Genomic DNA, 144,179 nt, shown 5'->3' on the forward strand with positions numbered 1-144,179 from the left:
GGATTTCAAGTGACTTTGTCAAAAACACTGGTTCACTGGTCAGTAATGCTTACCAGAGATGCATCCAATACCTGCATCAGTAACAAGCAGTGCCATCCCTCTCTAACCAAGTGATGACAACACATTTGAGCGTAAATCGGATGGATGCAGGTTCGAGGCTGTCCAGGTCCAATCATGGATATTTTTTCTCCCTTTTCCAACTTTTCAACAGGCTGTAGTACCAGGTGTCATACAGACCTTCAGCACTTGTGCTGTAAAGCCTTAATTAAGGGGGCAAGCAACTATGTCCTATGGCTTCCGTGAATAAAATTATGTGTTTTATATGAAGCTGTAAAACCAACACAGATGCTGTTCTCCACCAGATGAATAACACATGTTGTAGTTAAGACATTGAACTTCTGTTTAGTGCAAATCTGAGTGAAATCCTCTGAAATATATATAAATTATGGCGTGGTAACAAAACACTGTAATTTTAACACTAAAATCGATTCTCCTCCTACAGCTAATTGTGAAACTCCCCAAAAATTCTTGCGGTGGCTTGTAGTAACATTATCTTTAAAAGTATGGAAACAGATTTTTAGGAATAATTACTATGGCTTCAAAAGAGGAGATAACTGTTTTTCATAGAAAATTTAAAGAGTTCAATAGCTCAGTTGATAAAATACTTCAAAAAATTCCTTCCACGCTTTTGTTACAAACATACTTAGGTAGCAGATGACAAAGTTTAAGAAGTGTAGAATTAAAACTGTGAGACTAGATCCAAAATTTGTAGAATTCTCATTCTTTCGGTCTAAAATACTAAACCGAGTCATAAAGTCAATACTTCTAACTGGAGATGGTGATTTTTAATTACCACAAACACAACTGATGCAAAAGAGGATGGAAAGCAAGCACAGATCAATGAAAACCAAGATTTTGCATGTGAAGCCATAGAAATTAGTAGCGTGCCCCCTTAATAATAAACTAATTAATACTAAAGTATGTCAATTTTAAGGTTTTAACCACTATAAATCACCACATAATTAGATTTCTGTTATAATATTTTAAGGATATACATTTTCATGTGTCTCAAGAGCAGTAGTGTTATCTTTTATACTTCACTTTTAGCTCATTTATTTCATTGCTATCAGTAATGTAGCTCAATTGCTGTTCCTCAATGACTTGTGTTTCACCCAACAGTTACTGGGTGACAGTAGAGCAGGCTGGAAAAGTCAATTTAATTTGAGATAGTGGCTGCTTGGCTAGTTCTGTGGTCAAATGGTATATAGCTTCATTCTAAAATACTGAATAGTTACCTAAATCAAAGATATGTACGTATGATGGCTAGCTGTCCATGTGCTTATGGTATAGACAGAACCAGTAGTGCAGTCTTTTATTTGGTGTGTCAAGCTGTCCATTTACTTATATATGGCAGATGGAACTTAATCCTATATGTGCTGCCCAAGAGCTAGAGGCATGCATATTGGCTAGTGGCCATTGTGTCTATGCTCTGCAATGCCCAGTTTCGAATTCTGTTGCTGTTTCCTTAAGCAAGAAATTTTACTCACATTGCTCCAGCCTACACAGCTTATAATCCTGGTCCTGGTTACCTGGCAAAGTAATTGACCAGAAGTTAGGGTCACTGTGGAATTTTGGGTTCCTCAATGCGTGAGACTGGACAGTCCTCCCGTGTGTTACTATTCCTGCATCAGGAGGATTTGCCTGCCCGGGTGCCTGAGTGATGCACAGGAATCCCAGTGTTGGTTCACTGGGTGGCAATGGCTATGTCTCACATGATTGTCAAGTGTATGCATCAGTGTGTATGTGTGTGTGTGTGTGTGTGTGTGTGTGTGTGTGTGTGTGTGTGTGTGTGCTGTAACGTCAAGGGTAACTGGTGTTAACTGGGGAAGCAAATGCCAACTGTCCATGTCCCACACAGTAGGTGAAGGTCCAGTGGGACTTCGGGTGCCCACATCTTCACCTGTGGGACATAGTACAGCTTCCTGCGGGTTACCAGGGGGATTTGCCTGCACTGGCTCCTAGCACCTGAGTAGCATACAGGTGTCCCAGTGCTGGTTCACTGGGTAGGCGTGACCATGCTAGCACAGCAGCTGAAGGCTTTGCTTTTGCTTTGTGTGTGTGTGTATTGTATCAGGCCAGGAGCTTATATACTCCTGGCTGTATGTATGTATGTATGTATGTATGTATGTATGTATGTATGTATGTATGTATGTATGTATGTATGTATGTATGTATGTATGTATGTATGTATGTATGTATGTATGTATGTATGTATGTATGTATGTATGTATGTATGTATGTATGTATGTACATGCATGCATGCATGCATGCATGCATGCATGCATGCATGTATGTATGTATGTATGTATGTATGTATGTATGTATGTATGTATGTATGTATGTATGTATGTATGTATGTATGCATGTAGTATGTATGTATGCATGAATATATTTTTACGTACACTGTGCATGTGTATATATATAATAAAGCATAACTGGGTGCATGATAGAGCTCAATAGGTGGATTAGTGGTATGCATATACAGCAGTGTTTGTGCAATAAGCATACATAGAATGTCAAGTGCAAATTTATGTACTGCACAGGCAGGATGTGTTTTGTGGGACTCAGCATGTACAGAAAAGGTAACAATATTTATGGGTGTTCACATCCAAACAAACATGATGTCCATTGTATGGTTGCCATTAAGAAATTCATTTTTGTCTCCAACATCAACAAACATCCATTGCCATAGTGGCTTCATCTACAGTGCATGAGCATTCACAGCAACACTTAGCTATAATTTTCTACTTAACCTTGATACTTATAAGAAACAACAGTAATACCTATTGGACCTATTTTAAATAGAAAGAAGCTCTGTGACTGCTAAGGAACCAAATTATGCCATGATGCATAGAACTTGTGAATGTTCAAGCAACAATTTTTTATCAATCATGTGGCTTGTGGCTTTTAACACACGCACGCACGCACACACACACACACACACACACACACACACACACACACACACACACACACACACACACACACACATGTGCACACACATGTGCACACACACATGCATGTATACACGCACACACACAAAGCAAGCAAAGCCTACAGCAGCCATGTGGAGCACAGCCAGCAAACTAGCACTGAAATCCCTGTGCACCACTCAGGCACTTGAGTCTTGTGCAGGTAAATTCTCCCGGGGCAGGACTAGTAACCCACAGGAGGACTGTCCAGGTCTCATGGAGAGAGGTTGCGGAACCAAAAGTTCCACAATGACCCCAACACCACTAAGCGAGACAAGAACTGATGGGCATTTGCTTCCCCAGGTCCATTAATCTTACAGCTGGGTGTGGTGCTTCCCCAGTTGACACCAGGCCACCGGGTCCTCATTATGCAGCTGGGTGGACTGGGTAAAATTCCTTGCTCAAGGAAATTGGTGTCACCAGGCATAGAACCTGGAACCTTTTGATTACCAACCCAATACTCTAGCCACTTTGCTATGCTGTCTCCCTTTTCTCTCTCTCTTTCTCTCTCTTTGTTTGTCTCTGTGCCTCTGTCTCTCTCTCATGCACACACGCATGCATGCACGCACGCACGCACGCACGCACGCACGCACGCACGCACGCACGCACGCACGCACGCACGCACGCACGCACGCACGCACGCACGCACGCACGCACGCACGCACGCACGCACGCACGCACGCACGCACGCACGCACGCACGCACGCACGCACGCACGCACGCACGCACGCACGCACGCACGCACGCACGCACGCACACACACACTACATACAACATACACACATACGCACACACATTATACACGTGTGACCAATTATACACATATGGTTTCTGATAGTATAAATAGTTTCCATATCAATTCAAACATTAGTTGACTTGAATTTCTGCTATTGCTGGGGTACACAGTGTTGCATTGCCATTAGCTATGCTTACAGAAAGGATTGCAATCATAATTTTACTTTGTGTGATATTCACAAAGGCTGAGGAAGTTTCTTTTTCTCAAGATATTACTTCTGGTTCAGGGACAGTGTTTGAACAGAAATGCTGTGAAATTGGAGATCACCCTTTTTACTCATTGGATAATGCTGTCCTTAACATTGCTAATGATACCGTACTAAAAATAATTGCATCAAATGTTGTACTAAATTCAAAAGTTAGTTTAAAATATCTTGAGAATGTTTTAATAATTGGACACGCAACTCCCACTGTGAGCTGTAACTCGATTGGAACAATAATGCTTTCCTCCTGCAACAATGTGGCAATTAAAGGTATCAATTGGGAGAATTGTGGCTCTAGAAATAAATCATTTTATCCAGGTGGAATCAGCTTTTATAATTCTTCTATCATCACCAGTCAACACTGTACTTTTAGTTCTTCAATGGGGCTGTGCTAATCTCAAAACCTTCAAGAAATCTATACATCAAAAATTGCAAATTCGCACATAACAGTCAACACAAAGGTCATGGTGCAGCAATACAGTTTTTAGCAGCTCATATACAAACACGTTTGATGATTGATAGATGTAATTTCTCATACAATGGAGCTGCTAAAAGTATCATCTACATTGGTCGTAGTTCAGAGAAAGAAATTTATTTGTACTTGCAAAATTCAATGTTCATTGGCAATGAAGGAGTCCCCATTTACCTTTCACAACAAAAGCTACACATTAAAGGTGATATGCTATTCAAACATAACAAGGCGATTACTGGTGGAGGAATTTATGGCAGCAGCTCAGCTGTTATATTTAAGAACAAATCTAATGTCACGTTTTACAATAATTCAGCAATCACTGATGGTGGAGCAATGTTTATTAACAATTCAAGAATGCATTTTGCAAAAAACTCAGTAATAAGTTCTGCAAACAACTTTGCTAAATCATTTTCCAATGCACTATACTCCATGAACAAGACCGCTGTATTATTTGGTTGTAACACCATGGTAACATTTAAAAGCAATAAGGCTGGTGATCGTGGGAGAACTCTGTACTTAGAAAATTGCAACGTACTATTTGATGAAATTCAAAAGTGATATTTAGTAAAAACAGAGGTAATTTCGGAGGAACAGTTTTCTCTTCTAACAATTCAGAAATATCATTCAATGGAAATACAGAAGTGATATTGTTCTAACATTTCATTTAAAGGGAACACAACAGTAGCTTTTAAAGGTAATGAAGCCAGCAAGCATGGAGGAGCTGTTGAGTCTATTGAGAACTGCAGCATTACATTTGATGGGAACTCAAAAGTAATATTTATTAACAATCTTGCTACATTCGGAGGAGCAGTTTACTCTACAATTTATTCAAATATATCATTTAATGGGACCACAACAGTAATTTATAAAGGAAATGAAGCCAGTAGATATGGAGGAGCTGTTCAGTGTTAGGAGCAATTAATTGTGATGAAAAATGTAACATCACATTTGATAGCCACTCAACAGTAACATTTTATGACAACAGTGCCTCATTTGGAGGAGCAATTTATTCTTACAATTATTCTATTATATCATTTGATGGGAACACAGCGGTGACATATAAAGATAATAAAGCTAGTGAAAATGGAGGAGTTATATTTTCTTTCAAGAATTCCAGTATCACATTTAATGGAAACTCAAACACAACATTTAAAAGCAATATAGCTAACTTTGGAGGGGCGGTACAGTGTAATAAATATTCAGAAATATTATTTGATGATTACACAACAGTGACTTATAAAGACAACAAGGCCAATGGAGATGGAGGAGCCATTTCTTTTTATGACAACTGTGATGCAATATTTGATGGAGATGCAAATGTGACTTTTAGTAACAATAGAACAATAACAGCAGGTGGTGCTATGTCTTTCAATAGGTACTCACTTGTATTATTTCAAGGAAATGTAGCAGTGGAGTTCACCAATAATAAAGCCAAAGGGGCTATTAAGCTTCACCAGACAACTATGAATCTTGTAATGGACTCACTGGTAACGTTTAACTATAATTCTGCTAATAGGAGTGGTGGAGCCATATATATCTCAGTGATAACTTTACTGTGACATTTGAAAATGAGTCTGACGTTACATTTCATCAAAACAATGCATGGGGTCATTTATGGTGAACTGAAACAAACCAACCAGAGCAAAATCTTATCAACCACTACAAGTGTTGATTTTAGCAACAATACAGCTCTTGAAGGTGATACTTTATATGCACTTACAAGTGTCATGTGATGAAACATGTTTGAATAGCAGCATAGTAGGTGAAGAAGTGACACACAGTTACCCTCCTCGTCACCTAGCTTTATAAAAGCCAACCACTTGTGTCAATACTACCAATACGCTGAACTATTGTGATACCTACTTTGTTAGTAACATAATGCTTGGTCAAAACATTAAAGTCAATGCCTGTGTGCTAAGCTTTAATAACAAACATGCTGGAGGTGTAAACTTTTTGGTAAGTGGTGAAAGTCAACATCATAAACTTGATGGTACATGATTTGTGCTAATAGCCTGTAATCTTTTCGAAGGGATCAATGTAATAGGAAAGGAGATTTCTGATAAAACTACTTTCTCAATGTCCATCACATCATACAGTAACAGTGAGTTAGAAATTGCTGTCAGGCTAATAGCAGAACTATCACCATGTCACCCTGGTTTTCACTATGACATTAATACTCAATAGTGTGCATGCTATGATGACAATGAGGTTGTGTCTTGTTCTGGTAGCACATCAATAATTAAAAGAGGTTACTGGTTTAGTATTGTTCATGGTAAAACCACAGTGGCACTTTGTCCTTACAATTACTGCAATTTTGCTTGTTGTGAAACAACTAATGGATTCTACCACCTATCACCATTGAGATCAAATCAGCGTAGTTCACACAGATCTGGAACTGTTTGTGGTAGTTGTAAAGAAGGCTATACTCTCTCATTTGATTCCACAAAATGTGTAAATTTCAACCAATGTACAACTGGCCAGACAGTACTGGTGATGATGTTGTCATTCACATACTGGATAGTCTTGGTTGTAGTAGTGTTTGTAGTGACATATTATCATGTTAAGATTGGTCATTTCTATGCTATTACATACTATTACAGTATGTTGGATATTTTACTAGATCAAAATTTGTATGTATCACAAGGACTGTTTACTGTTGTTAGCATTATGTCTGGTACAGCAAAAATGACTCCACAATTTCTAGGGCAACTTTGCCTGGCAAAAAATATGAGTGGAATTGATCAACAAGTCATTCATTACATACATGTTACCATCATTGTAGGAATGATCTGCCTGTCAGCCAGAATGTCTTACAGGTTTTCGTTGTTTGTTAGTCGGGGAATTATCCGTGTAATTTGTTTTCTACTACTGTTATCATACACTTCTGTGGCGACATCTTCATTGCTACTATTGAGATCATTGACATTTCATAATGTGGATAATACATACACTTACCTGTCACCTGACATAGAGTATTTCCAAGGTCGTCATTTTCCATATAGGATAATAGCAATATTATGTACACTCATTGGTCTACCACTTCTGCTTTTGCTTGAGCCAGTTGTTAATCACAAGATCAACTTTACTACATTTAAGCCATTGCTTGACTAGTTTCAAGGATGCTACAAAGACAAGTATCGTTTATTTGCACCTTACTACATGATCTGTCGACTTGTGATAATTTTAATAATCATTGTCAATTCAACCAACAACAATACTACCCAAGTTCTATTACTTGTTGCTAGTACACTTCTAGCCTTGACACAGGTAATCATCAAGCCATACAAACACAAAGCTCTAAATATTTTTGATGGAATGATGTTACAAATAATGATTTTTGCCTCAGTGATATCACTTTTTGACAGTTTTGGCACAAAAGGATTATCAGCAGTTATAATTCTTTTAGTAATACTACCCATGATAGCATTTGCTGCACTGGAACGGATTGTGTATAAAAAGAGCATCAATAAGATTCTCACATACTGCAAACCCAAACTTGTTACTGAAAATGACAACCATTATGAAGTAGCCCCCAGAGTGATATTGGCATTGTTATAGATGAGACACTATGAGGAAGAATGCTACCATAGTTGACATGTGAGTATGTAACTATTATGTATTTACAGGATTTATACACAAATGTACAACTAGCTAGCTACCATGCTTTAGAACATGTGAGCATCTCAGCTCGCATTAGTGTAGTTCTCATCTAACCCCTAAACGTCTATGTTGTGAAAAATTCTACTATTGATAATCACACATTTACCTTTATTTAGCAGCAGGAAGAGAGATTCCAATGATACAACTGAGATTCATAATACTATGATACATTACCGGGAATCAATTATGGAGGGATGAATAATGAAGACTGACATGGATCACACAACCAGTAAAAATACTAATGCACAATTTAGTTAGACTTGCACATTTTAGTATGACAATATTAGTTTACTTTGATTTTCACTGCATTATAATTTATAGTCTAGCATATATATACTTAACAGTATGCTGTGTTTTGCAAGCTACAATTCTAGATATATGTGCTCTTAATCCAACATATGTCCAGACTCAAGTTGTACAGTGATGAAGTATATACTACACCATATTATATGACTTCATTTCATTGCACTAGAGGCTTGTGCATGTGTATGGCTGTGTGTGTCTGTGTGCATGTGCGTAGCTGTGTGGGCATGATGTGTACGTGTGATGGTACAGGTGCAACACACACACACACACATAAACCCTAGCCATGCCCTTCCCACTCACCTGCACCCCAACGCATCTACTTTATCCAACTGCAGGTACCACCCATGCCACCCTAACATATTATCCCTCTCTTGACGTATCCACCTGGGGCTATGCATCCACCCTTTGGTTCTGCCTGTTTTTGCATGCACCCCCCCCCCCCCACACACACACACACACACACACACACCATCACACTTCAGTATTGTGCAACATATATTTACTCATTATATTGCATCACATAGTGCAGCAGAAACTGATGCAGGCTGGAAGTGATTATTGTTATTAACACTTGACTATTTTATTTGAGTATATTGTTATGATTCAGGTTTGAGGCTAAATAAATAATACCATACAGTATCCATGACCTTCTTAGTCATGCAGTATATGCACAAAATGTATATAGTAAGTTGTTACTTGCAATTGTTCTTTACTTCACAAATGTTATTTAAACTCAGCATCAGGTTTGGAGTGAGATTTTGCATATGTCTTGAAAATCTGCTAAAGTCAATAACATTTCTGGCAGTTGCTTTTGACAGCAGAAGATGCTTCACTTCCCATGGCTTAAGTGAAGGACACTGTTCTAACAGTAATGCAACACTTCCAGTCACAAATGGAGCAGCCATTGATGACCCAGATTGTATATCATAACAATTATTACAGAATGTGGAAGTACTATTGATGTTAGTACCAGGTGCAAACAGGTCTACACAGGCTCCTCCATTGGTCAAAGGGCTGATGACATCAACAAAATCTTTGGATGAATTTCTCTTATCTGTAGCTGCCACTGTGATTAATCCAGGGATATTGGATGGTGTGTATTTACATGAATCGGTTACTTTATTTTCAATATTTCCTGAAATAGTTACCACCGTAACACCTTGATTCATTAGATTCCACACAGCTCTTTCAATAGACCTTTCTTCCTTTGAACCATATAAAGACAAGTTCACTACAGCTCTCCTGTGTGATCTGTTGTTGGCTTTATTTAACACACACTCCAGTCCTTGTATTAAAGTACTAAGTGTCCCTCTCTTGTAGCAGTCCAGTACCCTAACACTGTACAGGGTGACTCCTGTGGCAACTCCAACACTAGCACCTGTTATTATGCCAGCAACATGTGTGCCATGACCATTACAGTCTCTTCCTAACATCTGCTGGCCAAACAAGTTGTCTATTGGGTCACAACCTTGTAAAGAAAACACAAGGTACACACAATTCACAATTGTAATGCAGTTGCTTACATGGACTGATATATACTGTGACTTTTAAAACAATATATTTTCACAACAGTAGGGTTAGTTTATATAGGAGTGGAGTAGGTGGTTATATGGGATGAATCTGTAAATGATTCTCAGGACATGAGAGATTGAGATCCTCTAATATAGCAGTCAAATAGTCTAATAAAACAGTCAGGCACTGCTGAATCAGACTGTGTGAACTGTAAAACAGTTAAAAAATTAGCTGCAGAATTCTTCAACAATTTAAAATATAGTTTGCATTGTGATTTGTGATTTTCTGCATCTGTGCATATGTATCTGAGGTGTGCGCATATGACTATACCATGAAAATTTTCTCTCACTTACTGTAGTAAAGGCCCTGTGAAATATTGTATGCAGTCAAGTAGCAGTATCCATGTTGTGATACACTCTTACAGTGGTATATAGCAGTGCCAGGCCTTAGCTATATATGTCATTATTGCATATGAACCATAAAGCTTAGTAGGTAAATATAATTGAAATGTAGCTCAGTGATATACAGCACATTTCAACCTCCATAATGGAAATTGATAGTCAACTGTGAATCAACTTTCCTTGGCCTAATGCTGTAAATTAAAATACATGGCATTGAAGTGTCTGTTCTATTTTATAGAGGACATTGATTTCATGCCCTTGGTTAGGGAGAGATGTGCCTGTGATTCTCTCTTCATTTGAAATTGCAGTAAGTAGTATTGCTAGCTCCATCATGCAAAAACTGTAACTAGGGGGAAGAAAGGCATACTGAATCCACTGTATTTTGCCACCAGGGGCAGTTTCAGAGATCAGCAAAGGAAGGTGCACCATGGTAGTAGGTATATATGGAACAGGGGATCTGATGCAGCTCCCCAAAAGCTAAAGGTACTTCATATGTTTCAAGACTGAAATTTTTGGTACGGAATACATAAATAATAATAATTAATTATGCTTTATAAGTTATAGGTGGTCTGCATTGATCAAGAGTTGTAGGGATCAGTGACAGTCATAAGTAGTTCAGTTATGAGTCAATTGTCATATAGAATGGCCATGGAATACAAAGAACTATGTGCACTTTATCCTCAATATTCCTAGTAGGCTATTATGTGCCCATGGGATGGTGCTGCAGATGGCAGTCATCACACATACTTAGCAATAGCTGTGGAGGATTCTTAATAGTGTTACATGTGGTGACTGTTTTATTAGAGTATTTGACTGACTGCTCAAGTAGCAGGCATTCAAGTATCCAAGATTTTGTAATTGATAAAAATATTCTCCGTATATTTCCCAATAGAACCCTGGCACAAAATAACAGTGCACATTTAACTTGGGGTTGCTCCGATCCGTCACCTGAGCTCCTATGGCCATGAGGATGAAAATCGCTATGGGGCCAAGTTTGTCCATATGCTGATCATCATAGAAATCTTAATTTTATCATGCCCATTAAGTTGTGTGTCAATATATCCAGAATGCATTGAAAGTTTAAACATACTTTAAAATGCATAGTTGGTTTGCTCAAGTTAGCTATTTTCAACTATTTTTCTGATGGTTGTGTCTAAACTCAAAAGTATAAACTCATGAGATTTCAGTTAAAAAATAATTGGGCTGGAATGCCTACTATTAGCCAGGAGTATCTTGATTAAAGTTTGGTATTGGGGGAGGGATCATATGCCCCCATGCCCCTCCCTCCTACCTGGATCTGCCACTGAGGGTGTCTGGAACAAATCCAAAGGAAAATAAAGGAATACATTGCTGCTACAGCTGATTTCTTATTGTAAGTCCCTTTAGTGAGCATGTAGAGGCAGAGCCAAGTGACCAACTACAAATTTCACATCTGGCACCTGCCACAACAAAAGAAATAAGAAATAAAAGTGAAGAATTATGTAACACCATATGCAGATGATAACTGAAACTTTACAGAGGAGTCATTCACTTTAAGACTTTAGAGAAATCTTTGTCATGCTAATTAGTAGTGATTATAGTATTAGAGTAGTTGACAGCTTAATCAGAGTATCTTGATCAGGTACATGTAAATAAAGAGAAATGGACTGGCTATCATTTCTATCACCATACATGCAAAGACACTAAGGTGAAGTTTTGGAAAATTATAGAACAAACACAATTGCTCAGACATTTTTATATTATACAGTTCACTTCTGGGGCTAAACCAATGAAAAACCCATGAAAGTCCAGTGAAGTTTTCATTGGTAGCTTTCATTAGTGGCCATGAAAATGCATTGAAATACATTTTCACAGGATATTCATTGTGAAAACTGATGAAAATTCAGTAAAAATGCTTCAACAATAATCAATGAATACCCAACGAAAAGTAATGAAATAATTTCATTGACTTCTTGTGGCTTTTCATTGATTATTTTCAAGCATTTTCATTGAGTTTTCATCAGATTTTATGATGAATATCTTATTTCACTGCATTTTCATGGCCACCAATGAAAGCTACCAATGAAATTTACACGTCTTTTTTAAAAATCTGTTTTCATTGAGTTAGCTCCAGTAGTGGTTGAATTGACTGCATTTCATTTTCCTTGTATATAGCTATGTAGCCATACCCATAGTCAAATAATAACAATAATGTTTGTCATAGCCAAAACATTTATGTCTATACAAAGGTGTAAGATCTGAGAGCTATATAGTGTCTGTGAAGTATAAACAGGAGTGTTAGAATGTTGTACATGGAGGCTTAATTCTATTGCAGTATTCTATAGTAACATAGTCTGAAGCGGCTTGTTCTTCTCAATGCTCACACAATTGTGATGACCAGCTGATAGTTGTGTATGTAGCTGAAGATTCCTCAAAATAGTATTAAAGGTATAACTACAAGCATAATAGAATACAGTAGGCTTTTCTGTATCAAAGTCCTTTGCACAAAAAATAAAAAAATTACTTTGACCACATGTTATAACTTCAAAGGCAAATTTCAGGGTACTTATACACCCTGCATGGTTCGAACCAGGGACCTCCATACCTAACACCTGCATTCTTAACCACTGAACCACTGCTACCTTGGCTGATCACCTCACTTAATTTCTGCTTTATAAATGAAATTTCTAGTTGAAATCTGCTCATAATCAAATGTTTGTAATTTCATAGATCTACCAATAGAGGTACTAGATTGTTCTAGAACATTCTGTGTATGTTCTATTAGAAGTCCTCAAAAAAATGTGCACTCTATTAGAGTATTACAATAATATTATCAAATATTGAATTAAATCATGCAATGAAATACATTTATAAGTCTGTCTTCAATAATCATCATTGTATCTACATAGAAAAGAAGAAATGTGAGTGAAAACAAACCTCAAAGTCAGCCATAGACTGGTTTTGGGGCCTTATAAAGTACAAAAAGGAGTGAAATCCACACAAAAACAGCCAAGCTGTGAAAAAATGGTGCGGCCTTAAAAAGCCTGGGTGAAAAAAGTTGTGAAATCAATGGTGGCGGCCAAGAAATGGCTGCAATAATGTTAATGCTAAAAATTTTAATAATGGCTGTGTGCATTGTAAAATTTATTAGCATTAACATCATTGCAGCCATTTCTTGGCTGCCACCATTGATTTCACAACTTTTTTCACCCAGGCTTTTTAAGGCCGCACCGCTTTTTCACAACTTGGCTGTTTTTGTGTGGATAGAATGTTTTCATTAAGTAACTTGTATTTTAAAGCCAACTAAATGTTTAATAAGTGCTGAAAATTTCATGGCCAAGCAACAATGGAATACAAAGTTATGATGCATCAAAGTTGGAAAAAGTAGGCCATTTTATGTGTCCACATGCCCTATCTTTGCAGGCCCTGTCACATTTTATTATTGCTTATGTGATGAAAGCCATGCATCTGATTTTACATCCTACAGCACTCAGATGGAAGCGATTTGTCACCCTTAATCCTATGAGTGGAAAAACGTTGTGTTAAGGTGAGACTATAGCATATTCACAAGTGGTTCACTGCATTTTTTAATACGGATCACACCCACTTTTGAGTAACACAAGATGACCACTCTACAGCGAAGCATACCCTTATAGATGTTTAGTAAATGTTGTAAACAGTCTGTAAACGATGCAGCATCTTTTGATATACTTGTAAAATCACTTCATTGAAATTTTCTGTGATACCCGTAAGACTTCCCGTTCATGTTAACAAATGTAGTCACAACGTTAGTTTCTGCTGACCCATAATCAAGTTTTAAAAATTATTCTATATAATAAATTCAGTGGTTGATCTCGTATTGGCTTGGGTGATTAGCTGCCTGCCATTGGCTATTAGCCTGCAATTGGCATGGTACATAATTATTAGTTGTATCACATGCCATTATGATTTGCCTGATAAATACACCCACACCCTCAGACTTGCTGCCCTTGGCTTGGGTGTCCATACATATCAGGCTAATCACTTCATACAACTATTACATACTCAGTTTGACAAACTCTATGTCAAGTTTGAACCTAAACATAATTGTTTCTGTGTGTTTAAGTTCAAGGTTAAAATTAATTATGATAATTTGTCTGTTAATATACTGGAATCTGATTAGCTACATGGAACACCTTTAATTCTAGTCTCTGTTGATGCAGCTTAAGCAGACAGCAGCTGTCATTATTATAGAGTAGGGGCATTGTTAAACTTGTATCAGAAATGTTCCTCAGACTAACAACAAACCTAATTAGTATTTGTTATTAATTGACTAAATTTAGTTACTTTCTTGTAACCTTGTTAGAACCATTACAAGAGTGTTCTAAACACCACCTGCAAATATCAAGCATGGTGTCCAATACAACATATATCCCCATAAGTTGTTTGCTTATCAAAACAATTAACACTTTGCATAACGCAGCACCAAAGTTGGTCAGCTGGTATTATAATGTTTTAGCTATAATCAGTTTTACTATATAGTCTCTATAACAGTCTGTTCCGTTTGTATCACAAATATCTCAACATAACTGTTACACGTGTAACTATAACAATCCCATTGTGACCATCTCAGATGTATAAACTGTATTGAAGTTTTGCTTTAGAGCCCTGTCCATTAGATAATATCAAGAACTTATGCTAAAGCCCATTTATTAAATTTACTGTACTAATGTCACTTGTGTTGCTCTATGCTAATGCCTGGTATTTACACTGAGAACATTGTCATTTGATGGATTAATTCGTAGTTATATTTCATAAGCTAAAAGATTTGTAAATTGTTGTGACCTCAAAACCACAACAGTAGTACAACCATTTAAACCATGTAATTTTAACATTATTAAGGTAACAAAGTTAATAAGGACAGCTCAAAACACCTAATGTAACCATCTCTGCAAAAATCATGCGGTCTTATAGCCCTTCCGAATTTACAAGCTCGAAACTCATGTATAATTCTTTAATGGGACATGCAAATTAAAATCTCAATCATATAGTTTTTAATAATTATCATGAACACCATGTGTTTCCAGCACCCTTGGACCTCTCAACTGTACTGCTTCCAGCACCTGTCAGCTTCAATTGTGTACTGCATAGCTTGGTTGCTTCAGAAATATGAAAGTCACTTTTAATGGGATGGTGGGATGTTTATGATTGGTAAGCGGCAAAATGAAATAGGAAGGCAACCAACACACATAAGTAATTATAATTCTGCATATATCGGCTTAAAATCTAGCTAGGTATGTAAGCGCAGTTCATAATCCCACCTTACTACTTTGTGAGAAACTTTTCTGCAAAAGCAACTGACTTACATTATTACTAGTAATGGAGACCTATATTGATCCACAATGCTAGTATCACATGTAGGTGACAATGTGCAAGTTGTGTCCATAGCAATGGTAAATAATGAACAACCATGGTAAGAATGTGTAGAAAATATGTTATTGAGATATCTATACACAATTAAGTAGCATACGCTAAGTAAGTATTTGTGGCTTTAGCCAACATGTTATACTCATTTACCCTCGTATTTGTTTCCTTAAAATCCAATATGTATATCAGCTAGTTATTACAATATGAAAACTGTGTATCTTGGTTGAAACCAGATTGATGGATCACATCATAGCAAAAAACTACTGCTTATAGGATTCTATTATTATTATTATCATTAAGTCTTCATTCTTCTTGAGTATAAAAGCACACATGTTGGTGCATGCACACACACACACACACACACACACACACACACTAGTATAGCAGCTCATATAGTATATATCTGCGGTCACATAAGTCAGTAACACATACTGACTTTAACCTTACATGTTGTATATGGCAGACATGGTTACTGGCTTACTTGCACATCATGCATGTGGACTGATACACAAAACATTTAACCATTTATACCATACTACCATGCTGGAAGTCAGATAGCTTTTTTATAATTTTATGTGCCTTTGGGAGGTTACTGAATATGTTATTCATTGTAGATACTCCTTACAATACTTGTGATATCCGACACCAGGTACCTTAACTTGATTTTTTGCTGTGGTAAGCAATAAATGACTTGGCCCAACCCAAACAGCATACAGGGGTATACATAAGATTGTTAATAAAGTTATGTGCAAATTTATACAAAGTAAAGTAGCAACTTGCATGGAAACAACTTCACTAGTCCAACAGTGTTACATGTTAACTTCTGTATATGAATTTTGGATAATGACATGTGCATACACTGACATGCATGCAAGGCTCAATTTTTTCACAGTTATCTTCTATATATAGATATGACTCATCCTTTCACATATACCACAGGAGATATAAAGCAGTACAGTATGCACATGTTTTTGACTTTAGTAGGAGTGGTATGGAAATTATGAACAAGTCCAATTTCATTGTAGCAACCTCACTGAAGCCATTCACATGCTATCTGTAAATCGACATCGTTGCTAGTGAAAAGACATGACTATGGGATGTATTGAAGGACATGAAAGGTAAGTCATGGACTCAGTAAATATACAGACAACTAGTGGCTATATAGACATAGTTATGTTCGAAAGTGCTCACCCTTGTCCATAAAACTGGATAGACCCTAAGAACCGAATGACTTTGTTCCAGCCCCATTGGTCCTACCACCCCCCCAGAAAAATTAAATATGTAGCTTGCCCACTAATATTATATTCATCATATATGGCAGTTATTTTCAAGTTCACTGCTCCCAGTTTTATGGTTGATCTACTTCATCATTTCTGTGAATTTACAAGGTGTGTTTTAAGTTGTATACCATGATAAAAATCCTTTCACAACATTTACGATGTACTTACAACCACCCTTAGTACTAATAACACAAAGAGTACCTCCCTTGAAATTATATGGTACTTCTATATAAAATCTTTGCCAGTTAGATACCCTACATTATACACCTGTATCTATACCTGAAAATCTGACTTTTCCTGAGAACTCTTTATGGTTATAGTTGACTCCAGTATCAAGAACGTATACGTCAACACCTCTTCCTGTTAGATCACATCGTACATTAAACCGTTTGTCCAGTTTGTTGCTATTGTTGTCTATCCGATCCAAGCCCCAGGACATTGTATGTCTTGCACTACCTCCATAAATAAAGTGATCTTCTTCAACGTAATCCACCATGTTCATATGAAGAACCTTTAATAAGACTTAATTACTGTTATACAAACTATAACATGTAGTGCACAAGGTTAATATGTAATCACAAAATAAAACAATGTCAAGTGTTGTATGAGATTTGGCATAGCAACTGGCATATATCATAAAATTAAAGTATGTACATGCAGTGCTATATGAATACATGTACATGAGGTACGTAATAACACCTTTATGTAAGGAATTCAACTAGCATTGTTATAACTAGTATATATAGTGGATCATTGTGTTAATACATTTAAACCTGCATACGTCTACTAACAATAGTAGTACATGTAGTTTCTATAAGAAAGAAGTTACATCAAAGTATTTGTAGTCATGGCTGCAGCCACCAAATAGTCTATGATTAATTTTATACTTATATAGTAAATAAAAATATTATCCCTCTACTTCATACCTACATAGCCCTACAAGTCAGCATTAATGTGAATTCAACACAATGAAATCTTAATGCTGGCAAAGTGACTAGTTAATTATCAGTCCTAAAAAATGGTGACAACAAAAACAGATATCCTTGAAAATCCTTGTTACTAGCAGCCAGGCCTTACAGATTACTAGCAGCACCAGTTTATTAGATGTTACTTGAAGGCTGCTATAGGTCATCTTACATGACTAAGTATTCTGCCTAGAGCAACTACCTACAAGTCAGATTAATTTACTAATGTAATTATTTATTTTAGTAATTAAAAGGTTTGTCTTGCCACATAATTGCCAATAAGACACACATTGATTGAATACTAACAAAAATATGTTTTAGCAACCTATTCATTACCTATAGCTACAGCAATGGCACATATATACAAGCCCACGCTCAGCACTACTCCTATACATACAGGCTATTAGTTTACCAAACTAATTTAACATTTGCATACCTGCTGAAGGACATCTGACGATAGCATAGCTGTGAAACCATATGCAACATTCTTCATTATGCCATTCACTTTGGCTGTACAGTTCGGTACAGTAACATCTATTTCATGCAGTCTATTGATTAGCTTCCGTAATTCTGATGGTGGTGTGCTATCTTTGACGTGAACTAGGTAACTTTCGGGGACTATTTTATCAGTTGGAGCCTTCAACACTTGAACTCCATCCACACAACACAGCAATAGAGCAGTAACAGTTAGTACTGGAAACATCATTCTCACAGGGATGTGGCTAATTGTCATCATTATTTTAGGCACAGTAATTTAGTAAGATATAATTACAGAGCCAGTTAACTGTCCATGCACACACAGAATGACAGCTGCAATTAACAATCAATTTAACATACCTTAGCTAAGAAATCGGTCAGTTCTTTGTCGCAGACTGTGTTGGCTAGCAGTAGCTACTGATGGTCTGCAATGTTGCCACTGCTTAATATATAGCTAGCCATTCTGTTATTAGGCTTCCCAAATACGACTAATATGGACATGTGATACATGTCATCACATCTTGATTCAATTGAACTGTAATTACTAACATCTGCTGTAATTGCGCACAAGCTATCTGATCACGTGACTACAGCATTGCGAACGATTCGATTGTGGGATGGATATTCTTGTGAGCCTCAATCAGCTGCTAGGATGCCATGACTAATCGTGTGAGATTAAGGTGGAAATCATACCGGCAAAGATTTGTGCCCTGGTTGATGTGGAATTGGAGAACGAGGTTTGTGATGTGGTGTGGGTGCTATGATTACGTCACGTTGTTAAATGATCCCTCAAGCTGAATGTATGGTTTATTGGGCAGCCAATCAAATGATATAGTCCAGCTGGAAAATAATTCACAAATTACATTTCATAAACATAATATCACACATTTACATACATGCTGTCAGACCTCGATCAGTTGATTTTTTTTTTATCCTCACAGTAGGCAGAGCTGTTCTTCGCTACTGGAGCACACATATGTACAACAATAAAAACAACACAATACACATCTAATCATACAACAACACACAAAATCAGACAAACACAAAAAGAAAAGTAATCACAAAAAAGTTATTAAGATAAAAGTCCTTTGCAGTTACCAGAATATTGAATTCCGCCATGCTGAAGCAGATGACGGGAAGTACTTCTTGGTGCTTGATTATTAGTTTAGCAAAACTGTCTTTACAGTGTATGTATTTTGGGGTCCAAACATGATGGGTGCATTAAAAAGTAAACAAGGTTTGCTATTGTAATGATTGTTATAGGAAATCGGTAGCCAATTTAATTGAAGATGATGTGAAGACATGGTCATATTTCCTCAAACATTTTGTGATACGAATGGCTGTATTCCGTTTGTACCAGTGCTGGTCACTGTAAAGCTTTAGTAACAATAATAATGCTGTACTATAGTTTGTTGTTGCATTGTTTTCACAGTTTGATGTTGTATTGTTCTTCAGTATGGAAGAAAGCTGAGTATTTGGAGTTTATCATTGACTAGAGAAACTCGCATTTACCAATAGTTTGGTTTACCATGACACATACCTACCAATACAGCTATTTCCTCAAACTACAGAATGAATTACCATAGATTTTTCCTGCCAAAATTAGTTAGGTGAACTCATGGCTGCAAAAGTGTATTACGAGAGATTTAAATATGGTTCTGTAACATGCATTTATCGGCGAACAAACACAATTCAGTACTGATGTCATGGAGGTGTACATGTTGGTATGCCAACCATTAGGATAGTGTTATGATTTAACAATCATTAATAGATGTCCTTAACTACATTGGTCACACTTGTATTTATTTGATGATTACATGTTATAGTCTACTTGTCTAGACAAATCAGAAAAGCAAATGTCAGTGAACCCTTGCTTGGAGAAGATGAAATTCTCTACCAGCTTAAGACATTTCTCACTTCACTACACTCCAAAATTGCTGACCGACAGTCAGTAGGTCAGTCCAGTGTTGCTACATTGTCTGACCAAGTCATGAAGGATGTGTGTGGGTTTGTGTTGGAGCGTCGTGACAGCAAGCTGCCTGGTCTTAGTGGAAGAGGTGTATTTGTGAAGGATGGGATTGTACCTGCTAGAAATGTTGTGGCTCTTTATCCAGGTTGTGTGTGTGCGTGTGTGCGTGCGTGCGTGCGTGTGTGTGTACATGTGTGCATGTGTAGTGTGTGCATGCATAGTGTGTGTGCGTGCGTGCGTGCGTACGTGTATGCGTTGGCCTTGCATATCAACAGTTGGGGTTACACTATACATGCAGATCACATTTGTTCAAGTTTGACATGGTACAGAAGACAGCTCCTACACTGATCCTCGCCGTGCAGCTAGCGCTATTGGATTACTGTGAAAATTATTGGATTTCCGTGGCCTTGGACCATTACGGCCTTTTTGTTCAACCTTTGCTGCTCCTGCTACTCATTCATATGACTCACTGTTGTTATCGATAACTCTACTATTCATTTAGATTTATTTAGGAGGAGTTTTATTGGTGCTATTTCTGGTATCTGGGCACTTACTTCAATTGAAATCAGGCCGAGGGGTGCAGAAGAAGGGTGGTCAAGTTATGAAACTGTTGCAGAAATCTTTATGCTTTATGTTGAATGCCATTGTAGATGTTATTGTTTTTAAAAAATGTTTTTCTCAGCCACAGGGCAGAGGCCACCAGTTTTCTTTTAACTACAAGTGGCTGAGAAAAGCATTTCTCAGCTATGGTTAGTTATATGAAGAGTTGTGCTTTTTTTCCGATACATACGCACAAATATAATCACATACATATAACATGTACTGGCTTCCTCACATCCTATTATTTCCGGAGTTGGATGGTGATCTGCTGGACCAGGATACCACCACACTGGTCCATAGTGCTATTGAAACTCCAAATATTTTTGGTCGCAATTTGTTACAAAGACTGGGTTTAGCTCTGGGTGAGGATGAGGCTGAGGCCGTTGGCACAGCATCTTCTTCTTACACTTCACCTAAATAAAATGCTTGTATAATTAACCTCCCTTGTGGCTAAGTGGGCAGATACTTCTTGGGCAGGAATGAAAATCTCCAGACAGGCAGTCAAGAAGTGTGTGTGTGTGTGTGTGTGTGTGTGTGTGTGTGTGTGTGTGTGTGTGTGTGTGTGTGTGTGTGTGTGTGTGTGTGTGTGTGTGTGTGTGTGTGTGTGTGTGTGTGTGTGTGTGTGTGTGTGTGTGTGTGTGTGTGTGTGTGTGTGTGTGTGTGTGTGTGTGTGTGTGTGTGTGTGTGTGTGTGTGTGTGTGTGTGTGTGTGTGTGTGTGTGTGTGTGTGTGTGTGTGTGTGTGTGTGTGTGTGTGTGTGTGTGTGTGTGTACTTGCGAGTGCGTGCATGGCGGGAGCCCCACCGCAATGCACTTATGGGCTCACTTGCTTAGCATGTAAAGCATGTTATGTTACCATGGCATGTTATAAGAACTGATATATTAGCACATAGTTCAAGAGTTACCACGTAAATAGTGGTTTGTTCTGTACAGTGTACATGACACTCTTTAATTTTACATGTAGTTCTGTACATGGGAAGAGGCATGTACATATGGGAACATGTACATTTTACATGTGTACTATACACATGTATAGTAATGCATTACATGTAATAAGAGCTGTGTGTTAGATTAACTATTGGCCCACGCAGGGACAGTGTACATGCTGTTTGAGCCACTGTTGGTGCAGTCCATCAGTAACCAGTTTGTGTTCAGGTGTGTAGATGGTGTCCATATTGATGGCAAGGATCGAGGCCTCTCTAGAATGATATACAAGTAAGTAGTGTGTGTGTGCGTATGTGTGTGTGTGGACAGACACAAGATGGTGGGATTTGTTCCAATATCAGGGAGATATGGTACTGCTGGAGTTTCAATGGGTCCTCTGGTTTCTGTGCAGCTGTGCCAAGACCAATTCTGGTCTGCACTGGTGGCATGATGGTTCACCTTTGCTGTTGTTGAAAGTTGCGTGACCTGTGTAATGGGTACCAAGGTAGGGAAAGTGTGTGTGTGTGTGTGTGTGTGTGTGTGTGTGTGTGTGTGTGTGTGTGTGCATGCGTGCACCTGAGGTACCGGGTTTGATGTGACTGCCAGATGAATATTCACTGCACTGACAATTGCATGATCCCCAGGTTTAATGGCCAGTGATGTCCAATTCTTCTAGTAACCAGGCCTCATTCAAGCAGCTACATAGATGTACTGGAGTAATATGCATAAAGTTTCTTGCTCATGGAAAGAAAAACGTGATGGATACCAGCTGTCTATGATTCACATATTGGGTGAGTGGGCTTGTGAGACTTGCTACAGCTTTCTATTACTTTCCTAGGAAAACTTCCCTGCACCAACTGTTAGCACCTGATTAGTGCACAGGTGGCCTTGTGTTTGGCATGTACAGATCAACCAAAGGCTTTGTTTTGCTGTGTGTGGCGTGGGATAAATTATTACATTAATTAACACAATTAATCCTTATGGCGATATTGTAACATGCATACGTATCATGTTTGAACTCTCACCTGATAACATCATCTATTATATAGATCTAAAAATTTGTTTTGTAAGCTGCTAGAATTTGGAAAAGTTTTTACGTAACTGAGGCACAATGACTAAAATAAGGGTGTACTGCTCCAAAAGAATTGAGCCTTCCATTGTAACGTACGTAGTTCAATTGTCACCATCAAATTCTTCTGTGTGACACTTGTACATGGTATAATGGTTGCTATGAACATGTGTAGCGAACTTCTGTAATTTCCAAATAATCCAACTCACTAGTTTCTACACCTCAGGCTATTGCATCATTTCTACTTCAAATTCAATTCAGAGTGAAATACCTAGTCAGTCAGATATGGACATAATGTGTATTCAACTGTTGTGCAAAATGGCAATGTACATACTGGACATGTTCATTAAGCGATTATTAATGAACTGGCTGGTGTTGTGGTTATACCATTTAAGTTGAAATGTACATTCTGGGTGTGAGGCAATACATAAATTTCCATATAGTATTGTAATGAGTTTCTGACTGGCTGACTCCCTTCCATTTATGATGCCTCGTGCCTTGTACAAATTATAGTCCTACAACTTTACCTAAAGAACATGTGTTGTATAGCTTAATTATCACTGACAATGCATGTAGAGCACTTTGATTTCACACCTACACATTGATTTAACACTTACCAGTGTAGTTTGTCCATTTCACAATATCTTACTTGGTAAGTCGTGTACTTATTTTACAACCCACTGATGTTTGGCTCTTTTGGTGATAGTGTAATTGTGCTGTGGCAATTTCAAATGATGTACTATAAACTCTAATAGAACACACAACAAGAGTCTGGAAATTTGAGCATTAACAATTAGTGTGCATGGTCTTGTTATTATTGCGTTATAGACTATATCTGTTAGTCAACTCATCTATTACATTCAGGTCATGTGTTCAGAGGGAGAGAGTTGGTACAACTCTAATTGGTGACCTCAGCTGGATGACCCCACATCCTACCAATCCATTGAACATTGGCCAATATGTGAACAACCACACTAAAGGTGATGAAATGATAGCTAGAGCATGCTGAGTGACATGATAGTACATGACGTGCTGAATGAGTAGCTGTCACTTGGCATTCTTGGTCATAGGGTGGGTAATGAAAGTCAGAGGCCAACACATGACCTTATAAATTACAAGTGCATACATTACTTGGAAACATTGACAGAGTTTTGTCCATCCATTGCCGCTCATACAATTTAAGTACAGAAAAGCAGACAGAAACAGATGCTTTGGGATATTAGGTGCAATTAATATGAGCAAAAACATCATAACTAAAGTTGAGATAACTAATTCTACATCTCTGCTTTGCTAGAGGTTCCACTGCATCTGTATTGAATTCACCCAAGCTTGTTAATTGTATTTACCAGTCAAATAGATGTGTGTATTATTCGTGTACAGTCTGTGATGTCAACCAGAGGAGGTTGGTGACGTTGCATTGAGAAGGCTTGTAAGGTCTCTTAGACACACTGGTATGGATATACAATCTGTCCTTTAGAATACTAGGTGTTAATGTTGAATTAGTTCAACAATTTTAGGATGAATGACGATGCGTGACCAATCTCCTCTGGATGTAAACTACAAATGGCTGACTACTCTATTAGAGAATATTGAGTGCTGTTTTTCTCAGTGTCACTGCTGTTTTCAAATGTAATGCATTCAAGTCCTCACCTACAATTATTGAAAGTTGCACTTATGTCATTGAAGAGTTTGTGTTTACAATACACTATTTGGGTAGTAAACTTGTACCGATATTACTTGTTGTGTGTTGTCTATAGAATTTGAACCTAATGTGGAATATGTGGAGTTTACAATTCCATCAGATTTTCCATTCCAGCTTCGCAAATACGTACCCAACATTCACTTCAGTCCTCATGACGTACTTGATAATGAAGGAATTAGGTAAATGATAGTATATATATATGTTGAGAGGCAATGGCAATATAATTTTTTTCTTACTCAAGATAATGTAGTCAAAGTGTGCCTAACTTAAAACTTTGGCTATGGGGCTAATGCACTAGATAAGTTCATGTTATTTGTTCCCTAGACCATTAAGGAGTGTAGCACTTGTCTCACGCAAGCTCATCCCAGTTAACGAGGAGCTCTACTCATCCTACATTACACTAGTCAAATAGTGTTGGAGGATTATGTGCCCACTATATGTTCAGATACTGCTGCAGCTAGATGAGTGTTTAACCATACGAGACATGTACAGTTTCTAGTAGTGTATTAAAACCTATCTGTAGCATCACACATGTTGTGTACTTGTTCTTTTTTGTATGGGAATGCAATACAATTTGTCAGTGAGTGAACTTTTTTTTGTGGTTCAAATGTTTTGAAATCCAAAAATATTACAGGCAAACCATTCAAGCCTAAAAATCAAGATATACATATTAGAGGTCAACGATATGGAAAATTTTCAATATACCGGTAACTGATATATTGGCTACAAAATTACTGATTCCGATACTGATATCTAAATGTAAAAGGTTTTCAGTAACGTTTTAAAAATGTGGTTAAAAGGTGGTCACTAAAACCTATGTAAAGAAAAATAAAGAATTGTGAAAGATGGTGATAGAAAAAAAACTGACTAACTGGATTAGACCCCTGGCCATCATATAACCCTGACTCATGCTTTAACCATTGTGCTACCAAGTCAACCATTGACTGTTTTGGACAATTATAGTATTTATGTGTGATATTTGCTCATATCTGCTACTTTTCACTGATATTGATATCAGTGCACCTCTAATACATATAAAGTTTATTGTTTCTCAAATATTTGATTTCATCAGACAGACTACATGCAATATTTAATTACGTGTGCAGGTGTAGTTGGTGTACTCATTGAATACATGCATCGAGTAACATTAAGAGCAAACAATTTAATGATTGTGTCTAAAATAAAAACACAGCAGAAAAAAATTTAAAAAGAAAACTTATATAGACTCAGCAGTACTAGATCTTAACTTCTCCAATTCTGTCCATTCTTCGTCGTCATAAGGTGGAAGTCGTTGAAACGATTGATCTGCTGAGTAAGCTTTTGTAAACGTTTGTTTTCTGGATTGCCATTGTATGGCACTAATGCCGTTTCCACGATGACAGACTTCATAAGCCACTGCAGTGGCGTGGTCTAATTTTCCTGGTAAGTTCTTTAATGCCTTCTTTACTTGACGATAGTTCTGTCGTCGTTCCTCAGGCGTACAGTCATCTGACAGAACATTTTCTTCCAAGTACAACCTTTGTTGGTCTGTGGCAGTCACACAAGAAGTTATAAGATCAACAGCAACATTGGCAGCTGTAATGAGGGATATATCATTGTGTGAATATGTATGTATAACATTTGTCATATGCTTTAAAGAATGTGCGTGCCTTTCTGAAGGGGTTAAAAATGGCAAGGGTTCCACATGGTCTTTGCCTAAGGAATATGGGGTTGCATTATCTGTAGGAGTGTCAGGATCAGAGTCATAAGGAACTTGGTGCATGCTTTTCATGGACTGTGCCTCTTTCCGAACAACAGGATCAAAATTGTCAGAAACACCATCAGTGGTGAGAAATATGATGTCCGATTCTTCCACTGGTGCAAAGATAAGGAACAGATTCTCCAAATCTGGTTCAGTGCCAATATGTGGTCCAAGACACCCCCCACAGTCTCTCATGTCTCTTTCTGATCCAACATGAATCACAGATGTTAGTTCTTCTACTACATTTAACCGCCGCCTGTAAACATATGCTAAACTGTCTCCGACACTGACAAGGCAACAGCCCCATCGGGTAGGTCCCTTTGGAGGCATCAGTTCACACACAATGGCAATACATAGTGTAGTTGTGGTGCCCTCATGCTTTAGTATGGACTCCTGTGCAAACTGAAAAGATCTTAGCAAAGTGTGAAAGATATCATGGGTTGTACGAGGGCCATCAGATTTGCTGCTAAAGAATTTATTGATGATATGCGATAGAGCCCCATGAATAGCACATCTGGCAGCCAGGCGAGGTTTATGGCCCCAGTTCACACCATCGGCAATGGCCAGAATACTACTGTTGTCATGAACCACAACAGCAAAAACATCAGCAATAGGATCACCACTGTGCTTGTTCTTTCCTGGAATTTTATCATACAGTGAGGCAGAAGCACCATCAGCAAACTGTTTCCCATTTCTCCAGTTTACAATACCAGCTATTGGTTGTCCATCATCAGGAAAAGTGTCAAGCAGTGGATCTAGTTGACACATGCCAGCATTAGGTCCAGTGGAGGCTGACCACAGATTGCAGCCAAGTGGAGCAACGGGTATCTTGGGCATATCATGGGCGTATTTTCCATCACAAATGTGATCAGGAAATACTGCATTGTCTGGCTTGGTTATTTTGCTGGCCACAGAGCTACATAAAAACAATGAAACACTAGTACACACAAAGAAATTCAAGCCACAAACAACCACCACACTGAACCCTTGCTTGTTACGGCTATAGCTATATTTGTATAAGTATGGCCCATAGCTTAAACCAGGAGCTTATGAGCTGCCGAAGGAGCATGAAACTTACATAGCCTGCTGGGTGCCATCAAAATCCAAATTCATTAGCGATTAGTTTCCATATAAGGAAAGTAAAATCTCATTAATCAACGCCGTATACTAATTGTGCGCGACACTTGTAGCAATTTATTCAAAAAAGTGACATAATTTGGATTGTGATGGAACCGAGTTTCATGCTCTTTCGGCGGCTCATAAGCTCCTGCTTAAACCAATCATTATAGGGGCACCTCTGGTCCTTTAAGTAACCTTGATATATATACTTGAGTATACAAGAATTACATAAATTACTATTGACTGTACACATAGTTTTATATACATGTACACAGATTGCATTACTATCATACAGTACTGTAGTACTGTGTAGTAAAGATCGTGGAGGTTTGGGCTTTCTTGCCCAAAAAAATATCACCCAAAAAAAGCCAGCCTCACTTTTTCTTCATAAACAAGCCCAAAAATGAACCCCAAACAGTTTCTATGAAATTTTATTTAACTGAACTTTCTGCTAACTGACTGACTGACAGACTGCACCAGCCAAGCATAACTCTACAATGGATAAGGCTATATATGTGGGCTTGATTTCTTCAGTTAGACGTCACTGTATCCTGAGACATGCCTTCTTGTCAACTGCAGTAAGTACAAATCATGGACCTATACCTTTGTGTCCTCGCTGACAATGCAAGGTGTTGATTCGCAATAGTGCAATACGGCTTCATCACTCTTATATATTGCCAATATTTCCTGTAGTGACTGAAGTAGCCATTATGCTCCGTTTTCAGCTATGTTCTGCCTGTTACACAGCATTGTAAATGACCAACAGTACAAGAAGCATCTCTGCAACCAATTCACTTTTCAGCAATTGCAAGTGTTCAGACACTAAATTTACTTCATGGCACCATTCTTTCTTTTGATGCTGTATGTGCGGGTTGATTAGTGTTATAAAAAGTAAACAAGTAGAAGAAATTTTAAGTTGGATAAGGGATCAAATGAACTAGGGATTAAATTAGTATATCTGCAGGTATATGTAGACTATCTCTCTTGTTTCACTACTTTTACTTTGATCCCTGTTCCAACCTATCTATTTGTTAAAATCAGCATTATCTCATAACTACAATACCTTTTCCAATAGCCAAACTGTTCCACATAAAGTTGCCAACTCCCACACTGACTTTAACTGATTGTGTTAGGATAGCAAAACAAGTACATAATACTCTAGTGTTGTAGTCAAAGAGAAATACTGTAATTCTACCTTGCCTAGTTTCTATTACACACACACAAGCTTTATTTTCCTGTTTTCATTACTTCCGCAAACACGATAGCCTTCATGAAATGCTAGCTGTGAAAACTAACAGAGTAAACCATAGTACAGGAATTTCAATGTCAATGGTTAAAATACACTTATGAAAAGCTAGTGGACAAAATTAAATCCTGACAGATGTATGTTTAGTTGTATTCTGTTGAACTTAATGTCACAACCACACATACATCCTTCAATTTACTCTTGAAAGACCTAATTTTCTCTCACACAGTGTGGGCCAAAATACAGGATGTTGTGCAACAACATTTCCACAACATAATAGCCCTTCACACCATATCCCATTTATGTCATTAAACTGACCATTTAGTCCATCCGTAGACAAAAGACACCCCCATACTGGATCGGAAACTTCTAAGCATCGCCTAATCCATCCACGTTCCATGTACTAGTGGGACTAAATGTAATAAACTAGCTAGGTACTGCTACAGCTATGAAATATACGGTTTTAGTGCTGCACCGATAATCGGATTGGTTATTAGAAAAACCATACATTGGCTGTATATTTTCTTTGGCATCATACTGTAAAAAGCAGCACCTACTGTACAGATTATGCACCTATCAATGTTAAGCCCCACTACCCCCCTCCCGGGCTTACTAAGGGATTAGTGGGGGATTTTCGCCGATTTGATCAGAAATTTTGCCCCACTAGTGGGGCATTTGACCGTTCGAAATTTTAGGCGTTTGCTTTAGCTTGCGAGCTATAAGAATTGATCTGTTTCCTAAAGTTTATTCCAGCGATACTACATGGAGATTTGACCACTAGTTGTTCCCCAGTGGGTGGAGAATTTGATTTTTCAAAAAGTCAAATCCCCACCATTTCCCCCACTACGCCCGGGAGGGGGGAGGTGGGGGATAACATTGATAGGTGCATTACTGGTACTATAAACAAGAAAAAATGGTCCTTTATAATCAAATTTCTAGTACAATTTGTGGGAAGATAAGCATGCAGTACTATATCAGATCAGCTACAATTATCAGCTTGAAAATATTATCAATGTCTATTGTCAGAATATTGGCATGTCAGTCCAAAACCATAAGTTTTGGCCAATTCATAATGGTGTACTGATGTGTATTAGCTAACAGTTTGACAAAATTTACATGGAGGCCACCTGTATGAGTAGAAGGCCAATTGCCCTCCAAGAGACAATCCAAATTTAATAGCCAAAGCATTCAGACTGTATCCAGACAGTAAACCAGTGTACTTGAACAGGAAGTGCTACAAAACTTCCGGCACAAAATGTGGATTATAAACACATATACTGTAGATTTTTATGAGGACTATATGGGTACTTCAAATCCAGGTAGGGGCATTAACACTATAACATGTATGAACTCTTAACACAAACTCTTCTACATAATTATACAGGGGTTTCAGTACTTCTTGCAATATCGTACAAAATGCATAGTGACACATGCGTGTTTGAAAGGGATTTATCTGGTACTACAATGGTGGTAGATACCTACATCATGCCTCAGGCTGCTGTACATGTGACAAATTTCTTTAATATGCTTTAACAGGTATGGTAGGATAGGTTATTTCACTTCGAGAACAGCCAAACAAAGAAAACACGCATGCACAACCACACTACACAAAACTGCAAGAAGTGCTGAAACCCCTGTAGCACTACACTATCAGACTACCACATAATCAACAGTTTATACAACCCCATGATTCACACTGCATGTTTAGCATTGCAACAGATACATGTATATGTAAAACTTTTGCAGCCAAAGGGATTTTCTCAAGCTACTTGCAGTACCATTTTATTGTAAACAGGTGAACAATATGAATACAGAGGAGGGAAGAAAATACTATTATGCATGCCAGAGTTAAATATTTCATGTTCTACATAAACAGCACCATCAAATGGATGATGGTAACATTCAGTGAGCTATGCAGAAAATATTAACATTCACTCCCCCCTTCCCATGTGGAACTAACAATACACGCTGGTAGAAAAGCAACAAAGTTATGAATGATATTGTTGTCATACTATTTAACAAAGTACAGCATTCTAACAGAACTACATCCCATCCTATGCTGGTACATTCTACTTGTGCACACTTTCAATGGCCTGGTTGTGTCAGGAGCAATGAACACATCTAAAATTGTGATATAGTAGAAAAACCTCTGTATGGCATGAGATTTTTGAGAAGTGCTTTCTCTCACCAATATTCTCAAAATTTATAGCAACCAATTCATCGAGCAAGTACATCCCATCACCCAGCCCCATGTGACCAGACTGCAATTTCAATCTTATCAGATAGAAATTACAGACTTGTGAGAGAAATCAATGACATACTTGTTAATATTCTTAGGAGCAGCATCAAGGACATCCAAAATGCCACAATAAAGTCAATGACACAGCCAGATTTAATAATTTTAAGGTAGATTAAATATATTTTGCTGTTTGTTGTCAGTTGTATACTGTATAGTAAATTATTAATAGTGAATGATTTCTGCTTAGAAAATAAGCATTTTGTGTAGTACATTAATCAAAGTAGGGCTCTAACCCTTAAAGGCATAAACTTGTGTTGAAACAGTATATAGCATAATAAGCCAAGTGAGATACATATTGTACATGTGCCATATATAGCATAACATCCCTCCTTTTGTTATATACACTTTCTATTTTTTTCATAAAGAACCCATCAAGTCAGGAGGATGAGACTCCGTATATATAGTACAGGCCAGGGCAATGCTATTGTTTAGCAGATCATATGAATGACAGGGATTACATAAAATAGCAATATCACACACACACACACACACACACACACACAGATATCAACAAATAGCAGGAACAAGTTACGTAGACCAGCTCTGAACATCCGACAAAAACCATTGAGAAATCCTCTGGCCTTTTTCATGCATTTACATATTCTACATGTGCAAAAAGGGGGTCTAATGCAGGTTATACATATCTAAGTCTGTGCTGCAATTAAAAGTTCACTACATCTACAACGCACAGCTTGCATGCATTGCATAGGCACTCTCCGTGGCAAGTAAAAATTGATCCCGCCCACCCCGTAAATCTACAATTGTTGTAAGTTCTTACAATAGGATAATCCAACAATAGCACCATAAAACAACATACCTTATCGCATGAGACACCCGCGAATACCATTTGTTGGCTACGGCACCTCCCGATTCCGCCATTTATGAATGAATAAAATTAGCACTGTTTAACACCAACACAACTTGCTAAAAGGTTTTGTGCTCACTGCCATATCACTGTATTAGACTAAACTGGAGGAGGTAGCGACTTTTATCGGAATCGTAACAAGTCTGGAAGTGACAAATAAAACTACAATATTCGGAAGTCGATGATTTTATAATAAAATTATCGACATCCGCCAGATTTGAAAATTTTTAGGACACAGTCTTGTCACTCACTGCGCGGGATTTTTGGAAAAGGAAGTAGCGGAAATGTCTGAAATGGATGATGAGCCAGCGAAGGTAGCTACCGTACCAAAACAGGGAACGCCGGAAGGTTAGTTTCTAATTATCGCGCTTCATGTTAGATGGTGGGTGTATTGTAATTTGCTCTCTCCTGTACGAAGTAGTTTTAACAGCAAAACAGCTGTGTACGCCATGTAAAAAGGTCAATTGTGGAATAGTTTACCCCCACCTGTAGTTGATTCTCTCACACTTAATGATTTTTGTATTAACTTAGATACTTATATGCATAACACCTGTGTGTTATAATCTGTCATTGATTCCTGCACAGTAATACTAATAATAATAATAAGTGATACTACACATAAGAGACTATTGTTAGTCCCTTCCTTCACCACATTCAAAAAATCGGGCTAGTAAATTTTTTTAAAGATACTAATTAAGACTGATAATATAAATAAACACTTAAACAGTGGGCAGAGAGGCAAACTCTGCCCAGTCCTGGGATGATGGTATTGTTGCCATTACAGAAGCAGCATTGCCACGTTGAACATCAATGGCAACCTTCTGAATCAAAAATTGGGTGGCCCTATTATCACCAGACTGTTCCATCACCCGGGAACCTATCCGCCTCACTAATGAGCGTACACATGATCCCCAAGCACCCAAGATCTCAACACAAGAGACTATAATTTTTAAATTAAGAAAGTATATTTTAATGAACCGTGTATAGAGACAGCAGCCCATGGTATTTTTTTTAAGAGACTATAATTTTTAAATTAAGAAAGTACATTTTAATGAACCATGTATAGAGACAGCAGCCCATGGTACAATTTTTGACCTCCCTAAGAAAGGTAGAGATCATGATGTAGCAAGCTTGCCTGTACATTAGAAGGGAAATGGTTAAGGTACGAAATTCTCATAGATTCTGATACCAAGTTGCAACCACAAATGCTGTTGGCAACTTATTGTCTCGAATTATGGCCCGGGCGTTCATTTCTGTCAAGCAACTTTTTACCCTGGCTACTAAACGAGACCAGCAACTATGCAAGACCGGCATTTATATACCTGATCAGCATTCACAAGTCAACTTCATACCTTAATTGGTGTTGTACTCTCCTTGATGTTTCCCTTAGAGTATTTCACAGATTCAAGACTCTATAAAATGTTCTTCACTTCATCGTTTATAACACTGTCTGGAATTGTTAAAAAAATATAATGACTGCACTAGACGTTTATTTGAGATCCAGCATTTATTTTTGTTATAATGCTGTATACAGTGCACCCCCGGCGACTAAATGGGACCAGGAGTTTATACGAGATCGACGTAATTCGTGGCAATAAGATATATTGACCTGCTGTTAACTGTTAAAAAAATTTCTTATAATAGAGCTGCTTTGTTTGTGACTAATGCAGAATCTTCTGTAGATGGTCACATACTAGAAGGCAGTAACAAGTGTGCATGCTACATGTGTCTTTGTGTACAATGTGTTATATGTACTCCATGATAAGTTTATTACCAAGAGTAACTAATAGTCACTTGTGGTTGTTTACATTTTTCTTGGGGTTATGTGGATGAGTGTAGTTGAGCTTTCTGCTTACAGGTAGGAGTGGCATCCGTGTACTGGCCAGTGATAACAGTTAGTGCTATTGCCTATACATACCTTGAGTTTTAATAGAAGTCATTGTGGAATTCATTTTGCTGAGTTGGCATATCCACTTTGTCACAAACCCATTTCCTCCTTAATTAAATTTTAAGCAAAAGTTTAAATGAAGGTCTCAGATACACCAATGATGTGTGTATTTTGGCAGATACAGTAACTGAGAACTGTACCCGAGAGCAATGATAACCTGAGAGTACTTCTGGTCATTGTCAGGTCCCTGAGAATCTGAATTACAAAGTTTTGGAATATTATAACAGCATTTACACACACAAATCACAGAAGCAGGCATTTATGGCAATAGTTTAATATTTGAAATATGTTTACCATATTTTCTCTTATAAAAGCATGGGCTTTTATTTCCTTCCCAGCATTTTTGACCCGGCTTGTAAACGAATAGGGATACCAGGCGTTTATTTTGGATTGATCGAACTCATAATACCTTAGCTGTAAACTCATGTATGAAGAAGCAGCAGCAGCAAGGGAAACAAATAAAGTCATACATTAGATTCAAGTAATAGCCCAGGCCTTTATTTGAGACCAGGTGTTTATTTTGCTAAGGTGCTGGAAACCCCCCAGGCTTATAATTGAGACAGGCATTTAATCAAATGTGGCTTTTATGCGAGGAAATACGGTAATATAATATAGGGATGGCTGTTGTTGTATGAACTGTGGCTTACATGGGTGTAATGCATTTCTGGTTGTGTTTCAAAACTGTGAAAGTTGTGTGGGACCGACCATTAGTGTATTCTGGCGGCTTTATTCCCTAAAAAAATGTTTACTGAAAAGGATTATGTTTCACTAAAGCAATCAGTATAATATACTATATCTTGCATGTATAAGCTAATACCTCCTCAAAAACGTAACAGTGACTATGATAGAAGTGGAACACCTTTGCCTATCAAACGGTACGGTTGTACCGTTTAAGTAGGGATTGTGGTGAATGTTTCACACGCTGCCCAAAATTCCGCCTTTAAAAATCATCCTACAGACATTTTACGAGGCGAAAATCACCTTTATAGATAGTACTAGTCCATATAATACATAAAACAGCATTAAACACAAAATACTTACAGGTGGCCGGATATAAAATTTTAAAAATCACCATAAACTCCAATTTTAGTCTCACTGCCTCACTCACTGCCTTACTCACTGCCTCACTCACTGCCTTACTCACTGCCTTACTCACTGCCTTACTCACTGCCTCACTCACTGCCTGACTACAGTCGCAAGCCTAGAGCCCAAACGAAGCAGCGCACGGTCACCATTTTACGCCACAACAACAAACTCACCGGTGGGATGTGCCTTTTGGGGTTCCGACAAGTGTACGCCCTGTGCGCCTTGTCTTTCCTTTTATCTTCAATCAGGTTGGTTGTCTTCTTCAAGCATCGAAACCATACCAAGGTGTTAATTTTCCGTATCAACACTTTCCTGTAGACACCACAAAATTATTTCAAGAAAGTGCTTATGCTGCTGAAAGAGCGGGGCGCATTCAAGTGTTGCACGTGAAATCTATGGTGAAACATTAAGGCTGCTGAGTTGTCACTTCGACTTTTGCCGATGCCTGGGCTGCAATCGACGAAGAGATTTGAGATGGACTGATACTCGACAATTTGTTCCTCTGAACACACTGACTCAGCCACTCAATGCCGGATGGTGAGATCAGCAAGTGATTCATATGATTGGATAGTAGCTACTCGAGTGGAAATTGTATTACTTCATCCTGTTAGTTGAGACTAAGCTCCACTGAAAGGACCTGTTCGTTCGAACAACTCCCAGCTGAGGTGAATAGAATGCGGACCATCGTACTGAGACAGGTCATAGATCTGAGTGCCACTGCTACTATGATCAAAGGTAAGCTATGCATGCTACTACGGGCCTATGTGCTTCCAATTTTGGCACAGTACGTATTTTAATAATCTGTAACTAGCTAGCTGTGCTACAACAAAAAACTAAACTAACTAATATTTTAAAAAATGAAGTAGGGATCTATGCAATAATTAGACTCTATTTAGACTCTATTTAGGCTGTTTTGGGTGGGTAATAAATCTCATATACTCCACCTTGTTTTCTAATATACTCCACGCCTTCAGGAATATAACATATGCTCAAAGTCTAGGTGCATCCAATCGCTATGCATTGTTCACATGCAGTGATTTAACAAGTGCTATTACTTTGTCACGTGAGGACGCATAGTTGCTATGGCGCTAGTATTATCGCAAGAAAACCAGTTGCTTTTACCGAGCCTACAGCAGAAACAGCTGTGGATGGGGTAAATAATAGTTATAGGGGCACAATGTGGAGTCTATGAAATTTTTAGACTACAACAAGTTTGATACTGAAATTTGATTGGCTGAAAACGTGGTCTCTAAATCTCGTAGAGCCACGGTCATGTCCAATAGAGACCACGCTCTGAGGCGATACGAAACACGATAATTACGCGCCTGTAACATTGGCAACGCATGGGCATTTAAATGGCTAATAACAGCCGTACTGAATTAGAGGGAGATGTAATGGGCTTGTTTGTACTAATCAACACTACATTACTTGCTTACAAGCAGCTGTCGAGGCACAACAACAGCAACAATGAGTTGTAGTCCACTCGCTGAGTCCAGTACTTCGATACATAGCACGCGCCTGTAACATTGGCAACGCATGGGCGTTTAAACGGGTAGCAACAGCCACGCTGAGGTCCCGCCATGTCGGGAGGTGTAGAGGGTTTGTTTCTAGTAATTAGCCATACATTTCCTATTTACAAGCAACTGTCAACTCAAGGTACAATAACGAGTTGTAGTCTAAATAAGTTAGACGTCAAGAACCACTGGGTTCTACGGGATTTAGAAAACCCTCAGGCCCTTAGTAGCGCCCTTGCTGCGCTCAGGCGCTACAGCCCAGGGCCTTCGAGTTTTCTAAATCCCGTAGAACCCTGGTTCTTGACGTCTAACTATTATATAAACCCGGAGGCCCGGGCTGTAGTGCACGAGCGAATTGTGCCCGTATAACTGCTTTAGACTCTATTTCACATTACACTCAGATTACTTACCTCATCCATGGCTGTTTCTGCTGTAGGCTAGGCGAAAGCGCCTGGTTTTCTTGAGATAATACTAGCGCCATGGCAACTATGCGTCCTCATGTAACAAAATAATAACGCTCGTTAAATCACTGCACATGAACAATGCATAGCGATTGGATAAACCTAGATTTTGAGCATATGCTATATTGTGCCTGAAGGCGTGGGGTATATTAGAAAACAAGGTGGAGTATATGAGATTTATTACCCACCCAAAACAGTCTAAATAGAGTCTAAGTAATCTGAGTGTAATGTGAAATAGAGTCTAAAGTAGTTATACGGGCGCAATGTGGAGCCTATGAAGTTTATAAACCCTCAGGCCCTTAGTAGCGCCCTCGCTTTGCTCGTGTGCTACAGCCCAGGCCTTTGGGTTTATAAATTTATAACTCCACATTGTGCCCGTATAACTAGTGAAACAAGATATGAATGATGGTATTACAGCATAGCTCGATGGGAAAGTCCCTACTTTGGCACATTAGGTATAATTTTGCTCAATGCCAAAGTAGGGACTTCCCCATCGAACTATGCTGTAATACCATCATTCATATCTTGTTTCACTACTTTTATTGCATAGATCCCTACTTCATTTTTAAATTTTAAATTAACAATTTTTAAAGTACTACAGTACAAATTGTTGCTAGTGATTTTAGGTGATGTAATCATGTAGCTTCATGTTCAACATTGCCATTTTTAGTGAAGTACAGTGGAACCTGTTAATCAGGACACTTGAAAATAAGGACACCTGCATAATGTGGACATTGGCCTGGAAAATCAGGACACTTTTGGTTGGTCCCAAGGTGTCCTTAATACACAGGTTTCGTTGTACACATTTGTTTTGTTTTCTTGTAATATCACACAGGCTTTGATGCATGTGTTTATGGTTATTGTTTAGAGGCAATACAATAAGTACCAGTACCATTTCAATGGATAATGCAATATGCTTATATGTAAAGAACTATGCTATAACATTTGTGCACAAGCATACGTACCTTCAAATGAAATTCGTATGTAAGTTTTAGAATATTTGCAGACGGTCCATCAGATATATTTGCATGGTGAGCGTCAATAGTAGTATATACATGTACTATATGACTATAATGATACCCATCCTCTTATTGGTTTAGATGATAGAGATGATGATTTTGAGCTAACAGCAGAGATGTTAATACATGGTAATTATGATGATGAGGGTACTTTAGAAGAAGAGGAGATGCTTGAAGACGTGGAGGAAGTGGGTAGTTCTGGAGAATTAACTGACCTACAAAAGGTAAAAACACTAGCTGGCTGGGTTTTGTGGGTAGTAAATGGTAACTTTTATCAAGAGTTCATAATAAAATATTATGAACTCTTGCTCTTACATGTATTTGACAGTAATTATTTGATACTTTTGACTACCGTATATCATGCGTGTGAAGAATGTACTTGCAGTCCATAGAGTGGATGTATATTGCCATGAATATTGCTATTGGATTTCCAACACAATTCTGTCAGTCTATATCTAGAACCATAGGTCTTAAACAGCATAAAACTAAGCTGTACCAATAATTTAGTTATACTACAATATCAAGTTGATAATGCCATAATTTATGACATAATAGTACCGCTCAGCATTATCAGGGATGGCCGACCACCTTTCTGCTAAAAAGTTGATATACTCTAATAGAACAGTCAGCTACTCTAATAGAGTAGTCAAAGAATGGTGCATCTAAAAGATTTTAAAAGTGAAAATGTGACACCAAACCTACACTTTTATGTTCTGCACCTTCTTTGATATACTGCAGGATGTGGTTGAAATCATTTATAGAGTGCGTGCACATGTAGCGGGCAGCTGAAATCCTTCATGTCAACCACTTCCCTACTAGTTTCAATAGTGTAATTAACTCATGTACTTAATTTCACTCACAACTTAATAACATAAGTGGTAATTTAGTAATTGCAATTAGTCATTGTATGTGTAGCTAAATATGTAGTTGTAATTACTTGTGTAATCTAACTGTGGGCAGTTCACCCACAGACACCCACAGACACCCACAGACCTTTGATTCAAACTTGCCAGTGTTATTATACAGTACATGGTCACTAGACACTGCATTACAGCTTAGCAATGATACAGTGTTTTTTGTTAGGTTGCTGAAGGAGTTTTTGGGTGTCATTTGTCATCATTAGTAATCTCTGAACATTTGCAATACAAACTTTTTGGAAGGGATTCTGCTCACCAGCGCCCCTCCCCTAACTTGGCATGATGCTTGCATGTCAGATTAAACTTTAAATGTACCATTTTGCTAACTCTGCTATTGGAACAGTAAATAAGTTATTATATTAGATAAAGTACTCAGGGCTAGAAGTTACTAACCTCTTTTAATGTGTTGTTCCATGGTCTGCTCAATGGTTGACGTACGTATGGTGGGTAGAAATACACATCCACGTGTTGCCCAAAAGTGGTCTTTCATCATAGAATACAGTTTAGTAGGTTGGTAATAATCAACTAGTCAAAACTTAGCAACTACACCTAGCCAGCTAGACTTGTAAACTAAAGTCTACGATGTAAATCTCAAAGCGTTTTGTACCTTTGTACTGGCTGAGCAAACCACCTTTCCCATGACTCGATTTTAGAATCATTGCTGTTAAATATGAGTTTAAACAATGCTAGTGGATACCCCTGAGGGATACTGTAATGAAACAACCAAGGGAAATGATTCGAACTGAATACAGGCCTGTGACACTTATATATTTTAAATCTCACAGTGAAATATAGCAGCTGTAGAAAATCAGAACTTTATATTAACTATTAACTAGTACAACTAAAAATGATTAATTTAGATATGAAGTTGAGATGGTGGTATATAGCTATGTGGAAAAATCCCTACATGGTTTTTAGTCCGGTAGATATAACTGAAAAAAGGGGTGAACCCGGAAAAAATTCGAAGAAAGCTGAATTTGGTATCATTAGAAAGCAAATTTTCGTAGAATAACATATTCAAAATCCCATAAAATCCACTTCAGAGAAAATTTTTTATGGCCGATTTAGTATTTAGCATATATGACTAGATTCAGGAAAGTGGATCTTCCACGCATATCCAATTTACCAACTTTGACAACTCGTAACTTCAGATTGGAAAATGGTATTGACTTGCAATTTGATCAGTAGTGAGCACCAGCATCACTTATTAGGTGGAGAAAATTTCAGATTGATATTCAATTTGAACACTAAGTTGTGGTTTCTCAATCGGATGTATTTGCAGACCCATTTTTGCAAATCTGGTCATTTGTGACCAACAAAAATGTGCTATCCTTAAATTATTTTTTCACAAGAAATAGTTTCCTTAGCACTTCTGCAACTCTCTCCTCCACATTTTGCAACACATTAATAATCCATGTTTGCAACAAGAGCATAATATTGCTACCACATGGATTTACAGTGGAAAGCTGGAATTTATATTGTACAAACTTAATTATATGATCTATGGGACTGGTCCCATGTCTATCATCATCGGTTGCAGCCTTAGTCCTTCTAGTTTCCAGCCCCATATTAAGTTCCCTCCAATGAATAACTTCTTGCATCAGCTAAAACCATTGATCCTGAAAGCTCCATCCAACTGCAAGGGTTAGCACACTTTCACAGCTTGCATGTGTAATAACTTTCTGATGCTACCATTTCCATGTACTTTGTTCTGTATACCTGAGTCTCCTCAATAAATCAGACTGATTCCCATCAAACTCCAACTTTTTCAACATGTGCAATTGTTGCATTATATAATCCATCATTAACTTTTCAATTGTTTGCACATCATTTGATTGCTGATTAGGCCTATTCAAATGTTGCGGACATTGTATCACAGCCACCTGGGAATGTGAAAAGAGGACCTACATATGTGCCCAATAACGTCATCATTTTTCCAGATCTTCAAATGTTTTACAACCTCTGAATGAAAAGAGATATGTACTTGTCATGTTCTGCTTCCAGTGTGCACCAGTAACACAAGAACTTCATTGTTGTCATCAGCTACAACATTCAATCTACTTCCTTCAATTGCAAAATTGAAATGCGCATTGGACCATCAGTATGTCAGAATCTCCATGTGTGCAATCAGTGTGTAGGGCTGGCAGCATCCCCAGGTATGTTATGGTACGTATGTGCCGGTGCAGATATTCAGTCAAGTGAATCTATGGAAGCATACAAAAACCAGGAAGTTTGAGCAAACATCAATTGATTGTCCAATATCTGAGAGATGATGGCCAGGTTGTGCATCAGAGTAATTTGGATACTGACACACTGATTGTTCAATGTGATCATGGATTAAAGTATGTTGCAGCATGTGGCAGTTGCAGGGAAGAGAGTTGCAGGGAAGAGAGTTGCAGGAAAGAGAGTTGCAGGGAAGAGAGTTGCAGAAGTGCTGAAGAAACTGTTTACAATAATCGTGACAAATATATTTGTTCAGAACTTACATGATAGGCACCTTTTTATTTCTATAACTAGTCTTATCCTTATTTCATACAGCTAATATTGATTGCAATGAATTTCTTATGAGAAAATATTTTAAGGATAATATGTATTTTTGTTAGCCACAAATGACCAGATTTGCAAAAATAGGTCTACCAAATGCATTTAATAAAGAAACCACAACTTAGTGTACAAGGTGAATATCAACCTGAAATTTTCTCCACCTAATAAGTGATGCTGGTGCTCACCACTGATCAAATTTCAAGTCAATACCATTTTCCAATCTGAAGTTATGAGTTGTCAAAGTTTGGTAAATTGGATACGTGTGGAAGAACAACTTTCCTGAATCCAGTCACATATGCCTCAATACTAAATTGGCTATAAACATTTTTCCCCAAGATGGATTTTAGAGGATTTTGGATATGTTATTCTATGAAAAATTTGCTTTCTAATGATACCAAAATCAGCTTTCTTCGAATTTTTTCCAGGTCCAACCTTAAATCTACTGGACTATTTTTACAGCTGTTACATTTCCCACTTAGCTACCATCTTTGATATCTCTTTTTTATTGCTGGAACCCTAGAATTAATAATTTTGTAATAGCATAACTTGACATAGTGGAGTGTGGCTGTGATTGCTTTATTAGAGTATCTTGATCTTACTGCTGAGCTGTGCAATAGATTAAGGGGCTCGGTTCAATCCCATGTCTTATTTTATGCGGCAAAACTGCAACTGATTTTAGCTATCTACATCCCGTATGCAGTGACAAACAATTTGTCTTGTTTACACAAATACTTGTATAGTGGGTTATTATCACTTGTGGAATTTCACACAAAATAAAATAATAGCAGTAGAAAATATAGTGATATCGCTTTTAATTAAGATAGGTGCTGTGGCAACACTTGCACCAAACACAGACCAGTTTTGTTTCAGCTAGCAGAGTAAAAACAAAGTGAATTGTGTGTGCTGGTGTTACCATTGAATTGCTTTTCTGTTAAATGTTTGTATCAGCTAGCCTGCATGTACTGGGAGGAGGCTTTAAGAGACAGCTGGACTCTTGGTAGCATAAATTGGAGCTATTTTTTGGTCTGAGCAAAGGTTGTTAGAGTCATGTGCACTTTTTGTTATCTGCCCTTTTTGTTTCGACCTTGCATTACAGCTTTGGCTGGGCAATTGTGTCTTTCCAGGAGAGCGTATTTCCTTAAATTTAAGGGGGAAACAAGTAGTGTCCAAGAGGGGACAAATGCCTCCCCCCACAACAAACGTGTCCACTGTAAAATTGATCTAAAGATGTATGTGTTAACCTGGTTGTCATGCTGTTATAGTCTTTGATACGGTTTTATAATAGTTATGAATATTCATAATAATTAATTTTGCATATTTAAAGGGAGCAGTTTTACGGTAGTTACTTTTCCTGTTTACACTCATATCGTATATACCCCATAGGTGTTCTAATTTTGTAATGCCATAATATACCCTAATAGTACACACATTTACAACACAGTAGAATTTTATGGCTGAAACATATTATGTTCTTTATGGGAGCATAATGTCTACTCGTTATCAAGTCATCACAGTACACATTAAAGAGTTGTTGCTGATGAGTGAGTTGTATTAATCAGCTTATGTCACCAATGGGTAATATGGATATAGCATTAGATTTATCATGCTAGCATCACACACCTTCTGTAGCTAAAGTCTTTGAGCAGGCTGTAGGACCAGGTGTCCTACAGATCTTCAGCACTTGTGCTGTAAAGCATTAATAAAAACAAGTACACAGAAAAATTTGGAATTTTTCAACTAGAGTAGGGACCATAGCACATCGATAAAAAGTACTGAAACAAGTTGCAGTAGTCCATGATATAAATTACAGTAGAACAATAAGAAGTGTTATATCCCTACTGTGCATTTCCATTATGGTATCTTGAGCACAGTAGGGATATACAGTAACACTTCTTATTGTTTTACTACTGCAACTTGTTTCAGTAGTAAAACAATAGGGATATAACACAAACAATAGGGATATAATGGAGCACAGTAGGGATATAACACTTCTTATTGTTTTACTACTGCAACATGGACTACTACTGCAACATGGACTACTACTGCAACTTGTTTCAGTACTTTTGTTTCAGTCCCTACTCTAGTTGAAAATTCCAAATTTTTCTGTGTACTTGTTTGTTAACTTTTTTTGTAAATAATTATTATGACTGGTGAACCCACGCATTCCGCATCTGAAATGCCACCGTGCGCCCCAATTATCGTCTGAAAAGTTAAGTATCCATTACGTTTCGTTGTCAGCTTTGTTCAACCCGTTACGCAGCATTTCGAATCAAAAACTGTTCGAAAAGTACCTCTGCAATCCACACATACTGAAAGAGATGGTACCACGCACGTTCTGGTTATATCAATTATCGTCTGAAAAGTGAAGTATCCATTACGCTTCGTTGTCGGCTATGTTCAACCTGTTACACACCAGTACAAATCAAGAACTGTTTGAAAAGCACCTCTGCTATCAAAGTAGCCACTATGACAAATACAGATGATTTCCGTTCTTGTTTCCGTTACAAAGAGAAGCCATCATGGGCTAACGCCAAATTGACACTTTGCGGTCAGCAAAGATGAATGGGAGGAGGACACTGGTAAGTCCATGAAGAATGCATTGTACATACTGCGGTATGCTAAAAGGCACCTGTTGGGCCGAAGCGACGTCGAACAGTGAAAAAATCAAGCCCGTAGCGTTAGCCATTATTGAGTTACACTTGTCTGAAGGCATCAGGCAGTCAGTCAGTCAGCAGAAAATTCTGTTGAATAAAAACATTTAAAAATTCCATAGCAACTTGTTGAAAGCGTTTTGGGTCAATCTGAAAGCATTTTTGGGCTTAGTTTTACCCAACCAATACTGCCTCATTGTCGTCTGGGAAAATTGAGGCTGTTTTTCGGGTGATGTTATTTCGTGGGCCACGCTTACTCCTTTCTGGTCCCTACTATACACTACTATCGTAGTGTATGATAAAAATAATAAAAAAATCATGTTTTCATTCATTCTGTATCTGCTGCCTAAATGAGCTGTGGTTTGTGGTTGAATATAATGTAAATGCTTTCTGAAACTTTCATTTGAGAAGCTGTTAAGTATACTTGTTTTGAATGTTTTTATAAGGCACCATTTTATATTGCAATATTGAGCAAGTTATAACTACACAAAGGCAATATTCTTCAATCTATGTATATACATACACCAAATCTCTCTATACTTCAACTCACATTTCACAAATGTGTGTATCTGTAGGAGAGTGAGATGCCACTGGAGGAACTACTAGCGATGTATGGCTACTCTAAGGTACCCACGGATGACAAGGAGAGCAATGGTGAGGATAGCCGACAACTTGCGAGTAGTCTGGAGCCAGAGATAGGCAGCAGTGCTAGTTTTGCTAGACGTGATCAACAACTGAGACTGGAGGAGACTGAACCACTTCCTAGTAGTGTTCCCAGTGATGGGGTAGCCAGTGTAGTGAGTGATGAACAGCTTAGCAAGAAGAGTGTTAAGGTGGACAAACCTGCACCTGAGCCAGTTGCTGAGAAACAAGTCACACGGAGAAGTATGAGGCTACTGGATTTAGCAAACACTGGAAGTGTATTTGGTTAGTGTATGTGGCAGTATATGCCAGTGTGTGAAATAACTTTTCAGATTGTCAGGACATTGTGAAAGTTGAGTGGACATTAAGTGCACTTTTTAACTTTTGTTGTTTCTCCTTTCCTGTGTGTTTACCAACTTGGATGTTTGCTTCTGCAAACATTGGGGCCACCTATGCACTGCAGAGCTGATTACTACTCAACCACTCACTGACACTACAGTATTTTAAAGGGTAACTACTGGTCACATAAAAGAGCTTCTATGGAATTGATCCTGTTACAAGGGGTTTTGTAGGAAATGAGTCATAAGGACTTCTGTCAAGGCTGCTTCTATATTTTTATGCTGCCATGGCTTAGAAAATAATCGTAGGTCTATCCCCCTAATACAATGTATAAACATAAGACATGCACTGCTATCTTGTTCACTCTAGCTTAAAATATAAACTGGTTGTACAGGTGATCATGAACACCACAAGTAAAAGTACTAATAGCAATCAGGTTACAAATACAATTATTACTACAGTACAGGTGACTGAGACGGGTAGGCTGGCACAGCATAGTAAACTGTTAACCTCAGAGTACATCTTGGGCACAGGGGCAGATCTAGGATTTATAAGAAGGGCTAACCCAAGGTACAAATCTCTTGGGTGGAGGTGTGCGAAGCATACCGGAACCAGGGGGGCTGGGGACATGCCCCCCCAGGAAAAGTTTGAAAAATAGATGCTAGAATACTGCAATTTGGAGATATTTCCACATAAAATGAATGTTTCTGCCTGTAGTATTTTATCTAATCCAAAACAGCCAAGCTGTAAAAAAGTGTGCGGCCCTCAGAAAGGCTATGGTGAAAAAAGATGTGAAATCCAAGGTGGCGGCCAAGAAATGGCTGTGATGGTAGATTAATGGTAAAAATTTTAATAACGACAATTCAGGTGAATTTTTGTGCCGCTTCACAAAATTTACCTGAATTGTCATTATTAAAATTTTTACCATTAACCTACCATCACAGCCATTTCTTGGCCGCCACCTTGGATTTCACATCTTTTTTCACCATAGCCTTTCTGAGGGCCGCACACTTTTTTACAGCTTGGCTGTTTTGGATTAGATTTCATTTCTTTTTGTATTTGTATACCCCAAAGCCGGCCCATAGGCCAGCTTTGGGACTTTTTTAACCTATGTTTTTTTTCTTTACTACAGGAAGAAGAAAATATGAAGTAGATGTACTTTAAATGTTTTATCAGTAAATGTACAAATTATATATATATATATAATACATATGTGACCGGATTTGCGAAAAGGGGCCTTCCACACACATCCAATTTGCCAACTTTGACAATTGATAACTTCAGATTGGAAAGAGCTATTGCCTTGAAATTTGGGCAGTGGTGATTTCTTTGCAGCTGAACTCTCTACATGATGGTTTCTTTGTAGCTGAACTCTCTACAAGGTAATTTCTTCTAGCTGATCTCTCTACAGGGAGATTTGTTTGTAGCTGAACTATCTACAAGGTAACTTCTTCTAGCTGATCTCTCTACAGGGTGATTTGTTCGTAGCTGAATTCTGTACAGGTGATTTGTTTGCAGCTGAGCTCTTTACAAAATGGTTTCTTTGTAGCTGAACTCTCTACAAAGTAACTTCTTCTAACTGATCTTTCTACAGGGTGATTTGTTTGTAGCTGAACTATCTACAAGGTAATTTCTTCTAGCTGATCTCTCTACAGGGTGATTTGTTTGCAGCTGAGCTCTTTAAAGAATGATTTCTTTGTAGCTGAACTCTCTACAAGATAACTTTTCTAACTGATGTCTCTACAAGGTGACTAGTTTGTAGCTGAACTCTCTACATGGTGGTTTCTTTGTAACTGAACTTTCTACAAGGTGACTTCTTCTAGCTGATCTTTCAATAGGGTGATTTGTTTGTAGCTTCACTCTCTACAAGGTAACTTCTTCTAACTGATCTCTCTACAGGGAGATTTGTTTGTAGCTGAACTCTCTACAGGTGATTTGTTTGAAGCTGAATTTTCTAAATGATGGTTTCTTTGTAGCTGAACTCTCTACAAGTTAACTTCTTCTAGCTGATCTCTCTACAGGGTGATTTGTTTGTAGCTGAATTCTGTACAGATGATTTGTTTGCAGTTGAGCTCTTTACAGAATGGTTTCTTTGTAGCTGAACTCTCTAAAAGGTAACTTCTTCTAACTGATCTTTCTACAGGGCAATTTGTTTGTGGCTGAATTTTCTACAGGGTGATTTCTTTGCAGCTGAACTCTCTACTTGGTGGTTTCTTTGTAGCTGAACTATGTACAAGGTAACTTCTTCTAGCTGATCTCTCTACAGGGCAATTTGTTTGTAGCTGAACTCTCTACAGGTGATTTGTTTCAAGCTGAACTCTCTACTTGGTGGTTTCTTTGTAGCTGAACTATGTACAAGGTAATTTCTTCTAGCTGACCTCTCTACAGGGTGATTTGTTTGTAACTGAATTCTGTACAGGTGATTTGTTTGCAGCTGAACTCTAAACAGAATGGTTTCTTTGTAGCTGAACTCTCTACAAGGTAACTTTTCTAGCTGATGTCTCTACAAGGTCACTAGTTTGTAGCTAAACTCTCTACATGGTGGTTTCTTTGTAACTGAACTTTCTACAAGGTGACTTCTTCTAGCTGATCTTTCTACAGGGTGATTTGTTTGTAGCTGAACTCTCTACAAGGTAACTTCTTCTAGCTGATCTCTCTACAGGGCAATTTGTTTGTAGCTGAACTCTCTACAGGTGATTTGTTTGAAGCTGAACTCTCTAAATGATGATTTCTTTGTAGCTGAACTCTCTACAAGTTAACTTCTTCTAGCTGATCTCTCTACAGGGTGATTTGTTTGTAGCTGAATTCTGTATAGGTGATTTGTTTGCAGCTGAGCTCTTTGAATAATGGTTTCTTTGTAGCTGAACTGTCTACAAGATAACTTCTTCTAGCTGATCTCTCTACATGGTGATTTGTTTGTAGCTGAATTCTGTATAGGTGATTTGTTTGCAGCTGAGTTCTTTAAATAATGGTTTCTTTGTAGCTGAACTCTCTCAAGGTAACTTCTTCTAGCTGATGTCTTTACAGGGTCACTAGTTTGTAGCTGAATTCTCTACATGGTGGTTTCTTTGTAACTTAACTCTCTACAAGGTAACTTTTTCTAGCTCATCTTTCTACAGGGTGATTTATTTGTATCTGAATTCTGTACAGGTGATTTGTTTGCAGCTGAGCTCTTTAAAGAATGGTTTCTTTGTAGCTGAACTCTCTACAAGGTAACTTCTTCTAGCTGATGTCTCTACAAGGTCACTAGTTTGTAGTTGAGCTCTCTACATGGTGGTTTCTTTGTAACTGAACTCTCTACAAGGTGACCTCTTCTAGCTGATCTTTCTACAGGGTGATTTGTTTGAAGCTGAACTCTCTACAAGGTAACTTCTTCTAGCTTATCTCTCTACAGGGAGATTTGTTTGTAGCTGAACTCTCTACATGATGGTTTCTTTGTAGCTGAACTCTCTGCAAGGTAACTTCTTCTATTGATCTCTTCACAGGGCGATTTGTTTGTAGCTGAACTCTCTACATGGTGGTTTCTTTGTAGCTGAACTCTACAAGGTGATTTTTTCTAGCTGAACTATCTCTTTCCATAGTTGCATGAACTCCCTACAAGGTAACTTCTTCTAGCTGATCTCTCTACAGGGTGACTTGTGTGTAGCTGATCTCTATACAGGTTTCTTATTTCTAGCTGATCTCTTGAATTCTCTTCAGGGTGACTGCTCTATTAGGATGACTGCTCTATTAGAGTATCTTGATCTCGCACTTGCTGCACCAAGTTGGATTTCGTGTTATAACTCCGTGGCTTTAAGTCTGATTCTTCTACACCATTGATGAGCCTTTCTAAGATGATTACTCCATCTGTATAACGATTTTCAAAGCATTACCCCAAGCGGTTTATCTGGTAGGCGTGGCAAGCAGTCGTTTTTTTATTAGCTAATCTCGATTGCGTAATTGTTACACACTGTTGGTTTTTTCGTTGTATCTTCCTGTTTTTTAACTCGATTTCTTTCAAACCACAAAAGGTTTGAGGTTCAATAGTTAACCTATTCACCCACCGATTTTCAGCTTCTTCCCATACGCGGTTTACCCTGTAGGCGTGACAACATATTGGTGTTATTTTTCGTGAATAATCGCTCATAACTCTTTGCCTGTTTATCGTATTCCAGCCAAAGTTGGTACCGAGATGCGCCTTTATATCCCCCTTCTGTGTGCCAAATTTCAAGGCAATCGGATATGGCGTTCGAGTTTTATAGCAGTTTTTGTAAGTGTGCGACAAGAAAAAGAAAAATAAGAAGAAAAAAAAACCGAAGAAACTGAGCCAATTTTTGAAGTCGCATATCTCGGGAATGCGCGAAGCGATTTCGCTCAAATTTGGAATGTAGAGTGCTGCAGTTGGGGGGCATGTCCACAGCAAAAATCGTCTTGTTTCATCAAGGAAGCACAGAGCTACGGAGGTGCGAAAATTGCGTTTTCTTTCTTCCTGTCAATATACTCACAAGTGTTACGCGCCGGCTTCTTGGGCTGTGTCTTGATATACTGCCTTTAACTTATAGGTATATGGCTCTCTGCAGCAATGTTGAAACTAGGAAAATTTGAAATTTGAATGATACGAGCTTGAATCTTAGAGCATTTTCAATGGAAATTGTGTACCTGAATTAAGTATACCGGTACATCAATGCACTTCATTATTGGTGCAGGCAGATTTGGAAAAAATTCCAAGGTGACTGTTCTATTAGAGTATCTTGATCGTACACCTCCAATGCTGATCTGGGTCCTTGTTGCATAACCTTTAGCATAAATCCAGTGATAATACCTTGGAAAGATGTTTATAAGGTGGGTTAATGAGTATTTGTATTATTAGTGATCATATAATTATGCTAAGACAAAATTTCATTATAATCCTCAGGCATTGATCAAATAAAATCCCCTACCCTCGTATCCACCCCTGGGGCATGCCTTTGTGGTCACCACAGACCAGAAACAAATAACTTAATTCAATACCATCATGTCTGCCCTCCCTCCTAGCCCAATATAAACTCTGCTACACTTTGAAATGACACTACTTTTGGATAAATTCAATTATGGCTTGACACCTTGTGTAATTGTTCGGATGTTATTTTTGACACCTTGTGTAATTGTTCGGATGTTATTTTACACACTGACATGCTGATGTTAAAATTCTTATAAATTTCCTTGGAGTAATCCATATGCAATCCTCCATGTCTGATCTATTGTTGTGGACAGATAGTATTGTGTGTTTCTGAAGTACGCCCATATTGTACTGACTACTCTATTAGAGTATCTCAATTGTGAGCTTGTTACAACTCTAGGTTTCATGTTATAACTCTTGCTGCTCTTTATGTATATGGTTTGTAATTTAATGGTCTGCTGAACTGTGCAAAATAAGTGACTTTACATGGTAGGCTAGACATAGCAACAAAGTGTACTTGCTCTGTCATCCTGTACATGATATGCTAACGTGTTGTAATGTGGTTTATAGAAACAGATTAAATGAAACATGAAAGAGTGATTTACTTGAGTGATACAGAAAGATGAGATGTGAATAAATAATTAAATTTAAAGTATATTTTAATGGGTGTTTTGTTGTTGTGATTTTGTGTTATACAACCTACTTCTTGTGCGTGTGTTGTATTTGTGTGGGTGCGTGTGTGTGTGTGGGTGCACGTGCGTCCGTGTGCATGTGTGTGTGTACATATGTGCATGTGCTTGTGTGTGTTTGTCTAACTGCAAAGAAGCTACCGAGAGTGATTTAGTGTAAGCTAGTAAAGTGTATGTTATTAGAGTGTTTGAAATGTCTTATGCTGTAGCTAACTGGCTGGAAGGAGATTCAGATGATGATGAAGATTATTGTGGATATGAGAGCTGGAAGAAGGTACTCTATGAAATATTAACTGTTCTAAGCATACTTTCTAGGAAATATTAAAAATTGCTTGGTGCAGTTTTCTTCTTTGTGGTCTCTACAGTATACCGTATAGGGGAAAGTTTTGATGGGCAGGTAAAAACTTATTTCTGCTTAAACTTTTGTGGTGAACAACAGTATAGTGGCGCCCGTTTAAGCGTTTAGCTGTGTATGTAAACAAGGCGCATTTCTCCACATTCCTGATAAGTGGGCATGGCTCACTACTATTATGATGCATACATACACCTGACGATCAATTAGAGTGGGCGTGGATCCACGTAAGCATACACATAACAATGGACATGGTTTCGTGCATACCTTCAGACCGCTTAATGATAAGTGGGTGTGGCTCCACATGTGACTACAGACATTGATACATAAGTAGGTGTGGCTCACAAAAGTAGTTGGGCTGCTGCAGGATTTTCCACGTTGTCTTATGTACTTCGCAAGTCAGCCAATCTGTACAGGAAACTTACTAAAATCTGTTAAAAGTTTTGCCCATTAAAATTTTCCCCCCTTTACTATTTATGTGTCTATTTTGTTGTGTTTTGGCACACTTAAAGCTTTGTAAATGTTGCTATCAAAAGGCCTTTATTAAAAGTACAGTCCTGATGTATGTATGCATGTCATAACATTGTGCTCATAGGAATCAGTTGTGGGTTTTAATTTAGTACTGTTAACCCCATAGGATGTCAAGGTTGGAAGAGATTTCCAAGCTGAAGTTAACGAGACTATAACATCCGTGAACCATTACTCTGCTGGTATGTGCTCTTGTTATGTACATGTGTGTGTGTGTCATTAAACGGGCCACCCTTTGGAACCAAAAGTACTTCCTCAGTGAGACATCATCACCTTATTAATGAGCTTATGAAGTTATAGCTTATGGAATATTTCACATGACTGCTATAATGTATTGATCTTACTTGAGAGGTGCAAAATGAGGTTTTACTGTACACATAGTGCAAGACATCTGGGTACTTTAGTTCCCATTGCTTGCATAGATATCTTCACACTTTAAACCCATTGATGGTCAAATTCTCTGGGACCACTGGCTGAAATGCCGAATCGCATCATACTGATCGTCCAGTTACACAGAACTACTTAGTAACCATATATCTAAATACTCGCTATAAACTAAGGAGGTTGACTGTGTTATTTTTGTTTACATAACAACAACTGCGACGAAGTTATCAAGCAATCAAGTCTAAACTTCGGTAAAAATCTGCCCGAACAAACAACGGAATCCCAACTAACTATTTACAATGGTGTGTTACACTCCAAATAACTATTCTATACAGTTTACTTACAGTGTGATCCATTTCACAGCTGGTTTCTTTGTGATTTGTCCCATTTCTGCTGTTGCGCATGCGTATCTGTACTCATGTCCACCATGCTACGTCTGGGATAAAGCAGCCGACTGTTGGCTTATGCCTGTTTCCATCGATGTATAACACTTTCTTTGTTATCAGCTACTAGTTTTCAATTTGAAGAACAATTTAGTTCACCTATTATAAAAGGTTGCACTTTACACTATTACATAACAAATGCACACTAGTCTGGGAAGGATTCGGTTATCCCAGAAACGGGACCTCTATGGGCATATCTGTTTCGGTACTAGCGCATCTTGCTATGGAACACATTTTACAAGTTATAGCGAGGCTAAAGTTTATTTTATGAGTGAGTTTTGATGCCATGCCGCCATATGGCGGCAGTGGCCGTTAATGTTTATATTGTAATCATAAGGGACTGCACCAAGTAACATTATAGTTACATCCTGTCAAGTAGAGAAGTTGTAATTTATACTTCTGAGTGTGTGGTATGTGTTATAATTACTGCTTGTAACTTAATGATCAGAGTAATGTACAGTAACACCTCGTACTACACTGATATTATGTTATACCAACTTTATTAGGATGGTAAAAATAGCCCTGTTAAATGGCTACTCTGAAAGTGAACATAATTGTGCGTTGTAGTATAAGTATATGAATGGTTCAGATTGTAAAAGTATCTTATAAACATAAATCCCGAGATTAAGTTTCATAAAATATACATACCTGTAACTGTAATGGCTTTGGTAGTCATGGTTACATCGTATCATAGTTCAGATTGAAGAGATGTGTATTGCATTTATTTAGGGTTTGGAAATTTCCATATATCAAGACACACGATAGTGTGTCGTGCGGCCCAAGAAGCCGGCGCGCCACACCGTGAGTATATTAACAGGAAGAAAGAAAACGCAATTTTCACACCTATGTAGCTCTGTGATTCCTTATCCGATTGGAACCAAATTTGCTAGAGACGTGCCGCCCAGTTAGGGGAGTCTACATACCAAATTTGAAGAAAATCGCTCCAGCCATTTCCGAGATACGAGTGAACAAAATTTCGTTTTAATTTCTTCGTTTTTTTCTTCTTCTTCATCTTCTTCATTTCGCACACTTCGCAAAATTCGCCATAAAACACGAACGCGTGCTCGGATTGGGCTGAAATTTGGTACACTTAAAGGGCTCATTAAGGTGGATCTCTGTACCAACTTTGGTAGGAATCCGATGAACAGTCACGGAGTTATGACGGATTATTTGCGTAAAATAAGGTCGAAAGTCTGTCACGCCTACAGGGTAAACCCATTGGAGGAATCAGTTGAAAATTGATATGTGGATGGAGCAACCATCGTAGGAGTGCCTTTTTGTGGTTTGAAAGGAATCGGGATAAAGACCACGGAGATATGACACAAAACCCAACCTGTGTCAAAATTACGCGATCGATTTTTATGAATAAAAAAACTATTAGTTTTCGTGTCTACCAGGCAAACCGCTTAGAGCAACGAGCTGAAAATCAGTATGTAGCTGGAATAATCATCATAGAAAGTTCTTGCAGTAGTACAGAAGAATCGCATTACAAATCACTGAGTTATGATTCGAAAGGCAACTACGTGCAGCAAATGCGAGATCGAGATACTCTAATAGAACAGTCACCCTAATAAAGCATTCAGCTGCATGTATAATTTACACAGTTATATTACATTGCAAGTTATTCTGTAGGGAATTCAGCTACAAACAAGTCACCCTGTAGTCAGATCAGCTAGAAGAAGGTACCTAATAGAGAGTTCAGCTACAAATAAGCCATCATATAGAGAGTTCAGCTCAAATAAATCACCCTGTAGAGAATTCAGCTACAAACAAATTGCCCTGTAGAGAGATCAGCTAGAAGAAGTTACCTTGTAGAGAGTTCAGTTACAAAGAAACAATCATGCAAAGAGTTTAGCTGCAAACAAATCACCCAGTAGAAAGTTCCGCTATGAACAGATCACACTATAGAGAGTTCAGTTAGAAACAAGTCATCCTGTAGAGAGATCAGCTAGAAGAAGTCACATTGTAGAGAGTTCAGTTACAAAGAAACAATCATGCAAAGAGTTTAGCTGCAAACAAATCACCCAGTAGAAAGTTCCGCTATTAACAGATCACACTATAGAGAGTTCAGTTAGAAACAAGTCATCCTGTAGAGAGATCAGCTAGAAGAAGTCACATTGTAGAGAGTTCAGTTACAAAGAAACAATCATGCAAAGAGTTTAGCTGCAAACAAATCACCCAGTACAACGTTCCGCTATGAACAGATAACACTGTAGAGAGTTCAGTTAGAAACAAGTCATCCTGTAGATAGATCAGCTAGAAGAAGTCACTTTGTAGAGAGTTCAGTTACAAAGAAACCACCATGTAAGAGAGTTCAGATGCAAACAAATCACCTGTAGAGAGTTCAGCTAGGAACAAGTCACCCTGTACAGAGATCAGCTAGAAACAAGTCACCCTGTAGAGAGTTCAGCTAGAAGAAGTTACATTGTAGAGAGTTCAGCTACAAAGAAACTACCATGTAGAGAGTTCAGCTGCAAACAAATTGCCCTGTAGAGAATTCAGCTACAAACAAATCACCCTGTACAAAGATCAGCTAGAAGAAGTTACCTTGTAGAGAGTTCAGCTACAAACAAATCACCCTGTAGAGAGTTCAGCTAGAAACAAGTCACCCTGTAGAGAGATCAGCTAGAAACAAGTCACCCGTAGAGAGTTCAGCTAGAAGAAGTTACATTGTAGAGAGTTCAGCTACAAAGAAACTACCATGTAGAGAGTTCAGCAGCAAACAAATCGCCCTGTAGAGAATTCAGCTACAAACAAATCACCCTGTAGAAAGATCATCTAGAAGAAGTTACCTTGTAGAGAGTTCAGCTACAAACAAGTCATCCTGTAGAGAGTTCAGCTAGAAACAAGTCACCCTGTAGAGAGATCAGCTAGAAACAAGTCACCCGTAGAGAGTTCAGCTAGAAGAAGTTACATTGTAGAGAGTTCAGCTACAAAGAAACTACCATGTAGAGAGTTCAGCAGCAAACAAATCGCCCTGTAGAGAATTCAGCTACAAACAAATCACCCTGTAGAAAAATCAGCTAGAAGAAGTTACCTTGTAGAGAGTTCAGCTACAAACAAGTCACCCTGTAGAGAGTTCAGCTAGAAGAAGTTACATTGTAGAGAGTTCAGCTTCAAAGAAACTACCATGTAGAGAGTTCAGCAGCAAACAAATTGCCCTGTAGAGAATTCAGCTACAGACAAATCACCTTGTAGAAAGATCAGCTAGAAGAAGTTGCCTTGTAGAGAGTTCAGTTACAAACAAATCACCCTGTAGAGAGTTCAGCTAGAAACAAGTCACCCTGTAGAGAGATCAGCTAGAAACAAGTCACCCTGTAGAGAGTTCAGCTAGAAGAAGTTACATTGTAGAGAGTTCAGCTACAAAGAAACTACCATGTAGAGAGTTCAGCTGCAAACAAATTTCCCTGTAGAGAATTCAGCTACAAACAAATCACCCTGTACAAAGATCATCTAGAAGAAGTTACGTTGTAGAGAGTTCAGCTACAAACAAATCACCCTGTAGAGAGTTCAGCTACAAACAAGTCACCCTGTAGAGAGATCAGCTAGAAGAAGTTACCTTGTAGAGAGTTCAGCTACAAACAAGTCACCCTGTAGAGAGTTCAGCTAGAAACAAGTCACCCTGTAGAGAGATCAGCTAGAAACAAGTCACCCGTAGAGAGTTCAGCTAGAAGAAGTTACATTGTAGAGAGTTCAGTTACAAAGAAACTACCATGTAGAGAGTTCAGCAGCAAACAAATCACCCTGTAGAGAATTCAGCTACAAACAAATCACCCTGTAGAAAGATCAGCTAGAAGAAGTTACCTTGTAGAGAGTTCAGCTACAAACAAATCATCCTGTAGAGAGTTCAGCTAGAAACAAGTCACCCTGTAGAGAGATCAGCTAGAAACAAGTCACCCTGTAGAGAGTTCAGCTAGAAGAAGTTGCATTGTAGAGAGTTCAGCTACAAAGAAACTACCATGTAGAGAGTTCAGCTGCAAACAAATTGCCCTGTAGAGAATTTAGCTACAAACAAATCACCCTGTACAAAGATCAGCTAGAAGAAGTTACCTTGTAGAGAGTTCAGCTACAAACAAATCACCCTGTAGAGGGTTCAGCTACAAACAAGTCACCCTGTAGAGAGTTCAGCTAGAAGAAGTTACATTGTAGAGAGTTCAGCTACAAAGAAACTACCATGTAGAGAGTTCAGCTGCAAACAAATTGCCCTGTAGAGAATTCAGCTACAAACAAATCATCCTGTAGAAAGATCATCTAGAAGAAGTTACCTTGTAGAGAGTTCAGCTACAAACAAATCACCCTGTAGAGAGTTCAGCTAGAAACAAGTTACCCTGTGGAGAGTTCAGCTAGAAGAAGTTACATTGTAGAGAGTTCAGCTACAAAGAAACTACAATGTAGAGAGTTCAGCTGCAAACAAATTTCCCTGTAGAGACAAACAAATCACCCTGTAGAAAGATCAGTTAGAAGAAGTTACCTTGTAGAGAGCTCAGCTAGAAACAAATCACCCTGTAGAGAGTTCAGCTAGAAACAAGTCACCCTGTAGAGAGTTCAGCTAGATGAAGTTACATTGTAGAGAGTTCAGCTACAAAGAAACTACCATGTAGAGAGTTCAGCTGCAAACAAATTGCCCTGTAGAGACAAACAAATCACCCTGTAGAAAGATCAGCTAGAAGAAGTTACCTTGTAGAGAATTCAGTTACAAACAAATCACCCTGTAGAGAGTTCAGCTAGAAACAAGTTACACTGTAGAGAGATCAGCTAGAAACAAGTCACCCTGTAGAGAGTTCAGCTAGAAGAAGTCCCATTGTAGAGAGTTCAGCTACAAAGAAACTACCATGTAGAGAGTTCAGCTGCAAACAAATTGGCCTGTAGAGAATTCAGCTACAAACAAATCACCCTGTAGAAAGATCAGCTAGAAGAAATTACCTTGTAGAGAATTCAGCTACAAACAAATCACCCTGTAGAGAGTTCAGCTACAAACAAGTCATCCGGTAGAGAGATCAGCTAGAAGGATCACCTTGCAGAGAGGTCAGCTACAAAGAAATCATCCTGCTTCATCTTTTCTTCTTCCTGTAGTAAAGAAAAAATGACAGGTTAAAAAGCCCTAAAGCCGGTCATAGGCCGGCTTTGGGGTATACAAATACAAAAAGAAGTGAAATCTAATCCAAAACAGCCAAGCTGTAAAAAAAGAGTGCGGCCCTGAGAAAGGCTATGGTGAAAAAAGATGTGAAATCCAAGGTGGCGGCCAAGAAATGGCTGTGATGGTAGGTTAATGGTAAAAATTTTAATAACAACAATTCAGGTGAATTTGGTGCCGCTAGGTCTTGGCACAAAATTCACTTGAATTGTCGTTATTAAAATTTTTACCATTAACCTACCATCACAGCCATTTCTTGGCCGCCACCTTGGATTTCACATCTTTTTTCACCATAGCCTTTCTCAGGGCCGCACTCTTTTTTTACAGCTTGGCTGTTTTGGATTAGATTAAATGTAACATTAATACTTTCACATTGCTCTTCATAAATTGTATGCTGTAGTGCTTTGCCTTTGGTAGTCATGGTTACACACTGTATGTACAAGTGTAGGGGGGGAAATTAGCTTGTACTGTAGCAGTTCAAGTTTATCGTGGGTGCATAATTTATATTACATGTTGGTCTCTGTGTCCCTTTGCTGTGCCTTAACATGATTCTTATAATGATTTGTTGGCTGCTTCTGACCTCTATTCATCATTCATGTAGAAATAACAGTGTCCACATGCCATGGAAGTTCGTCATGGGGACGTGATTTTGTCACATGTCCCTGTACACCTTGGTGTGCTTCTCAAATAGCATTTGGTTGATTCCAACCTCTTCCCCTTTTCAATCTTTCCTTAAAGTTTTGAATAGCAATGATGTGTGTTGTATGTGACAGCTGCTGAGGTTAATAGGTGCAGAGTTTGTAACCTTACACTGATCAGTGGGAGGTGAAATATGCAGAGGTTGTCTGTTTATTGAACTCTATAACATCCATCATCATTCGTGCATATCATACCAGTAGGTGGCATAGTATAGGAGTTCCTATATACTAGTTAACACAACTGTTTGGCTTCCTTCCTGGATCTGCATTATTCTGTACCAGGAAAAAGTTGATATTTGAGAGGTAGGGTAGTATGATTGTTAAAAAAACTGACAGAAATTCCAACTTTGTATGTTATGCCTTTTATAGGTAAAGTGAAAGTGTTTTCTGTTGTTATATACTGTTTACACTTGTATTTGTGGAGTTATTTAATGTCCAGTCAATTCATATTGGGACAATTTGGGAGTTCCTCTTATTGCATTAATAACTGTGTTTTCCTCCATGGTATATTCTTTGAGCTCCAGTATAAAATTCTGTAGGTGGAGGTTTTGCAACTACCGTATGACTTCTGCTGTCAATAAGTACTACTATAGTTTATTCCATTTATCATTCTTTTCTGAATTTTCAACATGCTTTATTTCTAGTGAATTAAATGATAATTGTTAACTATGGGCTATGGTAGATGTTTGTGGGTTACTGGTTGCTTCCTTTAACACATACTGGAAATAAAAACTTTTAATATTAAACATGGATGTGATTTGTGTAAGCTGGCAGCATACGACCATTTATAACAATGGCACAACTCCTTTTGGTGGAAGCTGTGGTCACTTTTTCATATTGACATGTTCATACTGTAATTATTTGTGGGAACTTCCTACACTAGTAAAACTTATTATTGTCCAGCCATTTTCAGTACATTTAATATGTACTTGATGCATTGATAGTGTAAAGTGTATACATTTGCTTGTAGCACATTGTAATGTCTAGTGTGTGTGTGTGTGCGTGTGTGTGTGTGTGTGTGTGTGTGTTTGTGTGTGTGTGTGTGTATTGTTACCTTTACATGGTCATGTTGCAAACATACAATTTATTTTATTCTGTTGCATGAGGGACTTATTAAGTTAGTGTACAGTAGACACATCATATTGGTCACATATGTGTACATTTTTTCTTAGTTGTATTGCACAATTTAGTTGTGTAGTGTAAGTATATATCATGTGATGTTTGCTTAATTAATATTATTGTCGTAAAATAAACATGACATCACAATTAATTTGTAATGATTATAGAGAAGTGATCTAACATCAGATATTTCCTTGTTACCAGTATTGTCTAAAACCAACCAGTTGATTTTGTAAACCATACATATTTAGCACTTGGAGGAAATCCAATTTTTGTGTTAAGGAAAGTGGTCTTGATTATCAGCTAAGTGTGTGCCACAAATTAGCTTTTACTTTTGTTTCCAGTTGCACAGGAATTAGTCTAAATTTCCTGCTGTCCTTTCCATACATGACATAATATTGAATTACAAAGTGATTCAGATCGATAGACTGATTTTACTACTGAATATAAACATTTAAATATCTTAGAGGACATAAGTTAGTACTTGTCTCTCTCTTTAGTGTTTTACTTATGTAGCTCAATGTGCAACGGACCTTTACATACAAAGGGAAGTTGTTGTAACATTAGAAAGTGGAAACTAACTGTTTGCTATTTTCCTCATGGTTGAACTGGTATCCTTGTATTTTTAAAATGCATACTGAAAACACAGATAACCAGCAAATAGCATCACCTCGTAGTAGTTAATGTCTTCTTCCTGGTATCTGTGTAATGTGATATGATGTGTGTTATAGGGATAATATCTTGGAGGTGTGTATCATCTAGTTCTGTTTTAACATTTTTGTTACATTCTCTGCCTCTTCCTGTACCAGTGGCTACGTGTTGTTACTAATGTCAATGTGGGTCATCTTTTTTCCCCTTTGTGCAACTATGTCTGAAGCCTTCAAGCACTCCCTGATCAATTTTTGATTTTTTAAAAACTTAGGTAGTCTGGAACAGCTACACGTAACTCACATGTACATTCATGCAAGACACAATACAAGCTTTAGATAAGCAATGCTTTATGCTATAGGGTAGTCTGCTGCATGCTTAGTTATAAAAGCATATTACTGGATTCATTGAAATGAAGAGGACTGTCGTGGAATAGTGGTGTTCTGGCTTAGTATTAAGACTGTCTTGTTGGTGTAGTTATTGGCAAAATTATATAGCAGGCTTTGTTGCTCATGTTGAGATACATGTAGATAGCTTACCTGTTGTAGTGAACTTTAAAGAAGGTCTGTGCATTTGTATCAGCGTTATATAATTAACAAGATTATGGTTATTATAATATACACAACAAATAATAGTTTTGTAAATTTAATCTCAACTGATGACTCTGAAAGTTGAACTACGGTGTAACTAGCTGTTGTATATCCAAGTCAAATATGGGAAGCTAAAATCAATTGTTTTCAACTTTCAAGATCAACTGTTATTTGTGTAACAATGTAAAAGCCATACCATTCCTTTTGTAGCCATGCTCACATTGTGTAATGAAACAATGTCAACTTGACTAATTAATTTAATGGGCTATAGGAAATGTTCTTGTTTTGTAAGCACATTTTACTATCTTGATTTGGAGGCAGTTTAGTTTCCATCATGAATTGGAAATTGTGTTGTACTAGGCTGAGCTGATAGGCAGTAAAATAGCTAAGAATTGTTAGTTTCAATATCACTTTCAATGAAGTAGACAGTATAGTAAGCTTATTTCCCTGACCTCATGCATCTACAAAAGCATCAGGAAATCGAATATCTGATAGCATCCAGGTGTGTGTGTGTGTGTGTGTGTGTGTGTGTGTGTGTGTGTGTGTGTGTGTGTGTGTGTGTGTGTGTGTGTGTGTGTGTGTGTGTGTGTGTGTGTGTGTGTGTGTGTGTGTGTGTGTGTGTGTGTGTGTGTGTGTGTGTGTGTGTGTGTGTGTGTGTGTGTGTGTGTGTGTGTGTGTGTGTGTGTGTGTGTGTGTGTGTGTGTGTGTGTGTGTGTGTGTGTGTGTGTGTGTGTGTGTGTGTGTGTGTGTGTGTGTGTGTGTGTGTGTGTGTGTGTGTGTGTGTGTGTGTGTGTGTGTGTGTGTGTGTGTGTGTGTGTGTGTGTGTGTGTGTGTGTGTGTGTGTGTGTGTGTGTGTGTGTGTGTGTGTGTGTGTGTGTGTGTGTGTGTGTGTGTGTGTGTGTGTGTGTGTGTGTGTGTGTGTGTGTGTGTGTGTGTGTGTGTGTGTGTGTGTGTGTGTGTGTGTGTGTGTGTGTGTGTGTGTGTGTGTGTGTGTGTGTGTGTGTGTGTGTGTGTGTGTGTGTGTGTGTGTGTGTGTGTGTGTGTGTGTGTGTGTGTGTGTGTGTGTGTGTGTGTGTGTGTGTGTGTGTGTGTGTGTGTGTGTGTGTGTGTGTGTGTGTGTGTGTGTGTGTGTGTGTGTGTGTGTGTGTGTGTGTGTGTGTGTGTGTGTGTGTGTGTGTGTGTGTGTGTGTGTGTGTGTGTGTGTGTGTGTGTGTGTGTGTGTGTGTGTGTGTGTGTGTGTGTGTGTGTGTGTGTGTGTGTGTGTGTGTGTGTGTGTGTGTGTGTGTGTGTGTGTGTGTGTGTGTGTGTGTGTGTGTGTGTGTGTGTGTGTGTGTGTGTGTGTGTGTGTGTGTGTGTGTGTGTGTGTGTGTGTGTGTGTGTGTGTGTGTGTGTGTGTGTGTGTGTGTGTGTGTGTGTGTGTGTGTGTGTGTGTGTGTGTGTGTGTGTGTGTGTGTGTGTGTGTGTGTGTGTGTGTGTGTGTGTGTGTGTGTGTGTGTGTGTGTGTGTGTGTGTGTGTGTGTGTGTGTGTGTGTGTGTGTGTTCTACTATGTTGAAAGGTTATTAAAGGATTGTGTTTCAATGTTTTGTTAGGAGTTCTAGTTTCTTGGTTACACAAGCCATGCACAGGCACACGCACACACACCAACACACACACACTTGGTAGATGCCCACAGTACAATCAACTGTGATGGCAGAGTTCTAGGATTCATTAACAAGTTGCTAGCTCCACAAAAGTTACAATGTCTTGGTAAGTCACCCCTTCTCCTGAAACATCAACCACAAGCACAGTAAAAAGTCCCTAGATTGGAAAAAACATTGTCCCTCTGTTTTGTGCTAGAACATCAACAGCACTCCAACCACTGCTTACGATCTTTACACAACTTGAACCACCTATCCCCAACACCAATGGCACGCAAATCACCCGCTACCTCATCATGCTATCTCTTCTTAGGTCCATGGAATGGCCGCCTTTGCATCAGTTCGCCAAACAGAAGTTGTGTAGGAGTGCGATCATTATCCATGCGACCCAAGTGGTCTAACCACTGTAATTTTCACTCCAAAAGGCAATCAGGAATTTACTGAAGCATGTCTAACTGGGCTGACAATTGTTGAGTAGTAATACACTTATTTCACTGTTTGTATCTTGGTACTCCCAGGATGGTACGAACACAAGATGGTCACACACGTACACACACAATACACAAACAACACGCGTACATACATGCAGTGTTTTAGGCAGATACTACATACAATTACAAATGCTACATGTAGTAGCTTTATTACAGACTGTGTTAATCATTTTGTATGCTGATGGCATTGTACATACTTGGTAACTGGTTAACATTATCACATGCTGTTCACATGAAGTTTATATTACGTAAATGCACTGCACAAAATCCTTTGTGATTGGAAGTAAGTGTTGTAAAGCAAAGCAGTACAAAGCCATGTTGTTGCTGTATGTATTAAATTGGTTTCCACTTTGATTTCACTGCAGTAAGGTAGGTCTATTTCAATTTTAATGATTGGCTTATCCATCCCATGTACTATATAGCTATACATATACCCTTATTTAGTAATGTACTGTGTTTTCAAAACAAGAGGTGTTACATAGAGAAGTATGTAATGGCTATATGATATTTAGTGACAATTAATAAGGAGACACTTTGCTATTTGCTGCACATAAGGGGTAGTGTAATATAATATTTGAGTAGAGTTTCATTTTGAATTCCTTGGGGAGTTATTAAATTAGAAGTGAGTGTTAAGGTTTCTGTCTACAATGTAATGATAAGGGAAGCTGTACATGGTTAATGAAGGCTATTAGACATAATTTACGCATACCCACACATACCCACATCAATTCAGGGTATATTCCTTGTACTGGTCATGTGCTCAGTTCTCATTCCAGCTTTTAATTGTACCGTCAAGTATTTGTACAAATGCTGGGGATTAAACCAGCAGGGATAATAATTGTTAAATTTATTAACCTTTCCAAATTCCAGTGGCTAAACCTTTTAAGTCACTGCATGTCATCATTGGTGAATGTTTTAATGTGATGGAATTTTGTACAACAAGGCCTCACTTTGCCACCACCTCATTTGTAAAGCTGCATGGCAAAGTGTACTGCAGCTGTCATGTTGTTAAGCTTGTGTATTTTAAGGATTACAGTCAGGTGATTCCGTTGTGTTTGTACAGGTGCACTAGATTTGTAGAATTTTATGAGGAAAACTTACTCCATAGCTATAGATATGAAGTTTATGTGGCATCTTAATTCTTGTCTAACGGATGTCATCGTATGAATGACTATGTAAGTCTTGAGTGGACAACATGCATGACACTCTCTCCTGTACTGGGATGCATATTGATGAGGAAATGGGACATTGTAGTTGTTCAGGAACTATTTGTATAAAGTGGTCAGCTTAGAATGAGTATATGTAGGCTTTAGTTTGTATATTGGGTCACATGGATTGTGCGGGAATTTAACTTTTTTTTCTCTTCTAGAGAAGTAGTATCATTACACCTCTTATTATCTATGTAATAGATAATGGCCATCTTTGTAATGTCCTAATAGATTTTGTTGCTAGAAATAATATGTCCTGTTCTGATGTGGCACAGCTTCAGATTATGCATTACACAATACCTGTACTACATGTTTGGTATGTTTGTTTATGTACAACAGCAGTTATCTGTTACTATGTTAAATTAATAAAGTTTCTCAGAATGCTTAGTTTAGACATAGATAATATATTATCTATGGTTTAGACCAGCATACCTTCATGCTACTAATAATAGAGTTGAGGTGACTTTATTAATTGGAGTGTGAAATTTAATTGTCAAAGCTAGAGGCCTTATCTGAAGCATAGCTGTTTAGTAGTTTTCATAGCTACCAGTGTGTGTGTGTGTGTGTGTGTGCGTGCAAAGTGAGGCATGTCTGTGTACGTGTGTGCAAAGTGAGGCATGTGCGTGTGTGCCAGCACAGCCAAGTGGCTAGAACAAGTGTCCAACTCTCCTTGTCTGGTGTTGGGGTCATTGTGGAACTTGGGTTCTGTGACCTCTTTCTGTGAGACCTAGACAGTCCTGCAGGTTACTAGCCCTGCCCTAGGAAGATTTGCCTTGCACAAGGCTCAATCACCACAGGCATCCCTTTGCTGGGCAGTAATTGCTGTAGGCTTTGCTTTATTTATGCATGCATGCATGTGTGTTTGTTTGTATCTGTCTGTCTGTCTTGTCTGCAATGCACAATATGCCACCAGGAATTAGATGTAGGGTTTCATTTTCAGTTTGTAATGTTGCTTTTGACATTGATATTTGGAAATTTTCCATGTAATGTATGTACATTTTAATTATTGTTTGTATATATTACTGGGACCATATTAGTTAGTGATACCATGCATCAAAGTCTCCACATTTCAAATAGGATTTCCTGCTATTGGGAGCACTGGGGCCGGACTTCAGTTTGCTGCTGCTATATCATATTTTAACAGCAAAGCAATCGATAAAATTATTTATTCTTAGAGCTCACAATTCAGGCACTGATTCCATACTAATACCATTGATCTACAGTATATCATTACATGTGCATATCCTGATCATCAGGAATATATATTTCTAGGATGGTTCTATGTGTACTAGTCATGTCCTGGGAAAGTGCTCATGATAATTGCTGTGTAATGTTAGTTAACAAGTTATACTGTACAATTACCTCTGTTGTAATACTGGAATGTATTGTCCTTGGTGTGCTATGGGAAACCACACACTGCCCCTAATACAACATTACAACATACGTTTTTAAGTTTGTTAAAAAATTTCCTTAACACCAACAGAGTAAATGCAAGTTGTTAAAAGTTTGGTGACAAACTTGCTTACACAAGGAAGGTGAAGCACATGCAATAATATATTTCACAATCTGGCCTGTGGTATACATGTACAATGTATATAGTGAGCAACCTCATTGCTGCTACTGCTTTAGAAAGTGATGCTTATTGTATTTTGGGTGAGCTACAGTCCTACAGTTGTGATTACTTATTTAGTTACGTTTGTGGGATATTTTGAGTTGTTATGGATGAAGGATACTTGTGATCTTAAGATTTCTGTTGCTTTATAGATCATTCAATTTCTCAGAGAGAGTCTCTGATATGGAGACCCAACCAGATATCTGATGAACAAAGTACGTGTAAGCTGTTAATAGTAGCAGATGATTCATTATGATCTTGACCAGTATCACAATATCTCAATGTGGCTAACAAGTTAGTTGATGAGAAAGGTATCTTGCCAGGTGGATCACTGAACAGGGATAATGAATTGGTCAGTATTGAGACCTTATAGTGTGCTTGGCTTGTATGTCAATGTGATAGTGTATTGTATATGTTATGTATGACATTCTCACTCATGTCTAACAGTTCTGTATCCTTAAAATTCAAGAGAAGATGTACAGTAAAATGTAGGAAATTGCTTAGTGGAGGAGTCGTGTATATGCAGGTTAATGAAATGTGCCCTTGGCTTCTACTGTGTTGGCAGTACAGGGTCTACCATTAGCCACACACCTGCCTGAGATTCAATTACCATATTGGGGTATACTTCTGTAATATCAGAATACCCCCACCTGGTGCCTAATTGTTGGCATACATAGCGAGTTTTCTTAGTAGGGTTTGTGGGTCACCAAATTGGTCATCTCAGGTGACAACCTCAAAGTACATATTATGATGAATATTATTTCTGGTCACAGGATTATGCATTAGAGTTTTGAAGATGTGTACATGTAACTATATAGTGTACAATATTGTCATATTAAATTGTAGTAGCAAACAATCGTGTATGTTGGAGAGATGGAAAGATTGTTTTACAAAAATTGTACTTAATGATTCCAGCTTTTAAATGATGGCTTTACTTTGTATCAATGCTATCTTGAAATGTGTCCCAGCATGGTTTGGTACTTGTACATCATTGTTCAGTCCTTTACAGTTCATGCATTAAAAAAATTTTAGCAAGGCAACAATTGGATGTTTTAAAGGGACACTCTGATATAAATTAATCAATATTTACTTTTTGCTGTATTCAAGTAGTGCTGTTTACCATACAGTGGACAATGGAATTACAATGTGTTTGGCTTTTTCCAGAAATATTCCTATTAAAGGTTCTGTTTAGCATACTGTATGTATTGTGCGACTTGTTGTACATCAGGTAACTACACGTGTGGTATTGTGTGTGTGTATGTGTATACATGCGCTGTGTTTGTCATACGTAAATGTAATATGTGTACATGTAATCAACTGTTGTATTTATTGTCAAGAGTGCATTGTGTAGTTCAGAAGATACTGTGTTCCGTGCTGTCATGATTTATCCTGTTAGTTAATTGATTACTGTATATGGTGGCTAAAATATAAAAGCAATTTATTAGCAAGAGTTCATGATAATGGAGGGTGGGATTCCCCCACTATTAGTAATTAATTCTTGGTGTTAACTTTAATGAAGCATATGTTGAGACTGGTACAAGTATTTTTGGTTAATTGTATAGTTCCTTGAAATATATTATCATCAATGTTGTTTAGTCATTGGGAACTTTTTGTAGATGATTCTATTTCAGTTTACATCACTCAAATCAAAACATTGGTATTACCCAGCCTCAGTGTAAATCCTTTTAGGGATCATGAAGGTTTGGTCTGGCCAAATATATCACCCTAAAACCAGCCTCACCATACCTTCATGGCGTCTTGGCAGTATTGGTTGGGTTTAACCAAGCTCAAAAGTGCCTTCAGTACAACTTTAAATGCTGTCAGAAAGTTGCTATGAAATTTAAAAGTGGAATTTTCTACTGCTTAACTGATTGACTGACTGATTCCTTCAGACAAGGGTAACTCGATTACTACAGGCTTGATTTTTTCACTATTTGACGTCACTTTGTACTGAGATGTGCCTTTTGGCATACCGCAGTATTTACAATGCATGCATCATGAACTTACCTTTGTCTTCCTTGTATCCAATTTTTTTGCTGATAGCCCAAGGTATTGATTTATGGTAGCACGATGGCTTTCCTACATTTATAAATGGGAGTCATCCATGTTTTCCATGGAGACTGTAGAGGTGCTTCTCCTACTGCTCCTTCATTTGTAACGCTGTGAAACAGGCTGAACATATCTGAAGGCAAAGGGTATTGGCTACTTCCAAGTCAGTAATTGTTAGTTGGGGTGCACAAATTGTCCATATTTTTCATGGTGACTGCCGACTGGATTGATTGCAGATGTGCTTCTCCTACTGTTTTTCATTTGTAGCGCTGTGTAATAGGCTGAATGTAGTTGAAAGCCAAGCGTAATGGCCACTAATGTAATTTGCTATTATTTCGAGTCAGTAACTGATAGCTGGGGTGTGCATTCAGAGTAAAACATTTACTCTGGCACTCTGTTGCAGTATGTGTGGGTTCACCAGTTGTAACAATGTTACAAAAAAGCAACAAACAAGTATAAGGAAACTTTAAGTTATCATAGAAAAACAAAAGTAGGGAAACAAGGGAGGTCACCTACACCTGCAGATGTACTAATGGACCCATGACTGAATTAGGGATTAAATGTCCACTAGTATGTAGCAAGACTACATAATAATAAATTATTATTAGGTACTCATAATGTAGGCAACCCCCCCCCCCCCCCCTTGTTTCCCTACTTTTTTTCTACGATTCCTAATCAAATTTAAAATTTCTAATTTTCCTTACACTTGTGTATATAGAGTGTAATGTCATTTTATGTGATTATGTTTGCATGTATTACATGCATGCAGTAGATTTACTTTTTCTAGTATGTTGAAAGGAGGGATGGCCTAGGAAGCTTGTGTGCGTATCCAACACTTTTTACATACAAAAGCGTACTCTGTTGCCAATCACGTCATTACAGTTATAATGTGAATTTTCCCAGGACTCCTACAATGTGTGGGTTGTGAGTATGGTCATGTACCCAAACAAAGTGTATCTTGGGAATCTCTCTACTTCTTGTATGAGTAGTAGATAAGTTCCTAATGCTATGGCTTTTTGTGTGCCTGTTTATTCCAGTTATGGTAAGCAGGTAGGTTCTCCCCATTTGTTGTAGTATAAAATAGTCTGCATGACCTTTCACTGTGGGTTTTTTCCCATATCCTTAAATGGCTTACTGTTGTGTCTGAAATCAGATATCTGGCTTTGTCACCATACTGGTTTGTACATGCAGGAAGGAAGAAGTGGATGTTTACACTGTGATGCTTTAACTTCACTTGACCTATTCAGTGAAGGCCTTACAACATAGTTCCTATCTCTGAAATGCTTAACAACTCCTCTGTACACATGTAATAATTACATATGGCTTATGGTATTGTTTTCAGTTTAGAATTTGTATGTACAAGTATAGAACATATGGCCTGCCGTTGTAGTGTATGGTGCACAATAGCAATAGTTTTATGGGTGAACAGCCATGCTAAGTAATGGGATCATGAAAGTTTGTACTTTCTCACAAAAATTGTTAAACAGAAACCAGCCTCACAATACCTGGAAGTATTGGTTAGGTATAACCAAGCCCAAAGTGTTTTCAGAGGGCTAAAAATGCTTTCAATAAGTTGCTACAAATTTAAATATATTTTCTACTGACTGACTGATTAACTAACAACTGACTGATACCTTCAGACAAGCATAACTTGATAACATCTAAGGGTATGGGCTTGATTTTTTCACTGTTAGATGTGTTGCTTCACCTGACAGGTGTCTTGGCATACCGCAGTACATACAATGTACACATCATGGGCTTTCCTTTGTCTTCTTTTATGTCATATTTCTTCTTGCTGATAGCGTATCTTTGTGTCTTCTTTCTTCTTGTGTCTCTTTTACGTTGATTCGCGGTAGCTAGTGTGTATAATGGCTTCCATATGTTTGTAACAGAAATTGTCCATATTTCGTGGTGGCTGGATTGATTGTAGAGGCGCTTCTCATAATGTTTCTAGTTTGTAACGTTGTGTGATGGGCTGAACATAGCTGAAAATGAAGTGTAATGGCTACTTCACTTTTCAGTAATTGATAGTTGGGGTACGTATTCAGATGAAAACATGTAATGCTTTCTTCTGATGCAATATACGCTGGTTCACCAGTCATTATTATGTTGCAAAACAGTAAACAAATAAGTAGAAGAAAATGTAGGAATTTTAGGGATCGTATGTGACCGGATTTGACAAAATAAGGCTTCCACACACATCCAGATGTGTGACTTTGAAGGACCATAACTCAATGTAGGAGTAAGCTATCACTTTCAAATTTTTACCTGTCATTACATAATGCAATGAAAGAATGTTGTGAAAATTGTAGGTCAATAGCATACTGAGTGATCAAGTTATAAGTGATTAAAAAGTCGAAGAATTGGATGTGTGTGGAAGCCTGGTTTTGTCAAATCCGGTCACATATTATGACTAAAGTAGGGATTGAAGTCCACTAGTATATCTGTAGGTGTATGTGACCTCCCTTGTTTCCCTACTTTTTATGGCTATGATCACTAAAATTCCTACAACTTGTTTGTTTGTATGAAGGTCAGTATATTTTTTCCTGTAAGTCTATGACACTGATCAACTGAAGGGAGTCTACTGAAATTCCATAGGTTGAGTGTACCTATACTGTTTGCTGTTAGTACCAGGATGCAATATGCTTTTGCAGGAAAATGTTTTCCCCTGGTTGTCAGTGTATTGAGTAATCAGTAAAATCCAATGCACCAACTAGATTACCATATGGGGGGAAAGTTTCGATGGGTGAAACTTTTGTGGTAGAGGGCAAACAAACTTATTCGCAGTTAAACTTTCACAGTGGATGAAAATGTAGCTACATTGGGCATGCACACAGCAGTGCATATGGCTTCGTGCATGCCTTCAGACTGTTAACTAAATGGGTGTGGCTCCATGTATGACTAGCTACAGACAGTGATGCGCAATCCCAATAAGAGGGCTTGGCTTACAGGACTGCTGCAGGACTTCCCACGTTGTAATATATAGCCAATCACAGATACTCATCAAAGCTAGCAGCAGCATTCGTGGGGAAACTTTGAAATCCGTGAAACTTTTGCCCATCAAAACTTTTCCCCTATACGCTATGACAAAGGATTTGCAAAATCCTGTTAACTTCATGATGTCACAAGGCAAGATGATATGACTATGTTTGTGACAGTGTTTTATCATCATCTGTCAATGCCTAACATACTGGAGCACAAATAAAATGTATACATCCCACTGTGACCATGTATGTAGAATTTTTAAAAAGGAAAAACTGCTGCTTTTCAGTTATGTAATTTTCCATGTATTTGGTCTCTGCCATTAATAATTATCAGTGTATATTTCTACTAGGCTCTATTAACACTGAAAGAATGTCATTATAATATCAATAAAGCAGTGGAAGCACTTACACTAACTGCAGACAACACCAGTAAAAAGCAACAAATCACCAGTAAGCTAATGAGTAACAACCATATGTATGTGTGTTGTAGTTGTTGCTGAGAATGTTGCCGTATACTGTCTCAATATGTCCTCAGCAGGAAAATGTTTTTTAATTGTCTTAACAAGGGTCCATTGTTAAATGTTCTGATTATCAAGGTGTTCCAGTGTCCTTTTTGCAAACTCACTATACATTGTATTTTGATGCACAGTAGGTGTTGAATGCAGCCATTTTGTTGTTTGTTGTTACTATTATATCAACAGCTCATTGTTGATGAACCCCAGTAAACCAACATGATCATGCACAGTATTCCACCTGTGGCTTTAGCATGGTGGTGATTGTGGAGTCTCTTTAATTAGTTTTGACCATTAAGAAAAGGGGCTGCTGTGAACCCTGTTAACTTCTAATCCCCCACGGTAGTTGTGAAGCAATTGCACAATAATGTGTAATTGACAAGTTTACATAATGGCTTGCTCAAGAGATACATGTACTGATGGGTTTTGTTTGACAGTCTTTAGCTTTTAAATTTGCTTGATTTAAGAGCCAAAATTGGTGGGCTAAATGCAACGGTGCAATACTGCATCATTGCTGTTATTACATAATGATATGGAAGCCAGGCCTTTGTACTTACAGTTAATAAAAGGTGTTAACAAGTACTTATGTTTGCTGGTATACATGTAGATACAGTACCAAGACCTTGGTCTGAGGAGGAGTGTCGAGCATTTGAGTCAGGTACTGTTTATGAATGTAGTGATTACTTGTGTCATCAACTGGACATTGGTCTAAGTTGTTAAGTTGAGATCTTTCTACTATTATCCTGTAGGTCTTCGAACACATGGAAAAAAGTTCCATGTTATACAAAAAATGGTTGGTGAGAAATTATTTTGTATATTTGTTGTGTAAGGTGTAGTACTGTATCTCCACACAGTTGTTTGTATGTATGTACATGTACGTACGTACGTATGTAGGTACTTTGTACCTGTATGTACATCTGTGCTTCAATGATCTAGTGTGTGTTTTTATGGTGTACCTTAGGCTTATTTGTGAGTATGCATACTTGACTATGTACTTCTCTACATGCATGTGTGCATGTGAGTATGTGTGTTTGTGTGATGTACAGTAAGTGTACACATTGTTCGAACAGGTAGGTGCTCTGTAATCACGTTAGAAATTTGTGACCGGATTTGCAAAAAGGAGTCTTCCACACACATCCAATTGTATGAACTTGGAAGACCATAACTTAGTGTTCAAGTAACATATAAACCTGAAATTTTATCCATCCATTCAGCTATGTTGCTACTCACTGCTGAACAAATTTCAAGTCATTGGCTTTTTCCAATGTGAAGTTATGAATTATCAAAGTTGGTAAATTGGATGTGTGTGGAAGACCCATTTTTGCAAATCCGGTCACATTTAGGTTTAAAAGTCATCTAATGATCAACAGAAATCACAAGACCTCCTTCCCCCACTCACCCCATAAAATATTCACTTGTTACTTCCCTTTATATAATTAATAAGAATTTTATGGTATCAGTATCCATGGTAACCAATGATGTAATCAAGAATGGTGTTTCAGTGTCAACGAAGGCAGTGAAATCACAGCATGAAATTTAGTAAAGTTCCATATTACTACAGGGCATATACACTATATATTTCAAAGTAAGCAGATTGGGAAAAATAAGAACACAAAAAGGAAACAGTGATTCTTCAAAGAATTTTTCTGGGTATATGACTATATGTACTTTGCACGCTTATTGCATAAAACAAATACCGTATAGTGCAAATATTTGACAAGATAAAATTTTGGTGAATCAGACAATCGAACATTTTGACAAGTAAAATTTAGACGAAATTTTTCAATGTATTGTATTAGAGAATGTACTAAATGTAAAATTTTAAGGGGGAAATTTTTGGCAAATCGTGATGTGAATCATCCAAAATTCGTTAAATTTTTTCCTTGTTAAACAGTGCTACATGATATATATGTACAGTGTGACAAACTGAAAATCAAGTCTATTATAATTAAGTTTCTTATGGTATTTGTACAAACTTAGTCCCACTAGTCAATTCCTTTCCACTTAGTTGTTAATGTGTTCAGTACAAACAGACCTGGAGAATCTGGATACGTTCTATGGAAATTTTGTACAAGTCTATCACTGCTGACTGCATTGACTTAACCATACTAATTGTAACATGGCATTTTCAACTGTGTAGGTAGGCCACTTAATGGCTGAATAGCAAAATTACACAATCAATTCATGTACGTTTATTTTTTGAATTCCTTCGGACTCTTCCGCACAGATTCTTATGAGCAGAAAATGGCCTGGCTAGCGAAACTGATATGATGTGTACACTCCTTACACATGATCCACAAAGTTTACATTATTCATAGTGAATTGGAAGTAATGCAATAGTTTCTGAGAATTTGTAGTGAGGTAGTCCTGATACTTCATCAACTGAAATGCTATGAATAGATCATACTGTGGTGTTGAAGTATATCATTACAACTAGCATGTAGCGTTCAATTCTGACACACATTACATGCATACATGGATGCACTTGTATGTATATGTGTGGGCATGATATAAAGGTCTTGTATCGTTTTGGTGAGGAACAGGTAATAGATTGAATGGGTAACAGGTCACTCGCTGGGACACCTGCTCATCACCATGTGAGGGGTTCCGATGGGAAGTACGACCTCATTGTTGTCTGCTTTGATCGCTTTGATCAACTTCCTGGTTATGCGTTTTTTTTTTAGGTTGAGTAATGTTTGTGTTTTAGGCCAGATTCCTTTTATTGATTGTAATTACACACTGTTGGTGGTACTGACTGAGCTGTACCTGATCTCCCCTTGTCAAAACTCATAATGATATTACCAGGGTATATTCAGCATGTTGTAGGTATTTTAATGCAATATCTATTGTTGCACATGCAATACGTAGCTATTGTGTTACCATGTGGTATGGAGATAAATGTTTGTGCATCCATTCAGCTGTGGTGCTTTAGATAATAAGTGGTTGTATAATCTGTATAGCCAAAAGTGTGATTCTGGATACAGTACACAGATTTGAATCTATGTCAAGGGTGTTTGAATGTTTCCTTAAAACGTTTCCAGCTATGCAGCATAATTCACTGCATCCAGATTGCAATTCAATCCAAAAAAGAAAACAAAAGATATGAAGCCATTTCCTGTTTTGATACAAATCAGCCAATAGTAAGGGAATACTTTGGTCTCATCATGCGTATAGGTTGAGAATGTATCACTGTGTCTTCTGTATCAGAGGGAGGTGGTTGGAACGTCCATACATTGTACACCATATATCGAACAAACTACTATGGTTTTATATTAAACTATAATTTAACGTATTCTTGCATGGTCAAAAGTCCTGAATAACTTTATGGGCTTGTCTGTTTCTTTGCACTGTGTGTACATATAGTAATCAGATATTGATCATGTGCCATTCTAACTAAACCTCACTATAGTAACAGAGCCCATGTTAGGTCATACAGAACCCTTAGTATGCAGATTGGCCTTTCTTAGTGGCCATACATTTGTATGGCTAACAAATATGGTATACAAGAGAATACTGTTGTGTTCTAGTGAGGTCATTGTACACACTACTTGTGTACTTATTTGTTCAAGTTTAATGCCAGCAGAGTGATGGAAATATTTTGAACATCATAGGCAGGGCACACAACATCTAGGTCATGTATCTCATTCAATATCACAGTTGTTGTCAGTGTATCAGTTAAAATTTAAGGGGCAGGTGGTGGAAGTTTGAGGGAGGGCAAACGGCAACCCCCTCCCCCCAAATGAAGCCCTACATATGTAGTGTGATTTGTGTGTCCTTTGTGTACTGTTAGTGTACATCATTATCATTAATTATTGAATATATCCCTGTTGTAGTCTTTTGTATGACTTAGAGGATATCCTGTTTCAGGAGATGCAAACCAGTTTGACCATCTTAGAGACTTGGTCCTTTATCAAGAAGTTAGCAATCCTGTACCAACTTAGGTGATGTCATACTCCCATGATGTGTGATTATTCAACCAGGCGTCAGAGCTTGTTTATAATAATACATTGCCCTAAGATGGTTTTTAAGGTCCAGAACCTGACATATAACATAGATACTATTTATTTTTGCATTGATCTGTGAGGTCAATGTTGAATATTTCTTTGAGATGCTTTTTTGTATAACAGACCTTCAACACTCGTGCTGTAAAGCCTTAACAATAAGTATCACGATGACATGTGACAAACCTTCTCACACATCAGCATGTATTAAGTGAGATCAAGTGTGTATGCCTACCACAGTACATGTCAATTTGGGAGGGGTGGGGTTAGGACAAGCACACTGGTTACGGAAGATCCTTTGTAGTACTTATGGATTGAACCTCTTGTCAAGGTTCATGCAAATTTTTTACAGTCTCATGTTGTGTAATGCATAATTTATATCTCCCTCTGCATGCAATAAGGTAAGTATTAAGCTGTTGACACTTCTGGAGGTGCAAAAATCAGAACCTATGTGGGCAATCAATAATCTGCCACATTGGCTTGACACTTTTAGTTCTCCATCATCACCTAGGGTGGTGATGTATATAGCTACATGGTCAGTGTCCATTGGTTGATGATGTAATGGAAATACTAACACAGTAAACATGTGGTATGTCTGATTGTTAGCAGATTATCACATAAGATACCTTGAGCTGATAGAGGCATTATGTGTGCGTGTCCTTGTCTTGTTTAGTGGTGTTGGGGTTGTTGTGGAACTTCAGGTTCTGCGACCTCTCTCCTGAACAGTCCTCTTGTAGGTTACTAACCCTGTCCCAGGAGGATTCCTCAAGTGCCTGAAAGGTGCACAGGCATCCTAGTGCTGGTTCACTGGGTGGCAATAGCTGCATTTCACACGGTTTCCATAGGCTTTGCTTTTGTGTGTGTGTGTGTGTGTGTGTGTGTTTGTTATACACTTCACAGTCTAGCCATGGAAACAGATACATATACACCATCTAAAATGCCACAGATGTTCTTTCAGTAGGTTTCTTGTTTGCTTTTCTTGTCTGCAAATCAAACAAAACAGTTTGGTATATTCCTTGACGTTGTTTGGGTTGGTGCATGGAGCCTATGGCCGCTGGAATGGCTCAGATAATTATATCAACTTTCAGTACAGGCAGTGTTTGGTTTGAGATTAAGCAGTTGCCTATAGTTACACCAGGTTCTGACCCAACACTTTAGTCTCAATATCTAAAGTTGATGAGGAAACATCTAACTGAATTGAAGAATTGTGGCTCTCTTTAAAAAACTCTTAATACACAGTTCTCAGGGGGGCATCAGCCAGGACAACCCAGTTGTTGTGTGTAAAGGAAACACATTATGAATATACTGGCATGTGTGGGACTGCACAGCACTATCACTGACCATGACAAATTCACAACAAAGGAATGGTTTGGTAAGGATTGTTTAATGTACCATGTAAATTTGTTATTCAGCCTCTATAGCACACCCCAGCAAAGTGATACCACATTCACTGCTTGTATAGTTGACAGTTTTTCTATACTGTTAATTGAGTGTTGTTAGTATTCATAGCCCAATAAGGTAAAGGCTTGTCAGGCATCAATTTCTATTCCCAGCAACAAACACTGTAACTAGCTACTCATTGGATATGATTTGCTGTATATGAAAATAAAATACATTTATGAATGTACTGTCAGTGACAAACTGAAAGATATGTGGTGTTATTTACATATAGATAAGCTTACAAGAGAAGGTGAAACATTCTATGAATCAGTGGGAGTCAGTGTATCCATTAAAGCATCATCTTGCTGAACTACAATCACAGTGTCAGTGTTTGGTGTTGTGGGACCATTCTGTTCATCTGTGTTAGTACCATCAACATATCCTGTGGATTCCTCACCAATGTCTATACACACTTCAGTCTTGTCTCCTTTAATAATTTCTGTGTTCAATTTTATCTCATCACCACTGGTCTTTATTGGTATCACATCATCTAGTGAAGGCAATTCTTTTGCCTCTTCGTAACTTGGTGGTAATGTTCCAGCAATTCTTAACGAGTGTCGCCAGTTAAATGATGGTAAATTGGGATCTTCTTCATTGTTCTGTGAGTTCTCTTGATTAGCACTATTAGCATTTTGTAAGTGTTGTTGGACCATGTACCTTCTTTGTACCACTTTAAGACACAGTCTGAAGGATATGATCAATAATATAATTATTATTATGGCCAGTACAAGGGTCACTGATGCTCCAATGAACGCCAACGAGGTCTCGGTCAATCCTCCGCTATTTTCCCCACCTTGTCCATTATTGTCACCGTTGTTTGACATCACCTGTAAACACGATGTAACATGCGATAAACAAGCACGTTATTTCACGCCAGATTCTAACATGGGGTGTATTATAGCTAAGATACGAGTATAGCAGTGAACAATTAAAGCGCTCTAAATAGAACGAACAAGTTTTCTTGCTTAAAATAACTTACTGACTTGTTATAATCGAATAGCTATCGTTGTTATGTGTTATATCTTCGTCCTGGACGGCTCCTTGAGTGAAACACGTAAGCCAAAATCGCGCAACGGGCTACGGCAGTGTTGATTGAAAGTGTGAATGGACTCCGAAAATAAACGGAATGGTTAAGTATTTCCGTCATACGTGATAAACCTACGGCTTCGCTTTGTGCCACATGACTGCGTTTGTATGGCTGCTTTGTTTCATAGAATACCGTCTGTGTGTTGGTAATAAAAGAACTAAATTAGTTGGCCTATTATTTTTCTAAATGTAGACCAATGCTATTAACTAGCTTATAGTGGTTTTACCTTGTAATCCAGACCTATATGTTCTTGTATGGAAGAATGGCTTTACTATGGTTGAGCTTCTTTCCTGTTGTTTGTTTTTGTATGTGATAGTTAAGCTACATGGTGTGTATTCTTGTTTTAAAGGGTATTAACACCTGTTACAATATTTTGTTACATAAACTTCATTAATAACTTATTACATTGTACAAAGAAACCTCCACCTCAAACATATGTCTACCTATTAACATTATCATCTAACCAACTTGTTTTAAATATGATAACAGAAGTAGCTATGTGTTATTAGTAGCTATGTATTTTATGTCTTAATTTTTGTGAAACTTATTGTGAAACCTATTGCTTGTTTCATTGTATTAGTTTCAGTGTGTGATTGCATGACAAAACTTATTAGTGGAAGTCATTTATGTTGTGTCTTGTGACTGAGTGTGTTATGTCCTGTGTTTGTGATTATAGATTCCTGCACGGACCGTCAGAGAGCTGGTTCACTTTTACTACTTGTGGAAGAAGACAGAACGACATGACCTGTTTGCCCAGCAGGCAAGATTAGGAAAGAAAAAATATTCATTTCAACCTGGAAAATTGTGAGTATTGATTGCTCATCACAGACAACAAGTCTTATTCAGTGAAGAGTATTTAGTATCCAATTGCTCCCTGTGGTATTTTTAACCTGATAAACTCTTCTTTATACCACTGAATCCAGTTATTTGAAGTGCTTTAGATACCATGGAAGCCATCCGTGTTTCTCAAGTACACCCTACCACCTTATAGAGTAAGGTTGTACATGACCAATAGATACTGGCAGTACATGATAAATGTACAACAAGGAAGTAGTGTAGTTATTTAGTTAGCTAGATGACGTGTTGTCTTTCCACCTCATACTGACAGCTGTGCTTCCCACGTTAGAAGGCCTTTAACTTCAAGTATTCTTCTTGTACGCATGTGTTCCTATATCAGCTCTGGAACAAGCAGGCATGTGTATTGTGAGGCCAGAAGCTATATGTAGTGTATTGTCATGGCTGTTCAGGTATATCAGTCAGCTTCATATAAATTGTATGGTGGAATGTGCTGCCTAAAAGACTATACAAAGTGATAGGTAGCCCATCTCTGTGTTTTTTAGCGTGGCTTTTGATATCATGTAACTACATAGACAAATCATTACAACCACTTCCTGTTTCACTTGTATTGCAACTTCAAAAAGTAATGGTAGCCATATAAAGTCCCATACTTTACTAAGATTATATAACAATCTGTGAATGTTGTACCACTTGTATATTACTGATAATTCTCTATATCCTTTTGCATGGGAGAAGTTTAACTAACCAAGTATAAACAAGTTAACCAAGTGTAAAGTTAACCAAGTGTAAACAAGTGTTGACAAGTTAGTGTGTGCTTGACAACTGTGATGAAAATACCAGCAAGACCAAGACACACGGTAGTGTATCATGCGGCCCAAGAAGCTGGTGCGCCACATATCTATATCTGTTATAAACTTATCCAAGTTCCACTCGAATAGTTTCACTTGGTATCTATTTACCTGATGAATGGGTGAATGGGAAGCACCATGACTGTTCATCATGTAGCTACTTAGCTTATAAAAGAATTTTTATCACACAAGTCAAGCTTCACACAAGATCATGTATCAGTTAATGTATTCAACATCTAACTTATCCACCTACAGCTTCTAGCTATCTATGAGTGCTAAGTTGTTTATGTTTCCTTGAGATTCTTTTTCTTTTTTGCATCTGAATGATGTGTTTAATTCTCTTACTTGTCTGTGGCTTTTGACATTTTAACTAATACTGTCATCTTTAACATGGTTACATATGATGCACTGATGTATTCAACGTGCATAAAAAGTAAACCATGTGTATCAGTAATGAAAATCAATGAGTACATTTCACAACAACTTGTACGGGTTCTGTTTTACTTTGATATCAAATTTGGTTACTTCTTTGTAATGATGCTATCTTGCAGCTATCAGAAAAGCCCACTGCATATATAGTTAAATTTTTTTCAGCCTCTTGATATGTTTAGCAAACAGAGTAAAGGTATACCTTTTGCTGCTTTTAGTGTATTGGCTCTGTTGTCTTTAAAAAAGGATTTTATGATTACTTGTAGAGATCATTTCTTTATATTGTTTAACCTTACTAGTATTCCTTCATACAATAAAATGCTATGGTGAATGGACTGTGTCTATTAATAGCCAATTCACAAGGGGAAAGGAGGATTAACTTTGCCGGGATAGCTATTGAAATCTTGTTTCCAATTGGTCCCAACTGCATAGTAGCACAGTGACTACCTGAAATATGGCAATGGATTTACTGCCATCATAGCTTCAAATGTGACCTTAAAGATAACTGTGATTATGCAGAAATGTTTGGTGTGATGACATCAAACAGGACAACTTGGTTGATTATCCTAAAGTTTACAGTAGGAACCATATTATCTGTATTTATTTCTTTCTAGCTACTTTTCACTCCCGCCTACTAAACAGCATACCAGCGATTCTATTGATGTTAGTGTTTATATACGAGACTGACATTCTCATGTTGTTTGGAATCAACTTCATGCCTCTGTGTTGTACTGTCCTTAAAGCATATCATCATATCTTGAAGGGCAGTGTAAAAAGGAAAGCCTTTTGCTTTGTCACTTATCTTGTTGTATATGACACTGCATTGAAGTATGAGCCAATATTTCTTGCAAGCTGAACACAATATCTAAACTCACCTTTTTCAGCTATCATTAGACAGCTTCCACCTTCCATGCTTCATTAAAATTCTATACGGCCTGGCCCAGATTTTATTAATATTATGTGTGGCCTGGTTGTAATCACTGATTTAATATCTAATGTACATGATATACAGACAGATATGGTGTGTAGGATTGATATCAAGGAGTTGTTATGGCTAACACCACTAGTATTAGTGAAGCTAAATAAGTAAATGTTTCCTGTTACTACATGTGACACCACTGTATAAAGTGCCATTTTAGTCAGTCAATATCCCAGTGTAGTACTTTGTTGTTATATGTAGTACACTTAGCCTTTATATAAGTTTTGAAATAAGTGTGTTACACCAACTTTCCTAACAGAGTTGTGGTTAAAGTATCTAGTACATGCTCACTGTGGTGTCAAGTTGAGAAGAAATATGCCATGTCAAGTCATTTTTTTTGTGAGAAAGTGTGAACCTCCATGATCCCTAATAAACAGCTCCAATAAACCATCTTCAGAAACCTCACAACACCTTCATGGTGCCCTGACAGCATTGGTTAGGTATAGCCAAGCCCAATTCAGTAAGACCTGAAATGCTTCCAATAGGTTGCTACGAAATTTTTAAACACTGTATTCTGTGGAATTTTTTATTTGACCGACTTCCTGACTTATGCTTTCAGACAATGGCTAAGGCTATGATATGGGCTTGATTTTTTTTACAATTTAACATTGCTTCAGTCTGACAGTGCCTTTTGACATACCACAGTATGTGTAATACATGATTCATGAACTTTCCCGTGTCCTTCTTTGAATCCCATTTACCTTTGCTGATGTGACAGTACAAGAATTTATGGCAGTGCCGTATGATGGTTTTCCTTCGTTTGTAACAGGAATCGTGTGAGTTTTTCGTTTTGTCTAAATTGATTGCAGAGGTCCTTCTTGTATTGTTCTTCATTTGTAATGCTGTGTGGATGGGCTGAATATAGTTGAAAGTGAGACGTAATGGCCATTTCACTATTTCAGTAACTGATTGTTGGGGCACACATTCAGATGAAAACAGTAAGCCTGGCACCATTCTTTCTTCTAATGTAGTATGCGTGGATTCACCAATCATAATAATGTTACAAAAAAGTAAACAAATAAAAATATAAGTTTAATTAGGAATCAGAGAAGTAATGAACAAGAGGGGTCATCTACGCCTGAAGTTATACTAGTGGACATTACCTGATTCAGACATGTCTGTAGACTGAAGTAGGGATTTAATGCCCGCTGGTATATTTCAGGTGTAGGCAACCTCCCTTGTTTCCCTACTTCTTATTTCTTTGATTCCTAATCGAGCTTAAAATTCCTTCTACTTTTAATTGCAGTTGCATTTCATGTACCTCTATGGTTTCGTTGATGATGATTCAATTGGTACTTCTAGTGAGGTGATTAATTTACAAGCAAGCTGGTGGTGTTGCATGATAAACTAATCTTGGGTAGACAAAATATTTGAGATTAGTGTGACTATGGACACAATTTTCTAAATACTCCTTCCTGTGTTACAGATATGCTACAAGCACAGCTTGATAGCTCTCATTTTAACAAACAAAAAAGGCCAATACCTGCAAAAACTCAGTTCTGTATGGTTTTAGCTCCATAGGCTAAAACCTTTACTAAGATAGATGTAGAGTGACTGTGCAGTTGGCTATAGAAACAAAAAGTCTTGTACAATGTAGTGTGCCTGGAAGTACATCTTCATTTCAACAACCGCTTACTAGTTGGTTGTACTAGGAGAATCATATCAGCCATGCATGCATTGAATTGGGCAGGCAGTGTTTGGTTGGTAATGGTCCTTTACCATCTCCTTTAAGTTAGTGTAGAATTTAGTTATTAGTAGATAACTAAATAAAGGAGTAGTCAAAAGTATGTAGTTTCTTCACAGCTTGTGGATCATTGCCAACTATGATGGCTGTTATGAAGTTAAATATTTGTAATTCCTTCTTCAAGTCTAATCTTAAACTATACTGAAACATGCAGCTGTGTTTGTTTTGGATCAAATTGTATGTGAGTAATTAATAAAGATGTGATCTGCATGGTTTGTATTGTGGTTATAAATTTAATTTTGTAAACACTGTAGTTAATAACATCACTGTGTAAACATATGTGTAATATAGTTTGCATGACACATGTTCTTCCATCTGCTTCTCTTCCATCATAGCGATTATGTTGTATTTTTATTCGTACTAGTAGTGGCTTCTCAGCTTCACTGTCAGATGGTAGTGTTAGCATCACCTCCTCCTGAAAGTTGTGTATGTGTATATGGATAATTTAACACAAGGAAGATGTACCAAGAGAATTATACAGCACAAGGCGAAGCCAAGTAGTGCATTAGTCTCGAGACACCCCCAATCGTTTTGTGCTCAAAAGCATAGGTAGTGCTTTAAGGGGTATATTGTGCTTTCTTCAACTGGAGTGCTCAAAGTGTTTCAGTTTTTGGCCATCAAACTACCAGTAAGTGCTCACATTATCCATTTCTAGTCATAGAACCAATAGCTAAGATTGCTTATTTAGTTTTACAACATCATGCATGTGATCATCCTTGGGGTTGACTAACGTTTTTCATAACTGTGCTGTACTATCTGCCCATATATACAATACCATACAGAAAATACAGTGTACTTCAGCACTTTGATCCTTCCATGCAAAATACAAAATACAGTGTACTCCTTCCTGTTCCATAGTTCTACCACATGATTATCAATTTTATAATTTATACTAAGGGTGGGCGATATTTTCAAAAACATATATCGATAATTTTTTGGCACATAGTCTCGATAACTACTACTACTGCAGTATGGGTAGTTGGAAATGGCGGATACGGTCAGACGCGGACATGGACATGGATATTTTTAAAATACACTTTTACATTTACAAAAGAGTTATTCTTCATACCTAATGTTATTTTTACAGTAGCATTCGCTTCCAGACCCAGGCGTCGATCTTGTCATAGCGCTTATCCATTTATAAGCACATGTGCAAAGGATAGACTAGCACTCTAAAAACCATATAGTGTTGTACACGTGCTGTAGAAATCTAATTCAGAGTCATAGAGATTAAGCTGGCATGTCCCAACCTAATCTAGTAGGCTAGGTCCTTGAAATCCTCAAGGCTTGGTGTAAATGCCTCCACCTTATACTAATAGGCGTGAGATTGTGGATTTGGCCTGCTAAGCTAAGTTGCATGGGGCATACAAGCTAATCTCTACAATTATATAACTCTGTATTAGACTGTAGAGCTTGTGTACAACACTATATGGTCTTTGGCATTCTGTGGAGTCCTGGTCTAGTCCTTCACACGTGTGCTTATAAATGGATAAGCGCTATGACGAGATCGACGCCTGGGTCTGGAAGCGAAGACTGCTGTAAAAACAACGTTAGGCATAAAAAATAACTGATATAAAAGTGCTTTTTGAAAATGTCCTTGTCCGCATCCGATTGTATCCGCCTTTTCCAACTACCCCTGCAATATGTTTCTTGAATAACTCATAACTGGTCCATATCAACTGACCTGCCTGTCCAATTTGTTTTCAAATTTCAAGAATGCTAATTATTACATAGTAGCTGGTTGTCAATACCTACTACTGTATGCCTATAAGCTGTACCCAAGATGTTTTTTGTACAAGATGTTGCATCATACTACCAAGGTAACAGCAACCATAACACATTGTGCTTGTTACAGTGTATCTCGATATCATTTTGCACATCGATATCAGTAAAATATTGAATTTATCGATCTTATTGAAATATCTATTTTATACTGTATGGTGGGTATCTGTACTTAACTTGTGCTTTAATTTATATGACATCTGTTGTAACTACTGTGCTGGTGTCTTTTCTAAACCATCCAATTATAATTTTCTCATCAGTTGGAAAACTAATGTGATAATCTAACTGCTAACAATTAGGTCCCGGCACTGTGACTCACTCCTTTGATAACATTAATATGATTGTAACTGTATGCATGTTTTTTGTTGTTTTGTGTGTGTGTGTGTGTGTGTTGTAAGTTGTTTACCTTGGTTGTCTTTGTATCGGTTATACCTTGCTTTGTTTAGTTTTGTGTGTATTATCTATGTATTGTAATGTGTCCCTCCGGGCAAGGAAGAACGGCTGTAGCCGATTGCTCGGAAGTTAAATTTATAAATCAAATCAATCAAATCCCACAACTAAGTGTTGTGGCAAGCTAGTCATATGATTGATGTTTTGCTGTCATGTACAATGATGTATCTTTTCATGGAATTGTTTTCTTAGACTAAGCTATATCTTGAGGTCTGTGGTGTAGAAGTACTTCATAGAAATGTTTTTGTAAGCATGTCCATCAAGTATGTGCATGCACACACTGCACACCCACACAGAAAATTGTATATAATGGAAGGCTGTGATGGATATATCTATACTGTACTTGTCTATCTTTTCCACAGCCAAGACTACATGCAGAAACACTTGGATGATCTGGTATCAGAAGTAGATGAGAATGCTGGTTTACACAGCAGTGGAAGACATGCAGATGACGAAGCATCATCAAGTAACACATCAGACTCGATCCACATGAATCGCAACACTATTGTATTGGACAGCAATAGTAGCAGCAGCAGCAGCAGCTCGGAAGAAAGTGATTATTACAATGATGAACTAAGAGACAAGAAGCGCAAGTGTGACCCGGCTACCATTGATACTGTCGCAGTCACAGAGAAAAGACCAAGAGAAATGTAACCACAACCCTCATTTGCTGTCGGCGATATTTTACCTGTCATACTATTTATTTATAAGATACAGTGTTTATAACTGGTCATGCACCTCTGTTTCGAAAGTGAATTTAAAATAATATAGTCTAGCTGTGAATGATTTTCTGTGAATATATTGTATCAAGAGTTAATAATAAGAGAGGTTATGCAGTCTGGCGCGCCCGCCCCTTCACTAGGTCGTGCAAGACTTCTACTATCCATTGTTACTAAATATAGATGTTCACTGGTCTCCTAGATGGAGGGCTGTGTATTTCTTGTAAATTTTACTTACCGTGAATGTTCCTTCACGTGTATCGTATGGGAAACCCCCTGTTCAGCGGTTAGTGATGATGTAAGCTTATTCTTGGCATCGTGGAATAACAGCATATCGGATACAGTACAGGTACTAGTAACCGTATTACTGCATCCTGACTTAGCGAGCTGAATTATTTAATTGCAATCACTACGTATACTTTTGCAATGACTTCCATTGTTTTCGCGCAGATTCCTCGTTTGATAGGCAGGCCCAAACCAATCGTGAAAGTGGTTTTTAACCGCAATACAGCTATGTAAACTTCCCTGTTTCGATGAATAACCCGCTTCACACAGATCACGTATTCTTGCATCGCAAAACACAGTCAAAATTATATATAACAAATATTTTCCTGGAATAGCCATTCAAGTCAGTATATATAAATTTGGTGTGTGGCATCGCGGTTAACTGCTGAGTAGCCATAAAGACCAACGTCCAGACGATACACGTTATAACCTTCCTGTTGCTTCTTTTTTTACCTCAGGACAAACAGAATAATGTTGGCTTCCCTTGCAGTACTGCTGGTGTTGATGAAGGTCAGTGCACCAGCTCCAACGAATAATGGACCTCCTCCTACTCCATATTATGGCAGTACTATGGACCCCACTGTGGCCAGTTTGGCTGAAGGCTGTGATATCTCTACTGATTCTGTAGCTGCAGTGTCTACCAGTCAGTATGATGCATTGACATCTAGTGTGCGGAATCTGTACAACCTCTCCCAGTGGTTACATGAAAATAGTTTAAATTATTATAATAAGGTATGCTTTTGAGTCTATATAGATGAGATGAGACAGTCGAGCCGAACTTATAATACCATGTTATGTTGATTTCTGTTATGCTACATAAGCTGGTATGTAGCAATCAAATTTATTATGATAATTATTAACTCATGAAAGATAGAATACTTTGTTCAAAGCGCTGTGGGTTCATCATCTTTTGAGAAATTAACCCCATGTACAAAAAAAAAATGATACTATGTGGTCTATTTGTTGTTCATAGATTTATATAGGCAAATTGAATTAGTTTAAATAAAATTGACCATTTTAATATTTTAAAATGCTGTGCAGCTGTGCATGCATACAACTTTTCTTTGAAAGTGTCCAGACCATAGGTATGATGATACCTATAATAGAATTTTCTGTCAATTATTTCTTGACATCAGCCCCATCACATGCAAGACATCTTATCCAGGTGGCAGGGTTGGCACCTGCTATGCTATATATGTTCAAAAATGGATAGGGATAGTGGCTTATATAAGGTCGCAGCTCACTGTGACACAGTCATGGTCCATGCCTATACTTCTAGCTGGAACAGCTCTGCAAACCAACTGCACGCCATATGTAACTCAAGACAAATTTTAGTGTGATAAATTGTTAGCCTGATATGTAGCTGATGTTATCTCAACTTTGGCTTTTGTAACTATGTGGTCATTTGTTTCCTAAAATGAAACCTGTATGATACATTTGGCCATCTTTGCATGTCAGTATCCAGCAATCTTATATCTATGCAGCAGATATTAGCTATAACATCTTTTCTTGAATTACAAGTCACCAAGTTGGTGCTTTCAGAAAGGTCATGTGACTGATTTTCACATGCTGCATGTGGACAAAATTATGAAGTGACAAAATTTTATTCTTTTACGATTAGTTTTGGGATCTTTAAATAGGTATTTGTGCTATTCATAGCCTTAAAGTATTTGCAAATAATAATTACTTACTTTCAATGAGCTGATTAGATGGGCTATTAAAAACCACACTACGGTACTGCTCAAATGCAACATTGTCTCATGAGTTTGCAAACGATTAAAAACTCACTAATTAAAGGTGTGGCACCCATTTCGCTTGTGAGTACTCATCCAAATGAAACAAGATGAATACTCATGAGTGAAGCAGGTGCAATGCCCTTGAATTGGCAAGTTTTTAATCACTCATACTCTCACGAGATGATGTTGCATTTGAGCAGTACCATAAATGATGTATATAGTTACATGTTTTGGTTCCAAACATGGCTAGCACTTATCGGTAACTGTTGCTCAATTTATATAAAGTTGTACTGGAGCTACTACTGAAATTTGTGCCAGTCTTGTTTTTTTAAGAAGTTGAGAATTCCATGTCCCAGCTGTGCAGTTCTTGTCTATTCAATTCACCACCTGAACTTACATTTGATATAGTTTTCCTGTTCATATCTTTCACCCTTAGTGGGTCCCTAGTGAGATGGTGATAAATGCATTGTTGGTTTCATAACTTCATTCACTGATCATCTAATTTGTGTTATAAATTATATTAATGTGTGGGCTGCTATATAGCAACTCTTATGTTCCCACCAATAGTTTTTGCCATACCGTTTTTGAGATGTTTATTTTTAGATGAGTGGAAATGGTTTCATTGACAACATACATCATACAGTAAGGTAGTTCTGTATGTCTGATTCCTTCGGACAAATGTAACTCAATAACAGCTAAGGCTATGGGCTTAATTTTAACTGTTAGACGTGTCATTCCATTTCTTCTTGTTAGCAGCACATGGTGTTGATTTGTGATAGTGCACATGATGGCTTCCCTATGTTTGTAATGTAAAAAATTGTTTGCATCTTCTGTACTGACTGGATTGATTACAGAGGTGCTTATTGTAATGTTTTACTTGTAACACTGTGTAATGGGCTGAACATAGAAGCATAATGGACATTTCATTTTTCAGTAATTGATATATCTGGCCATGGGGCGTATGTTCAAATGAAAACATTAGGTGTCATTCTTTCTTTTGATGCAGTATGTGCTAGTTCACCCGTCAGAATAATGTTACAAAAAAGGCAAGCAAACAAGTGTTGGAGATTTTAAGGGATCATAGCCATAAAACATATAGTGAAACAAGCGAGGTCTTCAGATATATACTAGTGGACATTTAATCCCTAATTCAGATATGGGTATAGACTGAATTAGGGATTAAATGTATTGTATTTTTGAAGTAGCTGCTAAACGTTTTGTGATAATAGCTGCAAGTATACATAAGAGATGCAAGGTTATAAAGTAAATAGTGTAATTGTATGGTTAAAAGGAATTTGCAATATTTGGGAAACCAGCAGTTAAAATATGTTATAGTGCAAAGGAATACCAGGATATTGAAAGAAAGGAAGTTTATTCTGCAGGATTACAGTTGAAATCTGTAATGTAGTCATAGCATCTGTAGTTGAATTTGACTAATTCCTTGTTTCGGTTTATCTTTTAAATTTACCTTTATTTGTTTTGCTAAGTTTTCTTATACTGTGCTGTAGTGTATATGCATCTTTAGGGAATCCTCAACTTAAGTTTTTCATAACTTCTTTAAAAAGAGTTACTGTGGATTGTCTCTCCATCATGAAATTTGTGTCCAAACCTGACCCAGTGAGTAAAGAGTAGCTATTTTATCATGTAAACAGCCACATATTCATGGCTCTTTTCATTGTTTTATATTCAAATATTAATTCTGAGAATTATTATGAAGCTTTGTGGGTGGTGTTTAAAACTGGCTTGTGTATAAAACTGGCTTGTGTATATGCTTCATTTTCTAGTAAGCTATTCAAGTATAAACCACCATTAATGGTTATTTCATATTCACCATTGTATTGCCATAATGTAATCAGTGGTAGTTGTATACATTTTCTTGCAGAGACAGCTATACATGCAATTCAATAATGTAATACTATAGTGTAATACAAGTTCCACCAATTCTGTTTGTTGTGTTAAACCTTGAAGTACACAACATAAATAACTTCTCAGTACAGTTTTATTTGTAATGATGTTATATTTTAAATACATACTGTGAGTCCATTTATAGCTACATCCATAAGTATGGTACATGTTGTTCACACACTGCATGTGTACAAATATTCATGTAACCATCATGCAAAGTGCACTAAATACCACTAGTCAAGTGATAGCCTTTATTACCTCACTTTTGATAACCATTAGGTTGTGTAAGCTAACAGCAAACACATGGCTAGCATGCATGATTAAAAGAAGTAGTATTGAAGTATCTATGTACAAGCTGAATGCCAAATACTTTATTAAAAGTATTTATTCCAGCCATACTTCCATCATTTTTAATCTTTGTCTGCAGCAAACAGTTATAAGTTCTGGATTTGTGTACTCACTTGATACAAGCAAGCGAAGCTATGCACACATTTATTAATATGCAAAATGGGCCAAATTGAATAATAAGCTGTTGTTGAAATGAACAACTGGACATCACTATACAACATACTGGGTTAGGGTTGTGACAACTAACCCTGAAGCGTTTCTTCACATGTATAGCAAGCATATATATATATATATATATATATATATCTTTCTATGCACTCTTACTGTACATATATACAAACTGTTTCAGTGTAAAATAGCCACTTGAATGGTGTCACTTTAAATTGTTATGCACACAGTCTAATAACTATTTGGTTGATTGTAATACATATGGTTTTGTTAGATCACGATAATCCCTGTTGGCAGCAGTACAATATGATATTGATATTGAAAGTGTTTTGTATCTTAATGTATAGTATATGGAAGCCACTAGTTGGTACGATGCAACATTGGGTTTTTTGTATTAGGAAATGAATCTACCAAATATTTGTAATCAAGTTGTTTCTGGCTTGCTACCTGACAAGTACTCTATCATATATTCAAATGAGGTAAAGATATTTTGTGTATTTCCTGAAACTTGAGTTAGTTCTGTATAACTAATAGTTGTATGTGTGTATTACATGTCTGTATATATTGTGTATCTCAATGGGAGGGAATCGAAGTATGCATGCAGTTTCTGTAGTTTGTAGCCATAACTTGATTTACACAGATGTCATTGAAATTTAGATACAGCAGCCACTGAGATAACTTATCAATAATGCACACTTGTAAAATCTAGCAATTTATGATGGACATATGTGTGTGTGTATATCACTACTCATTAAAAGCATTGAATTGAAAGTGTTGTAGCTAGCTGTATATATTGCACTGTTGCTATGAATTCTTATACTGGTAAAAGATCTATGGATTGTAAAAACTGTATGATTGTATGGCCTTCAATATATGTGTATAATACGTCACAAAAGATTTCAATTTAAAATGTACATCTATATATTGTGAAACTATGCTAGTGCTCATCTCGTTAATAAGCTCACCTTGTTATAGTGGCCATGCATGTTAAGCCAAACTGAGTTACTGAACTGATTTAGTAAGGACACGATTTTGCATGGTTCATGTATGAAACTAGCCCTGTTGATGAATTCTTAATGCCGAAGAGGAAACTATCATTTAATGCATATAGTTACAGCACAAAGCAAAATTGCTCATATTTATAACCAAGTTGGTAAATATAAACAAAGAGACACCATGCAGTCTGTTAGACGTGTAGCTCAATATGTACTATCACTGTACATACAGATAATGACTGATGGAGTTGTGTTACCATCCATTGTACAAGAATACTACCTAATGAAGAAACTAATCACTAGACTGGGTACCATTCTGTTGAATGAGGTTGAACTTGGAGTAGTCCTTGAGCCTAGTTTCACTGATGTGGTGCTACAGATGTATAGACTGTCATATGACATTACAACAACTGTTAGAAGAATTGTAAGTATTCTAACCCTTCGTGTTTCATGTTATTGATGTTGTTGTCTATTATCCTGTCCTTGATATGTTTATACATTTACCATTATAAGCAGTTATTGAATCTTGTGAAGCTATATATAGCTTATTCCTTTTGTGGAAATTTTCTTACGGTGTTTACATTCCTGTGGATTGAATTCTTCCTTGTAGTTTAATGTAAAGCCACACCAAAATCCTCTGTTGTGGTATATTTAGTATTGAAGTGGCTATTTGGACCACACAACATATCATGTGTCGTTTATCAGACCATACTTTGTGTTGTTTTGTGGAATCCCCATTTTCAGTTTGGTGGCTCTAATATAATTGTACTCTGGGGTGAGAATGTAGTGCTGTGGTGTTAACATGTAGGAGGAAGTTTAATGATGGTTTATTATTAGTTTATAAATACCCACTAAATAATTCATAATGTTGCAGCTTATTGAGTCCTGTACTACAACAGAAACAGCTTTTTTATTTGAAAATACTTGGCTTTATCTCCTGAAAAGGAGTACTGTCAAACTTATGAATCATATACATTCTTTATTAAATAAACGTTATACATTTCTGTTATAAGCCATGTATTAAATTGACAGTGATTAATAATAAGTGCATCTATATTCAGCATGCTTTATAAGATATCAGTCTAAATCTGCAGTGTCTGTACCTACATTTTTACTGTCCTGTATTAATGTAGTAGATACCACTAATGATAACAATATATCATTTTGTTGCATAAACTGTATGCATTTTTGCAGATGCCTCACTTATGTTTCCTCTTTAACATACCTGCCAATAGCATAAATCTTCTAAAAAGAAATAGATTTTGTAGAGCCACAATTTTTCTTTCACAGCAGCAACAGTTCTCTACCACAAAAAGAACCACCAACAAATGTTTACATTGGTTTGAATGTGATATAACAGATCGTACTACACTTATCCATTTATAGGCATATAGTACAATATTAATCCACCCACCAAGCCTTAAAATTCTTGTACATGTAGCCACACAGCAATAATGACTAGTATCCAATGTCATTTAGAGCTAACACCTGTTAATCTGTGATATAACTATGTAGTTACTGTATTCTATAGTTCACTCTATTGCATTTCTACCATATAAACTTCAGTGTAAAACTAAAATTGCATTGATATCTTGTCTTACAATATGTTGGGTAATGACGTAATGGAACGTACATACATATACATGCACGTTAAATAATATGTGTATTTCTAATTTTCAAACTAGCAGTTGCTAGCACAAGGTCACTGGAGACCATGCACTGACTCCACCACATTGAGTAGATAGGTATAATGTGTTTGGTATTCACTTATGTGCCATGCATCGTTGTAACAGGATGACACTTGTGTGTCATGGGGCCACAACTACTTAATAGTTGAAATACAACTTGGGCAATGGTGAAACTGAGAGTTTATAAGAACTTCTTAAACCATGCTAGGACAAAACTTGGTTGATAATTGGTTGCTTATACTATCTACCTTTCATTTTAGCTATTTTGTACAAATGACAAATGCATGTGTGCTGGTTGGGTTCAGTATTTTTGCCTACATTCATGAAGGTGCTTATGATAAGATCATAATATTGCAGGCACAGTATATACTTACATATTTAAATATCACGAGGGAAATATCAAGGCTTTCAGATTTATGATTTCTCACAGATTAAATTACAAAGTTTTGTGGCTAATTTTCAGTTATCATTCAAACAACTTCTGAAAATAGATACCTTTATCAATGGATCTAAGCAAAAAGAAATTTTTTTTTCTATGAGTGGTAGACTGAAACCATGCAAAGTAGGAATTATCAACCAGTGGTATACTTGTTATTGACCACATATATATTTTCTATATATTGACCTGTTGCTAATATCACTGCACCTGAAAGCTTTGCCCTATCCAGCTATAGATTATGCTAACAATGTACACGCTCACCAATTTCAGATCAATCACCAATGTTGGGCAAGTTACTTTGTAAAATTAACTAGTTACATATTACATATTACTTGCAACTGAACTATTTAGTTACAGTTACATATTACTCATAAAATAAAGTAACTATAATAATATTACATATTATATTACTTTGTGTCCACAGCCTTAAGCTGTCACATGTGAAACTACCACCTTATCATCTGACATGATTGTATTGTTGGACAATGTGCAAATCTTAGTTTTAAGTAAGAAGCTGGTGAATAAGTTTCATTCAGTAGGCTTCGTTACTTCGTTGTGGCTAGGCGTTACTGAGAGGATAACTAACGAGATTAGTAACTTCGTTACTTGTAGTAATAATATTATACTCGTTACAGTAACTATATTACTTAGGTAACGCGTTACATTTGTAAGTAAAGTAACTTGAGTTATATTACCTGTTTTTATAGCGTATTCGTTATATTACTTAGTTGCCACAAAAGTAATAATATTACGTAACGCGTTACTCCCAACACTGTCAATCACATGATTGGAATGCAAAATACAACCGCGATCAGTTAAATTAATAGCACATACAACATCACCTTTATTAATACAAAAATAACAAAACTAAATCTTTAGACTGGTTTTTGCTTTTATGCTTCTCACAAAGACTAAACAGAAGAACCTGGCTGCCTTTGCCAATTTATTACATGGGTGAATAAGGCACATTTGGAGCATCATGTAACAATGAGTCCAGTTTATCAGTTAGACATGTTTCAGGCTCAGTGCAGTTGTAAGGATCTACAAAACTTGAGGCTATATGTTTCCAATGAGTACTTGCAACACTGGTATATTATTGGTCTTGGCCTTTTAAAATGATTTATCACCTCTGCTCAAATCATCTGTGTTAAACACGAACTTGCAACAGGAAACGCTTTTGTAAAATCCTTCTCTGGTAGTTAAAATCCTATAAAGGAAGGCAGAAACCATCAGAATAGTTCAACAAACAAGTACAAGTTTACAGAGGATTTTTTTACAGGAAATTGCTAGGTCGATGATACATACCAGTTGATAATCGGTCATTTAGCTATATACATAGTAGTGTTTTCCTCATTTCTCTATACTGTGTGAACGTATCAAGATGCGTACTTCTCAGAGATATAGGTTTACAATGGAAATATGTATATAACAGATTATGTTTCGCAGAGGAAATTGTACCATCCAGTCACAAATCACACCAACTGACAGATGTCTGAAGCTACCTTGTGATCATTAATTGGCTTCTGTTTTTACCTGTGTATATTTCCATAGCTACATTGTCATTACTGTCAATCACTTTAGATTTCCACATGTGCATGTAGTTATTTTTTGTTGTTATTAATAACACGTTGTATTAATCCTTTGTAGATTATCAGAGAAGGACTTGGTTGTATTAAAGATGAGAATCCAGCTGAAAAACCAATCAAGGAAGTGGTAAGTACCTATCATCATCCCCTTAGCTAGTTTTGTAAAGAATCATTAGCACATCAAACAATTCTGATGACAATAATCCTATTCTTTATCTCTAAATATGGTAAAATTTAGTCGTAAAGAATCTTCCTAAATCCACACATATCCTTTTTTGGACAATGGTGGTGTGTCAGCAGGTTTGATACATGTATGTTACCGTACCCGCATGTCCAAATATGGCTATATTTATGCAGCAAGCTACAATATTGCAAATTAACTAAATGTCTGTAAACCTCATCATTGTAGTTGGTTGTGACTAAAAATGGATAGAGAGATAGTTCAGGAAAAACCTTATCTGTCAGTACACCTATATTGTCTAGCTTCACAAGAACAAATTTGTCTCATGATAACAGTTCAATTTATTTCTACTGTCCATATATCAATATTTATAATTATTATTATCCTTCACATTTGGTAGCACAGAAACTGTATTGAAAACAGGTTAATCTTCAACAATTTCTGTTAATTATGATAGTATCCTATTGGTACTACTATTTCATACAAAATAATGATGTCCATGTTGTGGTTGTAATAGTGTAGCAATCATAGTTACAGCTGCACATGAATCCACAATGGTGTACCTATATTATAATGCTTCCTGTAGGTAATTTAATTTAGGTTAAGCACTTTTATTATATGAATCGCTTGTGGTTATGTGTAGGCAGTAGCAACCTGTATAATATAGTGTGGATTTTGTTCATTCCAATATGTGCACAGTGCAAGCTTGTCTACTTCTTTGAATTCATCATTAAATTGTGTAAAGGTTTCCTATTGCACTCTCTAATAACCAAGCACTCTTAAAACTTACAACACACAATTCCTGCATACAGCATTCAACTTGAAGCACTCTTCTATGAAGAGTCTTGTTAGAAAGATGCTACCAACAATTTTCAGATGTGACTAAAATCACATCATAATCAGATTGAATTATACCAGTCCTACTATATTTTATTCCTAAATATTAACTGACATACCATCCTCATGCAGGGTTGAAACTGGGCTGGGTCATCTGACTATCATTTAGGTCACATTTGTCAAGTAGCCTGATCCGCTTAATAGAATATCTAAGTCTGACCTGACATGTGACAATAATTTTGCAAGCTATACTAGTGGAAATGCATATATACTCAAAAACTTACAATGGTGCTACGTTCGCGTATCAGGATCGTATGTTGCTGTCTGTAGGCATACATGAGCTACATCCACTCACTGATTGTGTAGTATATGGAGACGATCTTCTCTATTGTGTGGTAACCTCTATGCATAACCTATTTCATAAATGCAGGGGTCTTTTGTACAATGTCGTGCTCAATAGTTAATGCCACTGCCAAAATAGATGCACACCTCTGTTTTGGGTCCCATTCAGATTACTATTCAGACCAGTGGGTCAGCTGGGTCAGCAGTAGTGACACACTTTCAACAGTATAATGGGCCAGTGGGTGTTTTTTCCACTTAACTTTTTGCCATCCATGTTTAAGTTTTTGGCAGCCTTTTTTTTTTTGACTTGATGACATGCACCTCAGTATTTCTCATTCTTCCCACTTTGCATTGTTGTTGGGTAGACAGGTTCATTCTTGTAGATAACTGACTCTGATTCCCTGAGCATGCACGGATATAACTACAAGAATTTTAATTAAAGCTTCAAGACACATGGTCACATGCACATACATATTACAATAATAACATTCAGGTCTCTACAATTGTTTACTAGGTTATTTGTTAAGTATAAAATATAATGAATATTCCTAGTAGTTTCATCTACCTTTTGAACAGCTTCCATTGAATTGCTTGTCACTATCTTGTTTTAAAATCACCTTGAAGGTTTTTAATGTGCATCTCAAGTGTTGAACTTACAATGTGCTTTAAAGGTACTAAATGCTCATATCAAATTATAAGTATCTTTATAGCTTCTGCTTTTATTGTTTGTGTGTTTATCACCAAGACATGATTGTGCATAGTAAGTTTCTAAAGTCTATAAAATGTACTGTAGGATGATTTAGCGATTATCTATAGCCACATCATGGCAGAGGCATAGCTGCAGATGACATAAAATGTTCAAAAGTGAGGCTATAAGGGTTTCAATCTTTGCCATGATAAACCTGGATTAACTGCTGACCAGGGAGACCAACTGACCTGAATAGTAACCTGGGTGGGACCCGCACCTGGATGGGATCAGGTTTCATTACAACAAGGGCATGCACCAATTGGGCACTATGTCGGCTACAATTAGCCTTACATATAACAAGGATCAGTGAGTTGCTGTAGCTCTATGTAAGTATACAGGCAGATGACAAACAATTGTTATTGTTTGGCGATTTACGCCATGCACATGATTCAAAACTGCTACCACACTTCAGCTCTAGTAGTGTCAACCTCCAGTTCAAATTGGTGGTTATTGGTACATACGTTCCTCATTATGAAATCTCTAAGCACCACCCCAGACATAAGACCTGGAGGACTAGAATATAATTCACTGCATTCTTCATAAAAAGGTCACATCTTCTTGAGTTTGATTCACACTTGATCCAACCCAGCTGAACACGCTTTATGACCCACATAACTCTATCGACCAGATAATCCGACCCATGTTTGTACATAATGTTTCTACTATCATGGGCTCACACAGTGTGATGATTAAACTAATAATCATATATTACATGGTTGTTTCCACTGTATACTTTAACCTGTAGTGATTAGCTACAGATGCTGTCTATATTTCCTATTTTAGGTTTCAGCAAAACTTAGCATATAAAGCTTCTATGTAATTCAATATGTATAATAGCTTTAATTTAAAAACATCAGTGAATAGAGCATTTAAAATATCATTGCACAACAAGTGTTCATGCAGATGGCCTTTATTAAGGCTTCTGCATGATGAGCTCATTTTTACATCAAGTTGGTAGCCCATTGAGATTACTGCTAGCAGATCAGCTACATGGTTGTGTACTTTGTTTCTTCGTTGCTATATTCGCCAGCTAACTTCCAACAATTATAATTTTACTTCATCTGTTTCTATTATACTGAACTAGCTAATCATTTCACTGTTAAACCATCCCAGAAAAAGAAGTTTCAAAGATGCAGCCTTGTACAGTTTCAGGATAGTAAGAGTGTAGCACTGTAACTATACACTTCACTTGTAGAGAATCCATTAAACAGTATATATACTGAACGTAATGAGTAATGTGTTAGCAGGAAAATCCCTATACATGTAGTGTTGGCTCAATTGGATATGATTGTGTTACTGTACCAGGCTAGTAAGGTCATTACAAGTTTCTACATGTGTTCTGTAGTTTGATGAGTGTCCAAAACGATTTGTCAATTTGGCATCAACTGGATGGGACTACTACTTATTGGGAACTCATCTCTACGAAGACTTGGTGCTACACCAGCTGAACAGAGCCAGTCTTTACATGACAGATTAATGAGTGCTTGTCACGATGTAGCAACTTAGTAGCTGTGTATATATGTTATGATCCATCACCCCATGCATATACTATATACATCAAATTTACCAGTTGTATACTGTTATTCTGTAGTCATTAGCTTTTGTTCACACAATTATATTTTTCACTTTATACCTTAAAAATACAAAATTGTATAATTACAGTAAATGTAAGTGAGTAAAATAGTATAAAATCACACAATAAAAAATCACTGGTCATGTATTCATCTGAAAATTAAAATGTTTTTAAAAACACACTTCTCGGTAACTACTAGTAGTGGCACCACTTGTTATCAAAAGTAATTTTAGCTTTTATTGAGGAAAAACTGTATGAACAGTGATGGGTGCTGTCATGACATTGTCTTTCTTGTGGTGATTCTTTTAATAACTGTATAAGAATTTTCTGTAGACTGTCAGCATCATTTTTGATTCTCCTGACTACACTGTTGACTGGATAATTTCTGGGTGAGAAGCAGTCCTTGGTTGCATTTATTAGTGATGCAAGTTGTTCATCAGCTTGTAAGCAGTCACTTGGTATACAACTGCATCCAGTGATGTTCAGCTACACAACACAAAATGTCGGTAAACAATATATAGAACTACAGCAATAATGGAGCTTTAAGCTAAAAGTATAGCTAGCTATATACATGCATTTTACATAGAACTAACACTCACCAGATGATAAAGACGAACAATATTGTGTTCAAGTTGGTTCTTAATGAAATGGAGTGAATGATGTATTTCTCTTTGTCCTGTTAGTCTAAGTAGTTTCAACTCCATCAACATCACTTCTGTGATATACCTTCGGTGAAGGATGAGGCCATTGTAGAACTTTTGCAACAGATCTTTTGTGACATTTTGTGACTCTGGATAGTAGGCCAAGTTGAGCTTGTAGCTATCATAACATTCTCCAAAAGTCTGTAAAGTAAGTCAACATTCATGATAATGCATAATAATTATTTTAATTATGCAAACTTTACTTAGCTATTTAGCTGTAATTATGCAAACTTTGCTTAGCTATTTAGCTAGCTATTCTGGAAACAGGTGACGTGCATACATATAGTAACAAATCTCTGCATTGCATTCGCACTTACTTCTTTGTTGTCAGTTAAACTAATCAGGAAGTCTGTTTCCATCGTTAGCTTGCTGATTCCAGCTTCCTTCTTGCTTGGGCTTAGCCACTTGGTTAACACTTTTGTCACATTGCAGCCACAATTGACGGTACTGTTGTTCCCGCTGCCAACGCCGCTGCTAGAGTTAGCAGCGCTATCATTTCCAGAGCTCAGCTCAGCAAAGTTCGTATCGTTTGTTGGTAGCAACGGGGAGGAGCTGGCTTTCATGCTAGCTAAAATGATCATGTATAGAAGAGTGTAGAATAATCCTTGCACTGGCGCCATTGCTGCTAACTAGCTGTTGTTTGGTCAGAGATTGACTTTGTTATGTTTTGATCAGTGAATTGCTTGCTCCTCCATTGCACAGCTAGCTATTTATAGAAGATTTCACCCTGCTGTCTTCACCGTGAGTGAAGTTAGATCATATGGGGAAATCCCCCTGTGCATGCCGGCGTATTGATTTGTGACGTACGATGATTTCGTAAAACTGTCCTTCGGGATTTTCAGCAAAGTAAGTCTATAGCAGTTATACCATAGCTACGTGCATACATTAGACACTGTATGCACAGTGATCTGACACGTCAGTATTAGCTATAGGGCTGCGTACAGTTATTAGTGACGAATTGTTACAACGTGCATGCATCGATCGTAGCGTACATACAGGAATGTATATAGCTAGCTATATATCGCTATAACATTGATGACTTATAGCCACAGGCTACAAAGCCACAATGTTGCAGGTACAGTATGCAGTAGCTAGAGTGAAAATTATAGTTAGCTATACTGATACGTACAGTGTATTAATAAGCTTCATGCATGTATACACTCATACTTGAAGGGCTCAAGGTATGGCTAGCAATAGGATCCTATGATCCAACCATAAAAAATGTCTACAGTTAGCCAGCTTCAAGGCATATAGCTATAACAGTCATTTAGTTAATTGCATGGCTGATTTATTATATTTATTAAAGCTTTTCAGCACAAGTGCTAAGGTCTGTAGGACACCTGGTCCTACAGCCTGTTTAAAGTTGTTACATTAAGTTTGTTTGCATGAAACTATTTCCCTGATTATAAATTGGTTAAAAGATAACATTTTTAGGTGTAATACTGGAAGCTAACATATAGTTACATTTAATAACTTTATAACACATTGTCTCTATAAGTAGCTATAATTGTGAAAAATACATAGTTATGCATGCCTGGATCATTTAGATTTCAGCAATAGTTATTGTAGCTATATTATTATTATTATTATTGTTTACTGTGCAAAACCTCTTACAAAGAGTATGTACAAGCACAGATAATGAATCATAGTTCATTGCCTGGTATTTCACAAGCATTTAATCACTCCAACAAATTGCAAATAAATAAAACCACAAATACATTACAACTGCAATTAACAGTTATATGGCTCCTATAAAGTAGTCGAGAGTACTAAAAGTACCAACGTACATTCTTGATAGCATAGTCACCTGTGTACCTGACCACTTGTCTGCCCTTTAGCAGTGATGTACATGTTATTCGATATGATGACTAATGTTCAGGATATGACTGAGCACCAGCTTAAGGATGTTCCTGTATACAAAGAAGTTGATGGCTCTATCAGATACTGATTCTGTGTGTGCTGTATATCTACTCATGTGCCACTCAAAACACACAGCTAAATACTTTCATATAATATGTCTTTTTTAATATCAATATTTCCTCACTTCCTCAATTATTGTCCTGTACAAGATTCCTACAATGTGTTGAATTCCTGATACACTATACTATTGTATGTATATATGTACATGGTACGGTCCCTACAATACGAATGACTATTCTTGGAAAAACAGTGTTACCACTATATATGCTCGACTCACTTAATTGGCCTTCTCTTGAATCATGCTGCACCTACTCTAAACTAGTTATGTTTTACAAGATAAGTATCTGATTGTTGTACCATCTGTATATCAACTCCAATGTTAACGTACACCATGCAGGGGGCTACTTGCAGTGTTTTAGAACACCACATGCTAAACTTAACGCACACCATTACTCCTTCCTGTCTTCAATGATTAGACCATGCAACAATCTTTCAGAGAACATTGTCAACCAGCCATCTTTGAATGGTTTTAAAGATTTACACTTACTTACTGTATATTACAAATTTAGTGTTTGCTGTATTTCTGTGTGTCATACTCTGTCCTTACTACACAGTAATAATAAATAAATACTATAATTCACAATTACAAGTCTATACAGTCTGTTTAAGGTTTAAGCAACAATTGTAATTTTTGTATGTATTAGCTAAAAAGACATTAAATATCATAAACATTTTCAAAATGTTAAGTTACTGTTGGAATACTACATGTATGCCATATAAGGCATATAACTAGCAGTAAATGGGACAAATTTTTGTGATATAATCATAACTGCACATCCAGACAGCCACACAAGAGGTCACCAGAGATCTAATAAGTGTCATTTTCAAAACAGATAAAAAGGTTTCAATTGATGTGGTTGGATAAGTGCATATCAGCATTAATGCATGACTAGCTATAGGAATGGGACTGGTAAATACCCTGACAATTTGTTGTCATCCTTCAGATAGGGCTAGCAAGCCATTCAGTGTTCAGCCATAGTTATCTTGTATAATTATACAGTTCGATAGTTTTGCTTTTCACCTCTGTGTAAATTCCGTATACCAATATATTTAAGTGCAATATAATTAATTAAGTATTTAAAAGTATATTGGTAATGCATCTCTGCATGTGTAACGCTGTGGATAAGTCTAAATATCTTTGCTCTAACAAGCAATTACAATGCTTCTCAAAATCACCTGCATGATGTAATTTGATGCACTGATATATGTACTCTATGATGCCATTTCATTATGGTGGGGGAGTTTCATCAAGCGAAAACACTTAAAATTCTGTGTAGACTTACATGTGTAAGCCAGCACTATAAATAAGTGTGGGAGCTATAGCTTCCTCAAGTTTGTTTGCAATGGCAAATATAGCAATGATGTCCACAGTGGGGATATTTCATTTAGTTTTGTACATGGTGATTGCTAAAGTGGTCATGGCTAGTAGCTCACACGATGATGGTTCCTCTTTCTTACTGAATGAAACAAACTCTGGCTCTGGCTCTGGCTCAGGAGAGCAGTCTGGGTCAGAAGTTGATCACATTGACTATAATGGCAATTCTACTACCTGTCACTGCAATGGGACAGATTTGGTTGTCAGTGGGTGCTTTTTAAACAAATGGCTAAGCCCTACCAAGAAAGACTCTGGATTTCACAAATTATCATCAGAAACAGATAATCTAATATCTCTAACTGACAATAAGGAGGTTAGTGTATGTTAATGCATGCGGCCATATAAAAGCCATGCTTACATTTCCAATTAGCTTTTTACAAATGGTTGTAGTAGCTATCAATGAATCTATGCAATATTACAGAATGTGTCTATGCTACTTTACAGACTTTTGGAGGATGTTATGACAGTTACAACCTCAATTTAGCCTACTATCCAGAGACGCAGCAAGTCACGCATGAACTTTTACAACATTTTTACAATGGCTATATCCTTCACCGAAGATTTATTATAGAAGTAATGTTTGTGGAGTTGAAGCCGCTAAGACTAACAGGAAAAAAAGAAATACACCATTCACTTTACGTCATTAAGAATCAGCTTGAACACAACATTGCTCGTATTTATTATGTGGTGGGTTTGTGTCAGTGTGCATTCTTAGCTAAGTATATAATAGCTAGCTGGATGTTTCATTAACAGTTAAATGTTTTATGTGTTGTGTAGCTGAATGTCACTGGAAGTGATTGTATACCAAGTGACTGCTTACAAGCTGATGAACAACTTGCATCACTAATCCGATCAACCAAGGACTGCTTCTCACCTAGAAATTATCCAGTCAACAGTGTAGCCAGGAGAATAAAAAATGATGTCGACAGTCTACGAAACATTATTAAACAATTAGAGAATGATAGATTACTACAAGAAGTACAAAATGATAATAATCCTGACACCCATGAATGCCTCTACAGTTTTTCGTCAATAAAAGCTAAGATTGCATCTGATAACAAGTGGTGCCACTACTAACCATCAAAGAATATCAGTTGAAATGAATGTGCATAATTATTTTCGTCTATTTGTATAGGCATAGCCAGTGTGTTCTATCAATCATTTATTTACCCTGAACTGTTATATTATACTCAATTTAAAAATCATGTGAATTTACATTTAGTGTAATATTTGAACATATCTTGTGGGTGTCTAGTGGGATGGTATTTAATTAAGATTTGTTAGCATAATAATAGAATGCAGTATTCCAGATGCTAGTTGTGTGGCTTCTTGTAAGCACTTATTTACCTAAACTGCTCAGTGTTCATTATAGAATACTACCCTGTAGTTAGAACACAGTGCACCTGGGAGAGAGATGATTTGAATACAAGAAAAATACCAGAGATATATAGGCCATTCACAAAATGTATTATTTCAAATCTAGTTAAATCATAAAAAACAACATATGAATTTTATACTGACATGATACACCATTGGAATATGAATAGACTTGCCTGTATCAAAGGAAAAGTGTTGAGGCATATAGTATTTCCGATGCAAGTTCTATTCTGCTTGTTGTACTATAGTTAGACAGCTACATACATGGTTGAACTGAATAGTATTGTGGCAAAAGTGCTTCATTCTATGCATATACAGTACATACATGTACATCTCAGGAAATACCTATCTAATCCAAAACAGCCAAGCTGTAAAAAAAGAGTGCGGCCCTGAGAAAGGCTATGGTGAAAAAAGATGTGAAATCCAAGGTGGCGGCCAAGAAATGGCTGTGATGGTAGGTTAATGGTAAAAATTTTAACAACGACAATTCAAGTGAATTTTGTGCCAAGACCAAGCGGCACCAAATTCACTGAATTGTTGTTATTAAACTTTTTACCATTAACCTACCATCACAGCCATTTCTTGGCCGCCACCTTGGATTTCACATCTTTTTTCACCATAGCCTTTCTCAGGGCCGCACTCTTTTTTTTACAGCTTGGCTGTTTTGGATTAGATTTCACTTCTTTTTGTATTTGTATACCCCAAAGCCGGCCTATGGCCGGCTTTAGGGCTTTTTAACCTGTCATTTTTTTCTTTACTACAGGAAGAAGAAAAGATGAAGCAGGGTGATTTCTTTGTAGCTAACCTCTCTGCGAGGTGATCCTTCTAGCTGATCCCTCTACTGGATGACTTGTTTGTAGCTGAACTCTCTACAGGGTGATTTGTTTGTAGCTGAACTCTCTACAAGGTAACTTCTTCTAGCTGATCTTTCTACAGGGTGATTTGTTTGTAGCTTAAATCTCTACAGGGCGATTTGTTTGCAGCTAAACTGCTGAACTCTCTACAATGTAACTTCTTCTAGCTAAACTCTCTACGGGTGGCTTGTTTCTAGCTGATCTCTCTACAGGGTGACTTGTTTGTAGCTGAACTCTCTACAAGGTGATTTGTTTGTAGCTGAACTCTCTACAAGGTAACTTCTTCTAGCTGATCTTTCTACAGGGTGATTTGTTTGTAGCTGAATTCTCTACAGGGCGATTTGTTTGCAGCTAAACTCTGTACATGGTAGTTTCTTTGTAGCTGAACTCCCTACAATGTAACTTCTTCTAGCTGAACTCTCTACAGGATGACTTGTTTCTAGCTGATCTCTCTACAAGGTGACTTGTTTGTAGCTGAACTCTCTACAGGGTGATTTGTTTGTAGCTGAACTCTCTACAAGGTAACTTCTTCTAGCTGATCTTTCTACAGGGTAATTTGTTTGTAGCTGAATTCTCTACAGGGCAATTTGTTTGCAGCTGAACTCTCTACATGGTAGTTTCTTTGTAGCCTAACTCTCTACAGTGTAACTTATTCTAGCTGAACTCTCTACGGGTGGCTTGTTTCTAGTTGATCTCTCTACAGGGTGACTTGTTTCTAGCTGAGCTCTCTACAGGGTGATTTGTTTGTAGCTGAACTCTCTACAAGGTAACTTCTTCTAGCTGATCTTTCTACAGGGTAATTTGTTTGTAGCTGAATTCTCTACAGGGCGATTTGTTTGCAGCTGAACTCTCTACATGGTAGTTTCTTTGTAGCTGAACTCTCTACAATGTAACTTCTTCTAGCTGAACTCTCTACATGGTGACTTGTTTGTAGCTGAACTCTCTACAGGGTGATTTGTTTGCAGCTGAACTCTCTACAAGGTAACTTCTTCTAGCTGACCTTTCTACAGGGTGATTTGTTTGTAGCTGAATTCTCTACAGGGCGATTTGTTTGCAGCTGAACTCTCTACATGGTAGCTTCTTTGTAGCTGAACTCTCTACAATGTAACTTCTTCTAGCTGAACTCTCTACGGGTGGCTTGTTTCTAGCTGATCTCTCTACAGGGTGACTTGTATGTAGCTGAACTCTCTACAGGGTGATTTGTTTGTAGCTGAACTCTCTACAAGGTAACTTCTTCTAGCTGACCTTTCTACAGGGTGATTTGTTTGTAGCTGAATTCTCTACATGGTAGTTTCTTTGTAGCTGAACTCTCTACAATGTAACGTCTTCTAGCTGAACTCTCTACAGGATGACTTGTTTCTAGCTGATCTCTCTACAGGGTGACTTGTTTGTAGCTGAACTCTCTACAGGGTGATTTGTTTGTAGCTGAACTCTCTACAAGGTAACGTCTTCTAGCTGATCTTTCTACAAGGTGATTTGTTTGTAGCTGAATTCTCTACAGGGTGATTTATTTGCAGCTGAACTCTATACATGGTAGTTTCTTTGTAGCTGAACTCTGTACAACGTAACTTCTTCTAGCTGAACTCTCTACAGGATGACTTGTTTCTAGCTGATCTCTCTACAGGGTGACTTGTTTGTAGCTGAACTTTCTACAGGGTGATTTGTTTGTAGCTGAATTCTCTACAGGGCGATTTGTTTGCAGCTGAACTCTCTACATGGTAGTTTCTTTGTAGCTGAATTCTCTACAATGTAACTTCTTCTAGCTGAACTCTCTACAGGATGACTTGTTTCTAGCTGATCTCTCTATAGGGTGACTTGTTTGTAGCTGAACTCTCTACAGGGTGATTTGTTTGTAGCTGAACTCTCTACAAGGTAACTTCTTCTAGCTGTTCTTTCTACAGGGTGATTTGTTTGTAGCTGAATTCTTTACAGGGCGATTTGCTTGCAGCTGAACTCTCTACATGGTAGTTTCTTTGTAGCTGAACTCTCTACAATGTAACTTCTTTTAGCTGAACTCTCTACAGGATGATTTGTTTCTAGCTGATCTCTCTACAGGGTGACTTGTTTGTAGCTGAACTCTCTACAGGGTGATTTGTTTGTAGCTGAATTCTTTACAGGGCGATTTGCTTGCAGCTGAACTCTCTACATGGTAGTTTCTTTGTAGCTGAACTCTCTACAATGTAACTTCTTTTAGCTGAACTCTCTACAGGATGATTTGTTTCTAGCTGATCTCTCTACAGGGTGACTTGTTTTGTAGCTGAACTCTCTACAGGGTGATTTGTTTGTAGCTGAACTCTCTACAAGGTAACTTCTTCTAGCTGTTCTTTCTACAGGGTGATTTGTTTGTAGCTGAATTCTCTACAGGCGATTTGTTTGCAGCTGAACTCTCTACATGGTAGTTTCTTTGTAGCCGAACTCTCTACAGTGTAACTTATTCTAGCTGAATTCTCTACGGGTGGCTTGTTTCTAGTTGATCTCTCTACAGGGTGACTTGTTTCTAGCTGAGCTCTCTACAGGGTGATTTGTTTGTAGCTGAACTCTCTACAAGGTAACTTCTTCTAGCTGATCTTTTTACAGGGTAATTTGTTTGTAGCTGAATTCTCTACAGGGCGATTTGTTTGCAGCTGAACTCTCTACATGGTAGTTTCTTTGTAGCTGAACTCTCTACAATGTAACTTCTTCTAGCTGAACTCTCTACATGGTGACTTGTTTGTAGCTGAACTCTCTACAGGGTGATTTGTTTGCAGCTGAACTCTCTACAAGGTAACTTCTTCTAGCTGACCTTTCTACAGGGTGATTTGTTTGTAGCTGAATTCTCTACAGGGCGATTTGTTTGCAGCTGAACTCTCTACATGGTAGCTTCTTTGTAGCTGAACTCTCTACAATGTAACTTCTTCTAGCTGAACTCTCTACGGGTGGCTTGTTTCTAGCTGATCTCTCTACAGGGTGACTTGTATGTAGCTGAACTCTCTACAGGGTGATTTGTTTGTAGCTGAACTCTCTACAAGGTAACTTCTTCTAGCTGACCTTTCTACAGGGTGATTTGTTTGTAGCTGAATTCTCTACATGGTAGTTTCTTTGTAGCTGAACTCTCTACAATGTAACGTCTTCTAGCTGAACTCTCTACAGGATGACTTGTTTCTAGCTGATCTCTCTACAGGGTGACTTGTTTGTAGCTGAACTCTCTACAGGGTGATTTGTTTGTAGCTGAACTCTCTACAAGGTAACGTCTTCTAGCTGATCTTTCTACAAGGTGATTTGTTTGTAGCTGAATTCTCTACAGGGTGATTTATTTGCAGCTGAACTCTATACATGGTAGTTTCTTTGTAGCTGAACTCTGTACAACGTAACTTTTTCTAGCTGAACTCTCTACAGGATGACTTGTTTCTAGCTGATCTCTCTACAGGGTGACTTGTTTGTAGCTGAACTTTCTACAGGGTGATTTGTTTGTAGCTGAATTCTCTACAGGGCGATTTGTTTGCAGCTGAACTCTCTACATGGTAGTTTCTTTGTAGCTGAATTCTCTACAATGTAACTTCTTCTAGCTGAACTCTCTACAGGATGACTTGTTTCTAGCTGATCTCTCTATAGGGTGACTTGTTTGTAGCTGAACTCTCTACAGGGTGATTTGTTTGTAGCTGAACTCTCTACAAGGTAACTTCTTCTAGCTGTTCTTTCTACAGGGTGATTTGTTTGTAGCTGAATTCTTTACAGGGCGATTTGCTTGCAGCTGAACTCTCTACATGGTAGTTTCTTTGTAGCTGAACTCTCTACAATGTAACTTCTTTTAGCTGAACTCTCTACAGGATGATTTGTTTCTAGCTGATCTCTCTACAGGGTGACTTGTTTGTAGCTGAACTCTCTACAGGGTGATTTGTTTGTAGCTGAATTCTTTACAGGGCGATTTGCTTGCAGCTGAACTCTCTACATGGTAGTTTCTTTGTAGCTGAACTCTCTACAATGTAACTTCTTTTAGCTGAACTCTCTACAGGATGATTTGTTTCTAGCTGATCTCTCTACAGGGTGACTTGTTTTGTAGCTGAACTCTCTACAGGGTGATTTGTTTGTAGCTGAACTCTCTACAAGGTAACTTCTTCTAGCTGTTCTTTCTACAGGGTGATTTGTTTGTAGCTGAATTCTCTACAGGCGATTTGTTTGCAGCTGAACTCTCTACATGGTAGTTTCTTTGTAGCCGAACTCTCTACAGTGTAACTTATTCTAGCTGAATTCTCTACGGGTGGCTTGTTTCTAGCTGAACTCTCTACAGGGTGATTTGTTTGTAGCTGAACTCTCTACAAGATAACTTCTTCTAGCTGATCTTTTTACAGGGTAATTTGTTTGTAGCTGAATTCTCTACAGGGCGATTTGTTTGCAGCTGAACTCTCTACATGGTAGTTTCTTTGTAGCTGAACTCTCTACAATGTAACTTCTTCTAGCTGAACTCTCTACATGGTGACTTGTTTGTAGCTGAACTCTCTACAGGGTGATTTGTTTGTAGCTGAACTCTCTACAAGGTAACTTCTTCTAGCTGATCTACTTTTCTACAGGGTGATTTGTTTGTAGCTGAATTCTCTACAGGGCGATTTGTTTGCAGCTGAACTCTCTATATGGTAGTTTCTTTGTAGCTGAACTCTCTACAGGGTGATTTGTTTGTAGCTGAACTCTCTACAAGGTAACTTCTTCTAGCTGATCTTTCTACAGGGTGATTTGTTTGTAGCTGAATTCTCTACAGGGCGATTTATTTGCAGCTGAACTCTCTACATGGTAGTTTCTTTGTAGCTGAACTCTGTACAACATAACTTCTCCTAGCTGAACTCTCTACAGGATGACTTGTTTCTAGCTGATCTCTCTACAGGGTGACTTGTTTGTAGCTGAACTTTCTACAGGGTGATTTGTTTGTAGCTGAACTCTCTACAAGGGAACTTCTTCTAGCTGATCTTTCTACAAGGTGATTTGTTTGTAGTTGAATTCTCTACAGGTGATTTGTTTGCAGCTGAACTCTTTTACATGGTGGTTTCTTTGTAGCTGAACTCTCTACAAAGTGACTTCTTCTAGCTGATCTATCTACAGGATGACTTGTTTCTAACTGAACTCTCTACAGTGTGATCTGTTAATAGCAGAACTTTCTACTGGGTGATTTGTTTGCAGCTAAACTCTTTGCATGATTGTTTCTTTGTAACTGAACTCTCTACAAGGTGACTTCTTCTAGCTGATCTCTCTACAGGATGACTTGTTTCTAACTGAACTCTCTACAGTGTGATCTGTTCATAGCGGAACCTTTTACTGGGTGATTTGTTTGTAGCTAAACTCTTTGCATGATTGTTTCTTTGTAACTGAACTCTCTACAAGGTAACTTCTTCTAGCTGATCTCTCTACAGGGCAATTTGTTTGTAGCTGAATTCTCTACAGGGTGATTTATTTGAGCTGAACTCTCTACATGATGGCTTATTTGTAGCTGAACTCTCTATTAGGTACCTTCTTCTAGCTGATCTGACTACAGGGTGACTTGTTTGTAGCTGAATTCCCTACAGAATAACTTACAATGTAATATAACTGAGTAAATTATAAATGCAGCTGAATGCTTTATTAGGGTGACTGTTCTATTAGAGTATCTCGATCTCGCATTTGCTGCACCTAGTTGCCTTTCGAATCATAACTCAGTGATTTGTAAACTGATTCTTCTGTACTACTGCAAGGACTTTCTATGATGATTATTCCAGCTACATACTGATTTTCAGCTCGTTGCTCTAAGCGGTTTGCCTGGTAGACACGAAAACTAATAGTTTTTTTATTCATAAAAATCGATCGCGCAATTTTGACACAGGTTAGGTTTCGTGTCATATCTCCGTGGTCTTTATCCCGATTCGTTTCAAACCACAAAAAGGCACTCCTATGATGGTTGCTCCATCTACATATCAATTTTCAACTGATTCCTACAAGGCGTTTACCCTGTAGGCGTGACAGACCTTCGACCTTATTTTACGCAAATAATCGGTCATAACTCCGTGAATGTTCATCGGATTCCTACCAAAGTTGGTACGGAGATCCGCCTTAACGAGCCCTTTAAGTGTGCCAAATTTCAGCCAAATCCTAGCACGCATTCGTGTTTTATGGCGAATTTTTCGAAGTGTGCGAAATGAAGAAGATGAAGAAGAAGAAGAAGAAAAACGAAGAAATTAAAACGAAATTTTGTTCGCTCGTATCTCGGAAATGGCTTGAGCGATTTTCTTCAAATTTGGCATGTAGACTACCATAACTGGGCGGCACGTCTCCAGCAAATTTGGTTCCAATCGGATAAGGGATCACAGAACTACATAGGTGTGAAAATTGCGTTTTCTTTCTTCCTGTTAATATACTCACGGTGTGGCGCGCCGGCTTCTTGGGCCGCACGACACACTATCGTGTGTCTTGATATAGGTGCAATTTTAATGTTTCAGTATGTATAAGAAAATAGTATGCACTTTAAGCCACTGAATAAACCTATTCAGTCCATACAAGCTTCAAGTATGTTAAAACATTACCTACAGGTACACACTTGGAGGAATTGGTGAGTATTCGTAACATTTGTGAATAAATTGTATTAGATAGTACAATTCAAGGAGGTAAAGAATCAAATTGACATTTAACAATTGTATGTATTGAAAATAAGGCCGCAGCACATGTTTCTGTCAGATCTTCAGTGCTTGTCGCTGTAAAGTTCTAATGAAATGATAAATAATAAAAATATTGAAATAAGCTGTACATTTAAATATTGTAGAGAACTATTCGAACTATTCAAACATAATGATTTGTTAAATTTTGGACTGCTCAATGCAGTAGTATTCAGTACACCCATACCATTTAATTTGATTGAGTTGTTTGAAACAATAACTGAATACCTTACACCATTAGAACATCCAAGCTACTGTGCACAGTTAATTACTATTTTAAAATCTTGAAAACAGCATTCATTTATTTTGCTATTCCAGTATGGATATGTGTCTGTGTGTTACTGGACTTCATGTTCATTAAATGTAGGCTTGTTTTGATTGATACAGCCTCACATGGGTACCAGTCTCAGACTCAGTCAGTGTCCATTGTTGGCAATTTTGTTATTGGTGTGTGTGTGTGCGTGCGTGCGTGCGTGCGTGCGTGCGTGCGTGCGTGCGTGCGTGCGTGCGTGCGTGCGTGTGTGGGTGTGTGTGTGTGGGTGTGTGTGTGTGCATGTGTAGATGTAAGGTGAGAGGTTAGGTGAAGTAAAACTATGTAGAAGAGAATCTGTTGATGTCATATGGAAGGCCTTCTGTAAAGCTTGGCATTTAGGTACTATATTTTCACTATGATTGGCTTAAAAGGTGATTAATTCATATCTTTATATCTTTGAATTAAAATACTCTAATAGAGCAGTCACATTTACCGTTGTGATTGATGTTTTAAAAATAACAATACACTTCCAACATTGAAATATGAAAATACTCTCAGTTGGAGTGGCCAAATGTATATGCCTGACTTGATCCTGTTAGTTTACTATGTAAATTACAGTTAGATATCATGAATATTGTGTAATACATTGTGCACTCAATATAAAAGCCATAATTATCATCACTACTAGGTATACAATAAAACATTAATATATTCTAATAGAGCAGTCAGTAAAATGTTAGGCTTATATGCTACTATTGTATTTTTACTTATGCAAGAGCTTGCAATGTATTTTTTCCCAGTCCATGCAAATCTCATTATTTCAATACTTTATTTTAAGACTAATCCTGGTTGATATAATGTTATTAAACGACAATGTCTAGTAACACTGCTTGAAAATATCTGGACAGATCTAGATATTTTTAGAATGGCACTTTCTAATCACTAAATAATTACTATTTGATTGTCTTTGCATACAAATTTGTCACAGGGCCGTTTTAGTGGGTGAGACACATGTGACTACTATTTGGCTGCTACCTTCACAATGGTAGCTATGCCATTGTGTTGGTATAACCATATAAATAACTATTCAACAAATATGGTTATTATGTGTTCATAAAGCTCACTATCCAACTTATAACTTTTATATAATATGTTGGGAACAAGGTGTATGGTGTTCACAATAGACAGAAGCTAAAATGTCAATAATTAACTTTTGTCTAATTACAGCAATTACTAGTTGTCTTGTGATGTGGCAGTAACTCTTTTGCAGCATGCATGAAACATGTTGATGATGTAAGGTATAATTTTTCTTATGTACAGTAAGAAATGTAACCATGTGATTGTATGAAACGTTAGAATATTTCATTAGCTGGAGAATTGCTATTATTTTCTCTGCCTTCACTATAGTATACATACGTGTTGAGCTGAACCCTCAAAAACATTTAATATCTCATGGATGCAATTATGCATATTCTTGAATTTTGGCTCATTTGTGGTACTGCTTGACACACTAAAAAAATTCCAGTCTATGGGAAGCCATAAATGTACTGTCCATTATGGCCCTTTTTCGATCTGTAATGGAGCCAAACCACACGTATCTGTTGTTGTCAACTTTACTGTCACCACTAATCATCTGATAGCTGAAATGTTATTTACTTTTTCTTTTTAGTAGTTTTTTAAATTCAGGATTCAGCTCAACTTGTACATACTATATTTGAGAGTCAAAACATAAAATCTGTTTTATCTATGGCTGTCTAATTGTGAATGTTGTATTAGAGTATATATGACAGCTTTACCTATATTAATCTGACTGTTCTATTAGAGTATCTTCCTTTATCTGAAATGTGCATCAAATGTTAAACTTCACAAGTACTTCAAAATGCCCACAGAATTCCTGTATTAGTCCCTTTATATCTAGCATAGTTTGTTAGGCCTATCACTTAGCTTAGTATGTCTTCCTAACATTGCATGTCTCATAGTTTTAGTTGAACCAATAATAGTCACAGTGATAAAAGTTATTTTCTAATATGAGAATGACAATAACACCTAAAATAATACTAAGTAGGGGTGAAGTAATTGCCAAAATACTACTGTACTTGGAAACAACATAGCTAAGCATTGCTTCTATGCACATTGCATGCAATATACTTATAAATTGTGGTGCATAAGAAACATTTGATTATGTAGGTGTCTGTCTAATGACATGACTGTATTCTACATATAAATATATATTCAAGTCTTATGTTTTATCTGTGTGCAGATTTCCACTTTTGAACAATACAGACAGAAAATGTGATTGCTGTATTAGAGGGTATATTTCATAACTACAGTTACAAACTTTTTTGTGCTTCAAACTTTAAATAATTTAATTCACCAGCTATTTGTTGATGGGAAATAAAAAAAGATGATAATAAATGCTCAAACAGTGGGCAGAGAGGCAAACTCTGCCCAATCTTCTGATGAAGGAATTGTTGCCATTACAGAAGCGGCATTTCCATGTTGCACATCAATAGCAACCTTCTTAATCAAAAATTGGGTGGCCCTATTTGTACACATGTATCATTATGATGTGACATGATACACTGAAAATGTATTATTGTATATACTGTAGAACATAGCTGTGTACATTACAATTTGCATATGTACATGCATGTATGAAGAAAGTATGCAATTAAAAAGTCCTGTACTTTAGTAATGCTAACTCCCAATTGCTAACACATTTCTACTTACATGCAGAGTGCAATTATAGCTATTTAGCTATACCAATGCAGCCAAGCTGTCAAAATGGTCTGCAGCTAATCATGTAAAGGTGGTTGCATGGGAGTCAATATTAGCTTTAATTTAATGTCAATCAAATCAATTTTAAAATAATGACAGCCTCACCATAACAAAAATACATATTTCAGCTATTAACTTTGAAAAAAGAAATCTACAGCAAAATGGACCATGCTTATATGGCCCCAAATGTTTGTTACCAGGCATTTATTATATATATATATATATATATATATAGTACGGCAGTACTTTTAGTAATTAAGAATAATTAAAGTATTAATTAGACACCCTCCAGTGGGGTGGTATTGATGTACAATTATAATTATGTGTTTAAAATTCTTAAAATTATAGTGTCTGCTCCAGTAATATCATAAAGGCTATTCTACTCTGGCTCGGAACATACCTGTTGATGTCAGTTGATTAATGTGCTATATAGATCATGACAATGACAAGTAGCGGCTAGTATTGTGGGAAGATAACCATCTATAGTAAAGTCTTGTTCTTCTATGCAGTATTGGCCATTTTAACATGTTAGATGAATTGTCCATGACTGACCTAATACAAAATGCATGTTCAATCTGCTAACTAGGACAGTGGTGATGAAGGTCCCATGTTGATGAACAATACTCTAACAGAATAATCATACTATTTGCAGAACTTTTGAAGATTTCAAATGTAACAGATACTATGTGGCTATATGTACCTATGTTAATAAATTATATATCATGATAGTCCTAAAGTTATCATCTTGATTGTTTATCATGCATGTATCATGTTTTACAAATAAAAATGTTACCTATGGTTTCTCAATACAAGAATAGTGTTACAGTGGGTGTATACCTACACTAACTGTCACTAAAATTAGTATGCTGTGTGTGAGTGTGTGTGTGTGTGTGTGTGTGTGTGTGTGTGTGTGTGTTCATGTAAATCATGTATGTAAACTAGCATGTGTAGGAACAGGAATTTGTTTGTGTTATGCAATTTACAAGTACATAGTAGAGTATGTTATGTAGTGTGCTGTTGCCTGGCAATGACAGTCTGAACAGGAAATATGTGAAACTTCACTCATGAGATGCACTAAACCAGACGAGATTGTTGGTAACAAAATACTATGATATCTGTATGAAAGAGAAAAATATGTAGTCATTGAAACTGTTACATACCTATTAATTCTTATGTCACATTCTCATACTGTCAAATTGCTATTCTGTCTGCCGCTTTGACTAAAACCACATTATGAGTTTTAATGTTTACAAGATGAAATTACTTTCAGCAAATCTTGGCTTCACATGCCATTTGCATGCATCAGATGGTTGTTCCAATTATATCAAAGTGGTGTTATAATAGGTTTCTATATGTCAGCTATGGACTTATTGTACAATGAAACCTTTCTAATAGTGTAGTAAGGGTGTGTACTTGTTTAACCTGACCATTTTAAAATTCCCCAAATGTACCATAATAATATTACATCAACTAAATCTGCTAAATACAACTACCTGCTTAGTATGGTCAATTGTAAATGAGATGATCAGGTATCACTACACATTCAAGCATACATATAGCTACTGTGTATATGAACTATATTTAATGGAAACATATTCTCTTCAACTTCAATTTACGTACATGCATGCTTAATTATTTGTGAAATTCCCCTATCAAGACACACGGTAGTGCGTCGTGCGGCCCAAGAAGCCGGCGCGCCACAACGTGAGTATATTTACAGGAAGAAAGTAAACGCGATTTTCACACCTTTGTAGCTCCGTGATTCCTTATCCGATTGAAACCAAAGTTGCTACAGAGGTGTCGGCTAGGTAGGGGAGTCCACATTCCAAATTTGAAGAAATTCGCTCCAGCCATTTCCGAGATACGAGCGGCCAAACTTTGGGTTTTTTTTCTTCGTTTTTTTCTTCTTCTACTTCTTCTTTTCGCACACTTTGCAAAATCCGAAATAAAACACGAATGCGTGCTCCAATCGGGCTGAAATTTGGCACACTTAAAGGGCTCATTAAGGCGAATCTCAGTACCAAGTTTGGTAGGAATCCGATGAACATTCACGGAGTTATGACCGATTATTTGCGTAAAATAAGGTCGAAGGTCTGTCACGCCCACAGGGTAAACCGCTTGAAGGAATGAGCTGAAAATTGCTATGTAGATGGAGTAACTATCGTAGGAGTGCCTTTTTGTGGTTTGAAAGGAATCCAGTTAAAGGCCATCGAGATATAACACAAAACCCAACCTGTGTCACAATTATGCGATTGATTTTTATGAATAAAAAACTAATAGTTTTCACGCCTACCAGGCAAACCGCTTAGAGTAGTGAGCTGAAAATCGGTGTGTGGCTGGAATAATTATTATAGAAAGTCCGTGCAGTAGTACAGAAGAATCGGATTACAAACCACTGAGTTATGATTGCAAAGCCAACTACGTGTAGCATATGCGAGATCGAGATACTCTAATAGAACAGTCACCCTAATAAAGCATTCAGCTACGTTTATAACTTACTCCATTATAGAATTATATTACATTGCAAGTTATTCTGTAGGGAGTTCAGCTACATACAGTTAATCTTATAGACAATTCAGCTACAAGCAAGTCACCCTGTAGAGAATTCAGCTACAAATATGTTGCTGTAGAGATTCAGAACATTATAAGTCACACTGAAGAGAATTCAGCGATAAACAAGTCACCTTGTAGAGAGTTCAACTACAACAAGTCACTCTGTAGAGAATTCAGCTACAAACAAATCACTACATAAAGGGTTCAGCTACAAAAATATGCTACCCAGTAGAGAGTTCATCTAGATCAGCTACAAGTAACTCACTCTGTAGAGAGTTCAGCTACAAACAAGTTATTCTGTAGTACAAACAAGTCACCGTGTAGCTGGAGAGTTCAGCAACCAATCAAAAAACCACTCTGTAAAGAGTTCAGCTATACAAACATGTTATAACTCTATAGAGAAAGTTTTAACTCTATATTGAGATCAGCTAGAAACAATTAGTCATCCAGTAGAGAGATCAGCTACAAGACATCACCTTATAGAGAGTTTAGCTGCAAAGAAACCACCATGTAGAGAGTTCAGCTGCAAACATATCACCCTGTAGAGAGTGCAGCTATGAACAGATCACCCTGTAGAGAGTTCAGCTAGAAAAAGTCATCCTGTAGAGAGATCAGCTAGTAGGATCACCTTGTAGAGAGTTCAACTACAAAGAAATCACCCTGCAGATAGTTCAGCTACAAAGAAGTCACCCTATAGAGAGATCAGCTAGAAGAAGTTACCTTGTACATACAAAGAAACCATCATATAAAGAGTTCAGCTGCCAACAAATCACCCTGTAGAAAGTTCAGCTACAGATCACCCTGTAGAGAGATCAGCTAGAAGAAATCACCTTGTAGAGAGTTCAGCTACAAAGAAACCACCATGTAGAGAGTTCAGCTGCAAACAAATCATCTGTAGAGAGTTCAGCCAGAAACAAATTCACCCTGTAGAGAGATCAGCTAGAAACAAATCACCCTGTAGAGAGAGCAGCTGCAAAGAAACCATCCTGTAGAGAGTTCAATTACAAACAGATAACTCCGGCTACAGAGAGTTCAGCTAGAAACAAGTCACCGTGTAGAGAGATTAGCTAGAAACAAGTCATCCAGAGATCAGGTCACCCTGTAGAGAGATTAGCTAGAAACAAGTCACCCTGTAGAGAGATCAGTTACAAAGAAACCATCCTGTAGAGACTTCAATTGCAAACAGAAAGCCCTATAGAGAGATCAGCTAGAAACAAGTCATCCTGTAGAGAGATCAGCTAGAAACAAGTCATCCTGTAGAGAGATCAGCTAGAAACAAGTCAGAAGAATCGGATTACAAACCACTGAGTTATGATTCCAAAGCCAACTACGTGTAGCATATGCGAGATCGAGATACTCTAATAGAACAGTCACCCTAATAAAGCATTCAGCTACGTTTATAACTTACTCCATTATAGAATTATATTACATTGCAAGTTATTCTGTAGGGAGTTCAGCTACATACAGTTAATCTTATAGACAATTCAGCTACAAGCAAGTCACCCTGTAGAGAATTCAGCTACAAATATGTTGCTGTGTAGAGATTCAGAACATTATAAGTCACACTGAAGAGAATTCAACTATAAACAAGTCACCTTGTAGAGAGTTCAGCTACAACAAGTCACTCTGTAGAGAATTCAGCTACAAACAAGTCACTGCGTAAAGGGTTCAGCTACAAAAAAGCTAGCTAGTAGAGAGTTCATCTAGATCAGCTACAAACAAGTTACTTTATGCAATGTTCAGCTACAAGTAAGTCACTCTGTAGAGAGTTCAGCTACAAACAAGTCACTCTGTAGTACAAACAAGTCACCGTGGAGAGAGAGTTCAGCAACCAATCAAAAAACCACCATGTAAAAGAGTTCAGCTATACAAACAAGATATAACTCTATAGAGAGATCAGGTAGAAACTTAACAGATCACACTGTAGAGAGTTCAGCTAGAAAAAAGTCATCCAGACTGAGTAGAGAGATCAACTAGAAAACATCACCTTGTAGAGAGTTCAAATCACCCTGCAGATAGTTCAGCTACAAACAAATCACCCTATATAGAGATCAGCTAGAAGAAGTCACCTTGTAAAGAGTTTAGCTACAAAGAAACTACCATGTAGAGAATTCAGCTATGAATAGATCATCCTCTCAAGAGTTCAGCTAGAAACAAGTCATCCTGTATAGAGATCAACTAGAAGAAGTTACCTTGTAGAGAGTTCAGCTACAAAGAAACAACCATGTAGAAAGTTCAACTGCAAACAAATCAAACTGTACAGAGTTCAGCTACAAACAAATCACCCTGTAGAGAGATCAGCTAGAAACAAGTCACCTTGTAGAGAAATCAACCAGAAGAAGTTACCTTGTAGAGAGTTCAGCTGCAAACAAACCATCATGTAGAGAGTTCAGCTGCAAACAAATCACCTGTAGAGAGTTCAGCTACATACAAATCTCCCTGTAGAGAGATCAGCTAGAAGAAGCTACCTTGTAGAGAGTTCAGCTACAAAGAAACCACCATGTAGAGAGTTCAGCTGCAAACAAATCGAATTGTAGAGAGTTTAGCTACCAACAAATCACCATGTAGAGAGTTCAGCTAGAAACAGGTTATCCTGTAAAGAGATCAGCTAGAAGAGGTTGCCTTGTAGAGTGTTCAGTTATGAACAAACTATCATGTAGAAAGTTCAGCTGCAAACAAATCACCCTGCAGAGAGTTCAGCTATGAGAAGATCACCCTATAGAGAGTTCAGCTAGAAGAAGTCACCTTGTAGAGAATTCAGCTGCAAAGAAACCACCATGTAGATAGTTCAGCTGTAAACAAATCATCCTGTAGAGAGTTCAGCTACGAACAGATCACCCAGTAGAGTTCAGCTAGAAACAAGTCACCCTGCAGAGAGATCAACTAGAAACAAGTCATCCTGTAGAGAGACCAGCTAGAACAAGTCACTTTGTATGTAGAAAGTTCAACTACAGAAAAAAAATCACCCTGTAGAGAGGTCAACTACAAACAAATCTCCCTGTAGAGAGATCAGCTAGAAGAAGTTACCTTGTAGAGAGTTCAGCTACAAAGAAACCATCATGTAGAGAGTTCAGCTGCAAACAAATCACCTGTAGAGAGTTCAACTACAAACAAATCTCCCTGTAGAGAGATCAGCTAGAAGAAGTTTCCTTGTAGAGAGTTCAGCTACAAACAAATCACCCGGTAGAAAGATCAGCTAGAAGAAGTTACCTTGTGGAGAGTTCAGCTACAAAGAAACCATCATGTAGAGAGTTAAGGTGCAAATAAATCACCTGTAGAGAGTTCAGCTACAAACAAATCTCTCTGTAGAGAGATCAACTAGAAGAAGTTACCTTGTAGAGAGTTCAGCTACAAAAAAACCATCATGTAGAGAGTTCAGCTGCAAACAAATCAGCTGTAGAGAGTTCAGCTACAAACAAATCTCCCTGTAGAAAGGTCAGCTAGAAGAAGTCACCTTGTAGAGAGTTCAGCTACAAAGAACCATCATGTAGAGAGTTCAGCTGCAAACAAATCACCTGTATAGAGTTCAGCTACAAATAAATCTCCCTGTAGAGAGATCAGCTAAAAGAAGTTTCCTTGTAGAGAGTTCAGCTACAACAAATCACCCTGTAGAAAGATCAGCTAGAAGAAGTTACCTTGTGGAGAGTTCAGCTACAAAGAAACCATCATGTAGAGAGTTCAGCTGCAAACAAATCACCTGTAGAGAGTTCAGCTACAAACAATCACCCTCTATAAAGATCAGCTAAAAGAAGTCACCCTGTAGAGAGTTCAGTTACAAAGAAACCACCATGTAGAGAGTTCAGCTACAAACTAGTGACCTTGTAGAGACATCAGTTACCAGGGGCGTAAGGAGGGGGGGTTTCGGGGGATTCAGGAACCCCCTGTAAAATTTAGACTTCTGCAAGCAGGATCCTAACACACCATTTAGTGTGGCAGGATAAAATGAGTGAGTGATAATATAGTGTATGGCACAGCACAACAATTGATAAATCTTACATTCATCTCTCAGGGAAGGATTTACAGAGGTAACATGAGCCCTCTTCAAAACTTGTTAACAAGATCGATATACTCTAATAGAGCAGTCAGGTATATTCTAATAGAGCAGTCAGGTATACTCTAATAGAACATGCATGTAAATATCCATGTCCATATTAAGTTTTTCAGACATTCCAACATTAAATGCAAAACTTAGCATGACCTTATACTGCTATAGCTTTGGTCTGCAGTGTTAAAGAAATAGAGCTCCAGTAATTTATCACTTGTGTTATTGCAAAATGAATTCATGCTATGCATATTTGTATAGTTATATTGTTTTGATTGTCATTTGTATCAGTGGATTCATGGCTCCTATACCACAGTGAGATATAGCCATCACTTACAGATTGTCTCTATGTGTTATGCTGTTTGTTTCCACTATAGATGGCTTTATCTAGTACTAGCTTCATCCCAGGGGCACTTAATGCATCATAATTAATGTACTTTTTGCATAAAATATAGCAATTTGCTGAGTTTTGATTTATTAGAATATTAAAAGTCTCTCAGCGGCTGGGAGCTGCGCCCCCAGACCCCTGCTTCTAGTAACTCAATGCTGGTGCTGGAACCCCCCTTCAAAAAATCCTGGCTACGCCCCTCAGTTACCTTGTAGAGAGTTCAGCTACAAAAGAAAAATCACCCTGTAGAGAGGTCAGCTACAAACAAATCTCCCTGTAGAGAGATCAGCTAGAAGAAGTTACTTTGTGGAGAGTTCAGCTACAAAGAAACCATCATGTAGAGAGTTAAGGTGTAAACAAATCACCTGTAGAGAGTTCAGCTACAAACAAATCTCTTTGTAGAGAGATCAGCTAGAAGAAGTTACCTTGTAGAGAGTTCAGCTACAAAGAAACCATCATGTAGAGAGTTCAGCTGCAAACAAATCACTTGTAGAGAGTTCAGCTACAAACAAATCTCCCTGTAGAAAGGTCAGCTAGAAGAAGTCACCTTGTAGAGAGTTCAGCTACAAAGAACCATCATGTAGAGAGTTCAGCTGCAAACAAATCACCTGTATAGAGTTCAGCTACAAATAAATCTCCCTGTAGAGAGATCAGCTAGAAGAAGTTTCCTTGTAGAGAGTTCAGCTACAACAAATCACCCGGTAGAAAATCAGCTAGAAGAAGTTACCTTGTGGAGAGTTCAGCTACAAAGAAACTATCATGTAGAGAGTTCAGCTGGAAACAAATCACCTGTAGAGAGTTCAGCTACAAACAAATCTCCCTGTAGAGAGATCAGCTAGAAGAAATTACCTTGTAGAGAGTTCAGTTACAAAGAAACCACCATGTAGAGAGTTCAGCTGCAAAGAAATCACCCTGTAGAAAATTCAGCCACAAACAAATTGCCCTGTAGAAAGATCAGTTAGAAGAAGTTACCTTGCAGAGAGTTCAGCTACAAAGAAACCATTCAGTAAAGAGCTCAGCTGCAAACAAATCACCTGCACAGAATTCAGCTACAAACAAACCACCCTGTAGAGAGATCAGCTAGAAGAAGTTACTTGTAGATAGGGACCCGCCGATTACGCTGGCATAATTTTGAGCATAATAGGTATTTAAAAGCATTGAGCATAATGCCAGTATAATAGGTTAAATATTTGTACGATAGTGTAAATTCTTGCTGGAAAAATGACAATTGCAAAATAAGATCGATATACTCTAATAGAACAATCATCAAACTGACTGTTCTATTAGAGTATATCGATCTTTTCTCTTACATGCAGGCATGCAGCAAGAATTTATTATTTGTGTTCCAGCCACTCATTTTTTTCTTTCTATACAGTTAAACTAGTAGCAAAGCATATGAACTAAGGCATGGACATTGAGCATAATCGAGCATAATAGGTAAATATTGAGCATTAATTTAAGCATAATAGGTGAATTTTTGAGCAGTGCAGCATAACATAATAGGTAAAGTTATGAGCATAATCGGCGGGTCCCTACTTGTAGATTGTTCAGCTACAAACAATGCACCCTGTAGAGAGAGCAGCAAGAGGAAGTCACTTTGTAGAGTGTTAAGTTACAAAGAAACCACCATGGAGAGTTCTGTGATAAATATTTATATATATAATTTGTACATTTACTGATAAAATCAGAAATATTTAAAGTACATCTGCTTCCTCTTTTCTTCTTCCTGTGGAAAAGAAAAAAAAAGACAGGTTAAAAAAGTCTCAAAGCCGGCCTATGGCCGGCTTTGGGGTATACAAATACAAAAAGAAGTGAAATCTAATCCAAAACAGCCAGCTGTAAAAAAGTGTGCGGCCCTCAAAAAGGTTATGGTGAAAAAAGATGTGAAATCCAAGGTGGCGGCCAAGAAATGGCTGTGATGGTAGGTTAATGGTAAAAATTTTAATAACGGCAATTTAGGTGAATTTTTTGCCAAGACCAAGCGGCACAAAAATTCACCTGAATTGTTGTTATTAAAATTTTTACCATTAACCTACCATCACAGCCATTTCTTGGCCGCCACCTTGGATTTCACATCTTTTTTCACCATAACCTTTTTGAGGGCCGCACACTTTTTTTACAGCTGGCTGTTTTGGATTAGATAGGTTTTTCTTTTAAAATAAGTACCAGAATGTGCAACCTTCCCTATTATTAGAATAAGACATCATTAATGACCAGTTGATCTTTCAATTTACGCATCCATATAATTATCCTAACTGCATTACATGCACTATTGTACATTCATGTTTGTTGTTATTACACTATGATGATTTGATAGGTACAACATGTAATATGAGCACTCAACTGGTAAGGTAGTTTCCCATACAAATGATAATGATTAGGTCAGCAGTATCTAACCCTATAGCTTATGTTTATATGTTTCCTTGGAAATCCTTTGTGTATATCTAGTTGTCTGTGAACTCAACATGTAACTTTACTTGTTTACTTTCAGTATTTACCATACTACAATCCATACTATATAGTTTCAACTCTATACGTATGTCTATCTTGTAAACTAGCTAGTGGCTATAGCTACAATTATGCTGAGTAAATTTATGTGTATATATGATGGATACATCTGTTATATGTACATATCCAATAGTTGTAGCAATATATTAATATAATTGCTTTTGTCCCATCCTACTTATAATCCAATCACTACTGGACAATTTGGCTTGAAAATCCAACTAAATTTTCAAAGAAACCTATGAAAAGTCAAAACTTCATTGGTGTCCCCAATGAATTTTTACTTTCATAGCATTTTCATTGGAAAAATCAATGAATATCCAATGAAAATAACCAATGAAAATTCTATGAAAAATAATTTCATGGAGTATTCATTGGTAAAGTTTCAATGGATTTTCATAGGTTTAATATATATGTGAAAATAAACGAAAATTCTTGGCCACCCATTGAAATTTTCAGAGGGTTTTCAACATTTTCAGAGGGTTTTCAAAATTGCTTTCATTGGGTTTTCATGAGAACTCTTCCAGTAGTGAATATGTATATTGTACACAAGTTTGACTGTCATAAGCAATTGTATCCTGTATATTCTACTGCAGGGCCTACAATTTCAGTTTCTGTATTATATGCTTCATTGAATCTAATTAGATCCATAACTACTCAGTTGTACAGGGGTGATACCAATTTATGTTTCTCAGTTTATAGTGATATATAGTTAGTTCTAAATAAATCCGGCCTTATGTGCTGTATAAATTATGTAGCCTAGCTAAATTGTCAATAGCTAATACTGAAAAATTAGCTGCATGTTGTGTAAAGATGAAAATGATGCACTGCTCTGTGACCATCTATATTGTCCCGTGAAAATAACCATGTAAGTGACATGACCTCAGAACATCCCGTTTTCGTGTGGACATCCGCGGAATTCACCTTCGATAGGCCCGCGCCAAATAGTAGGACGAAAGTTGAACTAACGCGTGTAACAGCTATAAATAAGCAAAATGATACAGTGAAAGAGCAACTAAGTAACAAATCAAATATTAATAGCTATAACTATACAGCTATCTAGCTATATACGTGAGCAATGGAAAAATTGAGCATTTTGTACGCGTTGGTACTGGCTAGCAGCTTGCAGCTGTTAATGACTGCCAGCTCCCTCCCTCTACCTGCAGCAGATAATAATAATAGTGATGGTGTACCTGCTGATAATTCTACTGCTGCTAACGACTGTCGCTGTAACGGTACAAATTTGATGGTCAATGGAGACTTCTTGTCTAAGTGGCTAAATCCAAGCAATAGCATTAGCAAAATATCAATGGCAGCTGATAATCTGAAGATGTTAACTGACAACACAGAGGTAAGAGGGTATACAATTAATTATCACTAACTATATGTGTAGCTAGCTTGCTGGTCCAGTAGCTATATAGCTAGTTTATATTTTGAACTATTCATTTATAATTCTGCAGACTTATGGAGGATGTTATAACAATTATGATATGCAGTTGAGCTACTATCCAGAGTCACAACAAGTCACACATGATCTGTTACAAAAGTTCTACCATGGCCTCATCCTTCACCGAAGATTTATTATGGAAGTGATGCTTGTGAAGTTGAAATGTGGAGAAGTGCAGACCACTCTAGGAAGACAATTCGATAGTCACCTTACAATAATTACAGATGAACTTGAAGACAATATTGCTCGTCTTTACCATCTAGTAAGTTTTAAGTGCAGCATGTGGTCACATACTATAGTAACATGAGTTCTATATATGACTGTACACAGTGTGTGCTCAAAGTTTATCATATTGGTTTTGTGTTGTGTATAGCTGAACATCACTGGATGTGATTGTATACCAAGTGACTGCTTACAAACTGAAGATAAACTTGATTCACTAATAAATGCAACCAAGGACTGTTTAGAGGTCAATTATCCAATCAGGAGTGTAGCCAGGAGAATCAAAAACGATGTTGATAGTCTACGAAACATCATCAAACAATTAGAGAATGACAGATCACAACAAAATCATAAGGATGATGACAACACTCCTCAAAGTTCCAACAGCTTTTTTTTATCAATAAAAGCTAAGATTACATCTGATAACAAGTGCATGGTGTCACTACTGAATTGTAAAGAGTGAAGTTATTAATTACAATGAATACATGATAAGTGAAATTTAATAGTATATATTTATTGCAGATTTTTATGTTGTTTTAATTTATTCTGTTGTATTCAAATTTATAATACATTTTATAAACAATTTTTGAAGGTTAACAATTATTTGAACATATATAATTATAGTTTGATATTCAAAACCAACATGATACAATCATATAACTTCACGGTTACACTGTAGGAATGTATATAGCTATCCTAGATGTATATATGGATTGGCAGTTAATATGTGTCCATATGGAGAATGATCATTTTCTTACTGCACACATTTTCGAGTTAATGCTTATTTTATAACTAATATAAAATAATAGCAATCTAAATCAATGCATAAGGGAAAGGACCTGTACATATAAACAACATAGTTCAAGCCATATAAAAGCAGTTCAATCCATATCACAATATTGTACACATAAGGACAGGTATAACACAACCTACCGTATAGCTGGTAATTTTCGAAAGGTTTTTATTTTCGGATATTTCGAAGAGGCCCTTCTCTTCGAAAATAAATTCCCACGTCCGGTTGTTTTTCGAAAATAAATTCCCACAAGTGAAAGCAACCGTCTAACCGGCTTTTGGTGATTCGTTCGTGTATTCCTCGAGTTTTAGCTCAGTATTGCTGATGATAATGGGTAAACTGTATCATTACTGTACCAATAACCAGAAAACAGGTGATCCAGAATGGTAATTGGTGCCGTCTGCTCTACAATCTATGGTGATTAGGATACTATGAGCTAGCTATGATCGAGCGTGCATGATCGTGCCAGTGAGTTCACTCCACCCGAGACTCCCTCAGTCTTCTCTCCAGTGCACAGGAATGGGGATTATTCCATCAGTAAGTCAGTTTTCGGCAAACATTCACTCATCTTCATAATTTATGACACGATTTTCCGTTCAGGTATTTGAAATCCATCCGGACTTCGAAATATGCACTCTTCGAAATTAAAATCTTTCGAAATTCATATTTTGCTTCTTGTACGAAAATTTCTGTTTCGAAAATAACCCGCTATATACTGTATTTATAGGTGTATACAGAAAACATGTGATATGTTCAGTTACAGCTTACCCAGAAAAACTGAATATCTTGCAAGACTTGCAGCTAGTGCAAGGTCCTTGCACTGTTCTTGCAAGAAACGTGCACTAATCTTGCAAGTTTACAAGAATCTTGCACTGAAAATGTCCCTTTTCTTGCAAGAATCTTGGAAACCTTGCAAGATATTTTTCCCTGGTTAATATACATCACTGTGAATTGCATTGGAGTTTATTTATTAGAGCCACCATGCAGTTTTGCTTTAAGACCGAAATGCATTTAATAGACAACCTGTCTAGAGAAATGTTATAGTGAATACTCAGAAGAGACAACACTGATGACAACTGAGGTTCCCTTATTCTAGTCAAGTTTGAAAATTTAACCTTATAGTTTACCTTGTAGTGATGATAAAATTGTGCTAATTTCCACATTCTGTGGTGCATTTATGTAACTATTCTAACTGTTCTCACTCTTCCTGCATGATCCATTTCTTTCATGTCTGTCACTAAACTCCAATGGTTTTCAGATAATTCAAATAATCATGCATGGCATAAAATTGTATGACTACTGTAAGTATAGTAACGAAGCACAGCACAGCACAGCACACATGTCACTGTTGTGATGTGTCAGTAATACTGTCCTGCAATGATATGTCATTATGCCTAAATATGGTGTGATATGGCTCTACTATTAATTTTGCAGTTTCATGCATTTTCAGTATAGGTATTGCTGTAGCTAAATAAAGAGCATGTCATTTTTCACTTGTCCAGGAAAAACAAAAATATCTGTAAAATCCCTTAACCTTATATAGTGTATTTGTATGGTTTCATAAACTTCAATTTCTGTTGTAGACTGCATCAATGTTTGTAATGTGGTAACATGTATTATATTATATGCTGTTGTTATTACATTATATCATGGTTTTGTTCCTCAAATTCATTAACTTATTATTGTAATAAGGTAAGCCAATTTTGGCAATTGTCACAGAGAAAGGTATTGAATATTTGATTCATTATGGTAAGGAGCATAAAGTCAGTGGAAATGAGTTAATTGCATTTCATAATAAGTTGCCAAATGTGCTATAATTTTGATGAAATTGACTTATTATCAATTTAATCCCTTTTGTTTCAGTACTCTTAACTCCTTTAACAAGTGTACTATGCATGGATGATGATGATATATACTCATAGGAATCAGTTTATTAGCACATTGTGGTCGTCTTTACAGGATGCTAGTGTAGGAGGTGTACAACTGTATGAAATAAGGAAAATTTTACCACTGGATGTGTGATATGTGTAGAATTAGTGAGAAGTGAGTGAGTTCATGTTGGAAGACCTACAGTAGATACATCAATTGACACATACAGAGATAGAGGCTCAACAAGCTTGCATTCTTGATATACCTATCAGCAGCTCATGTAAGGTCAACTGTGTTGAAATTTGATTTAGTTATAATCAGGTCACTGTGTGATTACCTTAGCTGTCTAAGACATCCAACTCGAAGATCCTAGTTGTGTACAGGGACATGCAGTAGTGTGACTTGTCATTCATACAAATAAAGTAGTAGCTAGTAGTCAGTGGATTATAACTCTTTATTGTCACTGCCAGTCAAACAGAGTAATTGCAATTGGCTTCATGTGCCATCAATTTTGTGGTCATGTATAATACCAAAGTAGCGTTAAGCTTCTATATCAGCTATATCATACACTAACTAGTATAGCTGAGCAACACATGTACACTACAGAGCTGATAAAACAATGATAGTTATGATCCTTAGTTTGCATGTATATGCTTACTCAAGGTTAACATTTGTTAAACTTTCAGACAGTGTGAATTGTGCTAATAATAGACTGTGGCATCATTAATTATCAGTCAACCTCCTCAGTTGCCGGCACACAGTCACCTCTACACATATCCTAACTGCTCTATAAGTTATATGTTAGACATATATCCATGCACTATTTATTATGAAACTGAAATGACTTAGACTAGTAACATCAAACAGGAACACTCAGACAGGGGATTTCCCATTTATCATCACAAACTGATGATGACACTCCTGTATGATGGGAACATTGTGTTCCCCTTTTTGATAGAGTCAATATTGTTGTATGCTAATCACGATGCAGTTAACACTTTCAGTTTCTTAATGTTGGTATGTAGTGATATATATTGTAGCAATGATAATTGTGGATACATTCAAGGTACATGATAGTAAGTTCCAGTAATTCCCCATTACTAGGCTGCTACATAGCTATGTATTCAATGGAAATCCATGTAGGCTGTGATGCCTACAAATATGAGCCTTAATAGTATTCAATTATACACTTTCCTTAAGGATGCAACTTTGTGTATGCAGTAGCACTTTCCAACTATACATGCAGCTTTACAGAGTAGTAGTTATACAATAAGTCTTTAACAGATGTAGCTATTGTATAGTGTTACTATCCATGATCCATATAGCATGCATGGTAACTACATGGTTGTGTGTGAACAGTAAATATATAGGTAGGTATAGGGTGTGCATATCTTATAAACCAGTATATCTGGTGTTTATAGTTTTCATGTGCAACTTAGCAAAGCATAAAACATGGTCACCATATTATGGCTTCATGAAATTTTCTTCAATTGATAAATTATTCAAAAAGCTAATTTTGATGTGCACTAATATTTGTAGTAGTGCTGTGGTGATTACCTGTGACTGTTTATAATGTACTGTGACATAAATTTGACCTATTTTGGTAGTACAATGGAATGAAAAGGCGTGGTACAAAAACACTTATATGAAAAACATTACCAGATTGAGGCTTGAACTCAGGCACACAAGACAACTAGAATGCAACAGGTGGTCATGAAATAATTATTGTACAGATAGGGTCATTCCATACCAAATCAACAAAAAAAAATCCTGACCTCTTTGGATTTTCATGAAATTTGACGTAGACATGGACTCTACTAAGAAACTTTCTCATACCAAAATTAGGCCGATTCTATTGATCTTCCTTTAAGATATGACCACTCCAAGTTTGTTGCACAATACTACACTGGCTTAATAAAATGGCCATAACTTTGTCAGTGATTATTACAAAGCCTTTCTGTTTAGAGTTTTGGAATGTTGATTAAATTCTCTTTGAAGTGCTTTATAATTACTCAAAGGAAAGGTCAAACCACAAAAATATGACTTTTCCTTTGATCTTACTTTTTTCAAAAAAGGGTATTTCAATTACTTTCATTTTTTTGTTTTCTAATACCCTTCTTTCATGACAGTAACTTTGAAGTTGGGATGGCAAGTAGATCATGAGTTGTGGCTACATATGTAATTTTACATGCTATTGGGAGTATAAGTATGAACGCTACTATAACAATACAAACTTTTAAATTAAATTATAGTATGGAATCTCATCAGAACGTGGCCAAGTTGCAATACACATACAGTTGGAGGCATAGTATAGAAGTATCATAAAGTGATTAAATAGAAGTATCAATACTCACCATTGCTGAAGCTACGTACACCAATATCCCTATTGTTATGCAGTTATGGTAACAACATGATTTTGGTGCAAACACCATCAGGAGTCCATAATAGAGATTTTATGAACTCCTGATGCCATATAGTGGGAGGGTTTAGTAGCAAATTATCTTATGAAAGGTTTGACAAAATTGTGAAAACTTCACATTAACATTGTGAATTTGGAGGGTAAATCATTTCTTATTCACCAAATTCGCAAACTCTTCAGCTGTTATTCTGTTGGACATCTGTACATGTCAGCAGAAACTACATATTAACAAAAGTTTGGTGGAGGAAATGTTTGGTGGAGCATTTGGTGAATAAGGAATGATTTACATTGGAACCTGGTCAAAACTTTGAGCTAGTCACCTTCAGGCAGGTGGCTGCTTTTGAAAGGTGGAATAGTGTATAGATATCTCATTTGGAGAATTTATAGTTGGCCCTTATAAGGTGGCCTTTCTATAGCTACAGTCACTGTACCAAATCAAAACCCTCCAACTTCATAATTTTAATAGAGGCCTATTGTGAAGTTTCCACAATTCTGTCTAACCTTTCTCTTATAAAACTTACAGTGTCATAAGATAATTTGCTACTAAGCCCTCCCACTATATGGCATCAGGAGTTCATAAAGTCTCTATTATGGACTCCTGATGGTGTTTGCACCAAAATCATGTTGTTATCATAACTGCATCAATATACAAAACAATAGGGGATATTGGTGTAGCTTCAGCAATGGAGGGTATTGACACTTCTGTTTAATCACCTTATGATACTTCTATACTATGCCTCTAACTGTATGTGTATTGCAACTTGGCCACATTCTGATGAGATTCCATACTATAATTTAATTTATACTATTCATACTATAGATTCCATACTATAATGCTCCTTGTTATAGCAGTGTTCATACTTATACTCCCAGTAACATGTAAAATTACATATGTAGCCACAACTCATGATCTACTTACCACCTCAACTTCAAACTTACTGTCATGAAAGAAGGGTATTAGAAGGATATTTGAACAAAAAATGAAAGTAATTGAAATATACATTTTTGAAAAAAGTAAGATCAAAGGAAAAAGTCACATTTTTGTGGTTTGACCTTTTCCTTTGAGTAATTATAATGAATTATATACCACTTCAAAGAGAATTTAATCAGCATTCCAACAATCTAAACAGAAAGGTTTCGTGATAATCACTGACAAAGTTACGGCCATTTTATTAAACCAGTGTAGTATTTTGCAATAAACTTGGAGTGGTCATATCTTAAAGGGAGATAAATAGAATCTGCCTAATTTTGGTGTGAGAAAGTTTCTTAGTAGAATCCATGTCTATGCCAAATTTCATGAAAATCCAAAGGGGTCAGGTTGATTTGGCATGGAATGACCTGATAGCTATAATGATTGTGCTGTATGCATGTGTAGCTACGTTGGTATACAGTACAATTGATATGACCATAAAAGTATATAATATAGAGAATGGCCTTTGATTTTGTAAATGAATTTCACTGCACATATACATATATTCAACATACATCAAGACACACGGTAGTGTGTCGTGCGGCCCAAGAAGCCGGCGCGCCACACCGTGAGTATATTTACAGGAAGAAAGAAAACGTCATTTTCACACTTTTGTATCTCGGTGATAGCTTATCCGATTGAAACCAAATTTTCTGCAGAGTTGCCCGCCAGCTAGGGGAGTCTACAGTCCAAATTTGAAGGAAATCACTCAAGCCATTTCCGAGATATGAGCGAACAAAGTTTCGTTTTTTTTCTTCGTTTTTTTCTTCTTATTCTTCTTCTTTGTCTTTTCACACACTTGCAAAAATTGATATAAAACGCAAACGCGTGCTCCGATCGCCTTGAAATTTGGCACACAGAAAGGAAGTCCAAAGGCAAATCCTAGCATCAAATTTGGTGCAAATCCGATGAATGGTTCAGGAGTTATGACCGATTATTCGCGTAAAACAAGATCGATTTGTTGTCATGCCTACAGGGTAAACCGCTTCATGGAATGAGTTGAAAATTGCTAAGCAGATGGAGTAACCATCGTAGGAGTGCCTTTTGGTGGTTTGAAAGGAATCGAGATTAAGACCACGGAGATATGACACAAAATCCAACCTGTGTCACAATTACGCGATCGATTCTTAGTAATAAAGAAGTATTAGTTTTTACGCCTACTAGGCAAAGCGCTAAGAGCAATGAGCTGAAAATCAGTGTATAGCTGGAATAATCTTCATAGAAAGTCCTTGCAGTAATATAGAAGAATTGGATTACAAACCACTGAGGTATGATTCGAAAGCCAACTCCGTGTAGCAAATGCGAGATCGAGATACTCTAATAGAACAGTCACCCTAATAGAGCATTCAGCTAATTTATTTACTCCATTATAGAATTCTATTACATTACAAGTTATTCTGTAGGGACTTCAGCTGCAAATAGTTAATCTTATAGACAGTTCAGCAAGAGGCAAGTCACCCTGTGGAGAGTTAAGCTACAATTATATCTATTCAAAAACAGCCAAGCTGTAAAAAAAGGTGCGGCCCCCAAAAAAGCCATGGTGAAAAAAGATGTGAAATCCAAGGTGGCGGCCAAGAAATGGCTGTGATGGTAGGTTAATGGTTAAATTTTAATAACGACAATTCAGGTGAATTTGGTGCCAAGAGCAAGTGGCACAAAATTCATCTGAATTGCCGTTATTGAAATGTAACCATTAACCTACCATCACAGCCATTTCTTGGCCGCCACCTTGGATTTCACATCTTTTTTCACCATGGCCTTTTTGGGGGCCGCACCTTTTACAGCTTGGCTGTTTTTGAATAGATATCACTTCTTTTTGTATTTGTATACTGCAAAGCCGGCCTATGGCTGGCTTTGGGGCTTTTTAACCCATGTGTTTTTTTCTTTACCACAGGAAGAAGAAAAGAACTTAAAGAACATTTGTAATACTTCAATTATTTTTGATTTTATTAGTAATTATACAAATTATATACATATATTTATTACATGCCCATTATTCCCCACAGGATATTTTTTTGCAGCTGATGTCTCTACTGGGTGACTTGAAATGTAGCTGAACTATATACAGGATGGTTTCTTTGTAGCTGAACTCTCTACAAGGTGACCTCTTCTAGCTGGTCTATCTACAGGGTGATTTGTTTGCAGCTAAACTCTCTACATGGTGCTTTCTTTGTAGCTGAACTCTCTACATGATGGTTTCTTTGTAGCTGAACTCTCTATAAGGTGATTTGTTTGTAGCTGATCTCTCTGCAGGTTGATTTGTTTGTAGCCGATCTCTCTACAAGGTAATTTGTTTGTAGCTGAACCCTCTATAAGGTGATTTGTTTGTAGCTGATTGATCTCTCTGCAGGTTGATTTGTTTGTAGCCGATCTCTCTACAAGGTAATTTGTTTGTAGCTGAACTCTCTATAAGGTGATTTGTTTGTAGCTGATCTCTCTGCAGGTTGATTTGTTTTAGCTGAACTCTCTACAGGGTCATTGCTTGTAGCTGAACTCCTTACATTGTGTCTAGTTTCTAATTGATGTCTCCACAGGGTGAATTTTTTGTAGCTGAACTCTCTACAGGGTGATTTGTTTCTAGCTTATCTCTCTACAGGTAGATTTGTGTAGATTTGTTCATTGCTGATTGCTCTAAAGGTTGATTTGTTGTAGCTGAACACTCTGCAAAGTGTTTTATTTGTAGCTGATCTCTTTACAGGGTAATTTGTTTGTAGCTGAACTCTCTCCACAGTGACTTGTGTGTAGCTGAATTCTCTAGAGAGTGACTTAATTGTAGTTGAATTCTCTACAGGGTGCATGACTTGTTTATAGCTGAACTTTCTTCAGTGTGACTTGTAATGTTCTGAATCTCTATAGTGATATATTTGCTTAACTCTCCACATGGTGACTTGCTTCTTGCTGCACTGTCTATAAGATTAACTGTTTGCAGCTGAACTCCCTACAGAATAACTTGTGATGTTATAAAATTCTATAATGGAGTAAATAAATTATCCGAATGCTCTATTAGGGTGACTGTTCTATTAGAGTATCTCGATCTCGCATTTGCTACACGTAGTTGGCTTTAGAATCATAACTCAGTGGTTTGTAATCCGATTCTTCTGTACTACTGCAAGGCCTTTCTATGAATATTATTCCAGCTATACACCGATTTTCAGCTCATTGCTCTAAGCGGTTTGCCTAGTAGGCATGAAAACTAATACAGCTCGTATCTCGGAAATGGCTGGAGCGATTTCCTTCAAATTTGGAATGTAGACTCCCCTGGCTGGCGGGTAACTGTGTAGAAAATTTGGTTCCAATCGGATAAGTGATCACTGAGATACAAAGGCGTGAAAATGACGTTTTCGTTCTTCCTGTCAATATACTCACGGGTGTGGCGCGCCGGATCCTTGGGCCGCACGACACACTACCGTGTGTCTTGATCACTGTAGAAATTCAGAACATTACAAGTCACACTGAAGAGAGCTCAGCTATAAACAAGTCATGCACCCTGTAGAGAGTTCACCTACAATTAAATCACTCTCTAGAGAATTCAGCTACACACAAGTCACTGTGCAGAGAGTTCAGCTACAAACAAATTACCCTGTAGAGAGATCAGCTACAAACAAAACACTTTGCAGAGAGTTCAGCTACAAACAAATCAATCTTTAGAGTGATCAGCAACAAACAAATCAACTTGTAGAGAGATCAGCTAGAAACAAATCAACCTGCAGAGAGATCAGCTACAAACAAATCAGCTTGTAGAGAGATCAGTTGCACACAAATCAACCTGTAGAGAGATAAGCTAGAAATAAATCACCCTGTAGAGAGTTCAGCTAAAACAAATCAACCTGCAGAGAGATCAGCTACAAACAAATCACCTTATAGACAGTTCAGCTACAAACAAATTACCCTGTAGAGAGATCGACTACAAACAAATCAACTTGCAGAGAGATCAGCTACACACAAATCAACTTGTAGAGACATCAGCTAGAAACAAATCACCCTGTAGAGAGTTCAGCTACAAACAAATCAATGTGCAGAGAGATCAACTATAAACAAATCACCTTGTAGAGAGATCATCTAGAAACTAGACACAATGTAAGGAGTTCAGCTACAAGCAATACACCCTGTTGAGATTTCAGCTACAAACAAATCAACCTGCAGAGAGATCAGCTACAAACAAATCACCCTGTAGAGAGATCAGCTAGAAACTAGACACAATGTAAGGAGTTCAGCTACAAGCAAATCACCCTTTAGAGAGTTCAGCTAAAACAAATCAACCTGCAGAGAGATCAAATCACCTTATAGAGAGTTCAGCTACAAACAAATTGCCCTGTAGAGAGATCAGTTACAAACAAATCAACCTGCAGAGAGATCGGCTACACACAAATCAACTTGTAGAGAGATCAGCTACAAACAAATCACCCTGTGGAGATCAGCTAGAAACTAAACACAATGTAAGGAGTTCAGCTACAAGCAAATCACCCTGTAGAGAGTTCAGCTAGAAACTAGACACAATGTAAAGAGTTCAGCTAGAAGAGGTCACCTTATAGAGAGTTCAGCTACAAAGAAACCATCATGTAGAGAGTTCAGCTGCAAACAAATCACTCTGTATAGAGTTCAGCTAGAAAAAGTCACCTTGTAGAGAGTTCAGCTACAAAGAAACCGCCATGTAGAGAGTTCAGCCTCAAACAAATTACCGTGTAGAGAATTCAACAACAAACAAATCGCCCTGTAGAGGGATCAGCTAGAAGAAGTTACCTTGTAGAGAGTTCAGCTACAAAGAAACCATCATGTGGAGAGTTCAGCTACAAAGAAAGCACCATGTAGAGTTTAGCTGCAAACAAATCACCTGTAGAGAGTTCAGCTAGAAACAAATCATCCTGTAGAGAGATCAGCTAGAAGAGGTCACCTTGGAGAGAGTTCAGCTACAAAGAAAACACCACCTAAAGAGTTCAGCTGCAAACAAATCACCCTGTAGAGAGATCAGCTAAAAGAAGTCACCTTGTAGAGAGTTCAGCTATAAAGAAACCATCATGTAGAGAGTTCAGCTACAAAGAAAGCACCATGTAGAGAGTTTAGCTGCAAACAAATCACCTGTAGAGAGTTCAGCTAGAAACAAATCATCCTGTAGAGAGATCAGCTAGCAGAGGTCACCTTGGAGAGAGTTCAGCTACAAAGAAAACACCACCTAAAGAGTTCAGCTGCAAACAAATCACCCTGTAGAGAGATCAGCTAAAAGAAGTCACCTTGTAGAGAGTTCAGCTACAAAGAAACCATCATGTGGAGAGTTCAGCTACAAAGAAATCACCCTGTAGAGAGTTCAGCTAGAAGAAGTCACCTTGTAGAGAGTTCAGCTACAAAGAAACCATCATGTAGAGAGTTCAGCTACAAAGAAACCACCATGGATGTAGAGAGTTTAGCTGCAAACAAATAACCTGTAGAGAGAGTTCAGCTAGAAACAAATCACCCAAAACCAGCTAGAAGAGGTCACCTTGTAGAGAGTTCAGCTACAAAGAAACCATCCTGTATATAGTTCAGCTATATTTTAAGTCTCCCAGTAGAGAGATCAGCTGCTAAAAAATATGCTGTGGGGAATAATGGGCATGTAATTAATATATGTATATAATTTGTATAATTACTAATAAAATCAAAAATAATTGAAGTATTAAAAATCTTCTATAAGTTCTTTTCTTCTTCCTGTGATAAATAAAAAAACACATGGGTTAAAAAAGCCCCAAAGCCAGCCATAGGCTGGCTTTGCAGTATACAAATACAAAAAGTAGTGATATCTAATCAAAAACAGCCAAGCTGTAAAAAAAGGTGCGGCCCCCAAAAAGGCCATGGGGAAAAAAGATGTGAAATCCAAGGTGGCGGCCAAGAGATGGCTGTGATGGTAGGTTAATGGTAAAAATTTTAATAATGACAATTCAGGTGAATTTTGTGCCACTTGGTCTTGGCATCAAATTCACCTGAATTGTCGTTATGTCCCAGCATGGTTTGATACTTGTACATCATTGTTCAGTCCTTTACCAGTTCATGCATTAAAAGAACTTAGCAAGGCAACAAATTGGGAAAGACTGATATACATTAAGCAATATTTACTTTTTGCTGTATTCAAGTGCAGTGCTGTTTACCATACAGTGGACAATGGAATTACAATGTGTTTGGCTTTTCTCATAGAATGTAGGAAATATTTCTATTAAGGGTTCTGTTTAGCATATGTATTGTATGACTTGTTGTGCAACAGGTAACTACACGTTCGGTATTGTGTGTGTGCGTGCGTGCGTACATTCGCCATATGCAAATGTAATTAGCTGTTGTATTTATTGTCAAGAGTGCTTTGTGTAGTTCAGAAGATACTGTGTTCTGTACTGTCATGATTTATTCTGTATCACTACTTTGTTAATTGATTACTGTATATGGTGGCTAAAATAAAAAAAAGCAATGTATTAGCACTGGGGTGTGATCCCCCCTCTATTATTAATTAATTCTTGGTGTTAACTTTAATGAAGCACATGTTGAGACAGGTACAAGTATTTTTAGTTAATTGTATAGTTCCTTGAAATATGTAATCATCAATGTTGTTTGTTCAGTTATTGGGAACTTTTTGAAGATGATTCTATTTCAGTTTACATCATTCAAACCAAAACAAGGCCGGAGGAGACGGTCCGGTTGGTCAGGCCTGAGCCGGACCAATAATCTGGAGTTGAACCAACTAGCTGACCAGCTCGAACTACATTACTCTCATGCAATCTTTGAACGATCACATCTACATGTAGCTACGTACATTTTACAGATGTTATTGAAAATGCATGACACGAGTAGTTACCTAGTTTCTCAGCCTAACTAAAGCACAGAACTACACGTACAGTACCTCCAATTACCTTACAGTACAGCGTAGAATTCGTATCGTTTTGTACAGAAATGATTATGGGTTCTACGTACAGTATCACGTGTGCTGACGTGTAAGGCAGGTGTCTTCTTTGATTCTAAACCAGCACACTTATATCACAATTCAATCTTCATAAAATAATCATTAGCATTCCTTGGCTTGTCTCTCTTGGCTTCTTTTACTGGGCGAAGGGCTGGCAGTGACAAACCAGATGGCTCATTCCGCGGCAAGAAGCTGTACACCAATACATTATTATTATTATTGGGGGTACAGGTAAGGAGGCAAAGCCTGTAAAAACCTGATCTAAACAATCAAACTACTACAAAAATAATCTATCGAGGTGTGTCTTAAACAAATTGGTTGAATGAACATTAACTGAGTCATATGGGAGTCCATTCCAATCATTTATAATTCTTACTGAATAAAAGTGACGGCGTGGCAAGCAGGTAGCGTGTGGTTTGTAGATCTTTAAATCATGACCTCTTGTTATAGAAGATGATCGAAGGGTAAATAAAGATGAGCTATCCATGTCCAGCATGTTATGAAATAGTCTGTATGTGTAAATTAAGTCCCCTCTATGACGTCGATATCTGAGAGATGGTAAGTTTAGGTGGTTTAATCTGTCAGCATATTGCAAGTCTTTAATTTCGCTCACTAACTTGGTAGCTCTTCTTTGAATTTTTTCAACTGACTGCTGATCAAGTATGAACTGTGGACCCCATATAATATTTCCATATTCTAATATGGGACGAACAAAAGATTTGTACAGTTGGAGTAACACGTTGGTGCTCAAGTACTCAAACGATTTATTAATCACAGCTAGTATACGATTAGCTCTTGCAGTTACTATAGCAGTATGGTTATGAAACTTCAGAGAAGAGTCAACGATGATTCCCAAATCTTTGACTGACTCAGTAGATGTTATAACATTACCGTCAATACATTACATGGTGGCCATCTGGATGAGATGTTGAGTAGAAATCACTCCTCTTCAACTACCCACTCGTCCTGTCGAGATACTGAGCAAACTCTCAGTCTCACCCACATCGCGCCATTTTCGAATACTGATTGGTCTCGTGACTGTCCACTGATTGGTCTCGTGACTGTCCAATACTGTCTATACTGTATTTTTGTAGCTGTGTAGCTTTTTATTGTAGCTGTGTAGCTTTTTATTGTAGCTGTGTGAATTCACTGTATGGTAATTATATCCTAGCTAAAGGGGGCCATGTAGTCTGGCGCCGCCCGTCCCTTCGCAAAAAGTAAGGGTCTGGAGAAATACAAATACCTAATCATTTCAAAAGGAATTCAATTAGACAGCGCACGTAATGCTTGTTACGTCAGATGATTGCACTTCAATTCGAACAAAAGCATTGTGTTGCCAAGGTGATTTCTGTATGAACGTCATTGGCATGCACTAATTGGCTAGCGCCGAATCTGGGCGCTAGAAATGATTTAGTATCTGTATTTCACCAGACCCTTACTTTTTGCGAAGGGGCGGGCGGTGCCAGACTAGGGGCCATGCTGCATGGGTTCCCTGTGAAATTTGGGGGGGGGGGGGGGGGGGGGGGAAAGTTGCTAGCTAGTTTTAGGCCACTACAATGAGATAACTTGTTTCTCATCAACTTCTCATAGAGTAACACATGCGGGCGGGCGGGTTATCTCATTATCGCACAAGCCATAGCATATTTGTACAAAACCAGTATTATTTTTAGGCTATTGGCAGGATGCACACCAAGCACTGGTGCACACTGAGGGTAAAATTCCAAGTGCACATAAACTTCAACTTCAGTAACATAGCATTCAAGTCCTTTGCGAAAGTTCCACCAGTCTTGGAGTCATGTACCATGTAGCAGCAGACAGCAGCAGTCTTAGCACATGTAGGCTGGTCAGTCTTATTAGGGGGAGGGGCTGTGTAAGCTTGTGGCAGAAGTAGCAACACTAAAGCTACTATGTCTCTTAGATATGATGGCCCTGCACATAGGGAATGCAGGTCACGATACCAATGCTAGTGTATGGTCTAATGTACACTGTAGCACTCACTGTTGATGCCTTGGTGGTTGTTGATGCTCCAGAAAGCTCTCTAATCAACACAGAAGTAAAAAACACTCATAAATGGTGTCTGTATCTCAATGGGATTGCAGTTTTTCATGGAAATAGTGCTTTTCTACGTGATAAACCCACTACCACAACACTCAAAAAAGCCATGCTGCCATCTCGTGCAATAATGAGTGCGCATGGGCAAAAGAAAATTTTGGTGCGGGCGGTTGATGAGAAACAAGTAATCTCATTGTAGTGGCCTTACTTAAAAATTTAGCATCAATTTTAAATTTTAAGGCATTTTCAAGCCTTTAAATTGCAAAAATTCTGCAGCTCCTGGGTGTTGCACCCCCAGACCCCCCAACTTCTAATTGTTAGCTATAACTAAATTAACCATACAGCAAGTTTCATGCTGTGTCCCCTGTATGTCAGGTCTACAATTATACATAGTATAGAAAGTCTGAAGAACAACAGATAGGCTTGAGCATATCAAGACACACGGTAGTGTGTCGTGCGGCCCAAGAAGCCGGCGCGCCACACCGTGAGTATATTGACAGGAAGAACGAAAACGTCATTTTCACACCTTTGTATCTCGGTGATCACTTATCTGATTGGAACCAAATTTGCTACACAGTTGCCCGCCAGCCAAGGGAGTCTACATTCCAAATTTGAAGGAAATCGCTCCAGCCATTTCCGAGATACGAGCTGCCAAAGTTTCGTTTTTTTTTCTTCGTTTTTTTCTTCTTCTTCGTCTTTTCGCACACTTGCAAAAATTGCTATAACAAGCAAACGCGTACTCCGATCGCCATGAAATTTGGCACACAGAAAGGGAGTCCAACGGCGAATCCTAGCATCAAATTTGGTACAAATCCGATGAATGGTTCAGGAGTTATGACCGATTATTCGCGTAAAACAAGATCGATTTGTTGTCACGCCTACAGGGTAAACCGCTTCATGGAATGAGTTGAAAATTGCTATGTAGATGGAGTAACCCTCGTAGGAGTACCTTTTGGTAGTTTGAAAGGAATCGAGATTAAGACCACGGAGATATGACACAAAACCCAACCTGTGTCACAATTACGCGATCGATTCTTAGTAATAAAGAAGTATTAGTTTTCACGCCTACTAGGCAAACCGCTTAGAGCAATGAGCTGAAAATCGGTGTATAGCTGGAATAATCTTCATAGAAAGTCCTTGCAGTAGTACAGAAGAATCGGATTACAAACCACTGAGTTATGATTCGAAAGCCAACTCCGTGTAGCAAATGCGAGATCGAGATACTCTAATAGAACAGTCACCCTAATAGAGCATTCGGATAATTTATTTACTCCATTATAGAATTTTATTGCATCACAAGTTATTCTGTAGGGAGTTCAGCTGCAAACAGTTAATCTTATAGACAGTTCAGCAAGAAGACAGGCACCATGTGGAGAGTTAAACAAATATACCACTATAGAGATTCAGAACATTACAAGTCACACTGAAGAAAGTTCAGCTATAAACAAGTCATGCACTGTGTAGAGAATTCAGCTACAATTAAGTCACTCTCTAGAGAATTCAGTTACACAGAATTCTGCTACACACAAGTCACTGTGGAGAGAGTTCAGCTACAAACAAATTACCCTTTAGAGTGATCAGCTACAAACAAAACACTTTGCAGGGTGTTCAACTGCAACAAATCAATTACCTTTAGAGCAATCAGCAATGAACAAATCAACACAAATCTACCTGAAGAGAGATCAGCTAGAAACAAACCACCCTGAAGAGAGTTCAGCTACAAAAAATCACCCTGTAGAGACATCAGCTAGAAACTAGACACAATGTAAGGAGTTCAGCTACAAGCAATCACCCTGTAGAGAGTTCAGCTAAAACAAATCAACCTGCAGAGAGATCAGCTACAAACAAATCACCTTATAGAGAGTTCAGCTACAAACAGATTACCTGTAGAGAGATTGGCTACAAACAAATCAACCTGCAGAGAGATCAGCTATATACACACAAATCAACTTGTAGAGAGATCAGCTACAAACAAATCACCCTGTAGAGAGATCAGCTAGAAACTACACACAATATAAGGAGTTCAGCTACAAACAAATCACCCTGTAGAGAGATCAGCTACAAACTAGACACAAAGTAAGGAGTTCAGCTACAAGCAAATTACCCTGTAGAGAGTTCATCTACAAACAAATCAACCTGTAGAGCAATCAGCTAGAAACAAATCACCCTGAAGAGAGGTCAGCTACAAAAAATCACCCTGTAGAGAGATCAGCTAGAAACAAATCACCCTGAAGAGAGGTCAGCTACAAAAAAAATCACCCTGTAGAGAGATCAGCTACAAACAAATTGCCCTGTAGCGAGATCGGCTACAAACAAATCAACCTGCAGAGAGATCAGCTACACACAAATCAACTTGTAGAGAGTTCAGCTACAAACAAATTACCCTGTAGAGAGATCGGCTACAAACAAATCAGCCTGTAGAGAGTTCAGCTAAAACAAATCAACCTGCAGAGAGATCAACTACAAACAAATCACCTTATAGAGAGTTCAGCTACAAACAAATTACCCTATAGAGAGATCGGCTACAAACAAATCAACCTGCAGAGAGATCAGCTACACACAAATCAACTTGTAGAGAGATCAATTACAAACAAATCACCCTGTAGAGAGATCAGCTAGAAACTACACACAATGTAAGGAGTTCAGCTACAAATAAATCACTTTATAGAGAGTTCAGCTACAAACAAATCACTCTGTAGAGAGATCAGCTAGAAACTGGACACAATGTAAGGAGTTCAGCTACAAGCAAATCACCCTTTAGTGAGTTCAGCTACAAACAAATCAACCTGCAGTGAGATCACCTACAAAAAAGCACCTTGTACAGAGTTCAGCTACAAACAAATTACCCTGTAGAGAGATCGGCTACAAACAAATCAACCAGTAGAAAGATCAGCTACACACAAATCAACTTGTAGAGAGATCAGCTACAAACAAATCACCCTGTAGAGAGATCAGCTAGAAACTAGTCACAATGTAAGGAGTTCAGCTACAAGTAAATCACCCTGTAGAGAGTTCAGCTAAAACAAATCAACCTTCAGAGAGATCAGCTACAAATAAATCACTTTATAGACAGTTCAGTTACAAACAAATTACCTTGTAGAGAGATCGGCTGCAAATTAATCAACCTGCAGAGAGATCAGCTACACACAAATCAACTTGTAGAGAGATCAGCTACAAACAAATCACCCTGTAGAGAGATCAGCTAGAAACTAGATACAATGCAAGGAGTTCAGCTACAAGCAAAATCACCCTTTAGTGAGTTCAGCTACAAACAAATCAACCTGCAGTGAGATCACCCACAAAAACGCACTTGTACAGAGTTCAGTTACAAACAAATCACCCTGTAGAGAGATCAGGTAGAAGAATTCACCTTGTAGAGAGTTCAGCAACAAAGAAACCATCATATAGAGAGTTCAGCTACAAAGAAATTACCCCGTAGAGAGTTCAGCTAGAAGAAGTCACCTTGTAAAGAGTTTAGCTACAAAGAAACCATCATGTACAGAGTTCAGCTACAAAGAAACCACCTGTACAGAATTCAACTACAAACAAATCACCCTGTATAGAGATCAGCTAGAAGAAGTTACCTTGTAGATAGTTCAGCTACAACAATTCACCCTGTAGAAAGATCATGCTAGAAGAAGTCACCTTGTAGAGGGTTCAGTTACAAAGAAACCATCATGTACAGAGTTCAGCTGCAAACAAATCACTCTGTAGAGAGTTCAGCTACAAAGAAACCGCCATGTAGAGAGTTCAGCCTTATACAAACCACCTAGTAGAGAATTCAACTAC

At 37.5% G+C, this 144,179-nt stretch overlaps 7 protein-coding genes across 9 annotated transcripts; 3 read left to right on the plus strand and 4 right to left on the minus strand.

Moving 5' to 3' along the window:
- Window positions 1-2,281: 2,281 nt before the first annotated feature.
- LOC136255140 (uncharacterized) lies at window positions 2,282-3,082 on the minus strand (the record flags this gene model as incomplete). Its single annotated transcript, XM_066047860.1, has 2 exons — window positions 3,001-3,082; window positions 2,282-2,463 (listed from the first exon to the last, which is right to left on the minus strand). Coding segments are annotated over exons 1-2 (264 nt in total), but the record flags the coding sequence as incomplete, so codon positions are not given.
- Window positions 3,083-9,044: 5,962 nt separating this feature from the next.
- Window positions 9,045-19,069, minus strand: LOC136255997 (extracellular serine proteinase-like). Its single transcript, XM_066048903.1, has 4 exons — window positions 18,849-19,069; window positions 18,448-18,795; window positions 17,326-17,557; window positions 9,045-9,936 (listed from the first exon to the last, which is right to left on the minus strand). Exons 2-4 carry the CDS (start codon window positions 18,745-18,747, stop codon window positions 9,161-9,163), a joined length of 1,308 nt encoding a protein of 435 aa, XP_065904975.1. The 5' UTR covers window positions 18,748-18,795; window positions 18,849-19,069; the 3' UTR covers window positions 9,045-9,160.
- On the plus strand, window positions 19,066-25,184 carry LOC136255998 (SET domain-containing protein 9-like). The gene is made up of 6 exons (XM_066048904.1): window positions 19,066-19,225; window positions 20,328-20,602; window positions 22,147-22,270; window positions 23,913-24,028; window positions 24,806-24,929; window positions 25,075-25,184. The coding sequence occupies exons 1-6, from the start codon at window positions 19,146-19,148 to the stop codon at window positions 25,160-25,162; spliced, it is 807 nt and encodes a 268-aa protein (XP_065904976.1). The 5' UTR covers window positions 19,066-19,145; the 3' UTR covers window positions 25,163-25,184.
- Window positions 25,185-25,897: 713 nt separating this feature from the next.
- Window positions 25,898-32,222, minus strand: LOC136256965 (PP2C-like domain-containing protein CG9801). Its single transcript, XM_066050050.1, has 2 exons — window positions 31,973-32,222; window positions 25,898-27,407 (listed from the first exon to the last, which is right to left on the minus strand). The coding sequence occupies exons 1-2, from the start codon at window positions 32,032-32,034 to the stop codon at window positions 25,967-25,969; spliced, it is 1,503 nt and encodes a 500-aa protein (XP_065906122.1). The 5' UTR covers window positions 32,035-32,222; the 3' UTR covers window positions 25,898-25,966.
- Window positions 32,145-85,521, plus strand: LOC136256966 (mesoderm induction early response protein 1-like). The gene is made up of 12 exons (XM_066050051.1): window positions 32,145-32,368; window positions 38,130-38,272; window positions 44,736-45,087; window positions 50,958-51,022; window positions 51,738-51,810; window positions 65,746-65,808; window positions 65,860-65,945; window positions 70,977-71,076; window positions 71,746-71,796; window positions 71,888-71,931; window positions 78,343-78,470; window positions 85,059-85,521. The coding sequence occupies exons 1-12, from the start codon at window positions 32,305-32,307 to the stop codon at window positions 85,348-85,350; spliced, it is 1,461 nt and encodes a 486-aa protein (XP_065906123.1). The 5' UTR covers window positions 32,145-32,304; the 3' UTR covers window positions 85,351-85,521.
- LOC136256968 (uncharacterized) lies at window positions 76,724-77,721 on the minus strand. Of its 2 annotated transcripts, none has more exons than XM_066050055.1 (2): window positions 77,563-77,721; window positions 76,724-77,406 (listed from the first exon to the last, which is right to left on the minus strand). In XM_066050055.1, exon 2 carries the CDS (start codon window positions 77,401-77,403, stop codon window positions 76,840-76,842), a length of 564 nt encoding a protein of 187 aa, XP_065906127.1. In that variant the 5' UTR covers window positions 77,404-77,406; window positions 77,563-77,721; the 3' UTR covers window positions 76,724-76,839. The 2 variants fall into 2 exon arrangements, with proteins under 2 accessions (XP_065906127.1, XP_065906126.1); XM_066050054.1 differs by having other exon boundaries at window positions 77,559-77,715.
- Window positions 85,522-85,602: 81 nt separating the features above from the next.
- LOC136256967 (uncharacterized) lies at window positions 85,603-98,303 on the plus strand. Of its 2 annotated transcripts, XM_066050052.1 has the most exons (6): window positions 85,627-85,764; window positions 86,159-86,432; window positions 90,256-90,336; window positions 91,085-91,276; window positions 94,627-94,692; window positions 98,019-98,303. In XM_066050052.1, exons 2-6 carry the CDS (start codon window positions 86,172-86,174, stop codon window positions 98,148-98,150), a joined length of 732 nt encoding a protein of 243 aa, XP_065906124.1. In that variant the 5' UTR covers window positions 85,627-85,764; window positions 86,159-86,171; the 3' UTR covers window positions 98,151-98,303. The 2 variants fall into 2 exon arrangements, with proteins under 2 accessions (XP_065906125.1, XP_065906124.1); XM_066050053.1 differs by lacking the exon at window positions 86,159-86,432 and having other exon boundaries at window positions 85,603-85,764.
- Window positions 98,304-144,179: the final 45,876 nt, after the last annotated feature.

The sequence above is a fragment of the Dysidea avara genome, chromosome 5 (assembly GCF_963678975.1).
Source record: "Dysidea avara chromosome 5, odDysAvar1.4, whole genome shotgun sequence".
NCBI lineage: Eukaryota > Metazoa > Porifera > Demospongiae > Dictyoceratida > Dysideidae > Dysidea > Dysidea avara.

Bases quoted from the DNA above. Each gene is read 5' to 3' on its own strand.
- LOC136255998 (XM_066048904.1), top strand. From the start codon at position 19,146: ATGACTAATCGTGTGAGATTAAGGTGGAAATCATACCGGCAAAGATTT. The intron at 20,603-22,146 runs GTTGTGTGTGTG...TGGCCCACGCAG, and splicing joins TGTTGTGGCTCTTTATCCAG to GGACAGTGTACATGCTGTTT. The intron at 24,930-25,074 runs GTAAATGATAGT...TTTGTTCCCTAG, and splicing joins CTTGATAATGAAGGAATTAG to ACCATTAAGGAGTGTAGCAC.
- LOC136256965 (XM_066050050.1), bottom strand. From the start codon at position 32,034: ATGGCGGAATCGGGAGGTGCCGTAGCCAACAAATGGTATTCGCGGGTG. The intron at 27,408-31,972 runs GTATGTTGTTTT...GTTTTTATGTAG, and splicing joins CGGGTGTCTCATGCGATAAG to CTCTGTGGCCAGCAAAATAA.
- LOC136255997 (XM_066048903.1), bottom strand. From the start codon at position 18,747: ATGATGACAATTAGCCACATCCCTGTGAGAATGATGTTTCCAGTACTA. The intron at 17,558-18,447 runs GTATGCAAATGT...GTCTTATTAAAG, and splicing joins CGTCAGATGTCCTTCAGCAG to GTTCTTCATATGAACATGGT. The intron at 9,937-17,325 runs GTATAGATACAG...TTTCTTTACAAG, and splicing joins AGGAAAAGTCAGATTTTCAG to GTTGTGACCCAATAGACAAC.
- LOC136256967 (XM_066050052.1), top strand. From the start codon at position 86,172: ATGTTGGCTTCCCTTGCAGTACTGCTGGTGTTGATGAAGGTCAGTGCA. The intron at 86,433-90,255 runs GTATGCTTTTGA...TTTTTGTATTAG, and splicing joins GTTTAAATTATTATAATAAG to GAAATGAATCTACCAAATAT. The intron at 94,693-98,018 runs GTAAGTACCTAT...TGTGTTCTGTAG, and splicing joins AAAAACCAATCAAGGAAGTG to TTTGATGAGTGTCCAAAACG.
- LOC136256966 (XM_066050051.1), top strand. From the start codon at position 32,305: ATGTCTGAAATGGATGATGAGCCAGCGAAGGTAGCTACCGTACCAAAA. The intron at 32,369-38,129 runs GTTAGTTTCTAA...TTATTGGTTTAG, and splicing joins AAAACAGGGAACGCCGGAAG to ATGATAGAGATGATGATTTT. The intron at 65,946-70,976 runs GTCAGTATTGAG...TATTTCTACTAG, and splicing joins TGAACAGGGATAATGAATTG to GCTCTATTAACACTGAAAGA.
- LOC136256968 (XM_066050055.1), bottom strand. From the start codon at position 77,403: ATGTCAAACAACGGTGACAATAATGGACAAGGTGGGGAAAATAGCGGA.